This window comes from Siphateles boraxobius, unplaced genomic scaffold (assembly GCF_051911475.1).
Source record: "Siphateles boraxobius isolate OS27281-9 unplaced genomic scaffold, OSU_SipBor_1 49, whole genome shotgun sequence".
NCBI classification, from domain to species: Eukaryota; Metazoa; Chordata; class Actinopteri; order Cypriniformes; family Leuciscidae; genus Siphateles; species Siphateles boraxobius.
The window spans coordinates 1,296,013-1,422,687 of record NW_027509130.1 but is presented as its reverse complement, the minus strand read 5'-3'; the positions used below and the strand labels follow the sequence as shown (position 1 = coordinate 1,422,687).

Below are 126,675 nucleotides of genomic sequence, written 5' to 3'. Positions count from 1 at the left end.
GAGACAGAGCAACCCATCAAAATAAAAGTCCCTTATAGAAAATATTTCCGTTACATCTTGAAAAAGGGTTTCAAATTGCATGTTTTTTTTTTAAACGATAGCCTACCATTGTTGTACACTACAAAAATGCGAATCTGTAAAAAAATGGATCGAAACTAGTGATGTGCGATTAATCGTATTTCGTTTTAGATTTTGGTTTCCAACGACTATGAAAACAAGATAATCGAGGTAAAACGATTATTGTTCCACTGCCGCATTCAGTCCAACGCAGCATCCTTCAGTCCTAATCAGCTGAATAACTGCTAATAACTGCGGGACGTGCTTAATATTAACATGGTGTCCGCGGGGTCTTAAAAAGTATTAAAAGTTGATAAATCCATTTTGGGAAAATTAAAGCCCTTAAAAGGTATTAAAAAGTCTTAATCCCGATTTTATGAAGTATTACATTTTGTTCAAGCTTTGTGTTCGACTCCAAAAAGTATGCATGAATATATTTATTTTCCTCACCATTAGCTACGATTTAAAAAACAACGGCGTGGTCGGTCAGTGAAATCGGCTCAGGGCGCGCGCACCATGTACGGGTGACGTCACTTTTTTTTTTTTTTTGCGAAATTTGCGGTTAGGTGTTGTGTCGTCGTCCTCCACATGTCACGAAACTGACTCAGAAATGGGAAAATGTAAATTTGCGGACTCCTGGTTGGAGAAGGATGAGATTAAACAATGGCTGAAGCCTGTCGTTGAAAACAACCGCGAGGGTTACTGTACATATTGTAAAAAGAAGATTAGCATGGCCTCGTTGGGCATCAACGCTGTCAAGTCCCACATGCACGGTGATAGCCACAAGGCCGGCGTTGGCCGCAGAGAGCAGCAGCAGCTGTCCATCGACAGTTTTTGTGCTCCACCAGCGACATTACTACCCAACACGACAGCAGCTGAACTTGTCAGAACAGCTACGACAGCAACCTCTGCCCCATCGTCTGTCGACATCAGGGTGGCAATGGGCGGCAAATCAACGATGTGCGCGGAGGTTATCTGGTGTCTCAATACAGCGGTGAATCACCTCTCACTGAACTCAAACGAAGGTATTTCTGATATTTTCAAGTCAATGTTTCCGGATTCGGACATAGCTAAGACATTCACCTGTGGCAAGGACAAAACTGGTTACATCATGAGATTCGGGCTTGCAACCTTCTTTAAGCAGCAGCTCGTTGACACCATCAACAAAGCGGGCAAGTTTGTGTTAATGTTTGACGAGTCTCTCAATCAGTCAACAAAGAAGAAGCAGCTCGACATACATATTCGTTTTTGGGATGAGGACTGTGTCCAATCCAGGTATCTGGGCTCTCAATTCTTGGGACACGGAACAGCTCAGGACCTGTTGCATCACATCAAAGTAAGTGTATCTACTAGTCTATTAGCCTTTCATTATTTCTCTCTCTCTCTCTCTCTCTCTCTCTCTCTCTCTCTCTCTCTCTCTCTCTCTCTCTCTCTCTCTCTCTTTCTCTCTCTATCTCTCTATCTCTCTATCTCTCTCTGTGTATGTGTGTGTGTATATATGTTTGTTTGTTCAGTATTCAGCACTTGTTTGTTTCAGTTATAAAAAAATATTGGTATGTTCTTATTGTAGTTTTGCTTTCGTAAATCTGAACAACAAATAGCTGAATTTATAATAATTATTTACATAACATAATACAATTTAATAATGTAAAGCACTTTGTGCTACATTATGTATGAAAAGTGCTATAATAAATACATTTTGATTTGATTGCCTGTGTATTTAGAGAATAAACTGGACTGTTTTTGAAGCTGCTACCACCGATCTGGATGAGCTCACAGATACTGTAACATCATATATAAGTTTCTGTGAGGATACATGCATTCCTACCAGGACATTCTTATCATTTACTAATGATAAACTATGGTTTACTGGGAAACTCAAACACCTTCGTCATGCCAAAGAGGATGCTTACAGAAGTGGGGATAAAATCTTGTATAACCAGGCCAGAAACAGACTGACAAAGGAGATCAGAGTTGCTAAAAGGAACTACTCTGAAAAACTGAAAAAACAGTTTTCATCCAACGACCCATCATCAGCCTGGAATGGCCTGAGGAACATCACCAACTACAAGTCACCATCCCCCCGATATGTGGACAATCAACACCTGGCTGACGATTTAAATTCATTTTACTGCAGGTTTGAAAAGCCCTCATTCACACCACACACCCGGTCTGATCTGCACTTCACACATTCACCATCACCTCCTGTACTCCCGCTCCCCCCTCCTGCCATCTAACCTGAGCTTAAGGTCTGTGTGGAGGACGTGAGCAGAGTCTTCAAAAAACAGAAGACTAGGAAAGCCTCAGGCCCAGACGGCATCTCATCTGCTTGTTTAAAAGCCTGTGCTGACCAACTGGCCCCGGTCTTCACACAGATCTTCAATAGATCATTGGAGCACTGTGAAGTTGCCTGCTGCTACAAACGCTCCACTATCATTCCTGTCCCCAAAAAACCCAAAATCACTGGACTTAATGACTACAGACCTGTCGCTCTCACATGAAGTCGTTTGAAAGACTGGTGCTGGCCCACCTGAAGGACATCACTGGACCCCTGCTGGATCCCTTTCAGTTTGCTTACAGAGCAAACAGGTCTGTGGATGATGCAGTCAACATGGGACTGCATTATATCCTGCAACATCTCGACAGACCTGGGACTTATGCAAGGATCCTCTTTGTGGACTTCAGTTCGGCCTTCAATATCATCATGCCTGATCTTCTCACAGCCAAACTGACCCAGCTCTCCATACCATCCTCGATCTGTCAGTGGATCACCAGCTTCCTGACGGACCGGCAGCAGCGAGTGAGACTGGGGAAACTCACATCCAGGACTCTCACCACCAGCACTGGCGCCCCCCAAGGGTGCGTTCTCTCCCCACTGCTCTTGTCCCTGTACACTAATGACTGCACTTCTAAAGACCCCTCTGTCAAGCTCCTGAAATTTGCCGACGACACCACTGTCATCAGTCTCATCCGAAACGGTGACGAGTCTGCTTACAGACTGGAGGTTGAACAGCTGGCTGTCTGGTGCAGTTACAACAACCTTGAACTGAACACGCTCAAAACAGTGGAGATGATCGTGGACTTCAGGAGGAACAGCACAGCACTCCCCCACTCACCATCATGAACAGCACTGTGGAAGCAGTGGAGTCATTCAGGTTCCTGGGCACTATCATCTCTCAGGACCTGAAGTGGGACAATCACATTGACTCCATTGTAAAAAAAGCCCAGCAGAGACTGTACTTCCTTCGCCAGCTGAGGAAGTTCAACTTGCCACAGGAGCTGCTGATTCAGTTCTACTCAGCCGTCATTGAGTCTGTCTTATGCACATCCATCACTGTCTGGTTTGGTTCAGCTACCAAATCAGACATCAGGAGACTACAACGGACAGTCCGGACTGCGGAGAGGATTATTGGTGCCCCCCTACCATCTCTCCAGGACCTGTACTCTTCCAGAGTGAGGAAGAGAGCAGGTAAAATCATCACAGACTCCACTCACCCTGGACACCACCTGTTTGAACTGTTACCGTCAAGACGGCGACTCAGATCACTGGCCACAAGAACATCTCGGCACAGGAACAGTTTCTTCCCACAGGCCATTTCCCTTCTGAACAGTTAACACACCTCCCAAGGCATACGCCTTTAAGTGCAATACTCCCACTGTTTAGTGCAATATCCTACAACTCAGGTGATACTTATATGCAGATTTATTTATTTATAATATTCAAAACACTGTAAATATTTTCATAATCTGTAAATCTGGAATGTCTATTCTGACTAAACCCAACTGTGATACTTTTATTCTCATATATTTATATTTTTATTCTTTATTCTTATAATTTGTAGTATTATGTTTCATGTTTCTTGTTGTATTTGTATATGTCCACTGGAAGCCTCAGCACCAAAACAAATTCCTTGTGTGTGCAAGCACACTTGGCAATAAAGCTCTATTGATTCTGATTCTGATAACGGTGTCTTAAAATATTCTCCTTTAATGATTCTGCTTGTTAACATCAGGTGTCTTCAATATTGGTCAATCATCACTCAATTAATAACTTAATTATCTCATTAACTTTAACGCTCTTGAGTGTTAATTTAACACTGAGTCTGGAGCCATATAAACTCCCAGGAGAGTTAGGGGGCTTTCACACTGGCAGTTTAGTTCGGAACGGGGCACGGTTCGCATGAAAAATCGCTAATGTGAACCCTGTCATGGGACCCGGGTGCGCACTGGGGTACCGAACCCGAGACTACCTGGAGGAGGTGGTCTGAGTTCGGTTGCTCCCGAACCGTGCTGCGATTCGCGTGTATGTGAAAACTACACGGACTCGGGTGCGCACTTGTTCAGGAAGTAAAGTATCCTGCGCATGCGTTTTAGTCGATTATGATGTATTTAGTTAAATAAAACACACGTAAGGGATGAAGATTTACCCTGGATACGAGCAAGAGTGAGTCTGCAGTGTATTCGCGCATAGTGCGTGCAATCAGGGCAACAAATTAATGGAAATCCACTGTCTCCTCAAAAGAGTCCATTTGCAAGCAGCGGAAAAACAGCTTATGCGAAACACACACACACACACAGTTAACCTGGGTTGTTTACTCAGCTATGAATAATGGCACCAAATTAATAAAAAACACAATATATTGACCCGCGTCGTGTTTTCTATCATGCGCCGTGCACGTTTGCAATGACGTAAGATGCACGCAAACGCACCAGAGTTCGATAGAATCAAGTTGAGTGTGAAACCAGACCAACGCTGCGGGGGGCGCCGGGAACAAACGCGCTCGGGCTCGGACCGCAGCAAACGAGCCCAGTGGAAAAGCCCCCTTAATTTAACACTGGAGTTTTTGCTGTGCAGGCCGTTTAATTATTAGAAAATAATGCACATCTGAGGTGGTAATGAAGCCGAATGGTCGTTACACCTCAGGTGTACATTATTTTCTAATAATTTAACGAACCAGAGTCAATTATTATGCTTATAATCGCTCCAACTGCTACCATTCTCCTATCAGACCTTGAGGATATACATGGCATTACTGCTCGGCCAGAGTTGTATAGTCCAGGGGTCAGAAAATAGAAGTCCTGCCATGTGTTTATTCCACTCATGAACTCAGTCAGCTGATTTCACTAATTAGTTCTCTCTCCTGTCTGAATTAGCAAGTCCAGGTAAATGGAACAAAATACTGAGGAGGAATTTTACTTTCTGAACGTGGACTTTACACCTCTGACCACATGTCAGCCAAGAGTAAAGAAATAAACCAGAACTGGACCTTATCGTAGCCAAAAAATCTGTGTGTATTAAATATGGAGTCATCTCAGCCTTAACTAATTAGTGAAATCAGCTGACTGAGTTCATGAGTGGAATAAACTATGGCAGGATTTCTACTCATTGGCCCCTGGACTATACAACTCTGACTAAATCTCAGTTGGAAACATAATGTCACATTTCTCCATACTTTTAAAAGAACATTTAGTAATTACAAAATAATAATTCACCACATTGCTTACACCATTTATAGAGGCAGACAAGATAATCTTTTCAGGAGTAGGCTATTTATTTTCACTATTAAATGACAAATGCTGCCGGATCCACAGGCTTGTAATTCACATAGCCAACTACTGTTCCTTTAAGAAATACGACCAAACATATTAGGGGGGGTTAACAACCGTCCAACATTTTTAATAGTTTATTTTTAGGAACGAATTGTTGGACGAATAGGGAGCTGGCAAAAAGGGAGCTGCATGCATGGAGTCTACTCGAATTCAAGGCGTTGTTGAGAAAATGGCTCACAGTTCAGGTACGTTGTTAAACACACATTTAATACAAATCAAAGTATTATGAAGGCTTATGTTATTTTTTACGGGTTCGCTTTCTTTAAATTTAGACTTTAATTTATATATTTATCCACCGGACCCTTGCTGATTTGTGTATACACACAGGTGTGTAAGCCCTACTGCATATTTGTGCTGGTTATTTTAGCTTATTCTTGGCTTGCGAACTTTGATTACCTGGTTGGAGTGAGTGATTTTAATGACATAAGCTGAATCAATGTAAATCACACGCGATTATTTGAAGCTTTGAAAATGTTGTTTTATATGCACTTTTTAAAGCAAATGTCAATTTTTTCCACCGTTAAATTTCCCCTTTGTAACTTCGAGACAGAAATGGCACAAAGTCTTGTAGTAGCCTGTCAAATTAGATAAAATGGATGTGTTTATTCAAAGATGTGTTAATCGTCAAAGTAAACCCAAAGCATATTCTTCTCTAACCTCAGAGACTGCATGGACTTACAATGTAACGTCAAGAGTGTACGGAAAAGCTGGCCACTGTTACACTTAGGTAAAGTTGGTTTTATATTCGCACATTCGCGTTAAAGAACTTTTTCAATTAAATAGTCAATGAAGCAATTTTTTTTTCCAGATTCGAAGCAGCTACATGATATTGACAACAAAGATTGTGAACTACAACATTTTCTACAATCGATCAAAATGGGCAAGTATATTTTTAATGCATAGCCTACATACTTAGGAGAAATGTAGTGTGGTAACCAAGATAGGTACCGTCTAAAAAGTGAATATTGTTTTTCATCGTGTGCAAACAGGTAAAAACTGCTTTTTATATTCGCTTCGCATATTTGCGGAGTTCCGCGTTCAATATCTCGTGAGCTGAATATTGTTACTACACAAATAACATTGTTTTAATATTTTAATCTCTTCAAAACGGCTTTTCCTTCGGGTTTGCACTTTGCAGATGGTCCCTTCTTAGCAGCCTGCGCATAGAGGTCAATGTATTTTGTCCAGTGCGAAGGAAAGATCGTTTTGAGGAAATGTATGTTGTAGCTTCTGGTGTTTTATCTGTAGTTATATGTGATACGTGTTGTGTGTTGCAACAACGTTTAGTTCACGAGTTATTGAACGCGAAAGTCCGCGAATATGCGAATATAAAACCAACTTTACCTAAGTGCGAAAAATTCTCAGCTGTTAACCTGAATTCCGATTCTGGCCCTAATCGTCCCGAACATGATCCTAAAGCAAAATCGTGAGTAGTTATTGTCTGATAAAACATTAAAAACTGTCCGTGGAGGTTAAGTCGTCCTGCAGCCAGCCCCCAGCCGCTGCAGCATCTTATTAAAAAAATAATAATAATAAGTTTTACAAAAAAATTATATACATTTATGCGAATTAAATGCATTCTTCTTTTTTTTTCTTTTTTTTTTTTTTGCAAACAGTGCCGCGACCAATCAATCACTCTTTATGACTGGCTGCACATTCACTGTCCTCGCAGACATCAACATTGGTGTCAAAATATCAGAGTTGTATAGTCCAGGGGTCAGAAAGTAGAAGTCCTGCCATAAGTTTATTCCACCCATGAACTCTCTCAGTCAGCTGATTTTACTAATTAGTTCTCTCTATTTTTATCTTCATAATGCGTTTTGTGTGTTTCAGTGTGTGCTCTTAGGATTGTTTTTCTGGGGAAGAATGTATCAGAAAATATTCGAGTCAGAAACTTAATCCTGGGAATAGATATGTGTGAAAATGAAGTGCTTACAGCTTTAATGCAACATAATGTGATCCCAATCAGTGGGATGGTGAAGGACAGACACATCACTCTCATTACCACTCTTCATCTGCTGAATCCAAACATCTCAGATCATCAGATCACACAGACAGTGAGAGTGTGTGTCTCTGTCTGCTCCAGGACCTCATGTGTTCATAACCATACTGGAGTATTCTTTATACTTCACTGAAGAGGACATGAGAAGAGTCAATTTAGTGATAAACAAAATTTTGATAATGTGATATGATGCATTATGCACTACTGTAGTTTACACTATAGACAGTGTTTAAACCCCTTTCATCAGTTTAAACCCTTTTCATCTTGTTATGACTTTAAATTGATACAATCTATGAGAATTTATAACTAAATGAAAGAATTCAGAAAATATCAATATTAGAGCTATCTCTAAAGCATCTCTAAATTGAGCTGTAATTGGTCTGTGTCTATCAGTCAATCAATCAATAAAGCACAAAGGCACCTTGAGCTGAGTTTGTCAGTGACCAGACATCAAAGCTGCTAAATCTGTCTAGATCTGTCTGAATGTCATGTTTGTTGACAGTGTCATCAGAAAGAAAATTATTTCAGCTCTTCCATTAAAATTGCAAGTTAAGCATTTATGCGAGTTTAAGCATTTAACAACTTCATGGATGTTTAAATTTTTTTTTTTTTTACAGTAGATATAAGAGATCACAGTCCAGAGGGATATCGCCCCAACTGTAAGTAGACAATTCAGATGATTTTATTGAAATGTACATTTTAATATTAGAGCTACACAGTTTTTTTTCAAACACAATGACAATTCTCCCAAGATTCTGAAAAGACAAAAAAAAATATTTACATATATATATATAACGGTTAGTTTCAATCCTTGATTCTGATTGGTCATTTATTCACGATAAAACACGGCTATGACCGCTTCACTTAATGGTTCTATGTATCACTACAACGCCCCTAGCAACCACTCTTAGCAACTTAAACACATGTGCGATCTCATTGATATTGTCCATTGAAGCTATGGACTATTGTGAGAGATCAAGAAAGCGAGTGTAAAGTTACCTGCATTCACAGTAGACATTGCATTTTCCTTCAGGTCAGTCCTATATTCATAATAAAATATTCCGTTTGAATGTCCGCTGCGATATCTTGTCCTTTTAATGTTAAGGGTTTTTCCCATGTCATTTGTTTGCGTCTTCCTTCTCAGTGAAAACAAGTTTGAGTCTTTTCAATATAAAAGTCTTCTCTACCGATTGACTCATTCATAAGACAGTCTTTGCCGCCATCTATTGGCGAAATAATGTATGTAACTTCTGTTGCTGTTTATGGTCAGGGACTATTTTTTCCAGCGGAAGGAATGCTTTTAGCGATTTTACTTCATTAAAGTTGCATAGATAAATATTTTTCGGCTTTAATATTTGTATTGTGTGGCAACCGTTTTATAAAAGCAATAAGGTACGAGAGGCTGTGCTGTATCGTGAATAAGTAACGGCTGAAGGGCGTTGTTAGGCACGACGCGAAGTCGTGCCTAGTAACACGAAAATGGAAAATGTTTAAAAACGCATTGTAACACAGAAATAATGAAAGTGTTACATTTATAGTCAGTTATGTTCTGTTTTGGCTGTTTCATTGTGTTTTAACTGTCGCAGCTAACAGATTTATATAACAAAACAAAAATGTAACAAAAATCTGTTAGCTGGGGTCTTCCTTCATTGCCTGTTTGACCTAGTTGTTTGATTAGCGCCATTCCATTTACCCGTTTTCTTGTTAATTATCACATATGGCATTAATTTAATGTCAATTGTCTAGAGCATATTATTGTAATGCGAGAGCACTTCCATGTAATGCGCAAAGGTGAATCTCTCTGCTCGCACACGGATTTCCTTTGCTCTTTCTCAAAACTGGACGCACGTTCTCCAATATACAGTGTTCTCTTACGAACTGCCTCTCGCTCAGTTATTGCATGTGCGTGCACAAACACTCACAAATCTCCCCGTGTTTTTGCACTATAAATAAATTCTCTTCCCTTCTGGATTAAACCTTGTCAAAAGTTATCAACCAATCAGAATAGAATTCCGACAAACCAATGAAATGCTACATGGTATCTTTTTGGCTGAGCGTGAACTGCACCTGGAATTCTTTCTACAATCAAATTAATTTATCTATAATTTAAAATTATTAATTTAAATCAGTGGTTCTCAACCTCTCCTGCAGGGACCCCATGACAGGTCATGTTTCTGTTTTAACCCTGAAATAGCACACCTGATTCAATTAGGGCTGGGCAATATGGCGATATATATCGATACCGCGGTAGAAAATGTCAACCGTAACAGATTTTTTTATTCCGTAATACCGCGACATGTAAATAAGTGGGCGTGGTTAACTCGCGTGCAGCGTGCCTGAGACTGAGACACTGACATTTGTCAAAGAAACATGGAGAAAGCAGATCAAGAGGATCCACAAAGGAATTACGTTTTGTAAAGCGATGTTGTTAGCGTGATATGTTCAGGAAAAAAGGGGCAGCAGTGACTAGAGCAGTGCAGCACCCGTAGGCTACAGTTTAGAGGAGTACACGTTCGCAACGGGGAAACATGAAGGTTACTTGACAACAACAGTTCATATATCAATATTGTAACGAAAAGAAATAACTTTAAATAATGTATATTATCTGCATCTTCCGTTTCTAGTTACTTTTTAAACACAAAAATCGCATTCAGCATGACACGCAAGCAGTTGCCGGGGTAATGAACAAACTTGTTAAGGCGAATGTATAACGTTAATCCTGTACCTGAGGCAAAATTACTAAATATGCAGCGCAAGTTATATATTTTCCAACTCCAAACAATTGGCCACTGAACCAGCTGATAAAATCTTCCTTTTTTTCGTTATGATTACAACTTGACACTCAAATTAACCGATCGCATTTTACTGATGCAAAAGACGCACGCGCATGCACACACACACACACACTGAAACGGAGCACGGTGTGTCAGTGTTCACCAGGCTATGGTAAAATAATGACGCATTTACAAGGTGTGTATACTTTAAACTACTTAGTCAATGCTAACAGTAGCTGTTCATACTGCTGCTCTCCTTCTAGGCACTTCTGAACTTTATGAACTTCTGTTGATTAAAGCTCCAGGTAAAAGGTTGCCATATATCACAGAAGGAGCTAACTTAAACAAGCCCCTTAAAAATAGTATATAAATAAGTATGTATGTACGCAATAAGGTACGAGAGGCTGTGCTGTATCGTGAATAAGTAACGGCTGAAGGGCGTTGTTAGGCACGACGCGAAGCGGAGTTAATGTTAATGGATTAATGATCTCATTAACTTTAACACTCATATTTTAACACTGAGTCTGGAGCCATATAAACTCCCAGGAGAGTTAATTTAACACTGGAGTTTTTGCTGTGGACAATACCAAAGCTTGAGTTTCTTGATATGTTCCTGAATCTGGTGCTGTGTGGAATAGATACAAAACTTAAAGTCTCTTTGTCAAAACTTTTACGTGGGAAACCAATAAAACCTTCACAACAGAGAGCGAGCAGTGAAGTGTGTGTGAAGAAAGAGAAGAAACATGGTCGTGTGAACAGTCTGGTGGAGCTTCCAGCTCTCAGAGGAGGAAGTGATGTGTCAGACTCTCCGCTGTGTGTCTCTCTGTGATCCTGGAGTTCATGTTTTCCTCATCATTGTTCCTGTTGGTCCACTGACTGATGAAAACAAAGCAGAAATAGAGAAGATCCAGAATATATTTTACTCCAGAGAGCACTTCATTGTACTTTTCACATCAGAGCTCAGTGTTGACAGACCAGTGACAGACTTTGTAAAATCCAGCCCAGAATCTCAGCGGTTAATCAATCTCTGTGGAGGTCAGTACAGAGTGATTGGGTTAAAGGAACCTGTAAACTCAAGACAGATCCCAGATCTACTGGATTATATAGAGAACATGATCACTGAACCATATTCACTTCAGATGTATGTGAAAGCTCAAGAGAACAGAGTCAGACGTGAAACAGAAGAGAAATATAAAGAAGAACTGAAGAGACTGGAGAATGAAAATAAAGAGTTACAGCAGAAGATTCAGTTAGAAGGTTAGTGCATGTTTTCTTTGTTTTAATATTAGCTAATTCATCTTTATAAGAATGTACAAACTTTCCCTTTACAATATTACAGCAATCATATTGTGTGCCCTGTAATACTGTTGTTAATGTAGAATCAGAATTAGATTCACATGTTTCATAGATTCACATGAATTAATCATTCTTTTGAGTCAGATCCATGAATTGGTCAAATGAGTTACCCCGGATTTCCACCAACTGCGGAACGGCTGCGTGTCGGCTCCATTGCGTGTCGGCTCCATGCTCCACCGTCCTTCAATACTCACCAGGTCCGGATTTGTTACGGAACGGCTGCGCCCATGACTGACAGCTCAAGTCACGAGGACCCACGAGATCTCGCGAATTCACGTATGATTGCTCGATATAAGTGCTGGATTGCTGCGGAGCTCTCCGGCATCCGGCAAAAATAGAAGCTCCGCGTATCTGCTCCGGAAGGCTGTGGATCGCCGAAGTCGGAACGCAGCTGTTCCGTATTCAGTGAAAATACACACATTGACTTTAATGGAAACCTATTGACTACGCCGCCGTTCCGGAGCGGATCCGCAGCCGTTCCACAGTTGGTGGAAATTAGGGGTTAGCAGAACACCAGAGGTGGGTAATTCAGGGGCCAATGAGTAGAAGTCCTGCCATATGTTTATTCCACCCATGAACTCAGTCAGCTGATTTCACTAAATAGTTCTCTCTCCTGTCTGAATTAGCAAATCCAGGTGATTGGAACAAAATACTGAGGAGGACTTTTACTTCTACTCATTGCCCCTGGATTTCCCACCTCTGCAAAACACATGTAATTACTCACCCTCATGTTGTTCCAACCCCGAAAGACTTTCGTTCATTTTCAGAACACAAATTAAGATATTTTTTATGAAATCTGAGAGCTGTCTCACTCCTTCATAGGCTGCTAGATGATTTCAGTAACACTTTATTTCGATAGTCCTTTGCACTTTGCAACTACAAGTTAACTAACTCTCATTGGAGTATTAGTAGAGTTGTCTGCTAAAACTTTATTTGTTGGTTCCCAAACAGATATTCTACTGACCATAAGTACACTGTAAACCCTAACGCTCAAAATAATTAATTGGTTTGAGTAGGACAAACTTAAATTAAACTAATTAGTTCAATAATAATAATAATAATAATAATAAGTTTTATTTATATAGCGCCTTTCCAGAGCTCAAGGAAGCTTTACGATAGACAAGCAACAGTAAAGTCAGTGGACAAAGACAGCAGACAAAACAACAGGGTAGGTAGATGACAGTGGAAAAAAAAAAAAAAAAAAAAGTTCAGTCAAATTAACTTTTATGAGTATTTAGCACTTTCTTTTTCTTTCAAGTTCACATAACTGATATATTTTAAGTAAACTGAACTGTTTCATTGTTGTAAGTTATTTAAGTGTTGTAAGTTGTTTATGAAATTATTTAAATTTAGACAAACTTAAGTTTAACTGAAACGGCTGGGATGTCTATTTCCCAGCATGATTTGCCGATGGCACTCGAAAGGGAGAGTAAATGATAAAATCAAGTGTAATGACATTAATCTTACACACAAAAAAATATATAAGTGTGCGATTTAGTAGTGATTAATGTTTTGTTATGCTAATTTAGAAGAATTTCTGTTAATGTTTGCTTTAGTTACCATCATGGTGACAAGTGGTGCATGCAGCTTGATTTGAGAGCAAATAGTCACTTTACATTTCACAGCAAATGCTTCTGTATAATATACTATTGCTATTATGTTAGCAAATTAATATGTTAGTAGATTAGTTTTTGACTTTAACCAGTAAGGTTTTCCATTTGGGCCTCTGACTAAGAACTCTTCTTAGTTCTTGACCATCCATCGTGGTTAGTGATGGGAAGTCTGGTTCTTTTCCACGAACCGGTTCTTTCGGACAGTTCATTTCAATGAACCGGTTCACCAGTTCTTTTACGTCATTACGTAATGGCGTCAATTCTATCATCCCGACGGATAAATATACATTCAAATAAAGGCATTTGTAATCATAACTTCAGTTAAATAATAGTACATCGTCATAATCCTCTTAGATAAGTTTCTTACATTTACGTTTTGAAAATGAACCCTGTAGCCCTAAGGCGATGGACAAACGCGGATGTTTTACATGTCTTAAAGATCTAAAGTGAATAAACTGGTCTTCATCATTTTTATTCTATTTGTAATTAAATAAACTTACATTTCGCCGAATTCGGCCCCTCGTACAAGTCCTTGGTTCACCCGTGCTCATGTATCAGCACAGCAACAGTTGGCCAAAAGAAATTTCAGTTCTGAGACGGTTATCACGCATGCGCAGTCTCTCCAGCTCATCGGTTCTCCGTATCGAACGTGTCCGCAAGAAACCGTTCTCGGTTCTGTACTGGTGATACGAGAACTCCTGCAACAACCAGTTCTTGACTCGAGAACCGTAGCATAGGCCTGTATGTGCTGAGCTGAGAACTGCTGAAACCTTACTATAGCCTACAGTCGACAAAACTAAGTTGTCGATGCATGTCCCCACTATGTTTAATATGTTATGTTTTGATTAACACATTATAAACACTTTGCACCCTTAAAACCTTGGCAAGATTTGGCAAAATGTATATCAACTTAAGAAATAAAATGAGCTGTTCCTGAAAATAATGTTTAGTATAATAATAAATGTTTAGTTTTATAATTCATTCATTGTATTTCCAATCTTTAAAATAATACAGTGAAAAGACAGTATGTGATAAACCTGTTTCCAACATGTTTTATTGTGTTACACTTATTGATAATCAACAAAATACTTAAATGTTTTGTTCACCCAAAAATGAAAATTATGTCAGTAATGACTCACCGTCATGTTGTTCCAACCCCGTAAGACCTTCGTTCATCTTCGGAACACAAATTCAATTCAATTCAATTCAAATTTATTTGTATAGCGCTTTTCACAATACACATTGTCTCAAAGCAGCTTTACAGAAAGTGCATTTCGGAAATGTAAATAGAAAAATAGTTAGTTAATCATGTATTAATTTATGGCATAACATATCGCCGGCTTTGAGTCGTCTCTTCACAGGCGTCGAGTCGTCTCTTCACAGGCGTTGGGGCATCTGAAGTCTCCGTGAGAGGCTGGATACAAACTGGAGCTGACGAACGCTATTTACCTTGGGACTAGCGTCCCGAGATAACAGCAGAAAGGCAGATGGGAAATAATTAGCACAGCTGATGTTCATAATGTTAATGCCTTCGAACTGATTCAGCAGTAGTATTAAAGGTTAAGCATTAAGTGAATGCTTGGTTAAAGAGATGCGTTTTTAATCTAGTTTTAAACTGGGACAGCGAGTCTGAGTCTCGAACAATATCAGGAAGGCTATTCCAGAGTTTAGGAGCTAAATGCGAGAACGCCCTCCCTCCTTTAGTGGACTTAGATATCCTAGGAATGACCAGAAGCCTCGAATTTAGTGATCTTAAAGAGTGCGATGGATTGTATGGCGATAGAAGGTCTGTTAAATACACAGGAGCTAAACCATTTAGGGCTTTATAGGTCAGTAGGAATACTTTGTAATTGATACGTAACCTAATAGGTAACCAGTGTAGAGATAAAATAGGTGTTATATGATCATATTTTCTAGATCTAGTAAGAACTCTAGCGGCTGCATTTTGCACTAACTGTAGCTTGTTTATTGAGGATGCAGGACAACCAGCTAATAAAGCATTACAGTAATCTATTCTCGATGTCATGAATGCATGAACTAGCTTTTCTGCATCAGAAACAGATAGCATGTTACGTAGCTTAGCAATGTTTCTAAGGTGGAAAAAGGCTGTTCTTGTAATATATGAAATATGATTTTCGAAAGTCAAGTTGCGGTCTAGTATAACACCCAGGTCTTTTACTGTAGTGGATAAAGTAACAGGACATCCTTCTAAATTAAAGTTGTATTGTAAGGGATTTTGTGGGTAGTTTTTTGGACCAATAAGTAGTACCTCCGTTTTATCTAAATTTAATAGCAGGAAATTACACGTCATCCAGCATTTTATATCATTTAGACACTCTGTCAATTTAGATAAGTTAGTGTTTTCATCTGGTCGTGATGAGATATATAATTGAGTGTCATCAGCATAACAGTGGAAATTAATTCAATGTTTTCTTATAATATTACCAAGTGGCAGCATGTATATTGAGAATAGCAGAGGGCCTAACACCGATCCTTGCGTCACTCCATAGTCTACTGGCGTTATCTTTGATTTTTCCCCATTTAAACAGACAAAATGGTAACGGTCTGATAAGTACGATCTAAACCAGCAAATTAAGATATTTTTTGATTAAATCTGACAGCTGTCTCACTCCTCCATAGGCTTAAGGAACTGAAACTTGCTGGCCCAGAAAAGTTATTAAAGAGATCGTTAATATAATCCAAGTGACTACAGTGGCTCAATCTTAAGTTTATAAAGCGACGAGAATACTTTTTGTGTGGAAAATAAAACAAAAATAACGACTTTATTCCACTATTCGTTTCCTTCTCTCTGGGCCTCGAGTTAGTTCACGTAGTGTTTTAACGTAGCGCGTCCGCGTTGTACGCCACACGCATCACACACATGATCAGCGTTGGCCAATAGTGAGTCTACGTGGTGACGTGCAAAACAGATGCGCTACGCTAAAACACTGCGTGAACTAACTCGAGGCCTAGAGAGAAGGAAAGGAATAGTGAGATAAAGTCGTTATTTTTGTTTTATTTTGCACACAAAAAGTATTCTCGTCACTTGATAAACTTAAGATTGAGCCACTGTAGTCACTTGGACTATATTAACGATCTCTTTAATAACTTTTCTGGGCCAGCAAGTTTCAGTTCCTTAAGCCTATGGAGGAGTGAGACAGCTGTCAGATTTAATCAAAAAATATCTTAATTTGTGTTCCGAAGATGAACGAAGGTCTTACGGGGTTGGAACAACATGAGGGTGAGTCATTACTGACATAATTTTCATTTTTGGGTGAACTAACCCTTTAAGAAACATGCATTTCATCCCTCTGAAAAAATTGCACGCATGCTCAGCTCATCAGGTTCTCAGTATGAGAACATGTCTCAGTTCAGTGAACTGTTGGATTTACTGGAGTAAAATATAATGCAGGAAATTGGTTTATTTTGAGTCGAAGGGACTGTCAGGACTCAGGCATGTCCGAAAAGTGAGTAACTTTAGTAACTTGTGGATCAGTGCTGACGCAAGAAGAGGCGATCTGTTTCAAAGGATTCAGTCCTATTTAATGTACTGGTTCGACCAGTTCACTAAAAAGAACCGGTTCAAAAGAACGATTCGTTCACGAACCGGACATCACTAATCGTGGCTCTTTGATTGTGATTTAGGTCTCGATGTAGTGTTTACAACGGTTCTAAAGTGTTTGCATTTTCAGAATATCCAAAACGTGTGAAACCAACAAGAAAACATAAAAGTGCCTTACCAATGCCACAAAATGAATGTCTTACATTTCACACTTTCCCATCAAATGATCGTGAGCGACTGAAGCTTTGGCAGTGGGATGTTAATTTACCGCTTCAGTTCGTCAAGCAAATTTTCACCTGACTTCAAACCAGGTCAACAAAAGACAAGACGATTTCTGAAATCTACAGCTGTGCCCAACTTGTTTTTACAAAACAACAAGGTATAAGTGGAAGCGGCATGGGGAGCATGTGGTGGTTGTTAAAGTTGCGATACAGTAATTTAGTTATATGACTTTACTTTTATATGTCTTATACTTTTTTTTTTACTTTAGGCTATGTCAGCAACATCATCAACAACATCTCAGTTCTCGCACATGCGTCATGGTGCTCTCCTTGCCCACGTGGAAGAAAATGAATAGTTGAATAAAGTCATTATTTTTTGGGGGGGGTTTGTGCTCAAAAAGTATTCTCGTCGCTTGAGTCACTTGGGCTATTTTAAACATTGTCTTTACTAACTTTCTGGGCCGGCAAGATGAGATTGCCTAGAGGCCTATGGAGGAGTGAGACAGCTCTCAGATTTAATAAAAAATATCTTCATTTGTGTTCCGAAGATAATCGAAAATCTTACGGGGTTGGAACAACATGACGAGGAATAATTACTGATAGAATTTTAATTTTTGGGTGAACTAACCCTTTAAGTTTAATTCTGCAGGTAAAGACATTTTTCAGTCGTACTCAAAATCTTAAAGTCCCTGTGAACCGGAAGTTGCAAACGACTTTTCTCCAGTGCTGTGACGTATTTCCAAGTGAAACGGAATATTGAACAGAGGGCAGGGTTTTACTCTAGCGCTCCTCCTCTCCATCTCTCGCTCATAGCAGACTAACGGTTTGAGGGGAGTGGTTCAAGCGTTTTCAAACCCAAGCCGTCAAACCTACGTCATCAGAAAAAGACGCCATTCCAGACCGGAAGTAACTTTTCAGATTTTGATTAAAGATTACCATGGTAAATTTTTCAATTTTTTATATTTACTTGCACGGATTAATTGTTCACCACAAGACTAGTAATATGCGCTAACAAAGTAAATAGGGTCAATTTTGATTTACATTTAAATTTTTTCATTTAGCAGACGCTTTTATCCAAAGCGACTTACAATTGCTATATATGTCAGAGGTCGCACGCCTCTGGAGCAACTAGGGGTTAAGTGTCTTGCTCAGGGACACATTGGTGTCTCACAGTGGATTTGAACCCGGGTCTCTCACACCGAAGGCATGTGTCTTATCCACTGCGCCATCACCACCACTAGATTTCACGGGGACTTTAAAGGGGTGGTTGATTATGATTTCAGTTTTCTAACTTTAGTTAGTGTGTAATGTTTGAGCATAAACAACATCTGCATAGTTACAACACTCAAAGTTCAAAGCAAAGGGAGATATTTCCTTTTAAAGAAATCGTTTTTTTAAGGACTACAACAAACGGCTGGTAGGGACTACACGACATTCCTCACGGGTTAGTGACATCACCAACCCTAAAATTTACATAAACCCCGCCCCCCGTAACACGCAGTCCATGTTGAGAAGAGGAAGAGTACTTGTAGTCGAGTACATTCGAGTACATGTAGTCGAGTCAGCTCAAACTTTAGCATCCATCTTTTCACATGCAATAGAAATTCACTCAGTGTGCATCTCACAACAGTTCTTATACGAACGATTTATAGATTATCATGACAGAATATGCTAATTGAAGATAGTTAAAGGGATACTTCACCTCGGGAAAGATGAATGTGTATTTAAAATGGGTAATTTATGTAGAAGAAATGTGAAATTATTTTTGAATTTGGAGCTTTCTAGACTGAGAAAAGCCAGAAAAGGTATTTTTGGCTTATGTGGATGAAAGACAACAACTCCCAGAATGCACTTGCTTCGCTGCCCTAGGAGGCCACTCCCAAGCCACGCCTACCAGTAAGAGAGCGCAGTTGAAAACAAGGCTAGGCTACTAGTGAGTCTCTGTGACGAGTTTGCCCGGTATTTCGAGATTGCCCAAATTGTCCGGGATTCGGCTTTTGCGTTCTACAGTCGCCAGTCATTATGTTTACTGTGGCGAGCAGGACGAGACTAGGGCCGTGGGAGATCGGCGCGAGGCCGGTGGCGTGATTACTGAGACGCAGCGGTCCCGTATCTCTTTTCTTAGCAATGTTAAAACGCACATCAACCGATCACTTGTTTAGTGTTCATGTAAACACTACATTTAGATTAACCAATCGGAATGATTTCAGTTAGATTGAAACAAAAGGTGTGCATGTAAACAATGAATGGCGACTGCAGAAGCAAAAGCTTAATCCCGGACATTTTGGACGATCTCAACGGCCGGAGATGTCCGGGAAATAGAGGATGGTAACCCCTACTACTCAGCTTTCTCCACAGAACAAGAGCCTGCTATTTTTGTCTGACACTGTGTACATTCTGTGAGAAAGATCCCACCCTCTATGTGCGGGTTGAAAACATGCAGGACAGCCCCTACTACTGGCTGTAGTCTTTAGCCTCTGGCAAAAAATGACGATTTTTGCGTCATCGGAGGATTTTTTCCAGACAAAAAATACATAAATCTCTCGTCTCAGGGGGATATGAGGTGGAAAGAATGGTAATTCGAAAATACTACAGGTTTTCTACTAATACAAAGCTTAATGCTAAATCCTGAAGTATCCCTTTTACTCCACATCACAACACAAATTCATTAACTAACCATTCAGAGACGTGCTGTTGCATTCTACATATTGTCACTTCTTCTTGACTCTCCATCTTTGTCTGACTCCGTTTAGAACAGTTTCTGTCATTTCAGTGGGTGTCTGTGTGAGGTAATCGGAGCTGCTAATACACACGAGCTCTTGAAACTCCGCCCTCTGTGTCGGGAGCAGCAGCTCATTTGCATTTAAAGGGACAGACACAAAACGGTGTGTTTTTGCTGACCCTCAAAAAGTGACAACTTTAACATGCTAAATGAAAATATATGTGGGGTATCTTGAGCTAAAACTTCACACACACACTCTGGGGACATCAGAGAGATATTTTGCATCTTGTGAAAAGGGCATTATTCTACCCCTTTAAAATAATGCTCTCTGTTAGTTATAATTGGAAGTTATAATTGTTTTGCTGTACATAAAAAAAATACTTGCATACCACAATAAATTAAATTATAATTACAAAGAAGAGAAAATGTATTTATAATTACAAAGAGTGGACTAGTGATGATCTTCCAGCACTGTGTCAGCTGTGGCTTCTATTCTTTTGTGTGTGGTAAATCAAGACATGTCAGTCTAAACGATCAAACCAATCAAGCACGCTCCAGTGTTACGGATCTGGTCTTTCTCCTTCACTCTGCGATGTGATTTACACAAACATTCCCGAGATCCCATACGTTAGACACCATCGGTATGACAAGCTCAATCTCTGGACGAACAAATGAATGCACAAACACAGATGCTGACTGGTGTGAATCTTTTTACTGTTGAATGAAAAACACAGTTTTTGTGGTATTTCGCTGCAGGCAAAACTGACCCACAGCATGCAGTACACATTGCAACTGCTGTGTTGCGTCATCTCCCGTCTTACCGAACATTTTGCCTGCAGTCGCCAAACAAACCACATGAGGGCACGACTACAATATGAAATTAACAACCGCTGTTGAATTCAGGAGGAATTCACAATAAAAACAAAATAAAATACTAACTCTTACACCAGCTGTAAAACAGTGTCCGACTGGTCTACGACCACACTCGAGATCCAGTTTCCATTGTTTGCTTAAAGGGTAAAAAAAAAACACAAATCTTATTTTACGTTATTCTCTCCCAGTGATGACAAAGACCATCAGTAATATTTTTTGTGTGTGTGTTTTTTTTTATAATACATGGAATGAAAAACACCAGAAATAGACCTGAATGATATTAATAAATACATTATTTCAGGTGCTGAATGTTCAGATGATCCAGAGGGTCTGCTATTTTTGTCTGACACTGTGTACATTCTGTGAGAAAGATCCCACCCTCTATGTGCGGGTTGAAAACATGCAGGACAGCCCCTACTACTGGCTGTAGTCTTTAGCCTCTGGCAAAAAATGACGATTTTTTTCCGGTGGCGCTACTCTGTTGCGACCCGGGCTACCTTGTGCTGCTGTCTGTGTTTGTTTTTTATTTATTTATTATTCCTCAATCTGGGCACAAGATGTACACGATGCTGTTTTTATTAAGAGGACTGATGCTGATTTTAACCGTATGGCTGATTACATGCGATTCCATGTTGGTGAATCAGGACTTGTTGATGTCGGAGGCGGTTCTGTGCTATACCCGTGACCAACTTTTACTGCTCCAGCCTAGTCACACACTCGCCCCCCAGCTACCGAGGGAATTACAGGCGAGAACAGTGGGGGAAAGCCGTCGGAGACGGACGCGGAAGAGGGGAAAACGTGGCGGTGTAAGGCAGAGATTACGGAGAAGGGCAGTAAGACCACCACTACCCTCAATGCTTCTCTGCAACACCCGCTCCCTGAGAAACAAAGTTGAGGAGTTAAGAGTCAATACCAGAGTTCGACATGAGTACCGGGATTCATGCCTGCTTGTGTTCACGGAGACGTGGTTACGAGAAGACGTGCCGGACTCGTTCATTGCCCTGGAAGGCTTTTCTCTGGTACGCTCTGATAGGAATGACAACTCAGGCAAGAGCAAAGGGGGCGGTATTTGTGTTTACGTTAACCAAAAGTGGTGCTCGCAATTCTCCGTGAGGGAGCGGCTCTGTAACTCCGACATGGAACTGGTATGTGTAAGCCTTAGGCCTTTTTATCTTCCACGCGAATTCGGAAACATTTTAATATGTATCGTTTATATTCCACCTAGTGGGAATGCTGCAAATGCAGCTAAACTTACAGCAGACTGTATTCATAGACAATTAAGTCGCACCCCTGAAGCACCTTGTTTCATTTTAGGGGATTTTAATCATTGTAAACTTGATGCTGTGTTGCCTGGATTCCATCAATATGTGGAATGTAATACGAGAGGCAAAAACATCTTGGACAAATGTTATGGGAATGTTAAGAATGCCTATATAGCTAAGGTTAAATCGCCATTAGGCTCCTCTGATCATAATGCTGTCCATTTAATTCCGACATATAAGTCCATGCTTAAGAGCAGTAAACCACAAACTAAAACTGTATATGTGTGGAATGATGATGGAATTGAAACGTTAAAAGGATGCTTCTCTTGCACTGACTGGAACGTCTTTCAAAGTTTGGATCTAGAGGAGGCCGTAGAGACTATGACAGATTATATACTTTTCTGCAAAGATAATGTGTTAGACCAAAAAATAATAACTATATATCCGAATAATAAATCCTATATCTCTAAGGAAATTAAGGAGTGCATAGTACAGAAAAAAATGGCTTTTAGGAGAGGAGACCTTGCAGCTATGAAAGATGTACAGAAGGAACTGAATTATAAACTAAGGAATGCTAGGAGAAAGGAGAGGGAGAAATTTGAGGCCCATTGTTCGACTATGAATACCAAAAAATTATGGGATTCTATGAAACATATGACAAACATGGCTCCAGCCAAAAGATCTATCAATGTGATAGATGAGGGGGCAAAGGCAAATGAGTTGAATGACTTTTATTGTAGATTTGATGTAAGAGACTTCTCACAGGAGCAGGCAAATGCACTGGATGCCTTGTCTATATTGGATAATCCTAAAATAATTATTGACCAGAACATGGTGGAGAGACTGTTTTCACAGGTCTGTCCTAATAAGGCTTCTGGGCCGGACGGCATCTCTGGGCGGTTACTAAAATCTTGTAGTAGAGAGTTGGCCGAAGCCTGGTGCCCTATTTATCAGAAATCTATGGACACGAATACAGTTCCCTCTATGTGGAAGAGCTCCACTATTATCCCTGTCCCAAAAAAGGCTAGCTGTAAGGAGAATAATGATTATCGTCCTGTAGCACTTACTTCAATAATAATGAAGTGTTTGGAGAAAATTATGATTAATTTTGTTAAAACAGACGTGAGTGGTCTATCAGACCAACTTCAGTTTGCTTATAGGAGCAATAGAAGTACAGACGATGCTGTTATAGCTATAACACATTTTATAAATAGGCATTTAGATGATCCAGGCTCGTATGCACGTCTTTTATTTGTAGATTTTAGTTCAGCTTTTAATATGTTGCAACCACATCTTTTAATTGCAAGGCTGAATTATTTTAAAGTCAATCCACTTATTATAAAATGGTATTATTCTTTTTTGACCAATCGTAGGCAGCAGGTTAGTGTTAATGGGACACTATCTGAATTCAGAACGTTAAGCACAGGAGCCCCTCAGGGCTGTGTTAGCTCACCGGTTTTGTTCACTTTGTATACAGATGATTGCAGAAGGCGTTATTCTAATAACCACATCATTAAGTTCTCAGATGATACTGCAATTTTAGGGTTATTGAAAAAGACAGAGGACTTGTCTGAATATCTGTCAGAGATTGAACAGTTTGTGAATTGGTGCAAGGATAACCACCTAGCTCTGAATGTCAATAAGACGAATGAAATGGTGTTCGACCCTAGAGGAGTTGGTGATCACAGGCCTGTGATTATCCACAATGAAACCATCATACAGGTCCCTTCACATAAATATCTTGGGGTCTTGTTTGATAATTTATTGACATGGAATATCCATGTAGATAGTCTTTGCAGTAGATTACAACAACGGTTGCACTTTTTACGGCATCTTAGACTTTATGGTGTGGATCAGAGGTTTATGATAATTTTTTATCAGGCAGTCTTCGAGAGTTTAATTAGATATAGTATTGTAGTCTGGTTTGGTAATCTGTCCGTAGCACGTAGAACTAAACTGGTACGGATGATCCACACTGCTTGGAAAATCATTGGAGTAAAAGAACAGACATCATTGCAGACCCTCTATGAACAGGCTACTTTAACGCAAGCTAAAAAGATTGTGTGTGATCCGTCGCATATCCTGTACACAGAGTACGAGTTGCTGCCTTCTGGGAGGAGGTTTAGAGTTCCTCGCTGCAGATTGAACAGATTCAAAAACTCATTTATCCCAGTGTCTGTAAAGATGTTAAATGAGGGCGGTACGGAGTTGTAATTTATGCCATTTTTATTATTAATATTGTCTGGTTTGTAAATTTGTTGTATGTTAACTGTATACTGACGGCAGCATGGGTGATGGCCCAATACAAATTTCCCTCCGTGGGACAATAAAGTTTTTACTACTACTACTACTGAGGATTGTTCTGATCGGGAGGACAGGAAATGGAAAGAGTGCAACAGGAAACACTATTCTGGGAAGAAACGAGTTTATAAGTCAAGCAAGCATGGATTCAGTGACGACTGTGTGTCTGAAGGGAGTTGGTGAAGTTGATGGTCGATCAGTAGCTGTTGTTGATACTCCAGGACTCTTTGACACGACACTGTCAAATGAACTAGCGGTGGAAGAAATAATGAAATGTGTTTCACTGTCGTCACCTGGACCTCATGTGTTCATCATTGTGTTGAGTCTGGGAAGATTCATCCAGGTGGAAGAAGACACTGTAGATCTGATAAAGAAGATCTTTGGCCCAAAATCTGCTCAGTTCACCATCGTTCTGTTCACTAGAGCAGACGATCTTGAGGGTGAATCTATAGAGGATTATGTGAAGCGAGGAAACAATGCAGAACTAAAGAAACTGACCAGAGATTGTGGAAACAGATTGCTGTATTTCAATAACAGAGAGAAACAAGAAAAAACTCAAGTGATTCAACTGTTACACATGATAGAAGAAGTGAACAATAGTAATCAGTGTCGATACTTCACTAACAGCATGTTTGAGGAGGCAGAGATGTCCATTAAAAAGAGAACGGAGCAAATAATGAAAGAGAAAGAGAGAGAAATTCTGATTCAGAGAGAAGAGTTACAAGCCAAATATGAGATGGACATGAAAAACATGATGAAGAGACTTGAGGAAGAGAAACAAATAGCAGATGAAGAGAGAAAGAAAACGGAGAATCAATTCAGAGAAAAAGAGGAAAAACTCAGAAAAGAGTTTGAAGAAAGAGAGAAAACAGAACAGAAGAAACAAGAGATTGAAAACCAGAAACAATCAGAAGAGGAAAAACAACGAAGAACTGAATATCATCAAAAAATAGAAGAGATGAAGAGAGAGATTGAAAATTAGAGATTACAGTATGAAAAACAGCAAAAAGAAAAAGAAGAAGATGATAGAGAGAGAGAAGAGAAATACAGAAAAGATCTAGAAAAGTAACAAAAGTAAAAAATGAACAAGAACGCATTTTAGCTGAGGTACAAAAGAAAGAAGAAGAAGAAACAAAAAAGAGAGAATGTGAGGAGAAAAAGAGGAATGAAGAAGAAGAGAAAGAATGACAGAGATGGGAAAGAAAAATAAAAGAGGCTGAAAATTACAGTCAAGAGGAAATTAAACGACAGCAGAGAGAATGGGAGGATGAAAAGAAACGACAGATGAGAGAATGAGAGGAAGAAGAAAGAAAGAGAAAAGAGAAACACGAGGAACAACTGAGAGAAAAACAAGAACTCGAGAAATTGAGAAAGAAATTTGAAAGAGAGAGAGAAGAAGAAAGACAGAAGATAGAGGACGAGAGACAGAAACAGAGAAGAGAAAGAGAAGACAAAGAGAGAGAATATGAGGAAAAGAAAAGACATTATGAACGACTGGAACGAGAGAGAAAAGAGGAGTGGGAGAGAAGAAAACAAGCAGATGATGAGAGACGAGAAGAAGAGAGAAAGAGATGGGAGAAAATGATTGAAGATCTGAAACAAGAGCAAAATAACAGATGAAAAGGAAAAGAAGAGGAAGAGAAAGATGAAATTAAAAAGAAACATCTAGAGGAAATTAAAGTCATAAAAAAGAAACATGAAGATGAAGCCAGAAAACAAGCAGAAGAACTGAATGATTTCAGGGAGAGAAATGAGAAACAAGTTCAGGAGCTGGATGATCGTCAGAGACAATATGAACTACTGGAAAAACTTTATCAGCACCTGCAGCTCCAGAAAGGAGAAGAAATAAAAGAGCTACTACAAGAAATTGCAAAACAGAAAAATAAACCAGATTGTGTCATTCAGTGATATTTGTGAAAGAACAATATTGCTTTTATTATTATAGTTTCCCACCCTTGTGAAAAAGAAGAGAGCTTAATTGGATCCTTGGTGAATGAACATTAACAATTGATCAGCAACATCAGATTAGATGCTAAGACAACTGCCAGACACCTCTTACAGGGCAGGAAGGGGGACCTTCTGCACCCACCACCACCGAGGAGAGGACTTCCCATTTGTCTACAGGTTGACTCTAACCACCAAACCCATTCCTATGGGTTAAGCAAGAACTGCCATAAAAAATCCTCCTGGATGCAGCAACAAAGATAGAGGCAGAGACCTATCTTAATCCATTCATACATGTTTGAAGGCCTTGAACTGCAAAACATCCACTTCAACTTAAAGTAACAACTGGTAACTTTTCAACCTTCATAATATATTTCCAAGTCTCTTGTGATGGTACATCGACTTACAATAGGTTGAATGACACGTCTGCCATAGCCTGACGGGGTCTGTAGCGTTTTTAATCGTACTTTTAAACTTCGGGTTTCGGGTAGTAACCGGCGAACAAAGACAACGTCCTGGTTGCGTATGCAACCCACCGTTCCCTGAAGGAGGGAACGGAGGACGTAGTCGACGGTCGACTGAATTGGGATCTCGCCAGAGAGCCTGTCTTCTTCGAGTACTATTGAGCGAGCCAATGTAATTGGCGTGCGTGATTCGCATCACACACTCCGCCCCCGCGGCGCAGGTATAAATACGGAAGTGGATGCACGCAGTAGTTGCTTTTCGCTGAGGAGCCGAGAGTAACCCGGGGTCAGCGGTGGTCCAGCGGTAGTGGCAAGGGGACTACGTCCTCCGTTCCCTCCTTCAGGGAACGGTGGGTTGCATACGCAACCAGCACGTTCCCTTTCAGTCGAGAACGTCAGACGTAGTCGACGGTCGACTGAATTGGGATCACCCATTGAACACACCACTAACGCTGCCACCTTCCAGTGCCTAAACCAAAGCCTCCTGATGCCCCCGCAAACTTAAGGCGGGGAAGGACAGGGCTTAGGCCAGGGAAGTCACTGCTGTTCCTACAGGACCACTGGGAAAGCGTTCCCCGTACGTTGGAAGGAAGGGACGCTGCGGAAGCCACATCCAACCCAGAGGGAGGTAATGTGGAGAATACACATATGAACTGGGCGGAAACCGGGCAGTCTAACATATGGAATGTCACTGGGGTGGCTCCAGCCTAAGACGGGGGGAGAACACCGGACAGTGACGGCAGAGAGACTCTGCCGAGGGAAGACACGGGCTCACCGCAGGGAGCCGTATCGTGGAAGAATACACATATGGGGTCACCGAAGGGACCGCAACATATGGACCCAGCCTAACACAGGTTCCACACTGCTTACGAGTGGTAGGCCTAACACCAGACGTTCCGCACGTCCGACGTCGGAGGGGTGTGGAGGAACTCAACAGGGTTCAATTTTAAGGGAACTCAACTGGAGTAGAAAGGCGCACGTATCCAGTCCATAGGAGGGGAATGGCGCAGCAAGCCGACACTTGAACAGGGCTCACTGTGAAACTGGCTTCATGAGAAGGGAGCCCACGTGAGGCAGCGGTTCAACTAGGTGTCGTCCAGCCCCCAACTCTAGAATCTGTTTTAGCAAAGCATATCGTCAACGCCCAGGCGGAGCACTTTACACTCATCATAGAGGAGCTCAACAGCTAAGTGGACATGTTGCATCTCGGATCTTTGCCGAAATGAAGGCAAGCACTAAGTGCAACTTTGCATGGAAACAGCCTTCCCTCTCTGCTGAATTCCAACAGATATTTGAAGAGCTGGTCTGAGGTCTATGACTTGCATTCTGTACACGTCCAAGCGAACGGACAGAGAAGCCAGGGCTGGATCTGCCTCCTCCAGGGCAGCGCTTGCAGGCTCACCACCTGCTCCTATTACGGGAGAGGTAGGAACCTTGGGCACAATCCGAGCCGGGGTCTCAGCTTGTGAGAGTTAGCCGGCCCAGACTCCAGGCACAATACGTTGACCGAAAGCGAGCAAGTCCCTACCCTCTAGTAGAGACCACGCGAGCAGGAGAACTGATATAACAGAATTTTTAACTCACTGCCTGCAGTGGCTCAGGGGCGGTCTCTGCAGTGCAGTCGCACCAGGGACAAGGCCCAAGAGGATAAAGAGGGACACAAGGAATTACAGGACCTTGCTCCTCAGGAACCTGACGATCAGAACGTGCTTCTGCATACTTCTGCAACACGATGAGCGTCGTTTAAACACCGAGGCAACATCATTTTGAGGGTGAAGGAAAACAGCCTACTGCAACCCATTTTGCAGGAAAGAGAGCACTGAAGTGATCGAAAGCTTTCAGGATCTCCTCTGGAGAGAAGACGCACTCAACGACTAGGTTCCACTTCTAAAGGCGTAAGCACGCTACCCAATTCTAGGGGGTGCTCGCAGAAGTGATGGTAACTATCACATGTTCTTGTGATAGCCACCTGAACCTCCGCGTTCAGATGTAAGACCGCCCGGAATCTCCGGGGGAAGAACGCGTGTGCCATCGTGCCCCGTCCCCGAAAGAGTTTTCAGGGGAAGTCAGGAAGGCTGTTGAAGGGAACCAGGTCTAGTTGGGCCAATAAGGGGCAACTATGAAGACCTGTTCCTCTCCTGACTTGGCACGTAGGTGCAAGCGACGGGCGCAAAAGCAGGAGCATTGCTCAACACAACATGTGAAGATCACTGGGCTTCAGGAGCATTTTCTGCTCAGCACTTGGGTGTGACAAGTTCACTGAGCTTCAGGAGCATTCCTGCTCAACACCTGAGTGTGATAAACTCACCGAGCTTCAGGAGCATTTCTGCTCAACACTTGAGTGCGAAGAACTTCACTGAGCGACAGGAGCATTTCTGCTCAGCACTTGAGTGTGACAAGTTCACTGAGCTTCAGGAGCATTACTGCTCAACACCTGAGTGTGATAAACTCACTGAGCTGCAGGAGCATTTCTGCTCAACACTTGAGTGCGAAGAACGTCACTGAGCACCAGGAGCATTTCTGCTCAGCACTGCGTGTGACGAATTCACTGAGCTACCTGTGATGAACTCACAGAGCTACAGGAGCATTGCTGCTCAACACCTGAGTGCGATGAACTTCACTGAGTTTCAGGAGCAATTCTGCTCAACATGAAGAGTGATGATTTCACTGACTTGAGCAGGCGCAAGGCGACCATGAGTCGCAGTCACTTTTAGAAGGCTCACTGGGGTTAAACGCACTTCTGCGGGCCCCTGGGGCAGCTGAGACCCAGTGTTTGTCCAAGGGTAGTCCGCTCGGTTTACCCAAACACTGGCGGAAAAATAAAACCGGGGGGGCAACTGAGCGGCCCCGGAATGGTCATGACCCAGCCGGACCCAGGGGATGGAGTCTCCACTTGCCCTGGCTATAACTGTCGTGAGGCTCGATGGCGGCACGATTGAGTAAGCGGGAGGAGTGGAACAAGGCGCCCTCAGAAGCGTCTGACTCCAAGGAGGAGGTGACGGGTGAGTTTGTGACATGCAGGGGAAGCTTGCGCAACGGTCGCAATGTCTAACAACTCGAGGCACGAATGCCCGTGTAGTCGGGGGTCGCCCAGGCCCCCGTTAAAACACGCCCTTTGTACATGGCCCCTCTGTTGAAGAGGGTTTGGCAGCAGCCCGGGATGAACTATAGTCACACAGGGTGAGCTGCTCTGCCACGGTCACCTCGGGACTCGATCGTGAAGCTAGCGCTGAAGCGGTCACATATGGAGGAAGCCAAAGGCTGCGACTACCATATACCCCAGGAGCCTCTGAAAGTACTTTCAGTGGGACCCTTTCTCACTTCAACACCAGCTGAACACATTCTCATTGGAGAGACATGTTGGACCGAGTACCTCTCCAAAACTAAAAAAGAGATACTCAGCCCGTGGGCGAGATTACTCTCTTCCAGTTGACCTGAAGACCCAACGGGCTCTGGAGCACTTGAGGGGAAGGACACTGTACTGATACTCCACCCTTAGACGCAACACACAGGATGGCCTGCGGTGCGGGAGGTAGAGATCTGAAGCACATGTCTTTCAGGTCAAAGCTGCAGACCAATCTTGGGCCAAGATGGTCACGACCCACCACCTAGTAGCACGAAGAACGAGTTTACAACTGGCCTTCGTACCGGCTGGAGGAGCGGCTATATCAAATCCTTCGCCAGCAGGATAAGATAAGCACGCACAAGTCAGGAGCACTGCTCAACACTCGGTGTGATGAATATCACTGAATTTTCAGGAGCACGTCTGCTCAACACCTAATGTGATGACTATCACTGACTTGAGCGGGGTAGCCGAGCCTGAGGTGGGGCAGCAAAGTAGAGAGAGTGGTGTTAGTGTGCTGTGCAACACTTACCTGTCTCCACAAGCGGCAGGGGGCGCGTGAGAAGGCGGATGACCGGGTCCTCGAACGCACCAAGCTGCCTGCTGGCGACCAAGGGGGAGCTGAGGGGTGTAAGGCTATACAGGGTCACACCCGCCAGACTGGCCCTCTTGGGACCCAGGAACAGATGAAATTGCTCTCTCTTTGAAGTGTGGGTTCCGCTTTTTTTTTTTTTTTTAGGGAGCCAGCGGCGGAACAGACACACAAACAAACAAAGGCTCCACCCGGCCCTCACCCGGGGGGAGGGAGTGATCGTGCCACTCCAAGAGCATCTCATCCATTCCTGGGCGGCCCGCTCCGGAATGCTTTCGCTGTCGCTTGCCACCTGGCTTGGCAGCGCCTGGAGCGGGCTGGGCGTCTCTACTGCGGCCGGCTCCATGCTGAGGCCTGGGTGGAGGCTGCTGCGGAGGGCCAGCAGGAGCGGCGGCCGGGGAACGCCCACGGCGACGAGCAGGCGGAGGAGCTGCCACCGGCGGCGGGTGGAGGCAGCAGCTGGCCACCGGGGCAGGATGTGCCGGATGACCTCCGTCTGCGCTTGAGCGGCAGAGAACTGTTTGATGCAGTTCTCCACCGCGTCGCCGACCAGCCCAACCTGGGAAATTGGGGAGACCAGGAACCGAACCTTGTCCGCATCCGCCATACCAACCAGGCTGAGCCAACGAAGGCGCTACTGGACCACCAAGGTGGACACAGCCAGGCCGATCACGCACGCTACGACACCCGTACCCCGGAGGGTGAGGTCGGATGCAGTGCGGTGCTCACCTATGAGCGCACGGTCTGGATTACCCTCGTGCATGCCATGGGTGCCCTAGCCTGCAGCAACGCCATGGCACGCAAGAGGAAGGGGCTTGCCCACAGGCTTTGTAAGCTCTGCCCGTCGGAACAGACGAAACTCACAGTTCTTAGGGGGGAGACGAGGATCCCCCCAAAAGGCAGCGGCCGCCGGACACAGGTGCACCTGTGTCGACAGACCGCTCCAATGGAGGGACACCTCGCAACCCTTCACCGTTCCTCCATCAAGGGTAATGAGGGGGAAAAGCTATTCAGGCAGTTTCTGGCAGAGAAAGATGCTGTTCACCACCTGATAAGCTCTCCATGCATTTCGGGAAAGAAAGGCACTGGGGCGGCGAGCTGAGAACCAGCGCGGCCCGCCCCAAGATACCAAACTCCAGATTCCAACCGAGACTGAACGGGACACGGTGGAGGTTCCACTCGAGCCCGGCAGCCTCGGCGGCCCGTTTCAGCATAGCTGATAATTCTGGATCCGGCTCGGGCAACATTGAACTCCCGGAGGGAGACAATGCAGCCGAGTCATCATCTCTAGAAGTCATCTCACCCTCCGATGCTGCAATCGGCGTCCTGTCCTCCAGGGGAGCCCCGAGTGAAACCGCTGGCCCACCCATTACAGATGGACAAGCAGACAACACAGGAGGCTCCAGTGGTTGCAGTGGAAGGGAGGAGTGAGGAGCCCACAGGGAATGGTTACCGGGCGGGACATCCAACACTATCCTCCAGTCACCCATCCCACACAGCACCCGAGGGTGGGGCATGGTAATGGGGACTCGCTCTCCGCGAACGAAGGCGAGTCTCGCCCTCAACACTGCGACAGTCATGTTCCCACAGTGAAAACATGAGCTGTCCACAAAAGCTGTCTCAGCGTGCTGTAAGCCAAACACGTGACACAACAGTTGTGACCATCAGAGAGAGACAGGGAACGACCGCACCCAGAAACGCACGGGCGGAATGACATCTTGAAAAAGACGCAAACGCACCCGTGTTGCTCTTTCAGAAAATGGGACCGTCACCAGTGCCGGAGCACACAGGGGAATGACCGCGGCAACACTGAACAGAGAACTGAAACAGTGAAGCACTCACTTTTCCGCCCTCTAACCAGCCATCAACACACACAAACATTTAGAAATTTGTTGCTGTTAAAAAAGCAGTTGAGAGCTCAAAGCTCGCGATCACCGCTGCACTCGCGCTGTAGAACACCAGCACTGGGAGAGTCTTCCTGAAGAACACAGACACACTCGCTCGTTGTAGACAACAGCACTCTCAGAGACATCAAACGATCGGCTCCGAAGCGAAAGGCAACTAGTGCGTGCATCCACTTCCGTATTTATACCCGCGCCGCGGGGGCGGAGTGTGTGATGCGAATCACGCACGCCAATTACATTGGCTCGTTCAATAGTACTCGAAGAAGACAGGCTCTCTAGCGAGATCCCAATTCAGTCGACCGTCGACTACGTCTGACGTTCTCGACTGAAAGGGAACTACAAAACTCGACTGCTTTACGGCATATACGGCATATACACTTCCTTAAAATCGCAGGGCTGTCAAGTGTCACGCATTGAGCATGACAGTCACTCATTTCGGTCTTTTGTCACGCTCTCCCGCCACACATTGTATTTCTCACGCTGAAAAACTATTTGTAATATATTTAATATGCCGCAGCGCCCAAAACTCTGGCCGCGCCGCTCACACTGTGGAACAGGCATGAATTCAAGCGCGTCTCCTCTGGTGTTGTTAGTCTGGTGTTGTTAGCCAATCAGAAAATAGCACTATTGTATCTGGGTAACATTTAACGCAACAACCAATGACACCCCGTAGTCTGGGGTGTTTTTTTGTCTGCCTGACTATGTTACGGAAGCTATCTTATCCTCCGTTTACCTTCATGAATCTGGTAATGATTATTTGTCTTGCCTCAAGCTATAATGCAAATCGATTTGAAAAATTTGCAGATTTATTTATGGTAGCTTGATATTATAATATTGACGATATATGGTTATTATCTACCACTCAAACATTGCTTTGAAGTATCATATAGATTCAGTTAAACGCTAACCAATAGACTAGGCTACTATAATGACACTGGCTTGTAGGGGGCAGCAGCCCGGGCAATGCCCACCCCCCCCCCCCAGCCCCAAATGTCTTTTATGCACCCCCAAATTGAATTATGATATAATTTACAAAATAATATCAGTTTAATTTAATTCACTTTTCAGTGAGAAATAATAAAAATATATGTCTACAAACTGCTCATTAGCTGAAAATATAATAAAGCCAACATAAAACCACAGTGTGGCGCTGTGAGGAAACCCACCTGACGCACCCCCCCCCCCACCCCCCTCAATCACTTGCACGTAAATACATGAATGAAATGACTTTCAGTTGGCGCGAGATTCCTGGCTGCATTCAAAACAAAGCAAACAGATGAAAACTGATAAACTTTTTTGATAAAGGTAACTACATGATGCTTTTTTAATAGTAGGCTACTGTAAACGCTTATGTTAGAGCAAAGAATAAAGATGTGTGGTTTTTGTCTCTCTTCCGCCAGTGAGATAGCAGTTAAACTACTATCCTGTCAGTGAGAGACTGTGTGCATGTTCGTTAGCTTTGTTTATAATAAAGCTGTGGTCAGAGTCGGTCTTGCAATTTTTTTGTATAGGCCTATTTAAAGCCCATCTTTCAAGTTGAAGATCCCTGTGAATAGACGTGTAGATAAATAGTGTAGGAACTCGATTTGCGTGAAGAAATTAATCATACATGTGCATTAAAAAAGTTTTTTAAAAGAAATTGTGAGTAAAATTACTTCCGCTGTCAAAAACGCTCTGATCGGACGTGACGCAACGGCCGGTAAATCTCATCTCCTAGTAATGGAGTCAGACATTGAAGAGGTTGCAGTAGGGGTTCATGTCAACTCTTCTGATGGGCCATTGCCTTATAATTATGAGCCACCTAGGCGAGAGAGGGGTCAGGCAGAGTTAAGGGGAAGGGTAAATGGACAGAGGAGAGAGATAGAGTTGTGGTGTGAGGAGAATCGGTGGAGGATTGGTCAGGTGTCTTGGTGAGTGACCACAGGCTATAGCTAATTGTGGCTAACGTTGTCTCCATGTTTATCACATTGCAGTATCTTTAATAAATCATATTTAGCAATATTGCTGTCGACTTTGTTGTTTTTCAAGCATCCATGTATATTTTCACCATCTATGCTAGCAACATGCGTCTTAAAATGTTTAATTTAGATCCCAGATTTTCCGAACTTAGCCGGCTGTTATACTAACGTTACTCCCCTAGTATTTCCGACGGACATTATGTAAATGAGCTTGCATGTACTGCGGTGTATGTGTATGAAAGCAGTTAGTGTTCCGGTTAGGACGGGAATATGCTGTTCATGTAAATATAGTCATTGTTACAAGGATCTTTTATCGTCACGTGAACTGGGTTTAAGGCATGCAGATAAATGCGTGAGTTTATCTTGGCACATTTTGTTTAACAGGTGCTTGTGTGGTAGATGTGAGGCTATGCCATCAGCAGAGGAGAGTGTGTGCTGTAGGGAGGTCGACGCCTATTGGTCCCTTGGCCAAAACCTAGATCCCCCAGAAGACATTACCTGCCTCACACTCCATCTAGGGTTTGAAGCATCCTGTATGAATCCTTTTGTGCTGCAGATAGCATACTTGAACTTCAGACAGGAGCATGGCCCTCTCCAAGCCAGCAGGCCAGAGTATGTTTTGAGCAAAAATTATTTCACACTGCAATTTAAAGAACCAAATTTTCTACACCAAAATAGTAAATCCTGTTAAGCAGGTTTTTAAACTCAGTGGTTTCCATATACTTACTATAAAAACAACTTTGGTGTTGTGTAGTACAGTAGAATATCAGCCAACAGGACATTCAATATTTACCATTGGAATTGTTTACTATGAAAACATGGTATGATCAAAATGTAATTAGGTCCCAATCTCCACCACAGGAAGTTCTGATACACAGCATACAGGCAGGTTGTCCGCTGGGCGTACGGAATACAGGGACATTAGGAAAGCCATACCTTCATGTGTTGTGTCAGCAATAAGAAGGCAGTTTGCAGAGGAGGGACAAACGTACAAAGGTTTCCAGTGGCCTCACTTGGAAGACGATTAATAAATTCATAGTGAAACAAACTGTATTGGTCAAAGTTATCTTTTATTACGTGTTAAAACGCGAGTGTCGTGCGTGATGGAGGCTGACTGCCTCATCCTTGGGAACCTTCTGGAGGGAATTGGTGAGGGGGGGCGGGGCAGCAGAGGACAAGACAGCACTGCTTTCTTGTAGGGCCTTTGGTGACTTGGAGTATTCCTCTACCAGAGAGACCATAAGATTTGTTGCGTATCCTTGAGGAGAGATGTTTAGAACACATTTAATAACATGGTTGACTCACATAAAAAAAGATATTTAGAAACTAAGTGAAACTACTAACCGTAAGATGGTTTCTCCTTGATGGGGTGGACTACCCAGCCACCTTTCCGAAACCGCGGGTAGCGAACGGCGTGCCTCACCCTCACTGGTTCGAGCTACATCTCTGTTGCCATTACTATTGAAATGTGGGGCTGCCAAGAGAAGTCTGTAGGATATAAGTAGATATAACATTAGGTCTCCAAAGCTAACCCAATGCAGTGAAATGCAACAGAAATACATGACATTAATGTTTTCAGTTCAAATGGGTCTAAGACAATGACTCAACTTTGCAATTATTTTTTTGCAAACAATATGTAATGCTGTTATCAATCAATAACATTTTGGTCTGCTATACAAGACTGCATTAGTTTTTGCAGTTTCTGCATTTACCTGCTACAAAAGTATTGCAATATCCTGAATTTTTTTTATTTATTTTTTTTTTTATACTGGGCAACGATTAATCACATCCAAATAAAAGTTTGTTTACATAATATGTGTGTGTACTGTGTATAATAATTTTTTATATATAAATATACACCTATGCATGTATATATTTAAGAAACATTTGCATGTATATACTGTATATATATTTATACATAATTAATATTATATATAAATATAATGTTTTATATATAAATAACATATTTTCTTAAATATATACATGCATATGTGTGTATTTATATATATATATATAAAATAATTATACACAGTACACACACATATTATGTAAACAAACTTTTTATTTTGGATGCGATTAATCGTTGCCCAGCACTAAAAAAAATACCTAATTTTATTAGTATCGATACTTAAGTGATAACACTAAAAGGTTGCAGGCAGGCATGTTTCGGTGCACCTTTTCTTGGTTTTGCCAGTAACGCTCATAACCACAAGTTCCGCAGGCCTGAAAGATGAGAGAAGATTCAAGACTCAAGCAGCTTTAAGATGAGGCAGTGAAATGCCTGTATAGTTAAGACACAAATAATTAATATATATACTGTACATTCACAATCTATAATTCAGCTCCTCACAGACAGTTGACAATTAAGACATTCCCTGCTTAACTTTTATGAAGGTTCCTTCCGGGTGCATTATGTGTCCCTGTGTTTCCCCACAGCATGCAGGGCAAACCGTGAACAAGGACAACAACTGCCTCTGGCAAACAATGAACTTGTCAACAGCACTGAAAACAAGAAAAGGAAAAAACACATTAATTCTGACTATGACATTTTTGATACACAATCAGAAACAGTTTCCATTAATAAAAAGGTTTTTACTTTGGGTCACTGAGAGATTCCAGCTCTTCTGGTTCCTCCTCAGAGGACTCACTCAACATCTCCTCCCCTGGACTCCATGACATATCACCAGAATGGTTGATGATATAAGAAAATGACCATTCATCATTACTTTGTTCAGGACTGGCCAGTGGAGTTGATCTGCGATGCTCAAACCTTTCAGTTTGAGTCCCCACAGCCACCATCTGAGGCTTTACCTGAACAGCTTAGATGAAAGAGATTAATCTTAATAATTGTTCAACATTGTACATTCATTGGTAACAACACATGCACTATCTAATGCAACCCAGTACAAAATATCTTTTTCTAACATTATGAAGTTCATAATTTTTAATGTTTACTGTCTGAAAAGTGTAAATTACAAAATAGTAACCATGGAGATCATGAAAAATGTTGACATGTAATCCTTATTTGTGATTGTATATGGCATGTATGGTGAATGCTAGATATAAGCTAACTACCTAATGAACGATGTAAACATCTTATGTTGCACTGTGATCCACGATGGACCACTACTGGCTCAGGGTCCATTGTAGAGATGTTTCCATCTCCATCATCTTCAGGATCTGAAGTGGCAGTAGCACCCGCCCTGTCTTTTCTGGCAACACTCTCTCCCAAAATCTGAAAACAGACCAAAATTACAACTTTGAACTTTAAAATATGTAGTCATTTCATGAAAATCCCCCAATTTGTGTATTATTTAAAAGACTGCTAATCTTTTCAAAATAGTCCCGAGCTGCATCCCCTCGCATGTGCCCTGTTGATACCAGCTTTGATTAGTCAAAGAAAACCAAGGCAACTTCGATATAACTAAGAAAACCAGAAAACTAATATTGTAAAGCATTACTTGGATGCGTTTCCAAAAAGATTATCTTATTAACTCAATAAAATAAGTGTCAGGAGGTAACTTAGAGTCCTTCGCTCCCGTCCGCCGAATTTCTGACCATTACCACCCGTTCCCGCCCGCGCCCGCCAAATTTCTGACCATTACCACCCGTTCCCGCCCGCACCCGCCGAATTTCTGACCATTACCACCCGTTCCCGCCCGCCGAATTTCTGACCATTACCACCCGTTCCCTCAACGTATGTGTTACACTCCCGCCCGCAAATTTATTCCCGCACAAAATAGAGATGCATCGATTTTGTGTCTTATCCCGTCCCGCAGGAAAAAACACGTATTTGTATTGCTATTATTAAAGAGATTCATGGGGTTAACGTAACAAGAGTAAGCTGACGGCGTGGCTTCATGGTGCCAACTTCTCAAGTCAGAACAGTTACAGTCAGCAAAAGTCATGCCAAGACTAATCCATTATAACGTCAAGAAAAATATATTTGCAGAAATTACATGCAGAGCTACATTTCGATGCAACATATAAGGTATTATAAGACTTACTGTGCAAAGCTCCCGTTTTCGACGCGCAGATTCTCTGCTAGTGCTAACGTTAACGTTAGACTCTTCACTCCCGCCAGATTTTGCTGGTGGACTTGCATGCACCGATGGCACGGCTCCATTTGCCAGCCTAACCCACTCTCTTCGTCGAAATCCCATGCGAATCTCCTTGGTTGTAGCAGTCCGGTGTGAAGTGTTTTTCACATACCACCGTGTGTCTTGTCACTGAGGAGGCAGCGAAATTGCTTCTCTTTGCCTGGACGAAACGTATCCAAGCACGGAAATCTTTGTGTTTCTTGTTTGGAAATCGGTGGACCCGATGACCAGACAAGTTGGAGTGGTTGCATCCAAAACAAACACAAGAATTCACCATTGTGACAATTCAAACCAACTCAACTATAACGATAACTACAAGCTCTATTTTCTGTTACCACCTCTCAGACTACGTAAACCCACACTGAGAAGCAGGGCAGCAACGCTTACTTGTTTGCCTGTCGTTACGTCATATGACGCGTTCTCTGGAAAAGGGCGGGTTTTTTTAGCGTAGCTTAGAATAGGTACACTTTTTTTCTTAATTTCTGCCTGTGGGTGTTGTAAAACATATGTATTCTTATGTATGTCTTTTTAAATTGACATTTTCATACAAGATTCTGTATAAATTAAGTTATACAATTAAATTGAAAGATGGCCTTTAACCCTTATTTAATCACATTTCTTAAGAGTTGCACGTCTTGCAACAACGTGTTTATGTGTTTATTGTATGGGTTGCATCACTTCATGTTAATAGCTAACATAAAAGGCAGTAGCAATAATAAATATAGGATATCTGATATCCGAAAAAAAGTCCCCATACCTAGTGCCCACCCATTGAAAATAAATGCCCCCCTGCTGAGCGCAGTCTGAAGCCGGCTCTGTGGTTATTGACTGTTAACTCAATAGTTGACAGGACAGACCTATTAACAGAGAAGTGAATGCATGTATGACGACTCAATTATTTCTCATCATGTTTGGTCTCTCTCTGTTTCATATGATGCCTTGAATAGTTTAAAAGAGGTTTGGTAAGGAAAAAATACAAGGGTAAAACGGTAAAGGCACTGTTTTAACACTGTACTTTATACCATGTAAATGAGTTCCACACTAGGGTGGTCAACACGGTGACTACTTCAGACACCAGTGGCCAATCACACTCCAGGATCGGAAATGTGCCGGATTTCAATCTCCTCCTCATCAGAAAGGGGTAGATATGTCCCCCGAGTAGACACACCCTTGTTCTGCGTTTCCAACTCGACGGGGAAGGAGACATTAACAGACACACCACGTCCTGGTTTCTCTCCACTCTTTAAGGACCTTCTTGGTGCAACCAAAGTTCACCATCCTCCAGTCTAGGGGGATTAATGTAATCTACAAATATTTCAATGTCTTTGTGTAGATCTACATTAAGGCCCCTAGTGTGCAAATTTGTTATTTTTTTTTTTTGTATGCTGTTGTATTTGGAACATTATATTTTGTTAATAATAATAAAAAAGGGAGTTTAGTCAGACAACTAATTATATAGAAATCACTGGATGCTGTAAGGGCAGAATTTCCAAAGACAACTTTTGCCTACAGTGCAAATATAGCAATGAGCAATTTGCAAATAAAATTAATTTATAAATTAAGTATTACTTCAGTAATTCATTTTTGTTCAATTCTCTGTTGAACAGAATGAACAGTATTTGAGTATAAAAATAGTATAGATAAAAGTTTACAGGAAATGTGTTCTGAGTTGCAAAAGTTTATAATCACGACCTTTACCATTTTCAAATTTGAATATCAGGTATTGTTTAATTCAATTCAAATTCTATAGCACTTTTCACAATTTTGCATTGGTTGCAAAGCAGCTGACATACATATAGAATGTTGTTTCAAAAGTTAAGATATGTAATTATGATAAATAATGAAAACAAATTATAGTCAGTTTAAAATGGGGAAAGAAATTAATCTACCTGATCAGAAGTTTTATGTATTGGAGTGTATTATTCCTAATCCACTCCAATGCAATACACTTTTCCTTGTAATGGTACTTTAATGCCCCATTAAACTTTGAAAAGCCATTTGGGCTGTCAAAATATTATGAATTATTAACCTCTTAACAAATTATTAAAATGATCATGACCAGTACTCAAAAATTACACAAAAAGTTGTCAAATAAAGTCAGAAAAGTTAACGGCATAAAAAAATAACAACATAAAAAATGGATTCAAATCATTTCAATTCATGCGTCCCATTTAAATTTGCAGCGTAATCCGAGACCGTTAAACCGCCAAATAATTTCATTGCGTTTTACTTTAGGAGCAGATGTGCAATACATTATCATACACCTGGTGCAATGCAGCTCCAGGCGCGGCGCAAGTATTTTTTTGCTAGTTTTAGCCTGAAGCTGTTTTTATTTTCACGTCCAGCATCACATTGTTTAAATAGCAAATGTGTTTGCGGCTATCTGTGTGGCTCTATGCTGGTCTGAAAACCAGGTGTGTGTTCTGGTGCATTGCTATTTTGAGGAAACTGAAATAGACATTGCCCAACTGAAACCTCGTCTAAAGTCAATGGTGCAATATTTTTTTTGGTTATTTAAAGAACGCGTTAATAATGTGCACCTATAGGTAGGTTCACAACACGCACACTCTTTAGTAATTTGGTCAATTCGTGAAGAGATCCTTGACAGGGCAAGATGCATATGCTGTATGTGGTTTTAAGGGCTGTCATGGTTGAAAACCCCTTTTTTGGTCAGCCAGGGGATCGTGGCTAAAATTAGCTAATGTAATATGATTGTTCTCCTTAAAGCTGCAGTCCGTAACTTCTGGTGATTTGGCGAGCAAATTAATAAACATTCATTTATTATCAGAATAATGCATCTTGCGGAATAACATTGTAGGATCTCCTTCGGAACTACTTCTCTCTGTTTATGTCTATTTATGACCTCGCTAGAGAAGCATTCAGTTATTCCACTTGCAAATTCCATCATGTATTATGCGCTTAGATCGCTAAAATAGTCAAGTCATCTTCATTTATATAGTGCTTTTAACAATGTAGATTGTTTTAAAGCAGCTTTACAGAGATAAACGTATAATTTATGGTAACAGAGATTGTCTTGGCTTCACAGTGGCTCTTCAACAAAGCCATCCTCCAGCCAAAGCTAGATTTGGTTGATTCGCTTCCGTCGCAAAGATCATTGATTTGTTATTAAATTAGGGGCCGCTAAGATGACACCATCCTCTCTACACAGACATTAAACGCGAACCTGTGATAAACGCTGATGGCATTCACATGCGCATTAAGAATTGGTTCTATGCGTTTGAATATGTGCGCAGGTTTGCAGAGTTGTATAGTCCAGGGGTCAGAAAGTAGAAGTCCTGCCATAGTTTATTCCATCGATGAACTCAGTCAGCTGATTTTACTAATTAGTTCTGTCTCCTGTCTGAATTAGCAAATCCAGGTGATTGGAACAAAATACTGAGGAGGACTTTTACTTTCTGAACCTGGACTTTACACCTCTGCATAGCAATGCCACATGTCAGCCAAGAGCAAAGAAATAAACCCGAACTGGACCTTATCGAAGCCACAACATGTGTGTATATTAAATATGGAGTAATTTCAGCCACAGCCTTAGATGAAATCAACTGAAGAGAAAAGAAGACATTAAATCTGTGAAGATCTCAGCAGAGGAGGATTAACCTCCTAAGACCCGAGTTTTGGTCAGAGGTGGAAAGTCCAGGGGTCAGAAAGTAAAAGTCCTGCCAAATTTTTATTCCACCCACAGCAAAAACTCCAGTGTTAAATGAACTTTACTGGGAGTTTATTTTGATCCAGACTCACGAGTGTTAAAGTTAATGAGATAATTAAGTGAATAATTGAGTGATGATTGAGCATTATTGAAGACACCTGATGATAACAAGCAGAATCACTGAAGGAGAACGTCACATTTTTTAAGTCACCATTATAGTGATCAGTGTCTGCTTTAGTTGGACTCTTGACCCTTTAATCATTAACTTTTGATGTTGTTTGGCTGCTGTACATGAGTTATAACAGCCAGATGAACAACAAGGAAAGCTGATGCGCTGGTGTTGGTTATGTTTTGACATAATCATCATTTGTCACAAAACTCATTTGTAGAGTTTAACCTTTTGATTACACAGTATAACATTTTCAGAAATTTAAATATTATCCAAAAGATTTCTTAAAAGCTATTCTATTCTAATTACTTTATGGGCACACACAGACATCAAGAATCAGCCTGTGATTCTCAACAATGGTGACAATTATATAGCATGTTGCAGTGCATTCTGGGTGCCACCAATCAAAACTCATTCATGGCTCCCATCATGCATTGCGGTATGAATAAGTTATGATCTGAATTGTCTTAGTAATTTCCTTTTCCTAATTGAATATTCTGTTTGTCACCATTGTTGAGATTCATACACTGAATCTTGATGTCTGTGTGTGCCTAAAAGAAAGATTATTATTTATTTATCAGAACAATGTTTAAGATATCATTTGGTTTATTTTGAAAAATCTGGATCTAATATTATAGAATCACTGTGATGCTGTTATGATCATTATACATTTAAGTCAGAGAGTAGGCTTTAAATGAGTTCAGTGAATCAGGTCAAATGATGATTATGTCTAAACATGATCTACAACATCTGATCTGATCTGATCTGATCTCTTTGTTCATTCAGCTGTTAAAACAGCCAAACAAAATCTTTAGATAAACATTTAAAGGTCACCAGCCCAACTACAGCAAACACTGATCACCATAACGGTGACTAAAATATAGATTTTCTCCTTCAGTGATTCTGCTAGTTAACATCTGGTGTCTTCAATAATATCTCAATCATCACTCAATTATTCACTTAATTATCTCATTAACTTTAACACTCTTGAGTCTGGATCCAAATAAACTCCCAGTAAAGTTCATTTAACACTGGAGTTTTTGCTGTGGGTGGAATAAAAATATGGCAGGACTTTTACTTTCTGACCCCTGGACTTTCCACCTCTGCACAGAATTAAGTATTATGCTGCACACAACCAATAATGTGATGTCCACGTATGTGGACAACCAGGTCTTAGGAGGTTAAACAACTCCACAAACAGGATTACAGGCTTCACTTATTACTAACCAGACTGACTTTATTTCTGTCAGACGTCTACAGAAGTTTTATTGAGAATTAACAGAGGTTTAACACTAATGTGTTTCAATTGAAGTCACCATAGTGCTTAGCGTTTTCATTAGTTGGGCTCTTAACTCTTAAACTCGGCATGAAACGGAAGTTGAGATTGTCATTTTTTCCTTGTTTTTTCCGTCGAGTGAAACGGCTTCTGAAATTAGAAAAAAATTTAGGGCGGGGCTTTTTCGTCCTTTGGGAATTGATTAAATCGTTGGAGGTTGGGCGTTGCAAACAAAATGGAGGCAGACTTGAATGCCAGTTTACACTCAGTTGGAGGATCTGCCCCGTGGAGGATTTCTCTCCACCGGTCTCCCCATCGTTACCCGTCAAGGAGCCCGGCGACGAGAACGAGGTCGGGCAGCTAAATTTTCAGGCAGGAATCAGCCCATATTTTTATGAGCCTCCCGCGAACCAAGATGAGTCAAGTTATCAGTCAAGTTCACCCTCGAGAGCAGAAACGAGACAGACACCGATAGCCGCACCCTCATCGGCTCTGGCCGCACCCTTTTGCCATGGCACGTGACCGAAAGAGAAGAGAGGTTGTTTCGAGGGGGGAGGGAAGGGTAATGTATTTGATTAAAGATTATAAGGGTACATGAATTTAAAAAAAATAATGAAGTGCACAGATAAATCATTTATAATAAACAATATAATATTACATATAAAAAGAAGATTTGTAAAATTTGATTTCATGCCGACTTTAATATGTGTTCTGTGCTCTTATATCGCTGTGACAGTGTGTTTGTTAAACACATTTGCAGCAGCAAAGAAAGCTGAAGTGAAATGAGATCAGGCGATGCTGGTTACCTGTTGATGGATTTATAATCATCATGAAATAACCTTGATTCACTGAGGTATTTTAATCTAACAATTATGTATTTGATTTAATTAAACAATTACTTTAATCTATCTAATTATGTTATCTTCACAGATTTAATTTCTTCTTTTCTCTTCAGTTGATTTCATCTGAGTTTGTGTCTGAAGTCAGTTGCAGTTCTTATGTTTCTGCTCATCTCTTTTTCTGTTCTCTTCTTTCTCTTAGTGATTCTGCTTGTTAACATATTAAGGCTGAAATGACTCCATATTTAATATACACCGATTTTTTGGCTACGATAAGGTCCAGTTCTGGTTTATTTCTTTACTCTTGGCTGACATTAGGGCTGGGCGATATATCGCACGATATTGTTATGCGCATCTCGTCAGTAAAGCCGGTTCCTTGATTAGTAGTAAATCGCCTTCTCCTGCTTTCAGATGGAGCGGCATTTACTACAAAGAGCCGTAGTTAACTGACAAGCTGAGCCATATCGCATCAATATCGTGGACGTATCGCCAGCGATAATTAATGCGATATGCAGAGGTGGGAAATCCAGGAGCCAATGAGTAGAAGTCCTGCCATATGTTTATTCCACCCATAAACTCAGTCATCTGATTTCACTAATTAGTTCTATCTCCTGTCTGAATTAGCAAATCCAGGTGATTGGAACAAAATACTGAGGAGGACTTTTACTTTCTGAACCTGGACTTTACACCTCTGCATAGCAATGCTACATGTCAGCCAAGAGCAAAGAAATAAACTAGAACTGGACCTTATCGTAGCCCAAAAATTTGTGTACATTAAATATTGAGTAATTTCAGCCACAACCTCAGATGAAATCCAAGAGAAAAGAAGACATTCAATCTGTGAAGATCTCAGCAGAGGAGGATTAAACAACTCCACAAACAACATTACCAGCTTCACTTATTACTATCCAGACTGACTTTATTTCTGTCAGACGTCTACAAAAGTTTTATTGGGAATTAACAGAGGTTTAAAGGTTTAAAGGTTTAGAGGTTTAAAAAAAAAAAAAAAAAAAAAAAAAACAAAGATCCAAGATGGCGCCGCGGATGGCTGCCTCGGTGTGGAGCTCTCCAGCTATTGTGTTGTTTTTGTTCGTTTGTTCTGCGTTTAGTCATTCTTTTCCTATCAGTTTCACCAAAGACGAACTACTGGACATTAGGAAACACACACCAGAAACCTTTTCTACAGTTTTTGATTATTCGGACGTTTTGCTGGACATTCTCGTCGGAGGGGCAGCGTTGTTGTTCAAACGCGCGTTCAGACGCAAACGCGGGAAGCGAGCCGGCGCGCTGGTTAAACTCCGCGGGCGCGGCCTGCGCACTGCACTCCCCAGCATTCATCTCGCGAATCTCCGATCCCTTCCTAACAAAACGGATGAACTTCTTCTCCTCACCCACACAAACAAGGATTTTTTAAACTCTGCTGCTTTGTGCTTCACTGAAACCTGGCTGAGTGAAGCCATACCGGACAACGCAATACATCTGCCGGGCTTCCAGCTGTTCCGAGCGGATCGCATCGCGGAGCTAACGGGGAAAACGAGAGGTGGTGGATTGTGTTTCTACATTAACGAAAGTTGGTGTTCAGATGTAACAACACTGAAGAAGATGTGCTCTCCTAATTTAGAGGCCATTTCATAAACTGTAAACCCTTCTACTCGCCTCAGGAATTTTCCTCTTTCATTCTCGTGAATGTTTACATCCCTCCTGACGCGTGCGCGAGCGCGGCGCTACAACAGCTGGCTGAACAAATATCTGAAACGGAACAAAGGTACCCAGACTCTCTTTTAATCATTCTTGGGGATTTTAACAAAGCAAATCTTTCCCGTGAACTACCAAAATACAGACAGCACGTTACATGTCCCACCAGAGACAGTAATATACTGGACCACTGTTACACCACAATAAGAAATGCATATCACTCCGTCCCACGGGCAGCTTTGGGGCTCTCTGATCACTGTTTGGTTCATCTCATACCGACCTACAGGCAGAAACTGAAATCAGCTAAACCTGGAATAAGGACTGTGAAAAGATGGACTAATGAAGCAGAGCAGAATCTACAGGCCTGCTTTGATTGCACTGATTGGACTGTTTTTGAAGCTGCTACCAATGATCTGGATGAGCTCACAGATACTGTAACATCATATATAAGTTTCTGTGAGGATACATGCATTCCTACCAGGACATTCTTATCATTCACTAATGATAAACCATGGTTTACTGGGAAACTCAAACACCTTCGTCATGCCAAAGAGGATGCTTACAGAAGTGGGGATAAAATCTTGTATAACCAGGCCAGAAACAGATTGACAAAGGAGATCAGAGTTGCTAAAAGGAACTACTCTGATAAACTGAAAAACCAGTTTTCATCCAACGACCCATCATCAGTCTGGAATGGCCTGAGGAACATTACCAACTACAAGTCACCATCCCCTCGATCTGTGGACAATCAACACCTGGCTGACGATTTAAATTCATTTTACTGCCGGTTTGAAAAGCCCTCATTCACACCACACACCCGGTCTGATCTGCACTTCACACATTCAGCATCACCTCCTGTTCTCCAATTATCACTCCCCCCTCCTGCCATCCAACCTGAGCTTAAGGTCTGTGTGGAGGACGTGAGCCGAGTCTTCAAAAAACAGAAGACTAGGAAAGCCTCAGGCCCAGACGGCATCTCATCTGCTTGTTTAAAAGCCTGCGCTGACCAACTGGCCCCGGTCTTCACGCAGATCTTCAACAGATCATTGGAGCAGTGTGAAGTTCCCTGCTGCTTCAAACGCTCCACTATCATTCCTGTCCCCAAAAAACCCAAAATCACTGGACTTAATGACTACAGACCTGTCGCTCTCACGTCTGTGGTCATGAAGTCGTTTGAAAGACTGGTGCTGGCCCACCTGAAGGACATCACTGGACCCCTGCTGGATCCCTTTCAGTTTGCTTACAGAGCAAACAGGTCTGTGGATGATGCAGTCAACATGGGACTGCATTATATCCTGCAACATCTCGACAGACCAGGGACTTATGCAAGGATCCTCTTTGTGGACTTCAGTTCGGCCTTCAATACCATCATGCCTGGTCTTCTCACAGCCAAACTGACCCAGCTCTCCATACCATCCTCGATCTGTCAGTGGATCACCAGCTTCCTGACGGACCGGCAGCAGCGAGTGAGACTGGGGAAACACACATCCAAGACACTCACAATCAGCACTGGTGCTCCCCAAGGGTGCGTTCTCTCCCCACTGCTCTTCTCCCTGTACACTAATGACTGCACTTCTAAAGACCCCACTGTCAAGCTCCTGAAATTTGCAGACGACACCACTGTCATCGGTCTCATCCGAAACGGTGACGAGTCTGCTTACAGACTGGAGGTTGAACAGCTGGCTGCCTGGTGCAGTTATAACAACCTTGAGCTGAACACGCTCAAAACAGTGGAGATGATCGTGGACTTCAGGAGGAACAGCTCAGCACTCCTCCCACTCACCATCATGAACAGCACTGTGGAAGCAGTGGAGTCATTCAGGTTCCTGGGCACTATCATCTCTCAGGACCTGAAGTGGGACAATCACATTGACTCCACTGTGAAAAAGGCCCAGCAGAGACTGTACTTCCTTCGCCAGCTGAGGAAGTTCAACCTGCCACAGGATCTGCTGATTCAGTTCTACTCAGCCGTCATTGAGTCTGTCTTGTGCGCTTCCATCACTGTCTGGTTTGGTTCAGCTACCAAATCAGACATCAGGAGACTACAACGGACAGTCCGGACTGCGGAGAGGATTATTGGTGCCCCCCTGCCAAACCTCCAGGACCTGTACTCTTCCAGAGTGAGGAAGAGAGCAGGTAAAATCATCACAGACTCCACTCACCCTGGACACCACCTGTTTGAACTGTTACCGTCAAGACGGAGACTCAGATCACTGGCCACAAGAACATCTCGGCACAGGAACAGTTTCTTCCCACAGGCCATTTCCCTCCTGAACAGTTAACACTCCTCCCAAGGCATATGCCTGTAAGTGCAATACTCCCACTGTTTAGTGCAATATCCCACAACTCAGGTGATACGTATATGTAGATTTATTTATTTATAATATTCAAAACACTGTAAATAGGTTCATAATCTGTAAATCTGAAAATGTCTATTCTGACTAAACCCAACTGTGATAGTTTTATTCTCATATATTTACATTTTTATTTTTTATTCTTATAATTTGTAGTATTATGTTTCATGTTGTATTTGTATATGTCCACTGGAAGCCTCAGTACCAAAACAAATTCCTTGTGTGTGCAAGCACACTTGGCAATAAAGCTCTTTCTGATTCTGATTCTGATTCTGATTTAACTCTAATGCGTTTCATTTGAAGTCACCATAACAGTGATTAGTGTTTCCATTAGTTGGGCTCTTAACTCTTATTATATCTTTTGTCTATTTTGGCTGCTTTGATGGTGTGTTTGTCAAACACATTTGCAGCAGCAAAGAAAGCTAAAGTGAAATGAGATCAGATGATCATGGTTAGCTGTTGATGGTTTTATAATCATCATGAAACAGATTGATTCACTGAGGTATTTTAATCTAACAATTATGTTGTTCCACTAATATATTCACATCACAAACCCTGTGTTACTGCAGCATGAAATCTAGCAATCGTTTTAAATCTTTTAACAAACATGAAATAAAATTTGGTCTATATAGACGCACACAGATATCACCAATCAGCGTATGAATCTCAACAATGGTGACAATCACAAATATTTAGATAAACAGAATAATTTAGAAAATCACTGAAAAGCTACTAATTCACAACAAAAACAACAGCAAAAAATAAAAGCAAATATTTAGAATGAAACAAAATAATAGGACAATTCAGCTTTTTTATTCATGTTGCAATGCATGCTGGGAGTTTTGTACTATGCTGGTACCCAGCATGCATTGCAGCAAAGTACTTTTGATTGTCACCATTGTTGAGATTCATACGTTGATTGTTGATGTCTGTGTGAGTCATACTAAACTAATTTTTTCGTGCTCATTTTTGTTAAAGTCTTCTAACTTATTGTTCTAATATCGCTGGATCTCATGCTGCAGTAACACAGGGTTTGTGTTGTGAAAAAGTTTTAATGTGACAACATAATTGTTAGATTAAAATACCTTGGTGAATCAGGTTATTTCATGAAAGCCATCAACAGGGAACCATCATCACCTGACCTCGTTTCACTTTAGCTTTCTTTGCTGCAGCAAATGTGTTTGATAAACACACTGTCACAGCGGACAAAACAGACAAAAGATATAATAAGAGTTAAGAGCCCAACTAATGGAAACACTAATCACTGATATGGTGACTTCAAATGAAACGCATTAGAGTTAAACCTCTGTTAATTCCCAAAAAAACGTCTTTAATAAAAATAAAGTCAGTCTGGGTGGAAATAAGTGAAGCTGGTAATGCTGTTTGTGGAGTTGTTTAATCCTTCTCTGCTAAGATCTTCACAAGTTCAATTTCTTCAAAAGAATCGGTTCGTTCGCGAACGTCACAACTCTAATTAACTTTAGATTTTGTTTGGCTGTTGTATCTGAGTTATAACTGCCAGATGAACAAAGAAAAAAAATGATCTGATGGTGTTGGTTATATTATGACAATCATCACTTGAACTTTATGTTTTTGATTTATGTTGTTGGTTACAGCATAACTGATTCTGCATAAATATCCAGAATTTCAGATATAATATAAAGGATTTCTTAAAAGTTGTTTTCTAAAAAAAAATATACATTTTTTCTTTTAGGCACACACACAGTTCAAGATTCAGTCTATGCATCTCAACAATGGTGACAAGCAGAATATTCAATTAGGAAAAGTAAATTACATAGACAATTCAGATCATAATTTATTCATATCGCAATGCATGATGGGAGCCATTAATGAGTTGTGATTGGTGGCAGCCACTGCAATATATTTTATTATTGTCACCATTGTTGAGATTCACAGGCTGATTATTGATGTCTGTGTTTCTAAATAAGTTGATTTGAAAGTGTTTTGATCAGAACAATGTTTATTAAATATTTTGGATCATAAGAAACATATCTATATTCATATATGCTGTAGAATCACAAAGCTATTGCTAATAAGTTAAGCCAAACTAACTCAATAAGTTTCATTTTCAGGGCACAGCATGATTATGCCAAAACATAACCAACACCATCAGATCATACTTTCCTTTGTTCATTTGAATGTTAGAAATAAATGTAAATTGAATGTATAAGGTTAAGAGCCCAACTAAAGCAAACACTGATCGACATAACGGTGGCTTACAATTTGTGATTTTCTCCTTCAGTGATTCTGCTTGTTAACATCAGGTGTCTTCAATAATGCTCAAACATCACTAAATTAATCACTTGATTATCTCATTAACTTTAACACTCTTGAGTGTTAATTTAACACTGGAGTTTGTGCTGTAGAGTAAATGCCGCTCCATCTGAAAGCAGGTGAAGGCGATTTACCACTAATCAGGGAACCGGCTTAACTGACGAGATGCGCATAACAATGTCGTGCGATATATCGCCCAGCCCTAGCTGACATGTAGTCAGATGTGTAAAGTCCACGTTCAGAAAGTAAAAGTTTTCCTCAGTATTTTGTTCCAATCACCTGGATTTGCTAATTCAGACAGGAGAGAACTAATTAGTGTAATCAGCTGGGTGGAATAAACATATGGCAGGACTTTTACTTTCTGACCCCTGCATGGACTATAAAACTCTGCTCCCAGGAGAGTTAATTTAACACTGGAGTTTTTGCTGTCTAGCTTAGTCGGTATAGGGTCTAAAATAAAATTTGTCGATTTAGATGATTTAACGAGTTTAGTAAATTCTTCCTCTCCTATAGCAACGAATGAATCAAAGTTTTCTTCAAGGAGACTACAATGCACGGCCTGATGCGCTACTGTAGTAGACGGTTGCATAGTTATAATTTTGTTCCTGATATTATCAATCTTATAAGTCACTGGTGTAGTGCAGGGTATACGCACACAGCAAAATCCCCAGTGTTAAATTAATACTCGGTGTACATATAGGTCCAACTACAGAGTGTTAAAAATTAACACTGAAGCAGTGTTGAAGTTAATGAGATAATTAAGCGATTAATTAAGTGATGATTGAGCATTAGTGGTGACACCTAATGTTAATAAGCAGAATCATTGAAGGAAAGAGAAACACAAGAACTACAACTGACTTCGAGCCTTTACACATTGACTACATTTACATGCAGCCAATAACCCGCTCAAAACCGGGATATTAGCAATAACCCGGTCACGCACGGCCATGTAAACACCGGCAAAAACCCGAATATGCTCATATCCCGGATTTTAAAAACCGGGATATGATCCCTGGGGTACCCCTTTTCTAACCCGAATTTTTGGTCATGTAAACGCGTATCGGCATATCCCCATAATGATTTGTGTTCTGCGCATGTTCTATTCGCAAGGAATCTTGGTCTTTTGAGTAGAGGAACTTCTCGGCGCATACAAAAACCCGCGTACAGTATACCGGAAGTAAACATGGCGAGACGGAGCACAGCATACTTTTGGAGCGAGGTCAGTACCAGCACCAAAGCGCAAACAAAGGCGATCGCTATCTGCCCCGAACTATTCATTATCCGCGTGCTGCTGCTGTTGTTGTTGTCTTTGGATACAGGAAGAAGAATCGGAAATGACGCATATTGCGTCTTAAGGTTGTCCGTACGTCCAGACGCTAACCGTGCGTCGCCGTTTACATCGGGATATTGCAATTCCATGTATACAGGAGTAACTCTCTCTGCTCAAGCATGTAAACGGGTTATTCCTAATGTTTCAGAAACCCGAATAGTGACCTTAACCCGACCATAACCCGAAAATTGGCTGCATGTAAACGTAGTCACTATTGCACTTATTATTACCAGTTTGACTTTATTCCTGTCATACATCTAAAAAAATTATTGAGATTCAACAGAAGTTTCGACGGTAATGTTTTATGGAATTTTTCGTTTCAATTCACCATTTTGGTGGTCAGTGTTTGCTTTAGTTGGGCTCTTGACCCTTTTCATTTTTTGTTAGTTTTTCTCTGACTGTTCCAATATTGTGTTTATAAAGCGTGTTTGGTACTCCAAGAGAAAACCTGTTCACAATATGGTGTCATTTTAACATTACCATCATCTAGTGACATGGTTCACTGATGTCATTCAGAGTCAAAATCTATGACTATATGCTTATGTTGCATTTCAATATTGGTGATTTGTAACCATGAGGTTTTACAGTTTGAGATCCAACAAGGCAAGGCAAGTTTATTTATATAGCACATTTCATACACAATGGTAATTCAAAGTGCTTTACATAGAAGAAATTAAAATAATCAAAAGAAATCAGAATAATTAAAACAGTTTAGAATAAAAGATAAAATACTGAAATAATCAAATGAAATCGGAATAATTAAAACATAAAATACGGTAACAGTTGGACGAGCAGTGGCACAGTGCTCATTCGGTAAATGCACAGCTAAACAGATGTGTTTTGAGTCTGGATTTGAATGTGACTACTGTAGGAGCACAGTTGATATCTGAAAATTGTTCAACAGCAATATGAACAATTTTGAAAATATTTTTGAGCACAAACACTATTGTGTTTAAACACACAGACATCAAGAATCAGCATATGAATCTCAACAATGGTGACAATAAACAGACTAGTGACAAATAGATAATTTCTGAACATCACGAAACAAGCTACTAAAGTCATAATAAAACAATAGCAAAATAAAAGCAAACAGGAAAAAACAATGAAAATTACAGGACAATTCAGCTGCATAATTTATTCATGCTGCAATGCATGATGTCAGCCAGGGATGCATTTTGATTGGTGGCTCCCATCATGCACTGCAACATTGAATCATTTGTGTGATTGTCACCATTGGTGAGATTCATATATATATTCTTGATGTCTGTGTGTGATTGTAGAATTTCAAATATGTTTAAGCATTGCTGGTTAAACTACTGTTATGTATATGAATAAATCTGTTGTATAATAAGATAAAAATGCTGGTTCAGTGCATCAGGACACTACAGGATTGTAACTTCATCACCTAAGCATAACCATCATGACCTGGGCTTCGATTCCCAAAAGCATTTTAAGCCTTACTTGATCGTAGAACATTTGCATCGGAAGGTCTGTATGATCAAATTAGGCGTGCCAAGCTTTCAGGAAATACATTCCAGGCCTTAGTTTCTCTTACCACAACAAAGGTGCTTTATAAACTCAGAGCTGGAGCAGCCAGAGAATAACTAATATTAAAAAGGAAAGGGTCATGAGCCCAACTAAAGCAAACACTGATCACCATAATGGTAACCTGAAACGAAACATTCCATAAAACATTACCATCTAAACTTCTTTTAAATCTAAATAAGAATGTGTGTAGATGTATGACAGGAATAAAGTCCAACTGGTAATGTTAAGTGCAATAATGTGTAATTGCTTGAAGTCAGTAGTTCTTGTGTTTCTCTTTTTTCTGTTCTTGATGTTTCTCTTTCCTTCAAGGATTCTGCTTATTAACAGTAGGTGTCACCACTAATGGCCAATCATCACTTAATTAATCACTTAATTATCTCATTAACTTCAACACTGCTTGAGTGTTAATTTTTAACACTCTGTAGTTGGACCTATATGTACACGAGGAGTGTCAATTTAACACTGGGGAGATGGCTGTGCAGGTATACGGCATATACCCACTTCTTGTCCAGTCGGCATTGCGTATACCCACTTCTTGTCCAGTCGGCATTGCGTATACCCACTTCTTGTCCAGTCGGCATTGCGTATACCCACTTCTTGTCCAATCGGCATTGCGTATACCCACTTCTAAATCCCCTCTGATGTGCGTGTGAAAACACCCAGGGCTGTAGCCTACCCCTTGGAAGAGGAACACATTATTGTGTAAAATCCATTCTGTGAGAGAAAGTAAAAAATGGTTGGGCGGTGACGTCTCCGACCTATGTACCAAATAATGTTGTAAGGCTAAAAGGCCTTCCTGGTGTTTAATATTGGTATATAGGGAGGCTACATCTAAGGTCACCAAATAACAATTTTTTACATCTGTGATATTCATAAGTTTACATAACACATCAGTAGTGTCTTCAATGAAAGAAGGGAGATCCCACACTAAAGGTTTTATAAAAAAGTCCACAATTTGGGAGCAGGGCTCAGTCAAAGATCCATTGCCTGAGATAATGGGTCTACCCTCAGGTTGTTCTAAATTCTTATGGATCTTAGGCAACATGTAGAAACATGGCATTTGGGGATTCTCATTCATTAGAAAAGCAAATTCATCGTCTGAGATCCATTTTTGGTCTCTACCAAAAGATAAAATGTCCCTCAGTTCGTTTTTCATTTTCATAATTGGATTTCTCTGCAATTGTTCATAATAAATATTATTTCCTAGTTGTCTTTGAGCTTCAATAATATATGAACATTTATCCATTACTACAACTGCACCCCCTTTGTCAGCAGGTTTTATTATTATCTGCTCTGCTATTACCTTTGGTACATAGGTCGGAGACGTCACCGCCCAACCATTTTTTACTTTCTCTCACAGAATGGATTTTACACAATAATGTGTTCCTCTTCCAAGACAATTTCTTTAGACAGCTTAAGGGCACAGCGATGGGTGCATGTTTTGCTCCTAATTATGGCAATTTATTTTTAGGTCACTGGGAAGAGCAATACATATATAATCGATCTAGTAACAGATTCTGTGATAGGATAATGTTTTGGGGACGCTTTATTGATGATATTCTCTTTGTTTGGTCTGGGGATGAGGAAGAACTTTTGCAGTTTCATGAGTACATCAATACAACTAACCCAAATATAAAACTATCCATTGAACATTCAAAATTATCTATAAATTTTTTGGATTTGACTATCTCCATAGATGATAATAATCTCTTGTACACAACAATATATAGGAAAAGCACAGATAGAAATACTTTATTGAGGGCTGACAGCTTCCATCCAAGGAGCCTGAAAGATAACATTCCATTTGGACAATTTCAGCGTCTTAGACGCATCTGTAACAAAGATTCTGATTTCGAAATGCAGGCTCAAGATATGACATTAAGGTTCAGGGCTAGGGGCTACTCACCAATGATAATAGAAAAAGCAATAATAAAAGCACGCTCCGTAACACGCTCTGACCTACTAAAAAAGAAAAAGCGGAGGAAAGACATGGCTAAAAACAACTCCAGACCTGTCTTTGTTACCCAATATAGAAGTAGTGCTTTTGAGATGAAACAAATAATTAAGTCCAATTGGGGGTTAATTCAAAGTGATCCTATTCTGAGAAACGTTTTTCCAGAGCCGCCTACGACTGTGTTCAAGAAGGCACCATCCATAAGGGACAAACTTGTAAAAAGCTACCTTCCAGGTCCTAAACAAAAAACATGGTTAGAAAAAGGATTGTGGGGGACCTATAGGTGTGGGTCTTGCAGTCATTGTGAGGGTGTCTTTCAGAGTAAGATTTTTTGTGATTTGAGAACGCAGAGAGAATTTAAGATGAATGGCTTTATTAACTGCAACTCTGAATATGTGGTCTACCGCCTACAATGACCATGTGGGTGTTTCTATGTGGGCAGAACTAAAAGAAAACTAAAAGAGCGGTTTTATGAACACAAATACGCAATCCGAGTCAACAACAAAGATTACCCTATGGCCAAACATTATAAAGCAATACATCATAGTGACCCATCATCCTTGAGAATTCAGGGCATTGAAATTATTAAAAAATCAATACGTGGAGGTGACATTTTAAAACGGTTATTGCAACGTGAAACCTTTTGGATATGGAGTTTTAAAGCAATGGACTATCCAGGATTAAATGAGGAGATAGATTATAGACCTTTTTTGTGACTCTGTAATATTGTTTTTTCTTGTGATTACCTATTTCTCATGTGTATTGTATATATATATGTGTATGCATGAATGTATATGCATGTGTATGCATGAATATATGCGTTCTACCTGTTGCTTGTGCTTTTACTTACAATGTGACTAACAGCTTGCTGTGAATCATGTGAGAGGCGTGTTCTATCAATATATGCATGAGTGTATATGCATGCTATTTTGTTGCTTGTATGTTTTTCTTTTAACATTGTGATCAACAGATTCTTTGCTGAGAACCATGCGAGACGTGCCCTGGCAATGTATGCATGAGTATATATGCATGCTATTTGTTGCCTGTGTTTCTGTTTATTATTGTGATTTATATTTTTAGTGCTGGAAACCGTGTGAGAGGCGTGTCTTAGCAATTACCTGTAGACCCTTAACACTGATGGCCAGCACCTGTGTGTTTGTTTCTACTTGTGTGTCTTTGTCATTATAAGATCAGTTTTCTATCTGCTTCACTATGCCCTGAAGAAGGCTCCATGCCGCTACGCGTGGGCGTTTTAAATTTGTCCGTTTAGGACATGTCATTTTTGCAATAAAGACATTTTAATTAAGGAGTGCCTCGGTTATCAGAGAATTCTTTCTCTATACTGTCTCTTGTATGTTCTACCTTGGACCGAAGAGCACCCAAATCAAACTCAAAAAGGAATTGAGCACGCCATTCATCTTGAATCTAAACGGCATAAATTAAGAGTTTACCTCTTCTCCAAGCACCACTACATAACTGTTATAAGTGAATAAGTTCATAAAGTCATTACTTCTGCACTGCAAAAACTCCAGTGTTAAATTAACTCTCCTGGGAGTTTATATGGCTCCAGACTCAAGAGTGTAAAGTGTTAAAATATGAGGTAATGAGATAATTACGTGATTAATTGAGGGATGTTTGAGCATTATTGAAGACACCTGATGTTAATAAGCAGAATCACTGAAGGAGAAAATCACAAATTGTACGTCACCATTATGGAGATCAGTGTGTGCTTTAGTTGGGCTTTTGACCCTTAAATTTTTAACATTAGATTTTGTTTGTCTGTTGTTACTTAGTTATAACAACCAGATGAATAAAGGAAAAAAGTGATTTGACGTTGTTGATTATGTTATGATGTAATCATCATATGAACTTGATCACTGAACTCATTAAGAATCTTGTGACATACATACATATTGTTAATTACAACATCATTGATTATACGTCAAAGATCTAGAATTTTCTATATAATACAAAGGATTTCTTAAAAGTTGTTTTCAAAAATAAAAAAGTCTTTATTTTAGGCACACACAGACTTCAAGATTCAATCTATGCATCTCAACAATGGTGACGAGCAGAATATTCAATTAGGAAAAGTAAATTATATAGACAATTCAGATCATAATTTATTCATATCGCAATGCATGATGGGAGCCATTAATGAGATGTGATTGGTGGCTGCCAGAATGCACTGCAACATGCTTTATTACCATTGTTGAGATTCACAGTCTGATTATTGATGTCTGTGTTTCTAAATAAAAATATAATTTTTTTAAAGTATTTTTAGATATTTTTGATTATATTAAAAGCATTGAAAGTCCTATGCTGTAGAATCACAGAGCAGTTGTAATTAACAAGTTAAACTATCACAGTAAGTTTAGATTTTCAAATCACGACATGATTATGTCAAAACATAACCGACACCATCCAATCACTTTTTGTCTTTGTTCATCTGGCTGCTATAACTCAATAACAGCAGACAAACAAAATCTAAAGAAAAAAAAATAAAAGGGTCAAGAACCCAACTAAAGCACACACTGATCTTCCTAATGGTGACGTACAATTTGTGATTTTCTCCTTCAGTGATTCTGCTTGTTAACATCAGGTGTCTTCAATAATGCTCAATTATCACTCAAGTAATCACTTAATTATCTCATTAACTTTAACACTCTTGAGTGTTAATTTAACACTCATATTTTAACACTTTACACTCTTGAGTCTGGAGCCATATAAACTCCCAGGAGAGTTAATTTAACACTGGAGTTTTTGCTGTGTGTGTTACTTGGAAACTTCTGGGCTCGAAGCTTTCTTTTTCCTAGGATTATGTTTATTTTCTTCTATAGGGTTGAAAAATAAGCAGATCTACAGCAAAAACTCCAGTGTTAAATTAACTCTCCTGGGAGTTTATATGGCTCCAGACTCAGTGTTAAAATATGAGTGTTAAATTAACACTCAAGAGTGTTAAAGTTAATGAGCTTAACTTTAAAATTATGATTATGTCAAAAAATAACCAACACCACCTGATAAACGTTCTATTTGTTCATCTGACAGTTAAAACTCTGATCATAAGCTCATTATTTATTCATGCAGCAATGCATGATGTGACCCATGAATGAGTTTTGTCATCATTGTTGAGATTCACAGGCTGATTATTGATGTCTGTGTGTCTACAAAAAAAATATATATATATATATTTTTTTTGTTTTTTTTTTGTTTTTTGTATTTTTTTTTTTTTTGTATATGAGACATGTTTAAGAATTCTTTGGATTACATTTTAACAGTTCAAAATAATATGCTGTGCAAGAACAGTGCTGCTAGAATTAATAAAGTAAACCTAAACTGGTAAATTAGGTTCCCAAGTAAATTGGGATCTATATGAGTTCAGTGATTCAGGTCAAATGATTCTGAAATAATGATTATGTTACAACACAACCAACACCATCAGATCACCTTTTCTATCTGTTCATATGGCTGTTATAACTCATGAGCAGGTACAGCAGCCAAAACAAAATCTAAAGTCACTGATTTAAGTTCAAGAGCCAAACTAAAACAAAAACCTTAAATTATGGTTTTCTCCTTGTTGTAAACTTGTTGTAAATTTTACTCATTTTAAATGGTTAATTATTTTTTTATTACTCAATTTTTATTGTATTAGAGGGTAACAATATAAAAGAGGTATTGTAACAATTCAGATACAACAGCAACACTTACTTAAATGGTTAACTTTTAAGGAATTAATTTGAGTAATTATTAATCAATTCTAATTTGTTACATTTAATTAATAATATTGCTTGCAATCTGTTGCCACAATTTTATTGATTAGATATAGTGTATTCATTTTTAAAGTGTATGATCCAGCGGCCAATGGGGAATCTATATATTTATTATGTCAATGGCGAACCCGACCTGAACGAGCCTCAGGCAGTGAAAAGTGTTTTGTCACAAACCCCACCCACACACAGGTTTCTTCCTGCTTTGATGAAGGGGATTACAAACATCGACATGCAGGTAAAACACTCTTTTCAGAGTGTAGAATATAACGTAAATATGATATACGACACAAAAGGAAGATTTTTAGTGTAATTATGAGTGTAATTAATAACCATGAGCTGCTTCTGCTGCAGAAATCGTTGGTTTCACTTTCAGAAAAACGAAACACACCTGTGTAACTCAGATGTTGCCTTGAGAATCATAAAATAAATTTAAGTATATTTTCTGTTCAAATGGAACAATTGTTATCGGTTGTTATGAAGTGTAAAGGTAGGTATTAAAATTACGATTTAAAAGATAATGTTATTGTTGTTTTACAAATTTCTCAAGTGGTTTGTTGTCATCAAGACAGTTGTTAAATTAGATAAGATATATTTGAGAATATCAGTGTATGCTTAGATAAATAGAAAAACAATAATGAGTTTTTTTTTTCTTGTGTGTAAAACCAGCTCCCACACAACATATTTTCGATATCACTTTAAAATAAGGTTTCATTAACATTACAATGAACAATACTTCTACAGCATTTTTTAATCTTAATTAATATTAAGTTCAACATTTACTTATACATTATTAAAATTGAATGTTGTATTTGTTAACATTAGTTAACTCACTGTGAACTAACATGAAAAAACAATGAACAGCTGTATTTTTATTATCTAACATTAACAAAGATGAATAAATAATGTAACAAATGTATTGCTCATTTTTAGTTCATGTTAGTTAATACATTAATGTTAACAACTTAGACCTTATTGTAAAGTGTTATCATATTTTTAAACTAATTAAGTAAAATCAGTATTATCTCTCGCCGGATGATGAAGAAACAGACATCAGGAGTTGAGGAAGATGATCCACTAAAGACAGAAGTTGAACATAATATCAACATGTCCAGCAGAGGTCAGTAAATATCAGTAATACCAGTCAGTCATTTCTGGTTGAGATATTAACAGCTGGAGAAAACTATGAGAGACAGCTGGGTTCAGTTCAAACAGCTCATCATAAACACAACCACTGGTCACATCAGGGGTGCCCAACCCTTATCGTGCCGATCGACTGTCCTGCACAGTTCATCTCCAACCCTAATCAAACACACATTCCTTTAATTTTCAAGTGATCCTGAAGACCTTAATTGGTTACTTCAGGTGCTTGATTAGGGTTGGAGATGAACTGTGCAGGACAGTTGATCGGCACGATAAGGGTTGGGTTACATTAAACAGAACAGCAGAATGTGTTGAGGTAAATTCCTACATGACGTATGATAAAACCTTCCGAAAAACCAACATCAAATAATTAATTTATAACAAAATACATACTCGTTTGCTAATTTAGTTGTACTTAACGAGCATCACAGATGAATACATGATCGGATTACATCCAACAACAAAACACCTCAGTCGCTTAGGAGACATTCTTGTCTATAGCTGCTCCGGCATTGAAACAATGCGGACCTGTGTCCCGCTCACTCAGGGCGGGTCTATGCTCAAACTGCAGTGTCAATCAAAAGTCGTGGGAGGGGCCTGTGCAAAGTGACGTCACATTGCCCCGATTCTGAGAACAGCTCGTTCTGAGACAGTGCTTATGATTTATGGGGGATATAAAAAAGCACTGGATGGATTTCTATCATTATAGGGTGGTTGTATACACACACTGCCAACACACATTTATGTTCAAACACCATGTAAAAGTGAATTTTGCATAATAGGACCTCTGTTACTTTGAACCTCTGTTAATTCTCAATAAAACTTTTGTAGACATCTGAAAGAAATAAAGTAAATCTGGTTAGTAATAAGTGAAGCTGGTAATGCTGTTTGTGGAGTTGTTTAATCCTCCTCAGCTGAGCTCTTCACAGATTTAATGTTCTGCCATGCATGTCACATTTGTTTTGCGGTGCTTATTCCAACCAAAATTCAACATCTGTCTGACGTTGGAGCTTGACGCCAAACAAATGTTGGGTTTAGACGTCAACCTGACTTTCATTTTCAACCAAAATATGACGTCTGACTGAGTTCAACGTCTTCCTGCCATCACATTTGCATACTGTGTTTGCTGGGAAGTTATTGTCCAGCAAAGTTAGTTTGATTGATTCACTTCCGTCGCAACAATCATTAGTTAATTACTTAGGGGCCGCTAACACGACACCGTTCAGTCTTCAAAAACGTGAACCAGTGAGAACGCTGATGGCGTGCATATGCACATTACGAGTTCAGTCTATAGGTATGTGCGTTTTAATATATGTGCGCAGGTGTGTAGTCCTTCCCTACAAATCAACCCTCAACAAACTACTTGTCTGGCCTTAAAATTTATTATACAGAATTTTATCGCTTCCACGTAGCCACTCGAACCGGAATTATCCCAACATCACTTTATCTGTAGAGAGGTAAAGGGAGGGGAGGGAGGCCTTAACAGGGGAGAGACTAGTTGACATTTCAGGACTGCATTGTCGTCGTGTCCTGGCGCTGGTCCTTCATCAGATCTGGATACGGGCGAACTGCGGTAAACCTGGGATAAACAGAGATACTAATATTAGCGTAGACGCCATTCTTCTTATGAGGTAACGAGTACATCAGGTGTTATGGGAACTGTTGACCTGATCTGTGCAGCCTAACATTGAATTATAGAAGTCTATAATGTGTTATGTGTATGCTAGATCAAAGAGATGTGTTTTTAGTCTAGCTTTGAACTGACAGACTGTGTCTGCTTCCCGGACAATGTTAGGAAGACTGTTCCAAAGTTTTGGTGCTAAATAGGAAAAGGATCTACCGCCAGCAGTCGATTTTGATAGTTTCAGTTATGGAAAAGTAAAGAGGCACAGCACTTTATAATTTTGATTGATATAACTGTAACTATAAACTTGTTTGACATTAAAATAGTGAAACAGGAGAAAAGTGGAATAATTTGTGAAAAAAGTGAAATTTCATATCTTCATCTTACCCCAATTCCCCTGTTGATCTTGTCTCTTGAATACATGAAGATGTTTTCTTACATTTCTGTATGATTTGTTTTGTTTTTAATGATTTTTAATCTTTTACATTTTCAGGCTCACTTGAAAACACAGATGTGAGGATTGTGCTGCTGGGAAAAACTGGAGTTGGGAAAAGTGCAGCTGGAAACACAATCTTAGGAAGAAAAGCGTTTACAGCAGAAACATCTCAAGAGTCAGTGACTAAAGAGAGTCAGAGAGAAACATCTGACATCAACGGCCGACACGTTACTGTGATCGACACTCCTGGACTGTTTGATACTGAACTCACTAATGATGAGATCCAGAGAGAAATCAGACACTGCATCTCCATGATCCTGCCTGGACCGCATGTGTTCATCATTGTGCTCAATTTAGGACAACGATTCACTCGAGAGGAGGAAAAATCTGTGAAGATCATCAGAGAACCGTTTGGTGAGAAATCTTTAATGTTCACCATGGTGCTCTTCACCAGAGGAGACGATCTGAAGGACAAACCCATTGAACAGTGTTTAGGAAAACCTGGATCTCCTCTGATGAATCTGATTGAAGCGTGTGGAAACAGATATCATGTGTTCAATAATAATCAGCCTGGAGACCGAACACAGGTGTCTGATCTACTGGAGAAGATAGACAACATGGTGAAAGCAAACGGAGAGAGTTTCTACTCATGTAAGATGTTCAGACAGATGGAGAGAGAAAAACAAGAACAACAGATGAAGATCCTGATGGACAGAGTCAGAGAAACAGAAGAACTGATGGACAAACTAGAAGAAGAGATGAGACAAGAACGAGAGACACTTACAAATGAAATTGATCACATTAGGCAAGAAAAAGAGAAAATAAAAAGAGAAAAAGATCAACTGCAGATGAAATACGACACAGAAACAGAACGACTGATGAATGGAATAGAGAACGAGAGGAAGAAAAGAGGAGAATATATAAAAAGAGAAGAACAATATAAAACACAAATACAAGTGAAAGTAAGAGAGATGCTAAACAAGATGAGACAAGAACGAGAGACATTTATACATGAAATAGAGCAAACAAGGCAAGAAAAAGAGAAAATAAAAACAGAAAAAGGAGAACTTCAGACCAAATACAACACAGAAATAGACAGAGTGATGAACATAATATGGAATGAAAGACAGAATCATGACAAAGAGACAAAGAGAAGAGAAAACGTATTTAATGAGAGAGAAGAACGATATAAAACACAAATGAAAGAGAAAGATAGAGAGATCCATGAGATGAGGAGAGAACAAAAGGAATGGGAGAAACAAAAACAAAAGGAAATGATGAGAAGAGAAAAAGAGAATGAGAAAAGAAGAGAGAGAGAACAGAGAGTTAGTGATGAATTTAATCAGAGACTGAAACAAGAAAGAGAGAGAATGGAAAGAGAGAAAGAAGATCTTCAATCTAAACATGAAGCTAAAGAAAACAAGATGAAGATCCTGATGGAGGAGAGAGTGGAGAAAATGAACAGAGAAAGAGAAGAACTGATTAAGAAAAATGAAGAAGAGAAAGAGAGAAAGATGAGGATGATGGAGAAACTGGCGAAACTGGACAGAGAAAGAGAAGAACTGATAGAGAAACTAGAAGAAGAGAAAATGAAGATGATGTTGATGGAGGAAGAACAACAGAATCATGATGAAGAGAGAAGGAGAAGAGAAGCATTTAATGAGAGAGAAAAACAATTTAAAAGGGTAATGAATGAGAAAGATGAACTGATGAAGAAACATGAAGAAGAGAAAAAGAGAATGAAGATGATGGAGGAAGAACGACAGAATAATGACAAAGAGAGACAGAGAAAGATAAAAGAAGTGTTTATTGAGAGAGATAAACAATATAAAAAAGAAATGAAAGAGAAAGAAGAGAGTGTGGAGAAGATGCGTGATGAGATGAAGAGAGAACGAGAGGAATGGAAGAAACAAAAACTAGAGGAAAAGAGTAAAAGAGAAGAAGAGGAGAAGAAAATAAGAGAGAAAGAACAGAGAGTCTGTTATTATTATAATCAGAAACTGAAACAAGAAAGAGAGATAATGGAGAGAGAGAAAGAAGATATTCAATCTAAACATGAAGCAGAAGAAAACAAGATGAAGATCCTGATGGAGAAACTGAACAGAGAAAGAGATGAACTGATGAAGAAACATGAAGAAGAGAAAGAGAGAATGAAGATGATGGAGGAAGAACTACATAATCAAGACAAAGAGAGAGAGAGAAAGATAAAAGAGGTGTTTATTGAGAGAGAAAAACAATATAAAAGAGAAATGAAAGAGAAAGAAGAGAGTGTGGAGAAGATGCGTGAGGAGATGAAGAGGGAACGAGAGGAATGGAAGAAACAAAAACTACAGGAAAAGACGAAAAGAGAAGAAGAGGAGAATAAAAGAAGAGAGAAAGAACAGAGAGTCTGTTATTATTATAATCAGAAACTGAAACAAGAAAGAGAGAGAATTGAAAGAGAGAAAGAAGATATTCAATCTAAACATGAAGCAGAAGCAAACAAGATGAAGATCCTGATGGAGGAGAGAGTGGAGAAAATGAGCAGAGAAAGAGAACAACTGATGAAGAAACATGAAGAAGAGAAAGAGAGAATAAAGATGATGATGATGGAGAAAGTGGAAAAACTGGACAGAGAAAGAGAAGAACTGATAGAGAAACATGAAGAAGAGAAAGAGAGAAAGATGAGGATGATGGAGAAACTGGCGAAACTGGACAGAGAAAGAGAAGAACTGATAGAGAAACATGAAGAAGAGAAAGAGAGAATAAAGATGAGGATGGAGGAAGAACTACATAATCAAGACAAAGAGAGAAAAATAAGAGAAGAAGAGTTTAATGAGAGAGAAAAACAATATAAAAGAGAAATTAAAGAGAAAGAAGAGAGTGAGGAGAAGATGTGTGAGGAGATGAAGAGAGGACGAGAGGAATGGGAGAAACATAAACTTGAAGAAAAGATGAAAAGAGAAGAAGAGGATGAGAAAAGAAGAGAGAAAGAACAGAGAGTTTGGGATGAATTCAATGAGAGACTGAAAGAAGAGATAGAGAGAATGGAACGAGAGAAAGAAGATCTTAAATCTAAACATGAAGCAAAAGAAAATAAGATGAAGATCCTGATGGAGGAGAAAGTTGAGAAAATTAACAGAGAAAGAGAACAACTGATTAAGAAAAATGAAGAAGAGAAAGAGAGAAAGATGAGGATGATGGAGAAACTGGCGAAACTGGACAGAGAAAGAGAAGAACTGATAGAGAAACATGAAGAAGAGAAAGAGAGAAAGATGAGGATGATGGAGAAAGTGGAGAAACTGGACAGAGAAAGAGAAGAACTGATAGAGAAACTAGAAGAAGAGAAAATGAAGATGATGTTGATGGAGGAAGAACAACAGAATCATGACAAAAAGAGAAAGAGAAAGATAAAAGAGGTGTTTATTGAGAGAGAAAAACAATATAAAAGAGAAATGAAAGAGAAAGAAGAGAGTGTGGAGAAGATCCGTGATGAGATGAAGAGAGAACGAGAGGAATGGAAGAAACAAAAACTAGAGGAAAAGACGAAAAGAGAAGAAGAGGATAAGAAAAGAAGATGAGAAAGAACAGGGAGTCTGTGATGAATTTAATCATAAACTGAAACAAGAAAGAGAGGGAATGGAGGGAGAGAAAGAAGATCTTCAATCTAAACATGAAGCAAAAGAAAACAAGATGAAGATCCTGATGGAAGATAGAGTGGAGAAAATGAGCAGAGAAAGAGATGAACTGATGAAGAAACATGAAGAAGAGAAAGAGAGAATAAAGATGATGTTGATGGAGAAAGAACAACAGAATCATGACAAAAAGAGAAAGAGAAGAGAAGTGTTTAATGAGACAGAAAAACGATTTAAAACGGCAATGAATGAGAAAGAAGAACTGATGAAGAAACAAAATGAAGAGAAAGAGAGAATGAAGATGATGATGGAGGAAGAACAACAGAATCAAGATAAAGAGAGACAGAGAAGAGATGAAGAGTTTAATGATAGAGGAAAACAATATAATACACTAATGAAAGATAAGGAGAAGACAGAGAGAGAGATGTGTGAGGAGATGAAGAGTGAACAAGAGGAATGGGAGAAACAGAAACAGCAAAGTCCAACAAACCGTGAGTAGAAATATTAACTTAATTTAATATTTAAGAGACCATATTCACAATCATCTTCTACTGCATTCATGTTAAAATAAGTCTTGAAGAGCTTCATTCACTTACTGAAGTTTTGCAGGATATTCCTGAAGTACAGGCTGAAAACAGATTAGTCATACAGTTGTAAACTGTAGGGCTGTGCTCTAACAAACATGTTTCTAGTCGACTAGTAGATGTTGTAGCAACTCATATTGTAATAACTCCAAATCATATAAAACTTCTCATGATGTAATCAGATTATTCTTTTAATAAAATGTCCACAATGTAATAATTTTTCTCAAAACGTAAAAAAAAAAAAAAAATCGAGCTCATAATGTTTTAACAATTTTTACCTTATGATAAATGTATTGCATTATAAACTCCGCAAAAACATGCCATATTGTCATAATTGTAATATCTTTTAAAACATTAGTATTCCCTTACAGTACATTTTTAAAAATCTAAATCCAGTCTTAGGCACAATCCCAATTCTATTTTATACCCCTTCGCCTAGGGCTGGGCGATATGGCTGAAAACTGTATCGCAATATAAGCATTTCATATCGGTCAATATCGATAATTATTGATATTTTGTATGACCTATTTAAAATAAGGACCAGGAGAGAAATATATTACACTTAAACATTTTTATTTTAAGCTTAACCTTCCTCTGATTATAATCCCCTCAGTTATAAAGGCAGAAATGTCAACACAACCATGGCAAATACTCAAATAATTAAAATGTAAATATAAGTCTAAAATCAAAATGAACACTTAACAATTATCTTGCCAACCAAACTTGATACTGTTAAGGGGGTCGCACACCGGACGAGTCTAGGACAACTCGAGGTATCGCACACCGGACGCGTACTTTCTCAGTTTATGGCCAGCAATATTGTTATGTTTAAGGACATTGTGGAATTAAGATAATGTCTGTACTATGTTATGATTGTACTGTACAAAGTACTGTTAACTGAATGAATTGAGAATATCAACTGAAAATCCGATAACATCAGCAATTTTCATACAAGCAGCTGATTTCTGTAAAGGAATGTAAAACTAAATGTATACTGCAGCGCAGGGTTAAGTCAGTATATACATTAACTATAATTTGAGACAAATAAATGTAAATTTAATATAAAACTATGTAAATGGTGCTCTGTGTTGCTGCAGGATTTTGAACAAGGTCCCAGGTTGCTGGGCACCGCGGACAGATGCCGAATGGCACCGCCGGTGTGTGTACACTGATAGAGAATAATGTGTTCGAATTTTAAAGACGTGGCGCTATGCGACGTGATGCGGCGCTGCGCGTCCGGTGTGCGACCCCCTTTAGCATGTCACTCCCTAAATTGCTAGGTTACCAGAGAGTGAGTGCCTTTGATCATGCAACCAAACTTGCTTCGCAACCTCTGGTTTCTTCCGATGAAGAAAATTAAATTATCAAACGTTTTATCGAACACATTTTTTTATTGATATTGATTATGTGTCTATCGCGATACATATCGTTATCGTTTTATCGCCCAGCTCTACCTTCGCCTACCCCTAACCCTTCGCCTACCCCTTGCCTTACCCTTACCCCTTGAAACAGAGTGGCAAGGCATAGGGGTGAAAATATTCCCCTAAGAAATTGGACACCACTACTACACTGTTACACGTCATTATATGTCGTTGTTAGCACCTACGTCACAGGAGATGCGCCAATGTTTATCACAAACTTCCAAGATGCCGTCGTCAGCTGTAGTCATTTCAATTGCATGGGTTTAAGCTATTTTTTTGCATTTTTTTCTGAAGTTTGCAGAAAACAACGGAGATGACAATATCTTCGACACCAAGTATTTTTGGACTTCAGGAAACGTTGCTCGTTGTCAGCGTAAAAACGAATGAGCCTCCGGGTTTCCTCAGGTGTCCCTGTTTGATAAATAACATCCAAGACTGGTTGGTAGTGTTGCAAAAAGCACAAAACTGTGTAAGCACTGTTCCTTTATATCGTGTTCACATATAACCACAAGAAAACAATGCGTTCATAGCAGATGTATGGTAAAAGATAAGCCAATTCCCTGCCGCAATTACATTCACCAGTTCCCTTTCGTTCGGGAACTCCTACGTCTCGTCGGAGTTGTTTCCAACGAATTGGGATCATGCTAGGGAGACCAATTGCCTTCCAGTGAATTAAAACCAGCCAATGAACATTGGCATGCAAGATTTGCATTCCGCGGGTGTGGCAGCGTTGTCTGAGCCGGACCCGGAAATGGCCGCTATGCTTGCCCGGGCAGCCGCGAGTGTTGGGGCTCATGCGGAATCCTCCAGCGTGTCCCGAACCCTCACGGCTCGACGATTGGTATCTCGGGGCGGGCCGTACTGGTTCTCAGCGCGCCACCCCAGTGCCATTCTTTCCGGAGGTGCATGACGAGGTGACGAGATCATGGACGGCCCTTCTGGCGGCCCGACACAGGTCGACTCCCTCCTCCTCCCTTACCACTCTCGATGGCGGGGCAGTTAAGGGATACGAAGGCATCCCCCCAGTGGAACGGTCTGTGGTGATGCATCTGTGTCCCAAGGCCGCGTCCACCTGGCGGGATAACCCCTCGCTCCCCTCCCGCACCTGTAGGTTCTCTTCTGGTCTGACTGGAAAGGCCTATTCATACTTTGCACGTGACGTCACAAGTACTGGCTGGCGGGCAAGAACGTCGTTCTCCAGCAACGAAACCCAGTAAACTAATCAAGGATCTTGCCAGAACGTCGCCAGTCTTACTATACAAAAGTTGGCGTTTTGAGGTGTAAACGACATGCCAGATAGTTGTTGTGCGATTGGATGCACTAACCGCAGATGAGATAAGTAACCTTCACAGTATACACGTCTGTGCAGTGATCATTCCATCACTCCATCAAAGGTAATTTCAACATTTGTTTGAATACAATGGTTGTATTATGATAGTGACGCTGGCCCTGTCGCCCCGTGTCTTCACGTGTCTTCGCATTTTCAACTATCTCGACGACTGGCTCATAATAGCTCACTCGCGGGATCTGTTGTGCGAACACAGGGACATGGTGCTTCAGCATCTCAGTCTGTTGGGGCTTCAGGTCAACTGGGACAAGAGCAAACTCTGCCCCATGCAGAAGATCTCTTATCTCGGTATGGAGCTGGACTTGGTCGACCAGACTGCGTGCCTCACATCCAGTCAGTGCTCAACTGCCTCCAGTCCTTTCAAGGCAGGTCAGCGGTCCCACTGAAACAGTTTCAGAGGCTCCTGGGGCATATGGCAGCCGCAGCCGCGGTAATGCCGCTCGGCTTGCTGCAAATGAGACCACTTCAGCGCTGGCTTCATGATCGAGTCCATAGAGAGGTTTGCAGGTCGGGGAGGAAGTGCCTCGACTAAACATTTTTCAATTTTTTGCCTTATGGGCCCAGCAGACTGCGGCGGCTAAGGCTTCAGCAAACTCGTCCATCAGAGATGGTGAGTCGTTTCTGGGGACTCGTCTGGCGAAGTTCTCCGGAACTCGGGGAGGTTGCAGGGGAGGAAGTGGTCAACAAATTCCACGACACCCTCCTCTGCCTTGCCATTCTTCTGATCCGGAGCCGCCGGACTGGTCCAGTACAAGATCCTCATCGCTGGTTCCACCCCGCGCACAGTCATCATCGCGGGGCTCATCTAGCACAAGGTCCTCACCACTGGTCCCGTCCAACACAAGATACTCGCCGCTGGTTCCGCCCAGCACAAGATCTTTGCCGCTGGTCCCGTCCATCATAAAGCCCTCGCCGCTGGTTTCGTCCAGCCCAAGGTCCTCACCGCTGGTCCTGTCCAGTCCAAAGTCCTCGCCGCTGGTCCCATCTAGTACTGAGGCTGCACCTCGCCATCAAGGACGGAGGAGGAAGAGAAGGGCCTCCTATCTCCCCAACACCCTGGTGGTCGTCCCTGTGCAGCATGCGGTCATTTCAGAGGCCGTCCCTGTGCAGCATGCGGTCATTTCATAGGCCGTCCCTGTACAGCATGTGGTCGTTTCGGAGGTCATCCCTGTGCAGTGCGCGGTCGTTTCGGAGGCTGTCCCTGAGCAGCATGCGGTCATTTCGGAGGCCGTCCCTGTACAGCATGCGGTTGATTCAGAAGCCGTCCTAGTGCAGTCCGCTGTTATCCCAGAGACCATCCCAGAACTATCCGTCATCTGTCCTGCCACAGTCAAAGAGGTAGTCTTCCTTTTCTACTTATTGATGGTATTACACGCTTGGAGAAGGTTTAGGAGGTCTGCCGATCCAGAGACTGTTCACGTCCCGTCTGCCCAGCCAGAGACCGTTCAGGTCCCATCTGCCGAGCCAGAGACCGTTCAGGTCCCGTCTGCCGAGCCAGAGACCGTTCAGGTCCCGTCTGCCCAGCCAGAGACTGTTCAGGTCCCGTCTGCCGAGCCAGAGACTGTTCAGGGCACGTCTGCCGAGCCAGAGACTGTTCAGGTCACGTCTGCCGAGCCAGTAGGTGTTTCTCAATGTCAAGGAAGGATCCTCGGAAGCCGTTATTTCGAGGATGCTACGTCATCGACATCCGTCGAAGGACTGTTCCAATGTCGAGGATCCTCAGAATTTCAACCAAGGACTGAGTCCTTCGTTCGTAAAATATCCCATACACAGGAAAGGATGCATATGTGTAGCCTTCGCGCTCTCAAATCACCCACAATCCTATGCGCCAGCTTTGCTATCTTGTTCAAAAAATAAAAAATGTCGGACGTTAGCAGAGTCGGAGGAATAACGGGGCAATATGCTTTTAAATGTAAGTATTTATGTTACCATACATTTGTTATAACCGTAGTGCATATAAGTAAAGTTTAACGTTTAAATGCCAGTACAAATTACTACCGTATTGATATTACAAATTATACAAATAAATTACGTTATTGATGGCTAACTGAACCGGACCTGTCATTTAACAATTGTTAGCTTGGTTGCCGTCACCGGCATTTCTTTTATAAATAACTAGTTAAGTTGTACAAAGTAATTTAACATGGTTAGCAGAAGAGCATTCTTTTAAAAGCATTTAAAATCGTACTGACCCCAAACTTTTGAACGGTAGTGTACATCACAACTTTTTGAATTTTTGCAGCGCCAAAAGCGGACCTTTTCACTGACGTAATGACGCAATGACGTGCACTTGCTAGCCTGTTCCATTTACGTGTTCTCCGAATGCTAAAGAGGAGCCTCGCGTAGCCTCTGAAGGAAATGACTTGGAAGGATCAATCCTGCCAAGGAAGTATCCTTGACATTGAGAAACGAGCAGTGTCTCCTGACAAGATGGCCGCCACTGAGCCGGGGCCAGTGTCTGTTCCTGAGCCTGTTCCAGTTTCCCCAGAAAGATAAGGCTAAGTCATCACCTTGTGTTTCTGTTTCCCTGCATGGTCCTGGCCCTCCCATACCTCCCTCGGATCGTCCACGTTCCACCTTCCTCTTGGACTGTTGTGTTGTCTTGTTTTCTGTCATGTAGCGTGGTAGCCGCTCTGTAGAGGGGAGGTTCTGTCACAGTGTCTGGTTGTGTTTCCCTGGGTTCACTAGAGGTCCTTGTTCTCACGGTGTCATTTACATTAGACTACATTTCCCAGCATTCTGTTCTGCCACTCATCTGATCATTGCACACAGCTGTTTCCTGTTACCTTGTTAGTTCTGTGTGTGTATATACCCTGTCTGTTTTAGTGTTGACGGAGTCCTTGTTAATGTCTCGCACTTCTTGGTTTGTTCCTGCTTGTTCCTTGTGTTCTTTGTTCTTGTTTGGATTGATTGTATGGTATTTGACCCTTCCCTGGACTGGATTACGTTTCACTGATTACCCAATAAATATCTCACTGCACTTGGATCTACGGTCTCTCTCGTGTGTGTCGTGACAGAAATGGTAAGGAGCAAATGAGCAAATGTTATGTGGAACATAGTCCATGTTGTTTTTTTGTATTTCATGGTTAATCTGTTTATTGGTAATTGACTGCTGAAATAGTGTTCCATTTTATTTTAGTGTCAAAGAAGTTATAGAAAAGTTGATAAAGGACTGAATATTAAAAATGCAGGTTTAGTGCTTATATTTAAATTACAGTTATGGTAACTGTTGTGATACATTGTGATACATTGAAGATACATTGATGCATTGCTGATCTCGTCTGCATATTAACCCCCTGGGGTCTGAGGGATTTTCTGAGTCCTGGAGGTGTTCTGACATGCTCTGACATTTGTGCTTTTTTAGGTTATTTATAAACATGTTAATGGCAAAGGTGTAAATTCACTCTATATAGCACAAACAGGGCTACTGTAATATGTGAGCAACATGTATGTACATGTTTGTATTTTTGAGAGAATATTGTTTATGCATGGTTATTGAAAAACTAAAACTTAAAGTGTCTGAAATAAGGCCACTGAAAAAAAATTGGAGTAGGATTTACTTGAAAAAAGCTAGGCAACTTTTTCCACTCAGAAAATGCTAGTAAATTTACAAAGATTTGCCAAGTAAAAACCTAAACATATTTGTCAGAAGCTTTAATTAGAAATCTTTAAGTTAAAATGTACTTGGAATATGGAATTAAGTAAACTTTACTTAACCTAGTTAAGTGAAAGTAACAAAGAAAATAAGTAATTTTAACTTGGCTAGTAAAAGGTTGATTAATATCGATTTAGTAGAAATTTCCTTTGCATTACATCTCACTCAAACAATTTTATTGAATTATACCAGTCATTTATAGTATGTGTTTTACTTAAAGTATCTAAGTAATTTATACTTCATCATGTCAGATGTTAAGCATGATGTGAATGCAAAGACCTCAATACTTGGTAGACAATACACAATGACGGTAACATTTGATGGATCGTTTTTGTGTTTGAATGTGTCATTTTGAGCAGAAAATTTAATCAAAATGTCACAAAATGGCAAGTTACTAATCCTGACAACAAAAGCAATGATAAAACAGTGTAAATACAGCTGGAAACCAGTGAAAAATGAACCTAATTAATTATGCAAGGTCCAGTGCATGATGGGAACCCCAGTATCAGAAAAGTTTAGTAATTTTTACTTAATTTTATTGAGTTGATATTTACGCTTTCATTTCTACTCGCTTGAATTAAGTACTGATATGGAATTTACTTGCCTGAACTAACCTTTTCTTGTAAATTACATTGGTTTTTTTTCAGTAGTATTTACCTTACCAAAAAATGCACAAAACACATACTGAATATGTGTCCACAAGACTTTTGACTAATGGGCATTGTTGCCTAGAGTATTTGCTTCAAAATGATCTGAAAATCATCCTGCCTAATCATTTACACAAAACAATACATTGATTTAAATTTTATAAGACACCTTTTGTTTGGAAAGGCAATATGCGTGGAGGTGTGTTCACACCTGAGAGGACAAAGGCCGGATAATGTACCACATACATAATGAGCTGCATATTAATTAGCCTCACACAGATGTGTCACAGGGTCCCAAAGAATGTTAGCACAAAATAAATTATCTATATATACATATTTTACAACTAGAAATTGTAACCAATTACAATTAGGTTACAATTACAACAACAATTACAATTTTAACAATATTTCAAGTGTATTCTTTCTTTGTAAAAAGTATACATTTTATCATACGTATTAAAAAAGGTAAGGATTCATTAGTTTGAATATTGAAACAAACACTATAATAACATCTTAGTTGATATTTTTGACAAAACATCATAGGCCTACTATAGTATATTTAACATGAGTAGAAATTGGTGAACAAAAGCTTACCTATTTAATGTGACAGTAGTCTTTTTTTACAGTCAAAACTTTATAATCTATCCAAAACTAATCTCAAAATCTTGTCTACATCTCTTGAACTCTTGTCTACAAAAAAGTATACATTTTATCATACGTATTAAAAAAGTAGAGATTACATCTCTACAACTCTTGTCTACAAAAAAGTATACATTTTATCATACGTATTAAAAAGGTAAGGATTCATTAGTTTGAATATTGGAACAAACACTATAAAAACATCTTAGTTGATAATTCAATATACCTACTTTATTTAATGTGACAGTAGTCTTTTTTACAGTCAAAACTTTATAATCTATCCAAAACTAATCACAAAATATTGTCTAAACATTCATATTTAGTCTGTAACATATTGTGTATGATATATTAGCATATACATGTTAATTTGCAGTTTGTTGCTTATACAGACATTTTATTTCAACATATTTCTGTCTATTTTTACTCATCTTAGTAGGCTATAGCAATATAGTTTGGATGTGTTCATGTAAATTTAATAACATGTTTACTAATATTTGCGAGAGTGAATGAACGGCACAGACACGCGCTGTATAACTGTAGGTAACAAAGCGTGCGCCTGTGCCGTTCATTCATCATTTAGCCTACACACAGACACGCAATTCATATTTAAACAGTCTTTTTGCGGTTTATAGACACTATTCAATATCGCGATTAGAACAAAGCATTTAAGAATAAATGACTTACTACATCAGCTGGATCCGTTGCTCCTCGAAATGAAACTACCAGCACTTCTGGTACATTTTCCAGGGTTATTAGATAATATTATTCCTCACAGCGTAGGGATTCGCTGTGTTCATAGCGGTAGTAAGAAACTTACTAAACATGATTTTATAATCCAGCTGGTGGGCGTTGGCATGTTTGCATGGTTTGCCTTAGATCATTTGCGTTTGAATACCGCGTGCTCTCCGTGTGCGTAGCACATTAACGCGTAATGAGGTATAATGAGCTGGAAAGAAAAATACTGACATCTCTCTCTTTTCATACAGATTACATAAACTGAGAATTTTTTTTTTATATATAAATAAATTCATTTAAAAGAAGAGAGTTCAAGCTTCATTATGGAAAAACACTCGTGCCTGTATGACAAGTATTCGCGGAAATAGTTAATCTTCGGACGCATAAGGACTTAACTGACAGGGAAAAGGCAAAACTAGCAAAACCTTTTTTGACTAAAAGCACAATACTTTGTTTATATTGTGAGTATACACAAAAAAATGGACACTTAACAGGATCGAATGATGTATAACACAAATATGTAAAATCAAAATCAATTTTGAGTCTCTTTTGCACTGATAAGAAAAAAAGCGAGACTATTGCGCCGGCGCGATAGCCGACCTCAGAGGGTTAATAAATGCATATGGGTCTATTCCCCATAATTTGATCCAAGTTGCTTTGGACTACTACCACATCCCACATAACATCCAGGGTATGATCACCAGTTACCTGAGAGACATCAAGCTACGATTCCAGTCTGCCAAGTTTACAACAAAGTGGCTGCCAGTGGAGAAGGGGATAGTGACAGGATGCACAATCTCTCCCATCTTGTTCATCATGGGAATTAACCTGATCATCTCTGCAGCGAGTACAAAGTCAATAGGGCAGAAGACCGCAGCAGGATGTCAACAGCCAGCAATCAGGGCATTCATTGATGACCTTACCGTGATAACACCAACTCATGTGGAGGAAAGATGGGTCCTGGCAGAATTGAATCGTATGGCCACTTGGGCAAAGATGGTCTTCAAGCCAAAAAAATCAAGGAGCCTGGTGATCCAAAAGGGCAAAACAACTGGAAAGTTCGAGCTACTTGTTCAAGGGGAAGTGATCCCGAACATCCAGGGGAACCCAATTAGATGCCTTGGAAAGTGGTATGATGATTCCCTATCAGACAGGAACAGCATCTCTAGCACTGGAAAACAAGTTGAAGAATGGTTGAAAAAGATTGACAAGTCTGGCCTGCCTAGGAAATACAAGTGCTGGATCTACCAACATGGCCTGCTCCTGAGACTCATGTGGCTTCTCATGGTATATGAGGTGCCTCTATCAACTGTTGAAGAAATGGAGAGGAAGTTCAACAAGCACCTTAGAAAATGGTTGGGAAACCCCCCGAGCTTTACATCATTGGTGCTCTACATAAAGTCGGGCCAGCTCCAGCTTCCCCTGTCTTCAGTGGTGGAGGAGTTTAAAGTCGCCAAATGCAGACAGTCTCTGACATATAGGGACTCTCAAGACCAACTCACCAGGGGTAAGTAAGCAGGAGTAAGAACAAAGTCTGGCCGTAAGTGGGCCGCCAGCACGGCAATTACCCAGGCACAATGTTCTCTCATGACCAAAGATATCATCTGAAACCCTTGCACTGGTAGACAGGGTCTAGGAACAGCACATTTCCAGCAGTGGTCTAAGTCCACCCCTAGGGAGAAGAGAACCATGATCCAGAATGAAGTCTGAAACCTTGAGGAAGAAGGGAGAAGAGCAAAATCCATCAAGCTTGCAACCCAAAGCGCCTGGACAAGGTGGAACCTCCCCAAGAGGACAATCACATGGAGTGAACTGTGGCGGCTGGAGCACTTCCGTATATCCTTTCTACTCTGAGCAGTGTACGACACCTTACCAACCTCAGTCAATTTGCACAGGTGGGGGATGAGGGAGGACCCACTGTGCATGTTGTGTGGGGGGAAAGGAACAATGGCGCACATTCTGTCAGGGTGTAAGACCGCATTGACACAGGGGAGATACAGGTGGCGCCATGACAAGGTGTTGGCAGTGCTTGCAGACATCCTGGAGCAAGAAAGGAGGAAGAAACAACCAGCCAAAGCAAGACCACTGCTGAGCACCATCACCTTTGTGAAAGAGGGCCAAAGACCTGTCATCCACAGCCAAGCCAGGCAGAATCTCCTGCAGTCAGCCCAGGGATGGGAAATGGAGGTTGATCTTGGGAGGAAACTCCACTTCCCCGAGGCGGTATTGTCCACAACGCTAAGGCCTGTCATCATCATGTGGTCTCCAGAGGGAGGGAAGATCATTCTAGTGGAGTTGACGGTGCCTTGGGAGGAGGGCTGTGAGGAAGCTGCAGAGAGGAAAAAAGCCAAATACCAGCAACTTGTTCAAGACTGCCGGGACAAAGAGTGGACGGCGTGGCTGATGACGGTGGAAGTCGGATGTCGGGGATTCCCGGCTCAATCTGCGTTGAATCTATTAACAAAAGTTGGATTTAGGGGCCACTTAAGGAAAGCAGCCATCCGTAGGCTGGGGGAAGCATCAGAGAGAGCCTCCTGTTGGCTCTGGCACAAGAGAGAGGACACAAGGTGGAAGCTTGGAGGAGAGGGGCAGTGACCTGGTCAGTCACTGCTGACCCGCCAACTGGAGGGTGTTGTGGTTAAGGGTCGAAACACCCAGTGAAGGTTGAGGACCACCTGATGACCTCTCTCCCAGGCCAAGGCTTCACCCATTAGAAATGGGTGTATGGTAGCATCGCAGATGTATTATGCAACTGAACTAATGAATTGATGTATATATTCAATTCTCTATTATATATTGTTTTAATAAAAAAGTAAAAAATTTGTTCACAAGCCAATACAGCTTGACACACAGACAACAACGAGTCTGTGTCTTCTCCTTTATTAATGTCTATTTTTCCCTTTTCCAGGGGTGCAACATTTTGGAGGCCCCAGCAAGGAGGATGGTCGCAGGTCCTGCATATTGATGTAGTGCCAGATGACAACATTCCACCTTGCAACCACAACCATCACGATAGAAGGTCGGCGGTGTTAAGTAGTCTCACTAATAGACGGGAAGAAGTGCGAGTAATCTGAGATTCCTTACCCTAACCAGGAGAAGCTGCAAGTTCTTGCTGCCCAAGTAGACATTCTGCTTTACACTGACACTGACCATTTATTCATAACCAACATGGACATGCTAGAGGAGCACTTGTATAAATCTCAGTGATAAGTTGATTGCAGTGTGTAACTTTCTACATATTGTTGGTACTGAACATGAGAATGTTTTGGAGAAAAGTCATTCATTTCTAATTGCACACATTGTGAAGTATATAAAAAGAGATGAGGTAGAGGAACTTGAGGACCAAGGTATGTCTCTCCTCCTTAACCTGAAAGACAAAATTGTTGAAATTCAATACCAGTTCAGCCCGCAATTCAGAATTATGTAGAGCCGCCACAGAATTCAGCTAACTGCAGAACACAGCTAACTGCAGTGCTTCAATCTGTTTTTGCAGCCTTTTCTGTTCTGAACTGCTGCAAAAACAGATTGAAGCACTGCAGTCAGCTTTACAATTATCACTACACTCTCAGAAAATAAAGTACATAATTGTACCTTTAGGGGTACAATGGCTTGTCACTGGGGCCTGTCACTGGGCCCATATTTGTACCCTTGTGATTTGTACCTTAAGAGACCAGTCTTGTACCTGCACAGCAAAATCCTCAGTGTTAAATGAACACTCCTGGTGTACATATAGGTCCAACTACAGGGTGTTAAAAATGAACACTGAAGCAGTGTTGAAGTTAATGAGATAATTAAGTGATTAATTAAGTGATGATTGGCCATTAGTGGTGACACCTAATGTTAATAAGCAGAATCATTGAAGGAAAGAGAAACAACAAGAACGGAAAAAAAGAGAAACCCAATTAGTACTGACTTCGAGCCTTTACACATTATTGCACTTATTATTACCAGTGTGACTTTATTTCTGTCATACATCTACAAAAGTTATTGAGATTCAACAGAAGTTTAGACGGCAATGTTTTATGGAATTTTTCATTTCAAGCCACCGTGGTCAGTGTTTGATTTAGTTGGGCTCTTGAACCTTTTCATTTTTTACTGTAAGTTTTTCTCTGGCTGCTCCAACATTGTGTATATAAAGCACGATTGTTATTGCATGAGAAAACCTGCTAACAATATGTTGTGATGATGACATTATCATCGCGTAGTGACCTGATTAACTGATGTCATTCAGAGTCTAAATATTTGACTAAATGATTGATATTGCGTTTTAGCTTTGGTGATTGAAGCCCTGAGATTCAACAGTTTGAGATCCAACAGCAATATGAACAATTTTGAAAAATCTTTGTGCACTGGAACTCTTGTGTTTAGACACACAAACATCAAGAATCAGCATATGAATCACAACAATGGTGACAATAAACAAACTAGTGACACACAGATCAACTCTGAACATCACAAAACAAACTATTAAAGTCATAACAAAACAATAGCAAAAAAACAAACAAACATGCAAACAGGAAAAACAATGAAAATTACAGGACAATTCAGCTGTATAATTTATTCATACTGCAATGCATGATGGGAGCCATGGATGCATTTTGATTGGTGGCTCCCATCATGCACTGCAACATTAATCTTTTGTGTGATTGTCACCATTGTTGAGATTCATATGTAGATTCTCGATATCTGTGTGGGATTTTAAAACCTTCAGATTATTAAATCACTGCTGGAATTAGCTACTGTAATGAATATGATTAGAACCTTTATATAATTGGTTTATAATGCTGGTTGAGTGAATCAGGACACTACAGGATTGTTATTTCATAATTTAAACATAACCATCATGACCTGGGCTGTGTTTCCCAAAAGCATTTTAAGCCTAACTTGATCGTAGAACGATTGCAACATAAGGTCTGTACGATCAAATTAGGCTTACAATACTTTCGGGAAACACAGCCCATGTAAAGGTTTCTCTTGCAGTAACACATGAGCTTTATTAACACACAGTTGGAGCAGCCAGAGGAAAACTCATGTTAAAAAGCAAAGAGTATAGAGCCAAACTAAAGCAAACACGGATCACCATAATGGTGACATGAAACAAAACATTCCATAAAGCATTACCATCTAAACTTCTGTTCAATATAAATAAGAATGTGTGTAGATGCATGACATAAATACACTGGTAATAATAAGTACAATAATGTGTAATGGCTCGAAGTCAGTATTTCTTGTGTTTCTCTTTTTTCTGTTCTTGTTGTTTCTCTTTCCTTCAATGATTCTGCTTATTAACATTAGGTGTCACCACTAATGGCCAATCATCACTTAATTAATCACTTAATTATCTCATTAACTTCAACACTGCTTCAGTGTTCATTTTTAACACCCTGTAGTTGGACCTATATGTACACCGAGAGTGTACATATGTACACTGGGGATTTTGCTGTGTGTGGTGACAATTTTGTACCTTTATTTAACAGTACAAAAATGGACCCTTCAAAAATGACAGGGTACAATTGTTGACTATAATGAGATTTATATATATATATATATATATATATATTACACACACGCTGAATTCAAATCAGACATTATTAAATCCTTTTAATTTTCACATTTTCCAACATTTCATTTTAAACTCAATGTCTAACTGTGATATATAAACGATTATCATCTGAGTAAAAGTCATTTGCCTGAAAGTCCATTTCATCTCCTTTCATCTCGACGTCGGTTACTTCTATGCCTGCTTCTCATATTTTCTGAAGGACCTCCTCGTTTGAAAGCCCTGTAAGAACCATGAGGAGAAATCCAGGGACCAATGAGTAGAAGTCCTGCCATATGTTTATTCCACCCATAAACTCAGTCAGCTGATTTCACTAATTAGTTCTCTCTCCTGTCTGAATTAGCAAATCCAGATGGTGACCTCAAACTAAACATTTTCAATACGACATCAACATCTAAACCTCTGGTAATTCTCAATAAGATCTTCTGTAGACGTGACAGAAATGGAGTCATGTTCCATCATGTTCCACAAAATTACAATTACAATAAATCAAACTTAATTATTTGTTCTGTGACTAGAGCTTTTAACATCCATTGCTGATGGAAAACATTTCCTGTTAATGTAATCTGTGAAAGTAGATCAAACTAATATAATTTATAGAATATTGAATGCAATAATATCTGACATATACTGTAAAACTTAATTGTTAAACACTTCACTTAAAATATGTATATTAATTTCTTTGAATTTTTTCCTGAATTACAATTGTGCTTCCTTTAATTCATATTCGAATTGTAATTCTATATCCTGTTTTTGACATCAATTCAATTCTGAATTGTGCACAAGCCTGACACACACACACACATCATGTTATCAAATAGCAGTTGTACAATTATTATTGTATAATACTGAATCAAATAATCATTATTTTCTTTTACTTACTGTTGGGGCGATCACCCGTTGGACTTTGGGCTCTCGTATGTTCTACAAGAAAAAAAAATCATTACTTTTTTTTTTCTCAAATTTGAGTGCAATATAAAATAAGAGAATAAGTTTTAATACAGAAATGAAAAATATGACATATTTTACAGTTTGGCATTTGTGGATAATTTAAAACCTAATAGTTTTACACATTTTATATCAAAATTTAATTGGAGATCTGATTCTCTCTTTATGTATTACTTGATCTACCAAATGGATCAATTACAATCAAAGACAATGAGTTAATGTATAACATTTTTTATCATCAAATGTTGGTTGCCAAAAGTGTATTGTTTGGAGACAGTAACACAAACACATTCAACATTTCCCAACACAAAAACACTTTTTTATCAACATAATGCAAGTCTTGTGTTATGCTCTATAATCCAGTATAAGTGCATTAGAATCTGTAAAATTCATTGTTTAATAATGATAAGAGGTACGTTTAGCTTTCACTTTGATCTATCGTAAAAAATAAACAGTATTTCATAAAAATAAACAGTATTTCATATTAGGGCTAGGCGATATATCGCATCACATTGTTATGCGCATCTCGTCAGTAAAGCCGGTTCCTTGATTAGTAGTAAATTGCAACCCAAAGCCATCACCTGCTTTCAGATGGAGCGGCATTTACTACAAAGAGCTGTAGTTAACTGACAAGCTGAGCCATATCACATTAATATCGCGGACGTATCGCCAGCGATAATTAATGCGATATGGCTCAGCTTGTCAGTTAACTACGGCTCTTTGTACAGAGCAAACAATCCAGTGTTAAATTAACACTCCCGTGAGTGTATATGAGTCCACACCCAAGCAGAGGTGGGAAATCCAGGAGCCAATGAGTAGAAGTCCTGCCATATGTTTATTCCACCCATAAACTCAGTCAGCTGATTTCACTAATTAGTTCTGTCTCCTGTCTGAATTAGCAAATCCAGGTGATTGGAACAAAATACTGAGGAGGACTTTTACTTTCTGAACCTGGACTTTACACCTCTGCATAGCAATGCTACATGTCAGCCAAGAGCAAAGAAATAAACCAGAACTGGACCTTATCGTAGCCAAAAAATTTGTGTATATTAAATATTGAGTAATTTCAGCCACAACCTCAGATGAAATCTAAGAGAAAAGAAGACATTAAATCTGTGAAGATCTCAGCAGAGGAGGATTAAACAACTCCACAAACAACATTACCAGCTTCACTTATTACTAACCAGACTGACTTTATTTCTGTCAGACGTCTACAAAAGTTTTATTGGGAATTAACAGAGGTTTAACTCTAATGCGTTTCATTTGAAGTCACCATAACAGTGATTAGTGTTTCCATTAGTTGGGCTCTTAACTCTTATATATCTTTTGCCTCTTTTGACGGTGTGTTTGTCAAACACATTTGCAGCAGCAAAGAAAGCTAAAGTGAAATGAGATCAGGTGATCTTGGTTAGCTGTTGATGGTTTTTATTATCATCATGAAACAGATTGATTCACTGAGGTATTTTAATCTAACAATTATGTTTTTCCACTAATATATTCACATCACAAACCCTGCGTTACTGCAGCATGAAATCTAGCAATCGTTTAAAATTAAAAAAAACAACAGCAAAAAATAAAAGCAAATATTTAGAATAAAACAAAATAGGAAATTCAGCTTTTTTTATTCATGTTGCAATGCATGCTGGGAGTTTTGTACTATGCTGGTACCCAGCATGCATTGCAGCAATGTACTTTTGATTGTCACTATTGTTGAGATTCATACGTTGATTGTTGATGTCTGTCATACTAAACTAATTTTTCCGTGCTCATTTTTGTTAAAGTGTTCTAACTTATTGTTCTAATATCGCTGGATCACATACTGCAGTAACACAGGGTTTGTGTTGTGAAAAAGTATTAATGTGACAACATAGTTGTTAGATTAAAATAACTTGGTGAATCAGGTTATTTCATGACGATTATAAAGCCATCAACAGGGAACCATCATCATCTGACCTCGTTTAAATTTAGCTTTCTTTGTAGAGTTGTGACGTTCGTGAACGAACCGATTCTTTTGAACGGCTCATAAACATGAACGATGGGAGCCGAGTCGCGGCTGGAGGGGAGCCGTTCTTTCTGTCGTTCTTTTTTTCCTATGCGTGTTTCACACAGATGCACACAAATTAGCTCCTCAGTTATAGGGGAAGGGGCGCAGCCAGCGCAGGGGTACTACTGCCTAACAGCATGATGATAGTAGTTGTGCATGCGCGCCCATCCTTTACGTGAGTACTCCAATGGAAAAAAAAACCTACGTGCCTTTGTCATTGGGTAGGAGCGGAGTTGTGCGCGCTGCCGTCAAGCTGGCTTCTTAAAACTGACTAAATATTTAAAAAGAGCCAAAAGAGCCGTTTTTTTTTAATCAAAATGTTCTTGTGTGATAACAATGTTCTTGTGTGGAAGTGTTACTGTTTGTAGTAAAAGCTGATTTGCACAGAAATTCATTGCAGCCGGCTTTGTTTTTTATGTTTATTTGTGAGTAGGTATTGTATGAATAACATAAGTCAACATAGCTTTACACATACACACACTTTGTACTAAAGGTGAATCCAAAATAGTGATGTCACTTTCTAAACAGAGGGATGTTGTGCAACCCTATGGTATATAGTCCACACATGACAAATGAGGTAATAATCTATATTTCAGAAAAATTCAAACTCAGATATTGGTGTGTGATATCTGAGTTTAAATTATTTGACTACAAATCTCACCTCATCATTCCTCCCAGTGATTATTTCCAGGATAAACTGAGATGCCCTTAAGCTGGCTTCTTAAAACTGATTAAATATTTAAAAAGAGCCAAAAGAGCCGTTCTTTTGAACGGCTCTTTGTAAGGAACGGATCGCCAAGATCCGGATCCCCTCAAAGAGCCATAAATCCCATCACTATTTCTTTGCTGCAGCAAATGTGTTTGACAAACACACTGGCACAGCAGACAAAAAAGACAAAATATATAATAAGAGTTAAGAGCCCAACTAATGGAAATACTAATCACTGATATGGTGACTTCAAATGAAACGCATTAGAGTTAAACCTCTGTTAATTCCAAATAAAACTTCTTTAATAAAAATAAAGTCAGTCTGGGTAGTAATAAGTGAAGCTGGTAATGCTGTTTGTGGAGTTGTTTAATCCTTCTCTGCTAAGATCTTCACAGATTTAATGTCTTCTTTTCTCTTAGATTTCATCTGAGGCTGTGGCTGAAATTACTCCATATTTAATATACACAGATTTTTTGGCTACGATAAGGTCCAGTTCGGGTTTATTTCTTTGCTCTTGGCTGTCATGTGGCATTGCTATGCAGAGGTGTAAAGTCCAGGTTCAGAAAGTCAAAGTCCTCCTCAGTATTTTGTTCCAATCACCTGGACTTGCTAATTCAGACAGGAGATAGAACTAATTAGTGAAATCAGCTGACTGAGTTTATGGGTGGAATAAACATATGGCAGGACTTTTACTCTTTGGCCCCTGGATTTCCCACCTCTGCACTCAAGAGCAGTGGTTCCCAAACCTGTCCTGGAGGACCACCAACACGGCACGTTTTCTATGTCTCCCTAATCAAACACACCTGATTCAAATCATCAGCTCATTAACCCATGTGATAATGAGCTGATGAGTTGAATCAGGTGTGTTTGCACAGCAAAATCCCCAGTGTACATATGTACACTCTCTGTGTACATATAGGTCCAACTACAGGGTGTTAAAAATGAACACTGAAGCAGTGTTGAAGTTAATGAGATAATTAAGTGATTAATTAAGTGATGATTGGCCATTAGTGGTGACACCTAATGTTAATAAGCAGAATCATTGAAGGAAAGAGAAACAACAAGAACAGAAAAAAGAGAAACACAAGAACTACTGACTTCGAGCCTTTACACATTATTGTACTTATTATTACCAGTGTATTTCTTTCATACATCTACACACATACTTTTATATTGAACAGCAGTTTAGATGGTAATGTTTTATGGAATGTTTCGTTTCATGTCACCATTATGGCGATCAGTGTTTGCTTTAGTTGGGCTCTTGACCCTTTGCTTTTTAACATTAGTTTTTCTCTGGCTGCTCCAACTGTGTGTTTATAAAGCACATGTGTTACTGCAAGAGAAACCATTACATGGCCTAGGGCTGGGCGATATATCGCATGATATTGTTATGCGCATCTCGTCAGTAAAGCCGGTTCCTTGATTAGTAGTAAATCGTCTTCACCTGCTTTCAGATGGAGCGGCATTTACTACAAAGAGCCGTAGTTAACTGACAAGCTGAGCCATATCGCATCAATATCGCGGACGTATCCCCAGCGATAATTAATGCGATATGGCTCAGCTTTTCAGTTAACTACGGCTCTTTGTACACAGCAAAAACTCCAGTGTTAAATTAACACTCCCGCGAGTGTATATGAGTTCACACTCAAGAGTGTTGAAGTTAACGAGATAATTAAATGATTAATTTAGTGATGATTGAGCATTATTGAAGACACCTGAAGAATCACTGAAGGAGAAAATCTCAAATTGTAAGCCACCGTTATGGCGATCATTGGTTGCTTTAGTTGGGCTCTTGACCCTTATATTATTAACTTTAGACTTTGGCTGATGTATCTGAGTTATAACTGCCAGGTGAACAAAGAAAAAAAAGTGATCTGATGGTGTTGGTTATATTAAGACAATCATCATTTGAACTTTTTTTTTGATTTATGTTGTTTGTTACAGCATAATTGTGATTCTGCGTAAATATCCAGAATTTTAGCTATAAAGGATTTCTTAAGTTGTTTTCTAAAAAAATAAAAAAAAATTTTAGGCACACACAGACCTCAAGATTCAGTCTATGCATCTCAACAATGGTGACGAGCAGAATATTCAATTAGGAAAAGAAAATTACATAGAAAATTCAGATCATAATTTATTCATATCGCAATGCATGATGGGAGCCATTAATGAGTTGTGATTGGTGGCAGCCACTGCAACATGCTTTATTACTGTCACCACTGTTGAGATTCACAGGCTGATTATTGATGTCTGTGTTTCCAAATATACTTATTTGAAAGTGTTTTGATCAGATTATTAAACTATATTTTGGATGATAAGAAACATACCTATACTCATATATGCTCAAAAATCACAAAGCTGTTGCCAAGAAATTAAACCAAACTATCTCAATAAGATTCAAATTTCAGATCACAGTATGATTATGCCAGAACATAACCAACACTATCAGATCACACTTTTCTTTGTTTATTTGACTGTTATAATTAAATAACAGCAGACACACAAATTTAAAGTGAATGTATAAAGGTTAAGAGCCCAACTAAAGCAAACACTTATCGCCATAACGGTTGCCTACAATTTGTGATTTTCGCCTTCAATGATTCTGCTTGTTAACATCAGGTGTCTTCAATAATGCTCAAACATCACTAAATTAATCACTTAATTATCTCATTAACTTTAACACTCTTGAGTGTTAATTTAACACTGGAGTTTGTGCTGTAGAGTAAATGCCGCTCCATCTGAGAGCAGGTGAAGGCGATTTACTACTAATCAAGGAACCGGCTTTACTGAGGAGATGCGCATAACAATATCGTGCGATATATCGCCCAGCCCTACTCTGAGAGCTTTCCCTCCATTGACAGCAATGTAATTATAACGTAAAGGCCCAGAAAGGTATTAAAAACATTGTTAAAATAGTCCATGTGACTACAGTAGTTCAACCTTAATGTTATGAAGCTATGAGAATACTTTTTGTGTGCAAAAAAACCCCCTAAAATAACAACTTTATTCAACAATCTCATCTCTTCCATGTCATTCTCCTATGCTGTTGACGTAGTGTAATAGCGCAGCGCTTCTGGGTTCTGCGTCAGAACGTCGGCTCATTATTGGCCAGCATCACACACATGACCAGCGTAAGCCAATAATGAGCCGACGTTCTGTCGTAGAACAGAGGAACGGAGGAACAGAAAGCTCTCAGATTTCATCAAAAATATCTTAATTCGTGTTCTGAAGATGAACGAAGGTCTTACGGGGTTGGAACAACATGAGGGAGAGTAATTACTGACAGAATTTTCATTTTTGGGCGAACTAACCCTTTAAAGAGATAATTAAGTGATTAATTGAGTGATTGAGCACTATCGAAGATACCTGATGTTAAAAAGATCATAACAACTTTAATAAATAATTAGCAAAAACATATTATGCTGTACAAGAACAGTGCTGCTATAATCAATAAAGTAAACCTAACTCAGAAATTAGGCTCTCAATCAGTTCAGTGATTCAGGTTAAATAATAATTATGTTAAAACACAACCAACTGTCACGGTTCATAAATCCTATGTCTCCTTCTTGTCTCATGTTTCTGTGGTTGTGTATGTGTGTGTGTGTGTGTACTGATTAGGTGGGCGTGCCCACTCATTAACTTCATCAGCAATCACTCATCACTCCCGTCTACAGCTGCAGCCCATCTCATCTTGTGTATATATACTCATCACCTTCTCATCTACTTTGTCAGATCGTTGTTTGTGGTTTCCCGGTGTTGTGTTCCAGTCTACGTCTCGAGTCCTGTACCTTCCTTGTTCCTGTTTATGTTCCTGTGGATTTCGTTGGATGTATTCTCGTCACTGGATTCTCTCACCGCACCGCTGCACTGTCTTCACCGATTCCATCTGACCATCGGGGTCCCTGCGCCACTAACCTGTCATCTCTGGACTTACCATCATCTACTTCATTTATAATAAATTGTTATCACTTGCATCTTGCTTCCTGTGCTATTTACCCTGACAGAACGATCTGACCAACATGGAAGCAGCGAGCGATTCATCAAGTTCACTGGACGCGTTTGTGAACAGCAGCATACAGAGAATGGACACGCAAGAGAAAAACCTCAACGACACAGCTCGCGCCGTTCAGGCTTTAGTGGCGCAGGTGTCCGGGCTCACCCAACAGATCCAACAACTTCGGATTCCCACTGCGCCACCCGCACCGCTGATTCCTCCACCACCACCAGCGGAACCCTCCCAGTCAGAGCCTCGTCTGCCGGTTCCAGAGTCCTATTCAGGTGAATCTAACTACTGTCGAGCTTTTCTAACACGATGTGAAATGCATTTCGCCCTTCAACCCAGGACATTCCAGGAAGAACGAACCAAAGTTGCGTTTGTCCTGACTTTGCTGTCTGGGAGGGCGGCGCTATGGGGAACGGCGGTGTGGGAAAATCAGGACGAATGCTGCTCCTCGTTCCAGCGGCTCTCGGACGAGATGCGGCGAGTTTTCGATCGCTCTGCTGCGGGAAGAGAGGCTGCCAGGGTGCTGGCGGATCTAAGGCAAGGTGAAAGATCCGTATCTGACTTTTCGATTGAGTTTCGAACCCTGGCAGCAAAGAGCCAATGGAACGAGGAGGCGCAGTGGGACATGTTCCTGCATGGGCTGGCTGACCGCGTCCAGAAGGAAATCTACGCCATGGACCTTCCCACCAAGCTTAATGACCTTATTGCTCTGGCCCTGAGAGTAGACGCACGTCTTTCACGTATGGATCGACGAATTCAACCTAACCGTCCACCTGGAGGGATCGAGGGACAGCGTTCTGGAGGCGGGGGCGCGGTCAGCCCCGTTTTCGATCCTGAGCCCATGCAGGTGGGACGAGCCCGGCTTTCCCGGGAGGAGAAGGAGAGGCGGAGATCCCTGGGCCTTTGCATGTACTGTGGAGGAGCTGGACATTTCGCTTACAGTTGTCCGTTAAAAAGGCCCAGCCCGACAGTAAGTATGAGGCTACTGTCGGGTGGGATCTCTGCCGAGAAGACCTCATCCACATCTACTCTCCTTCCGGTAAGGCTCCGATGGTCTACTCACCTCCACGTCTGTCGGGCACTTCTGGACTCAGGGGCAGAGGGTAATTTCATGGACCACAACTTTGCACGCACATTTCAAGTTCCCCTCAAACACCTTCCGCACCCGATTGCAGTTCACGCCCTCAACGGTCAAAGACTCCCCACCATCTCACTGGCCACCGAAGACATTACACTCATCACATCAGGCAACCATACCGAGACCATCTCCTTTTACATTCTGGACACTCCTCTTGCACCCATCGTCCTTGGTCACCCCTGGCTCACCCGTCACAACCCCAAAGTGGACTGGCAACTCAAGTCTGTGTCAGCATGGAGCAGTTATTGTCATAAGTCTTGTCTTGTCTCTGCTTGTCCGTCTGTTTCTGTCCCTGTGTTTCAGGAGAGGGCAGTGGATTTATCTAACGTGCCCACGGAGTACCTGGACCTGAAGGAGGTGTTCAGTAAGTCTCGGGCCGCTTCTCTTCCCCCGCATCGCCCCTATGACTGTGCTATAGAGTTACTGCCAGGTACGTCTCCGCCTAAGGGCAAGTTATATTCACTCTCTGCTCCAGAGAGAGAGGTCATGGAGAAATATATTTCTGATTCTCTAGCAACGGGATTTATCCGGCCTTCCTCTTCTCCAGCGGGGGCGTGGTTCTTTTTTGTGGGGAAGAAGGATGGATCGTTGCGACCTTGTATTGATTACCGGGGGTTGAACAACATCACGGTAAAGAATACTTATCCTTTGCCGTTGATGTCTTCAGCCTTCGAGAGGTTGCAAGGAGCATCTATCTTCACGAAATTGGATTTAAGGAATGCTTATCATTTGGTCCGCATCAGGGAGGGGGATGAGTGGAAGACCGCGTTTAACACTCCCAGGGGACACTTTGAATACTTGGTTATGCCGTTCGGCCTTTCCAACTCCCCAGCGGTCTTCCAGGCACTTGTCAATGACGTATTGCGAGACATGGTCGATCAGTTCATATATGTCTACCTGGATGACATATTGATTTTTTCATCGTCTCTCCAGGAACACGTGCAACACGTCCGACAAGTGCTTCAGAGGTTGCTAGAGAATGGGCTTTTTGTCAAGGCGGAGAAATGCGCTTTTCATGCACAGTCGGTTCCTTTTCTAGGTTACATCATCTCGGTTGAGGGAATGCGCATGGATCCTGAAAAGGTTAAGGCTGTGGTGGATTGGCCAAGTCCAGATTCCCGTAAGGCCCTACTGAGGTTCCTGGGGTTCGCCAATTTTTACCGGCGTTTCATTCGCAATTTCAGCCAACTAGCCGCACCTCTGACCGCCTTGACCTCCCCCAGAACGACATTCAGGTGGTCAGACGCAGCCGAGGCGGCGTTTGCTAAACTGAAGGGTTGCTTCGTTTCAGCCCCCATCCTGATAACCCCTGATCCATCACGTCAGTTCATGGTGGAGGTCGACGCGTCAGAGGTGGGGGTAGGTGCAGTGCTATCCCAGCGTTCTCCTTCAGACGATAAGATGCATCCTTGCGCGTTTTTGTCTCATCGTTTATCCCCTGCCGAACGCAATTATGACATTGGCAACAGAGAGTTGTTGGCAGTCAAGTTAGCATTGGAGGAGTGGCGCCACTGGTTAGAAGGGTCGGGGGTACCTTTTATTGTCTGGACCGACCACAAGAACTTGGAATACATTCGGACTGCTAAAAGACTAAACTCCAGACAGGCTCGGTGGGCTCTTTTTTTCGGTCGTTTTGATTTTACTCTCTCGTACCGCCCGGGTTCCAAAAACATCAAACCCGATTCTTTATCGCGTATTTTTGACCGTTCCGAACGCCCGTCTACTCCCGAGTGCATTTTACCAGAGAACCTATTCATCTCTACACTCACATGGGAGATCGAGTCGAAGGTCAAGAAGGCCTTAGAAGGGGTAACGCCCCCGATCCGTTGTCCACCGAATCGTTTATTTGTGCCTGAGGGTTTACGGTCCAGCGTCATTCAGTGGGGTCATTGTTTCAATGTGGCTTGCCATCCTGGGGTCAATCGCACTAAGTTTTTAGTCAAGCAACGATTCTGGTGGCCTCTCATGGCTCGCGATGTTCACAGTTTTGTCTTGGCTTGCTCAGTTTGTGCCACGGGTAAGACTTCCAATCGGGCCCCAGATGGGTTACTTCAACCGCTGCCGGTGCCTTCAAGACCTTGGTCCCATATCGCTCTAGATTTCATCACCGCCCTCCCACCCTCCCAGGGTTACACGGTAGTTTTGACCGTGGTGGACCGATTCTCGAAGGCGGCCCATTTCATTCCCTTGCCCAAATTACCCTCAGCCAAGGAGACAGCGTTGATTGTCGTTAACCACGTCTTTCGGCTACATGGCCTCCCGACAGACGTGGTTTCTGACAGAGGACCCCAATTTGTGTCCAAATTTTGGCGAGAGTTTTGTAAATTCCTGGGTGCGACTGTCAGTCTGTCCTCTGGGTTCCATCCCCAGAGCAATGGTCAAACTGAGCGAGCCAACCAGGATTTGGAGAGAACGTTGCGATGTTCAGTGTCCAAGAATCCTTCCTCCTGGAGTCAGCAACTGTCTATGGTGGAGTACGCCCACAACACGTTGCCAGTGTCATCCACGGGCCTATCACCGTTTGAGTGTAGTGTAGGATACCAGCCACCTATTTTTCCTAGTCTGGAGTCCGAAGTCGCGGTCCCCTCCGCACATGCCTTCGTCCAGAGGTGTCGCCGCACTTGGACTAGAGCCCGTGAGACTCTACTCCAAGTGGGGGCGCGCACCAAGGCTCAAGCCGATCGCCACCGGCGTAGGCCTCCCGTATACGTCGTCGGTTCCAAAGTGTGGCTTTCTACCAAGGACATTCCTCTCCGCTCCGATTCAAATAAGCTTGCGCCTAAATTCATTGGCCCGTTCTCTGTCACTAAAATCATTAGTCCGGTGACAGTCCGCCTCAATCTTCCTCCAGTGTACAGGAGAATTCACCCCGTCTTTCATGTATCCAAAATTAAGCCCGTTTTCTTTGCTCGCATTAATCCGCCAGTTCTCATCTACTTTGTCAGATCGTTGTTTGTGATTTCCCGGTGTTGTGTTCCAGTCTACGTCTCGAGTCCTGTACCTTCCTTGTTCCTGTTTATGTTCCTGTGGATTTCGTTGGATGTATTCTCGTCACTGGATTCTCTCACCGCACCGCTGCACTGTCTTCACCGATTCCATCTGACCATCGGGGTCCCTGCGCCACTAACCTGTCATCTCTGGACTTACCATCATCTACTTCATTTATAATAAATTGTTATCACTTGCATCTTGCTTCCTGTGCTATTTACCCTGACACCAACACCATCAGATCACCTTTTCTCCTTGTTCATCTGACAGTTATAACTCAGTTACAGCAGCTAAACTAAACCTAAAGTTAAAAATGTAAGGGTCAAGAGTCCAACTAAAGCAAACACTGAGCATACACTGTGTGATGTCTGTGATTTCAGCAAGGTTACCCACTCACACTGAATGAGTAGATTGCATGCGACGTAAAGCCAAAGTTCATGATTTATGAGCTCACACTATATGGTCCGAACGTCGAGCTGCGACTGCTCACACTATACGTGTGAAATATGCGTGATAAAGCCCTGTGCCGGGTTGTGCCTATAGACGATATCATTTAGCCTATCCAGATATATTGTCAAAACAAGCATCAGCTATCAATATCAAGATGACTTAGCATTTCCAATTTATGTATTAAATTATTATCAGTATTGTTGTATTATTATTATTAGGGAAGGCCTAGGCTACAGTACTTTTATTATTAAATTGATAGGCTAGGCTATTATAATTAATTTACCACGCAATAATTTCATAGCACATCACCACATTAACCAGCGCGGTGTGAGGATAATACAAGATTACATAGAAGCGTACTCCTCCTCATTGAAAATTGTCTTAAACATTTAGGTCGATTACAATGAATTATAGGCATGTCATTAAAAATATTAACAGTCTATAATAAGTCTGAACACTGCAATAATTAGTCATCAATGAAAATTAAAAACAGCTTTATTTCAAAAATATTGTTTAACAAATTAATAAACATCGCAGGTGGCTTGGAAGACGTGGGTAATATATGGTTAATCCATTTGGCAACACGAACTGGAGGTAAGCAACAGTAGCTAGTTTGAGCTACAGAACTAAAAGATCTCCCTCTTTTCATTTTCTTTCTTGCTGCATTAAAGATTAAATGGTTAAACTTCTGTTTTCGTGCAGGCGCAGTGAGGGAAAAAACACAGAGTTTAGGGCAATCGGTTCATAGCTCTGCTTCAACTGTGCGATAGTCACGAGAAGCGACCAAAATGTCTGACATGCCAGAAATTCATCCGATCATCCGACTGCCTGTCGGGAGAGGTTTATTACCTCTTGTTTCCCCCTGTACACTGCACGAACACTGCACGACATCGACACACGACAAAGCTGAAAATCGCCCATCCGAAAAAGAGTCGCACGAGTCAGAATTCGGCTCAAAATCGGACGAAAATCGCAGTGTATGCCAGCCTTCAAATAGTGATTTTCTCCTTGATTCTGTTTGTTAACATCAGGTGTCTTCAATAATGCTCAATCATCACTCAATTATTCACTTAATTATCTCATTAACTTTAACACAGTGTTACTTATAACACTGTGGACTCATATAAACACTGAACAGTGTTACTTTAACACTGGGGATTTTGCTGTGTACAATTCCATTACATTTAAAATGATCCTCTTCATTATGTTAGATATGAGGTGTGATCATTATCTCTTTGATATGAGTTTGATGAAATGTTATGTGACATGTTGTCATATATGACACAAAAAGATTGTATTGATGTGTTTAACAATAGTTCTATGTTTTTCTTTTAGATAACATATTTCCAGATCTGTCTCTTGTGTTATTTGGAAACTCTTCATCAGTCCAGTTTGGACCTGAAAACATTCTCCTAGGAGAAAAACAGACACATATGGAAAATTCAGAAATATTGAGAATCAGTTCTTTACAGAGGGAGATATCAGAATATCACGTCTCTGTGATCAACATGATTGACTTACATGGAAGCGATCATCTCATTGGTCAGCTAGTGAATGAAAATAAAATCCATGCCTTCATTTTTGTTGTGCGACTGGGTCAGTTAACCAATGATGATCAGATGGGTCTTGAATGGCTTCAAAGAGTGTTTGGTGACAAAGTTCTTCAGTTTGTGATCATTCTCTTCACCGATGAGACAGAAGAAGAGTCTGACACTATAATGATCTATAATAGCACTATAGATGATCTGAAGAAAAACCCTGATCTGGAGCAGCTGCTGGAGAAAAGTGGAGTTAGATTTCACACCTGCAACAAGATGATGAACAACCAATCAGAGATGAGAGAATTGATGAACAAGATTGAGCTTCTGTTTAATGAGAATAAACAGCAATGTTACACTGCAGAGATGTTCAACACTGCATCAATTAGAAGCAAAGAGCTGGGAAACAGTGAATGTGAAAGTGGTAAGAATGTTGTTTTTACTTATGTTTATTTCAAAGGTTGTTATTTGTATATATTACAAATTTATACACAGCTTTATTATTTGATTTTAGGTCAAAAATCAGACATGGATCCAAATGCACAATTAAACTTAATTTTACTAGGGAAAACAAAAGTTGGGAAGAGTGCATCAGGAAACACAATACTGGGACGACCAGCTTTCGTGTCAAAGAAAAGCTCCACTTTAGTCACTCGAGATGTTGCTGTTGAATCTGGGACTGTTAATGGGTTTCCAGTCACTGTTTATGACACACCAGGATTGTTCAACACACACATGAGTGACGAAGAGATTCAGCAGATGATAAATGAAAAGGTTCTTCAGAGATGTGAATCAGGTCCCTGTGTGTTTCTGCTGGTCATCAAAGCTGACAGTTTCACTGAAGAAGAGAGAAAAACTGTGGAGAAGATCGAGAAGCTGTTAGGAGAAAAACGCTTAGAGAAAATCAGGATTCTCTTCACCAGAGGAGACGAACTGGAGGATGAAAACATGACAATACAAGACTTCCTTGATGAAACTGAACCACTGAAGAAACTCATTCAGAAATATGATCAGAGATACTGTGTGTTCAACAACAAGAATTCAGGATCAACTGACCAGGCTAGATTACTACTTGCAACAATTCTCCAGAGATCTTTGGGAGAAAAGTGTGAGTATTCTTAAAATCAGTATTTAAAATGTTTTAAAGTTTTTGGTTAAAATGTGTGCATCTTAATGTTGGCAAACTGTTGTGTGTCTTACAAAGTGTATTATATGATTGTGATTAGGGGTGCACCGATACCACTTTTTTCAGAACGAGTGTGTTGTGGCAAAAATTCTGTTAAACATCATCACTGCGTAAGAGAACTCGGAATCAAATTTATAAAAGAGAAGTATTTATTCTTGCAAGAATAGCCCCAGTCGCCAACACAGCAGTTACCCTGTGGAGTGAGTGAGACACAGACAGGAAGAAATGGGCAGCCTTTATACCATTTTCAAGGTCTCCCTTCAGCAGGCTTCTGTCTGCCTTCACCGATAAGAGACCCACTGTCACATAGGCTCCTGTTTATCTCAAGACCATCAAAGGCCTATGGTCAAAGGTACTGCCCCATATGACCCTGAAGTGTCACACCCAGCCACCTCCCCAGATACCCAAACATGACTCAGCAGTTCACAAACATAAATACATTTCAGAGAAGTTCCTCCTTTTCACATCAGATTGTGAATGATAAAACCATATGAAATTCCTTTGCGATGAAAATCAAATATTTCCACAATACCAATACTTTCATTTTTGGTACTCGCCGATACCGATACTGTCAGGAAATAAACAAGAGATCCAATAGCAAGTAAAGTAATATTTATTGAGTGAGTTTTGGTAGCTGATAGTAGTACTTTGTTTACTAGGATACGCACCAAGACAGGCGTTTATTTTTTACATAACTTTGTGTGAATTTGTCCATACAAGCGCAAGACTTGAAAGACAATTCAGTTCAGTATTCGCGCACTGAGACGCTGGTTTTCGGGGCGCGCGCTTTGTATGTTCGTTTCGTGGAACTTCTTGACCTGCACACATCCTGTAATAATGTACACTGTTAGACCTTACCAGGTTTTTTTTACAGTAAAATACGGGCAACACTGTTGCCAGTAAGTTACTGTTAATTGTACAGTTCTTTACTGTAATCTACAGTATGTTACTGTAAAAATGCACTAAATAAAAACTCAAGTTAACTAATTTCACTTGCAGAAACCCGACTGCCTTAAATTTAAATGTATCAACTAAAATTTATAATACACTAATAATGTGAAAAAAAGTATGACTTATTTCATTTGACATTGTACATAAAAAGATTTCCACTGGATCAGCAACTACACAGTCACCGCTTGTTAAATAAAGCAACACGCAGCGTATCAGCAATGTTTCTAGATCTTCTCCTTGACTGAAGCACAGGCTCTACTCTTCAACACAATGGTGACCCAAAAAAAATATTTTACAGTAAACTCCTGGCAACAGTGTTGCCAGTATAAACCTGTTTTATAACTTACAGTTTATTACTGTTAAAATACATTTCGTGGTTGTGTCTTTTTATCTTACACTGTTAACCCTTTCAACCACACAGGAAAATCCACACTACAAAGAGTAAAAAGTAACACTGACACAGTGTTGCAGTGAGATAATTAAGGGAATATATAAGTGATTGTTGAGCATTAGTGATGAACACCTGCTGTTAACAAGCAGAATCACTGAAGGAAAGAGGAACTCAAGAACAGAAAATAGAGAAACACAAGACCTACAACTGACTTCCAGCCATTACACATTACACTTATTATTAACCAGTATGGCTTTATTTCTGTCATACATCTATAGAAGACGTTGTTGAGATGTTTAATTAAAAATGTTTGGTTTGAAGTTACCATTAATAGAGATCAGTGTTTGCTTTAGTTGAGATGCTGACCCTTGACTTTATAACATTAGATTTCCTCTTGCTGCCTTGAACTGTGATTCTTCAGGGCACACTTGTGCACAGGCATGGTTTGTGAATGATTGTGGTTATATTGATTATGATGACAAATATAGCTTATTCATTCACTAATCTCAGTCAGAGTTTAATCCTCTGTCAAAAGTGTTACATTACCTTCACTGTGAAACTACAGTAATGAGATACAATAACTTATTTTTTGAGCACATATGCACAACCGAAAAAACAGAGCTACACTGTCTTGTAGAAACACAGAGATATCAAACATGCGCACATGAATCGCAACAATTGTGGCAATAATTTTTGTATTTATTTATTCATTCATGTAGCAGTGCGACATGAAACTTTTGATTGTCACCATTGTTGAGATTCATGTGATTGTGGATGTCTGTGTCTGAGTCAAGCAGGAGTTCAGAATGTTTTAATGCACTGTATGATTACTATATTCTACAGAAGACCTGTTTGCAGAAATATTGCTGGATTTCTTGTTGTAGATTCACAGATATATATGAAATATCCATACGTTCAAAGCTTATTCACAGGATGAGATCAGAGAATTGTACATGTCCAGAATGATTATGACATCATCACAACAGCCTAAAACATCTAATCAACTTTCTTTTGACTTTTTCTTGCCCTAACAAATGTGTTTTATAAACTCACTGTTACAGCAGCCATAGAGAAACTAATGTTATAAAGTCAAGGGTCAAGAGACCAACTAAAGCAAATACTGATCTCCATTATGGTGACAACAAACTTTATTATTAACTAAATCTCTGTTAATTCTCAGCAAGATATTTTGTACATGTATGAAAGAAATAATCGTAAACTGGTTTGTAAACTGTTTTCACACTCAGTGTTGCTGGAAGTCAGTTGTAGTTTTTGTGTTTTTCTTTTTCTGTTCTTGTTTTTCTGTCCTTCAGTGATTCTGCTTATCAGGTGTTCATCAGTGTCTCAATTCACTCACTTCTTCTCATTCAAGTGGACCATATTAGAGAATGAACATAGGGAATAGTTAATGAGGGTATAGGGTTCGATTGTGAAAACAGCCTCTGAGTGTCGACTATGAGAGCTGTTAATTCACAGTATATTCCTGTAGGCTACTTTCTCGAGAATGCAAATATAACCCAGAATGCATTGTTTTCTACGGTATATTACTGTTATAATGGAAAAATGGTATGATACTGTCACTTTTTTTACAGCAAGGGTTAACAGTGTATATAACCACTCGCTATACATAAATCAGGTAACAGTTCATGTTTTACTTACAAATGATTTAGTTTTACATTTACATTTAGTCATTTAGCAGACGCTTTTATCCAAAACGACTTACATCTGAGGACTAAAGCAAGCGAGTCATCGTGAAGAGGCAAGAACAACGCAAGAAGTGCTCAAAATACAAAGTTCAGGCATTGCTCAGAGTAGCAAAAGCCAGACAAGGGAAGATTTAAAAGGGAAGGAAAGATTTAAAAGAGAATAATTTTTTTTTATTTTTTTTATTTTTTTTATTTTAAGTACTCACGGAAGAGATGAGTTTTCAGTTGTCTTTTGAATGATGTCAGGGATTCTGCATTACGGACGAGGGTGGGGAGATCATTCCACCAGCATGGAACCGTGAATGAGAATGTTCTGGAGAGAGATTTAGTGCCTCGCTGTGATGGCACCACGAGCCGTCGCTCCTTGGCCGATCGTAGGCTTCTGGTAGGGACGTAGACTTGTAGTAGTGAGAGAAAGTAGGACGGAGCTGAGTCTGTGGTAGATCTGTAAGCTAGCGTCAAAGCTTTGAATTTGATGCGAGCAGCGAGTGGTAGCCAATGCAGTGAGATGAACAGAGGAGTGACGTGAGCCCTTTTGGGCTCGTTGAAGACAAGACGGGCTGCAGCATTCTGGATCATTTGTAGAGTTTTAGTAACACGTGATGGAAGTCCAGCCAGAAGAGCATTGCAGTAATCAAGCCTAGAAATAACCAGGGCCTGGACAAGAAGTTGTGTTGCATGCTTAGTTAGGAAATGCCTGATCTTCCTGATGTTATACATTGCAAACCTGCATGATCGAGCTGTCTTTGTAATGTGGTCTGTGAAGGTCAGCTGGTCATCAAATATTACTCCAAGATTTCTGACCGACCTTGATGGGGTGATTGAGGATGACTCTAGCTGGATAGTGAAGTCGTGCTGTAGAGACGGATTGGCAGGGAGAATGAGAAGCTCAGTCTTTGCCAGGTTGAGCTGCAGGTGATGTTCCTTCATCCATGCCGTGATGTCCGCCAAACAGCTTGAGATACGTGCAGCTACTGTGGGATAATCTGGTTGAAATGAGAGGTGGAGCTGTGTGTCATCAGCATAGCAATGGTAAGAGAAACCATGTGCCTGTATGATGGGTCCCAATGATGGAGAAGAGGAGCGGTCCAAGAACTGAACCCTGAGGAACCCCTGTGTTCAGTTGATGTGCTTTGGATACCTCGCCTCTCCATGTAACCCTGAAGGACCTACATGTGCGATTAGGGCTGGGCGATATATCGCACGATATTGTTATGCGCATCTCGTCAGTAAAGCCGGTTCCTTGATTAGTAGTAAATCACCTTCACCTGCTTTCAGATGGAGCGGCATTTACTACAAAGAGCCATAGTTCACTGACAAGCTGAGCCATATAGCATTAATATCGCGGACGTATCGCCAGCGATAATTAATGCGATATGGCTCAGCTTGTCAGTTAACTACGGCTCTTTGTACACAGCAAAGACTCCAGTGTTAAATTAACACTCCTGGGAGTGTATGAGTCCACACTCAAGAGTGTTGAAGTTAATGAGATAATAAAGTGATTAATTGAGTGATGATTGAGCATTATTGAAGACACCTGATTTTAACAAGCATAATCACTGAAGGAGAAAATCTCAAATTGTAAGCCACCGTTATGGCGATCATTGTTTGCTTTAGTTGGGCTCTTGACCCTTATATTATTAACTTTAGAATTTGTTTGGCTGATGTATCTGAGTTATAACTGCCAGATGGACAAAGAAAAAAAGTGATCTGATGGTGTTGGTTATATTATGACAATCATCATTTGAATGGTAAATGGACTGCATTTATATAGCGCTTTCACAGACCGAATGGCCACCAAAGCGCTTTACATAGTTGCCTCACATTCACCCATTCATACACACATTCATACACCGACGGCGGTGTCAGCCATGCAAGGCGCCACCCAGCTCGTCGGGAGCAGTTGGGGTTAGGTGTCTTGCTCATGGACACCTCGACACTTGGTCAGGTGGAACCGGGGATTGAACCACCAACCTTTCGGTTTGTAGACCACCTACATGAACCACTGAGCCAACTTAATGAACTTAATGTTATTGATTTATGTTGTTGGTTACAGCATAACTGTGATTCTGCATAAATATCCAGAATTTCAGATATAATATAAAGGATTTCTTAAAAGTTGTTTTCTAAAAAAAAACTTTCTTTTAGGCACACACAGACTTCAAGATTCAGTCTATGCATCTCAACAATGGTGACAAGCAGAATATTCAATTAGGAAAAGTAAATTACATAGACAATTCAGATCATAATTTATTCATATCACAATGCATGATGGGAGCCATTAATGAGTTGTGATTGGTGGCAGCCACTGCAACATGCTTTATTATTGTCACCATTGTTGAGATTAACAGGCTGATTATTGATCTCTGTGTTTCTAAATAAGTTCATTTGAAAGTGTTTTGATCAGAACAATGTTTATTAAATAAATTGAATTATAGGAAACATATCGATATTTATATTTACTGTAGAATCTCAAAGCTATTACTAATAATTAAACCAAACTATCTCAATAAGTTTCATTTTCAGATCACAGCATGATTATGCCAAAACATAACCAACAATATCAAATCACACTTTTCTTTATTCATTTGACTGTTATAAATAAATAACAGCAGAAAAATAAATTTAAATTGAAAGTATAAGGGTCAAGAGCCCAACTAAAGCAAACACTGATCGACATAACGGTGGCTTACAATTTGTGATTTTCTCCTTCAATGATTCTGCTTGTTAACATCAGGTGTCTTCAATAATGCTCAAACATCACTAAATTAATCACTTAATTATCTCATTAACTTTAACACTCTTGAGTGTTAATTTAACACTGGAGTTTTTGCTGTGTAGTAAATAGGGCTGGGCGATATATCGCACGATATTGTTATTCGCATCTAGTCAGTAAAGCCGGTTCCTTGATTAGTAGTAAATCACCTTCACCTGCTTTCAGATGGAGCGGGATTTACTACACAGCACAAACACCAGTGTTAAATTAACACTCAAGAGTGTTAAAGTTAATGAGATTATTAAGTGATAAATTTAGTGATGTTTGAGCATTATTGAAGACACCTGATGTTAACAAGCAGAATCACCGAAGGAGAAAATCACAAATTGTAAGCCACCGTTATGGCGATAAGTGTTTGCTTTAGTTGGGGTCTTAACCTTTATACGATCCCTTAAATTTGTTTTTCTGCTGGTTTTTATTCATAACAGTCAAATGAACAAAAAAAAGTGTGATCTTATAGTATTGGTTGTGTTCTGGCATAATCATGCTGTGATCTGAAAAATGATTCTTATTGAGATAGTTTGGTTTAACTTATTGGCGACAACTTTTTGATTCTACAGCATATGTGATATTAGTATGCTTCTTATAATACAAAATATTTAATAAACATTGCTCTGATCAAAACACATTGAAATACATCTATTTAGAAACACAGACATCAATAATCAGCCTGTGAATCTCAACAATGGTGACAATCATACAGCATATTGCAGTGGCTGTCACCAATCAAAACTCATTAATTGGTCCCCAATATGCATTGCGATATGAATAAATTATGATCTGAATTTTCTATGTAATTTACTTTTCCTAATTGAATATTCTGCTCGTCACCATTGTTGAGATGCATAGCCTGAATCTTGAAGTCTGTGAGTGCCTATAAGAAAGATTTTTTTTCTTTAGAAACAACTTTTAAGAAATCCTTTTTATTCTAGCTAGAATTCCAGATATTTATTCAGAATCTCAGTTATGCTGTAACAAACAACATGAATCAAAATGTTAAAGTTCAAATGATGATTGTCATAATATAACCAACACCATCAGATCACTCTTTTCTTTGTTCATCTGGCAGTTATAACTCAGATAAAGCAGCCAAACAAAATCTCAAGTTTATAATATAAGGGTCAAGAGACCAACTAAAGCAACCAATGATCGCCATAACGGTGGCTTACGATTTGAGTTTTTCTCCTTCAGTGATTCTGCTTGTTAACATCAGGTGTCTTCAATAATGCTCAATCATCACTCAATTAATCACTTTATTATCTCATTAACTTCAACACTCTTGAGTGTGGACTCATACACTCCCAGGAGTGTTAATTTAACACTGGAGTCTTTGCTGTGTACAATGAGCCGTAGTTAACTGACAAGCTGAGCCATATCGCATTAATTATCGCTGGCAATACGTCCGCGATATTGATGCGATATGGCTCAGCTTGTCAGTTAACTACGGCTCTTTGTAGTAAATGCCGCTCCATCTCAAAGCAGGTGAAGGCGATTTACTACTAATCAAGGAACCGGCTTTACTGACGAGATGCGCATAACAATATCGGGCGATATATCGCCCAGCCCTATGTGAGATAGGACTCAAACCAGTGGAGGGAAGTACCTTTGATGCCCAGTGATGAGAGGGTGGACAGAAGGATCTGATGATTCACAGTGTCGAAGGCAGCAGAAAGATCCAGCAGAATGAGAACTGATGATTTGGAAGCAGCTTTTGCGATCCGCAGGGCTTCTGTGACCGACAGTAGTGCAGTCTCGGTTGAATGGCCTTTCTTAAAGCCAGATTGGTTGACATCTAGCTGGTTGGTCAGAGACAGGAAAGATGACACTTGGTTGAAAGAAACTCGTTCAAGTGTTTTCGCAATGAATGGTAGGAGAGAGACAGGTCTGTAATTCTCTAAAAGTGATGTGTCTAATGTTGTTTTTTTAAGCAGTGGAGTTACCCGAGCCTGCTTGAATGCTGTAGAGAAAATGCCAGTGTGGAGGGATGAATTGATGATGTGTGTGAGTGCTGGTAGGAGTGTGGGAGAGATGGCTTGTAGAAGGTGTGAGGGGATGGGGTCTAGAGGGCAGGTGGTAGGATGACTGGAGAGGAGAAGTTTAGATACTTCTTCCTCGGTTAGCGGAGAGAAGGTAAAGAGAAGGTTTCTGGTAGTGGGAGAGGATAGTTTGGGTTCCTGTGTGTGTGGAGCTGAGAACTGACTGCTGATAGTAGTTGTTTTGTTGGTGAAGAAGCTAGCAAAATCATCAGCAGTTAACGAGGAGGTGGGTGATGGTGGAGTTGGACAGAGGAGAGAGTTGAATGTCTTGAAAAGTGTTCGTGTGTTAGAGGCGCTGTTGATCTTGTTGTGGAAATATGAAGTTTTGCAGCGTGAACATCAGCAGAAAAGGAAGAGAGCAGAGATTGATACATACTCAGGTCAGATGTGTCTTTTGATTTGTGCCATTTCCTCTCCATTGCCCTGAGTTTGGTCCGGTGCTTATGAAGAACCTCAGATAACCAGGGGTTAGAGGGGGTAGTGCATGCTGGCCTGGAGGAGAGAGGGCAGATATTGTCTAAAGAAGAAGTTAAAGTGTAGCATAAAGTATCCGTTGCGGTATTCACATCTAGAGATGAGAATTGTGAGGGTGAGGAAAGTGAAGATGACACAGCAGAGGAAAGATGGGAAGGAGAAAGTGAGCGCAGGTTACGTCTGAAAGTAACTTGTAGGGGAGTTGGTGGAGCATGGGTAGTGAGTTGTAGATTGAAAGTAATGAGGAAATGATCTGAAACATGGAGAGGTTTCACCAAAATGTTGTCTGGGATGCAGTTGCGTGTGTAAACCAGGTCCAGTTGGTTGCCTGATTTGTGAGTACCTGTGGTGATGAGCCGTTTGAGATCGAATGAGGCTAGAAGAGAGATGAAGTCTGTTGCATACGCCTTTTCTAGATGAATGTTGAAATCACCAAAGACTACGAGTGGGGTGCCATCCTCAGGGAAAGAGGACAGCAGCACATCCAGCTCCTCAACAAAGCTTCCCAGTTGACCTGGGGGGCGATTAAATAACTACAATATGGATCCTAATGGGAGTTGTAAGTGTAATTGCATGATATTCAAACGAGTTGTTATTGCATAGAGAAGAGAGAGTTGAGTATTTCCAGTTGTTAGAAATGAGAAGACCAGTAGCTACCCCCACCCCTCCCAGACTGGTTATTTTTAATCCAAATAACTGAGTGAACGATCAGCAATCAAGAGCATTCAACAGAAGTTTCTCTCTCTCTCTCTCTCTCTCTCTCTCTCTCTCGTCAGTTCATAAGCTACATGCCTCGTTTTACTTTATTTGACATTGACATCCGACTGAACTACAAACTTTCACTGAAGTCTGTGATAAAGGGATGCGGTTTTCTCTGATCCGCTCGCGCACCACAGCTATAGGCATTACTATATTTCATTTAATATTCCACTGATAAGATACATTTACTTCATAGACAGCCTTCTTTTTATCCCCATTATTATCTCTGTTGTCAGTGTTTGTTTGTCTGGACACAAATACTGTACACACGCTGCCTGGTATCGGTTGTTGGTATCGGAGCATTTTTTTAAGTGGTACCGGTATCTGTGCATACATACCCAGTCAACACATTGATCTCATTCTCTCCATATGATCACAATGTAAGGGTCAAAGTGAGCTAAAACTAAAAGTGTAAAAGTTTGTAATAAGTGAAGCTGGTAATTCTGTGTGTTGCTTAATAAAGTTGGAGCCTGACATCAAACAAATGTTTACACGTCAACCCAATTTCGTTTTCAACCAAATTTTGACGTCTGAGTGATGTTGGAGTCCACGTCCAATAACATTTCTAGCTGGGGTGACTCACATTGTGACCATAATAAAATAATAATAAATAAAAATAATCTGTCTTTAAATTTAAGTAAAACAAAATTCATGTTGTTTACAAATCATAAATGTCCTGAAAATGTTCGTTTGACTTTAAATGGAATAACTATTGAGAGTGTCTGAATTTAGGTTTTTAGGAGTACTCATTGATGAAAAATTTAAATGGAAGTCACACATAGCTAAAATTTGCAGGTCCAAACATACAAAAAATTTGTAAAAACATTGCCGTTTTGAGTGAAGTAAAGTTTATGTTAAATTATAAGGCAATGAGAATCCTATATTGTTCCTTTATTTTGCCATATTTGATGTATTGTTTGGAGATATGGGGTAATTCTTATTTCACAAATGTAATGCCCTTATTTATTTAGCAAACAAGGGCCGTAAGAATAATGAATGGAGTTGCTCCAAGAGAACATACTACAGGACTGTTTCTGGAGTCAGGACTACTCAAATTGAAGGATTTGGTTGCTTTACAAACTTTATTAGTTGTTCATAAGGCAAAACACTGCCTGTTACCGTATGGACTGCAAACCCTTTTTACTGTAAACAGTGAGACAAGCAGAAGAAATAATGACTTTAAACAACCTTTTGCTGGAAATACCCTCAAACAAATGTGTTTCAGTTTCTGGTGTGAAAAGATGGAATTTTCTAGAAAATGATTTAAAATGTTGTTCAAATATTCTACAATTTAAATACAAGTATAAACAGAAGATACTTAATTTATATAAAGATGAATGTGAAAATTGTTAAAATTATAACAAAACAATAATGATGGTCTCGTCGTTGTTTTCGTTGCCAGAGTTGTCATCATTGCATCATTGTTGTTTTTGTTTGTTTAGTGTTGTGTAAGCAGAATTGTAAAAATATGTACGTATATATATATATGTATGTATATATATATATATATATATATATATATATATATATAATTTAAAAAAAGAAAATTGTTAAAATTGAAAGTAGATTATATTTGGTCTGAGCTATTTTGTTATTTTTTGTTGTTGTTATCTTTTGTCATGTCGGTGAGGCCATCTAATTTGTAATATTTTTATTATAAGAATGATAGTATAGGAGTTTATAAGATTTTTTTTTCTTCATCCTATTGTTCTTCTTGTCATGGAATGTATTTTTGTTGTGTTAGTTGGATTTGTTCAATTGTTGTTGTGGCATTTCGGGTGCATTACCATGAAAAAAGAATACATAAATAAATGAAAAATTAAATTAAATGAAAAAGTATGGAGAGATCACTGTCAGATCAACGTGTTAACTGGGTTGCTATCAGGGTTGTGGTTAAAACTTAGGACTGTTAAATGGAAAGTTGTTAGGTTCATCAATGTATTTCACCTTGGCACTTATTGCCATGTTCTTCCTAAAGGACTGTAAATGACTTGCATGTGTTTTTTCTTGTATATGTCATCAGATGAAGGGAGGTGGATTCCTGACAGCAGAGAAAAGGCTCACATTGAACCAGACACTCCAGTCTCCAGTTCCTCATCCAGACGGATTGTTCTTCTGGGTAAAACTGGTTTTGGGAAAAGTACATCTGGAAACACAATACTGGGACAGAAAGTGTTTAACTCTGAGCAGAGAATGAGTTCAGTAACCCGTGAATGTTCAGAGAAACACGCCACTGTTTCAGGCAGATCTGTGTCTGTAGTTGATACTCCTGGATTCTTTGACACAAAGATGAAACAGAATAAGTTAATGACAGAGATAGCGAGAAGTGTTTATATATCCAGTCCTGGACCGCACGCTTTTATCATTCTTCTCAGAGTAATTGACAGATTCACTGAGCAGGAGCTGCAGATTCCTCAGATGATTCAGATGATGTTTGGAGAGGGAGTGTTAAAATACTCCATCATTCTCTTCACTCATGGAGATCAGCTGAAAATAAAATCTATAGAGGAACTCATTAAGGAGAACTGTATATTAAGAGATCTAGTTCAGCGGTGTGGAGGCAGATTTCACGTCTTCAACAATGAAGATGAGAATAACAGAGATCAGGTGAATCATCTCCTGCAGAAGATTGACACAATGATAGAGCAGAATGGAGGAGGATATTACACTAATCAGATGTATGAAGATGCTCACAGATTCAGACGAGAGGAAGAAGAGAGGAGACAGAGAGAAGAAGAAGAGTGGAGACAGAGAGAAGAAGAAGAGTGGAGACAGAGAGAAGAAGAAGAGTGGAGACATCAGGTGAAAGGGAAAGAGCTAGTAGCTTATATAGCAAGACAAAGGGAAAACCCTGAATTTAAAGAGTTTTACAAGAAGTATCAGTCCCGATGGAATATAGCAGCTTTTGCAGTTGGTCATATGGCTACTGCTACTGCTATGGTTACTGGTGCATGTATTGGTGGAGCTCTTGGACTTATTGGTGGCCCTGTTGGTGCAGCTGTTGGTGCAGCTGTTGGTGCAGCTGTTGGTGCAGCTGTTGGTGCAACTGGGTTTGGGAGTTGTTAGACTTAGTTAGACGTAGACGTGAGAATAGTTCTCGTGGCCCACAGATCTAGGAGACCCAAACCTCTGAGACTATCCACTCTCCAACCCTGGTCCATGTTTCAATCAGGCCAGAGATTCTGGGCCCCTGGTGAATTTATTTCTGTCCTCCATAATGAAAATGATCAATATTATTTCACTATCTAGTTTGTTTTAACTGCCACATACTTTGATTTATAAGGGGTGATACATAAATCATTTATTTTTATTGTTACTATTAGTTTTATGTATTAAATCTTTAGTTTTACCTTCATTAATTTGTGCTGGTACCAAAGAGAGGTCTTTAGGTTAATAAGATTGGAAAGATACATTTAAATTTACATTCCTTTTTTGGTTTATATAATAACATTAGTGGTCGATTTTCTGTTTGTAAACACATTTCTTTCTTTTTTTTGTTTATTTTTATTTTTATTTATTTTTTTGAAATGCAATAATTCAGGATGGGAATAATGTAGTACGATAATAATTTTTTGGTGGAGTTTATCTGGATTTTTTTAAATTCTCTGAATTTTTAAAAATGGTTGTTTTTAAGTTGTTTTTAGTGACATACACAAAAGTAATGACTGATAACTCCAAAACTGTAGCACGGAGAGTCAAAATGTGCGTATCATTTCATAAAAATAAAATAAAAAATACATTTTAAAAAATTACATTTGAACATTCTCATGCTGAGAAACAAAGAAAATGCTGATATAAAAAAAAAACCTGTGTGGTCAAGGGAAATATTATATATTTTTCTAATTTGATATGCAATATCAATGAAAGGAAATAAGGAAGGAGGAAAATTTCCTCTAAATGTGTTCTGCATCTGGATCATATTGTGTGGTGATAGTATAAAGTAATAAAAAAGTTACAGCATTTGGAACCATGGTAGCCTTTTACATTGTACAAAAAAAAGGAAATTCATAAATTATGAAAACATTTTTTTTTTATCAATTAAAGTGAATGCACACTTTTGATGGACAAAATAAATATGAAAAGTGCTAAAAATGTACATAATAAACATTTTTAGTGTGTTGTAACAAACACTGGAGTATATCAAAAAAGAAAATTAAGAATAGAAAATATTTATAGAGGATTTACCCATTTTCATTTGTTTTTAATTATTCTGTTTGGCTGAAAGTATGGTGTATTACAAAAAAGTTAAGTAAACTAGCAAGAAAATATGATATATCAACTTTCATTTAGTTTATTGTGCAATACACAAACATAGCCTATAGCAATACTCAAATCAAACCCAATCGAGTGTGCAGTTTTATTTTTATCCGCAGAGTTTTTGGGTAATGTAAGTATGATGCGATAAGATTACAGCGATAATAATTTGTCAGTCCACACCAAATGCGACGCGACTACGAGATGCGTCAAAATCAATCAAAACCCCCAGCCTATCAGAACAACGTGTGGGCGGAGTCTCCCGGCAAGAAGTAATCTTGACGGCACTCGCAAGACTGCAAGAAAAATAATTTTTTCGTAAAAATGATTTCCATTAAAGGAGAGTAGATGTTAAAGGGGTGGTAAAACGCATTTTTTCGAAGGCTTGATTGTGTTTGTGGGGTGCACTGTAACATGTTCATGCTTTGTTTTTTAAAAATTGCATTATTTTTCATATATTTTACCTTTATTCTACACTGCTCTGTCCCTCCTTGTAAAAATGGTCTGATGGTTTCCGGGTTCTATGAGGCCAGTCCCTCAAAACTACGCAATGGGCTCAGATTGGTCAGCTGGCCCAGTGTGTTGTGATTCGCTAACCGCCTAGTGCACATTTTTCGGAAACGTCACGCCTCTTGCCTTTACCGGTACTTTGTGCTTTGGTGTATTATAAACAATGGCGTCAATAAAACCAATCGGACCCGGAAAACGTTAGTGAAGATGATCGAGCAGAACCTGTTCAAGAACGGCTGTCAAACGACGTTTCAGAAAGGTTTGTTTTTTGTTGTTCTCTCATTACTTTTTAGATACGCTGTTAATTGTACTAATTATTATAGAATTACAAAAAAATAAGCTTCATAAACAAGAATTTCATATAATCGTTATAACAAATTATACTACAGTCCTCAAAGGGATTTTTTTTGAGTAAAGACTGCGGATCTATAGTGATCGTTACTGACAGTATGCCATCGTTACTTTTGTATTTTTAGACTTTTGTATATTAACCCAAAACGAACACTAAACATTGGCTGCCAAATCAAACACAGAACCATCTTTAGCATGCCTGTAGATAAACAAGCATGTAGATAAACATAAAAGCTCTAATCAAAGAATGATTTACACTAATTCCAAGTTCGCTGTTGAGATTAAAAAACAGTTTGTAACGTTAAGTATGAATGAGCATTTAATAAACCAGCAGAGCCAAACAGCGTTGGCATTTGTTTACTTCCTTGCTACAACATACAATTAACAATAGGAACTATTACAGGAAAACAGATCGACGAAAAATAAATCATACTTACAGGTTGTGGCCCGTAAACAACAGCTTCTGTTCTTAAAGTTGAAACTGCTCCATCTTTCAGGACAAGCTGATGTGCGAATCCTGGATTGAGCTCGCAAAGATTGTGGAAGCTTTCCTTCGTGTGCAGCACAGAGAGCGAGATTTGGGTCATAATTATGAGGGACCGAGTTAAAAATAATTTTAACCATTGATCCCTAACTCCCTCTGTAACGTTTCGTGTTCCGGACAGAAAACAAACCAACGGAGAAGTTCTCAAAAACGTCTTTACTTTTCAACATCCTAATACAGACTACCAAACTACCGAAGCCGATTTGCTCCGGAAAAGTCAAACTCGTTTCTATAATAAACCATTAAAGTAATTACTGCATTTGCAATACTGAACCACAAGATGGCAATCTCTACCTGTTAATTACCCCCAATATATTACACTCCTCCCCTTTTTTTATTTTTTTTTTATTTTTTATTTTTTTACATAGTCCCTTTAATTTAGCAATAATAACCAACTACTAATCTTTCATGTTACTCAACCAAAAAACAAAAACTATTTCCCTGAACAGTTTCTAGATTTTGCAAAAAACATTCTATTTGCACAACAAAATAAAAAAAAAATCACTTTGCAGCTTAACATTTACTGGATCAACATAGCTTTTCCATACGACATACTGCCAGTTATAAGTCCAGTTTTTTAGGTGGAACCCGGACCCTCTCTGGGTACCTCCGTTTCTCAGGTGAGCTCTTGATTTCTGTGTGCGATGGTGACATATCGACAACCTGTTCAGCTGGAGTAATGAGAACCGTAGGCGGCGCTGGCTTCACTGGTGTACTGGGGACAACAGCTGGAAAAACACAGTCCTTGGTGACTGGTTGTACATGCTCAACCACTGATGAAGGCAAAACAGTGTTTATTTGTTCACCCTTTTCTCGCCATGGCAACATGTGGTCGACATGCACTGTGCGTTGCCTCTGTCCCTCCTGTACCATGTATGTGACAGCTCCCAGTCTTTTCAGCACTTTTGCCTGCATCCATTTCTCTACTCCTCCCCTGAAATTTCGGACACGGACAGCTACCCCATCCTGGAAAAAACGAAGACATGAACCACCACTGTCATGATGACGTTTCTGTGCAGCTTGTTTCTCTTCAACACGACTGGCAAGCCTGGGCTTCAGCAAACTGAAACGGGTCCGAATCTGGCGCTTCAGAAATAACTCAGCCGGAGTCCGACCAGTCACTGTGTGAGGTGTACTGCGGTACATGAGCAAAAAATTTGCAAGTCTATGACTAAGTGGTAAGGAACCCTTTTTCTCCGCTTCCAACACATCCTTCGTCAATGTACGTTTCAAAATCTGCACTGACCTCTCTGCAGCTCCATTTGATGCAGGATGGTATGCAGGTACAGCAATGTGTTTGATACTGTTTCCCTCCAGAAACTGTGTAAACTCCCTCGACACCAGCTGTGGACCATTATCTGATACCAGCTCTTCTGGCAGTCCATACGCAGAGAACAGGCTTCGCAGCACTACAATGGTGTTTTGAGATGTGGTGGAAGCCATGGGAAAAACTTCTAACCACTTTGAATGGCTATCAACCACCACCAAAAAATACTGTTTATCCTTCTCTGCAAAATCAATGTGAATTCTTTGCCACACTCTTTCCGGCCACCTCCAGTGGTCCAGCGGTGCGACTGCTGGCATTTTCTGAACAGCTTGGCAGATAGAGCAACCTTTCACCAGCTCTTCAATTTCTCCATCACAACCAGGCCACCACATGTAACTGCGAGCCAGAGCTTTCATGCGGCAGATACCTGGGTGCACATGATGAAGGTCTTCCAGTAAGCGCTGTCGATAACCTGGGGGTATGATGACTCGCTGGCCCCAAAGAATGCAACCTTGTTCCGCTGACAACTCCTGCCTGCGTATGAAATAAGGCCGCAATGCTTCCTCCTGAACATGACTGGGCCATCCATTCATTGTGTAGCTCCACACTTTGTTCAGTGTAGGATCTTTTAAAGTAGCTCTCTCAATGTCTTTCGCATCCACTGGTAGTTCCTCCATGTGTGAGAAGTAAAAAATACCTCCCTCTTCTCCTGTGTTGTCGAATGAGGCAGTGGGTAAGCGAGACAGAGCATCAGCGTTTGCATGATCAGCTGATCTCCTGTACTCAATATCATAGCTGTATGCCATGAGGATGAGAGCCCAGCGTTGCATCCTTAATGCTGCCAATGTTGGAACTGCTGACTTTGGTCCAAGGATAGTTAACAACGGTTTGTGATCTGTGATCAGTGTGAACTTCCTCCCATAGAGGTATTTATGGAATTTCTTAACTCCAAAGATGATGGCCAATGCCTCTTTTTCGATTTGGGCATATTTCTTTTCAGCCTCAGTTAACGTCCTTGATGAAAAAGCTACCGGCCGTTCCTCTCCGTTCTCCATCACATGGGAAATTACCGCCCCTACTCCATAAGGTGATGCATCACAGGCAATCCGGAGTGGCAACCGTGTGTTGTAATGCACCAACACCTTACTTTGCTGTAATAGCTGCTTTGCATCTTCAAATGCCTTAGCACACTCCGAAGTCCAACACCACTTTTCCTCTTTTCTCAACAGGTTGTGTAGAGGGTGGAGTAAGGTGGAAGAATTTTGCAGGAAACGGCTGTAGTAGTTAAGAAGCCCTAAGAAAGACTTCAGTTCCGTGACATTTTTTGGCTCAGGCGCTTTGTTTATGGCTGCCACCTTTTCATCCGTGGGGTGCAGGCCATCCTGGTCAATGCGATGTCCCAGATACTCCACACTGCTCTGAAAAAACTGACATTTTGACAATTTTACCTGAACACCATGATTTTCCAGACGGGTGAGCACTTCATCCAGTTTTTTCAAATGATTCTCCTCAGATGAAGCAGTCATGAGAATATCATCCAGGAAACATGTCACATGGTCCAGCCCTTGTAAAATCTGGTCCATTACAGACTGAAAAATCGCAGGTGCACTAGAAACACCATAGCTGAGGCGATGAAATTTGTACAGGCCCTTATGAGTGTTAATCGTCAGATACTTCTCTGATTCCTCATCTAACAGCAGCTGCTGGTAAGCATGAGACAGGTCAAGCTTACTGAACGATGTTCCTCCTGCTAAAGTAGCAAACAGATCTTCGGTATTAGGCAGTGGATATGTTTGCTCTTCAATACACCGATTAATACTGACCTTGTAATCACCACAAATCCTAATTGTTTTGTCTGCTTTTGGCACAGTTACAATCGGAGAGGCCCACTCACTCATTTCAGTCTTTGAAATCACTTCCATTTCCTCCAACCTGTCCAACTCCTTTTCTACTCCTTCCTAACTGGTAGTAATCCTCTGAGATCACTGACACCGCTGACCCTGTATCCAGCAGCATTGTTGTGCTCTTATCACCCAATGCGACATCCACTGTGTACCCCTTCTCACAGCTTGAGGTGGAATATAATGCATACACTCCAAAAAGTTCAGCCTCTTCATCTTCTCTAGATGTATTCCCTTCAGCTTCCACATACTGCGTTTGAGAAATGGCTTTTCCTTTTCTACATGCACGTGCTATGTGTCCAATTTTGGCGCAGGAATGACACTTTTCATTCTTGAATCTGCAGTCACATGCTGAGTGTCTTCCACCACATCGGTAGCATGTCTGTGATGTTCCAAAATTACTTTTTTCTCCTTTTTGGCCTTTGCTTTGAGCTTTATTATCCTTCTGTCGTCTAAACTGTCCTTTCCTCCCCTTATCAGAAAACCCTGCCCCTGACAAGGCATTTACCTGATGAGCCTGGCTGTGTCCAGAAAACTCCATGGATTTCTTTGACGCCAGCTCCATTGCTACTGCAATCTCACAAGCTTTCGGGAAGGTCAAATCCTTTTCAGATAGCAATCTGCGCTGCACGGCATCCGAGCGTAATCCATTCACGAAACGATCTCTCAGCGCGTCATCCAAATACTGTCCAAACATACAAGTGGCTGATAACTGCTTCAAAGCTACCACATAATCAGAGACAGATTCCCCGTCCCTCTGATTACACTTTTGGAACCGAAAACGTTCCGCGATTACAATCGGTGCTGGCTTATAATGTGTGCTCAGTGCTCTCACCAGATCAGAATACTCCATAGTACTCGGTACGGTCGGCGACACCAGATTTTTCAACAATTTATAAGCATCCGCCCCAATCACCGAGAGAAACACACACACCCTCTTTTCATCCTTGATTTCGTTTGCCAACATCCACTGTTCCAGACGTTCCAGATATGACTCAAAATCCTCCTTCGCATCAATGTATTCATCCACGCGACCGACTGGCACAGCCATTTTAGATTTTTTTGTCGAGGCTAACTGCTAACTCTCAAAGCACACGTGCCTGGTTCCTCCAAAAACCTTTTTTCACGACCAGTGTACGGTTACTTTTACAGTGCAGTGCGGCAGTGGCATTCGTTTAATATCCTCGACGCCATTTGTAACGTTTCGTGTTCTGGACAGAAAACAAACCAACGGAGAAGTTCTCAAAAACGTCTTTACTTTTCAACATCCTAATACAGACTACCAAACTACCGAAGCCGATTTGCTCCGGAAAAGTCAAACTCGTTTCTATAATAAACCATTAAAGTAATTACTGCATTTGCAATACTGAACCACAAGATGGCAATCTCTACCTGTTAATTACCCCAATATATTACACCCTCGTCCCTAGGAAGGATGAACAAAGTGGACCTGCAACCGGATGAAAATAACAGTAGCGTTTCGACGGCATTGCGACAACTCATCTCCAAAACAGCAATATAAAATGGCCTCGCCACGCTTAAGTATTCTCGGAGGAGGGGTTTATGTAAATAATGGGATATGCTGATGTCAGCAAACCCGGAGGAATGTCGTGTAGTCCTAAACCGGCTGTTTGCTGTAGTCCTTAGAACTTGATTTTTTTAAAAGCAAATATCTCTCTTTGCTTTGAACTTTGAGCGCTGTAACTTTGCAGATGTTGTTTATGCTCAAACAGCAACATTACACACTAGCTAAAGTTAGAAAAGTGAAATCGTGTTTTACCACCCCTTTAAAACTTCATGCTGATTTGCACTCGGCTTTCGCCAAGATAAGCACCAACTAACCCTAACTTTACAGTAACGTGCGTGTCCATCCATATGGTGATGTGAATATCCTTCTGTCTGGTGTTAATGGCTGAAGTATATTTACTGGCGCGTCAGCACACACAACGGCTGTTAAATACTTTCCTTTTGTTATTTATTTATTTTATGTAATTAAAGTCTATAAATGTTCGCTGGTTCCTGCCTTCTTCTTCCCAGGTTTCGGCAACAGTGCAACACAGTTCATTGTTATGGGAAGGAGGAGGCAGGAACCAGCAAACATTTAAAGATTTTAATGACACAAAATAAATGAAAAACAAAACAAAAGTATACGATTGTGAATATTATGATATTTTTATGTGATGAGTCTGAACTTACTTTTACTTAGCTTTTTTTCTGCCACAATAATTGTGTTATACAATTATGTCTGTGATTAAGGACAGCACAAGTGTCTGAGCCAGAAAGTCTTTCCTTCAGATCTGGTTTCTCTCATGATCCAAAGATGTGTGATTTGCAGATGTGCACAGTAAATTCCCCGGTATAAAATTAACACTGCTCGGTGTTCATATGGGAACCACCAGCAGAGTGTTAAAAGTAACAATGAGGCAGTGTTAGAGTTAATGAGATAATTAAGTGATTAATTGAGTGATGATTGAGCATTGAAGACACCTGATCATAACAAGCAGAATCACTGAAGAAAAGAGAAACACAAGAACTACAACTGACTTCCAGACACAGCCTTAGATTAAATCAACTGAAAAGACATGAAATCTCTCTAAAACCAGTTGGACCTTATTTCTGACGTTCATCTACAGATGTTCTTTTTGAGAATCAACACATTTTTAGATGTTGAAGTTTTAATGAAAATAGTTGGTCACCCTTATGGTAATCAATGTTTCCTCAAGTTGGGTGGTTTGACAATTTATGTATTTATGTATATTAATTGTTGACTTAGTAACAGTCTTTACCAAAACACATAATTTGTTGTAAAGGAAACCATAATCAAAGATGATCAGGTGATATATTTTTCATCATCATATTTAAAACCTTTGACAAATGTCATCACTGACCAAGAGAAGTTACTTTGTTATCAACAGATTTATACCATTTTGCCAAAGATTTAACATTCTGGATATAAATTTCTAAATACATTGCGAGAAAAGAAACTGTAGACACACACACACTAACATCAAGAATCAGCTTCTGAATCACAACAATGGTGACATGCTTCATGCTGCAATGCATGCTGGGAGCCATTAGTTTTATAATATAGTGGTTCCCAGCATGCATTTCTGCATGAAGCATGTCACCATTGTTGAGATTCATATGCTAATTCTTGATGTCTGTGTGTGTCTTAAATAATTTGCCCCACAATGTAAAAAAAAAAAAAAATCATAATTCAGAATGTCTGTTTTGTTGCAAGAAATCATCATTGGTGAAAAATAATCTATTAATAACAAATTACCATTTTTGCTTTTAATGAATCATTCTACTTTATGATGGTTGAATCTACATCACCTGATCATCTTTGTTTCTGGCATCCTTTGTGACAAAAAAAAAATCCTTTGTGTTTTAGTAAATACTGTTACAAAGACCACAAACTTGCATAACAAATCAAAGAGTCAAACTGCCCAACTAAAGCAACCACTGACCACCACAATGGTGAATTTACAAAAACCTATTATTTCCAATAAAACATAAACATCTACCCCTCTATTGATTCTCAATAACTAGTTAGTAATAAGTGACGCTGCTAATGCTGTTTGTGGAGTTGTTTATTGTTATTGGGGCAGTCATGGCCTAATGGTAACAGAGTTGGACTGGTGACCCAAAGGTTGCTGGTTCGATTCCAGTACCGGCAGGAATATGACTGAGGTGTCCTTTAGGAAGGCACCCAATCACTCCCCGGGCGCCACTCAAGGCTGCCCGCTGCTCCAGGTGTGTATCCACGTTTGCAGTGTGTGTGTGTGTTCACTCACTACTCTGCTCCCAATGTGTGTGCACTTACTTGGATGGGTTAAATGCAGAGGTCAAATTCCAAGTATGGGTTACCATCACGTGTCACTTTCACTTAATCCTCCTCTGCTGAGATCTTCACAGATTTAATGTCTTCTTTTATCTTCAGTTGATTTCGTCTCCGGAAGTCAGTTGTAGTTCTTTTGTTTCTCTTTTCTTCAGTGATTCTGCTAGTTATAATCAGGTGTCTTAAATGCTCCATCATCACTCAATTAAGCACTTAATTATCTCATTACCTCTAACACTCCTTCAGTGTTACTTTTAACTAGGGCTGGGCGATATATCGCATCACATTGTTATGCGCATCTCGTCAGTAAAGCCGGTTCCTTGATTAGTGAGATACCTCTCGCTGTAGACTGTAGCGCGATGACGTCACGTATTCACATCACGTATGTACGTGACGTATGTGTTACCACGCATGCGCAAAGTATGACCATCGTCATATGATACGCATGTGCGCACGCGCAGTTCGTTTCAATCACTTCCGGCGATAGATTCGATGGCACTGGCAGTAAGTCAATAAGCTTTATTTATGCTGTTTTAACAATTGTGCTTTTGTGTAAGAGCTTAATTGTAAGAGATGCCATAGAGCATCAATGCTTTAGATTAAAAAAAAAGTTATGACATGTTTTATGATATAAGTTCGCATTAAAAATGACAGGGTTTCAGCGAGTCTTAAAATGATATGTAAAAGTCTTAATTCGCCTTTAAACAGATTAAGGCTTGAAAGCTGTCTTCAAATAGAGCAGAAAGACTTACATTAATGAGGTCATCTAGTTGATTTTTGCATGCATTGCAAAATAAGTGTTGTTCCCCATTATCAGATCATACTATAAAAGTTACATTCCGTAATGTAGTGTATGTACTGTAAGTTATGTTAAATTTGTGGTAAAATAAATAAAAAAGTAGGCTAATGGAGTTTAACATTTGTATTTTGCTAAAATAAAACTAATTGTGATTCTCCATATTTTTTTTATATTTTTTTTTATCATTTTAGAGAGCATAATGTATTGAGTTCCATGCAATTTATTCAAGAAATTTACTTTACTCTTATAAAGGTGTTTGAGACCTGGGTCTACAAATCAAGGGAGTTTTACAGTGTTGTCACTGTGCAATCTATCTGTCTGTTCTTCCTATCTATCTGTCTGTCTATCCATCTATCTCAAAACGTTCGGCTTGAAAACTACTTCAAGCTTTTAAAACTATTTCAAACTTTCAGGTTAGGCTTTCTCAAGCCTTTCTTTTTTTTTTTTTTAAAGGAAGGAAGGAATTTTGGGTTTTCATGAGCTGTATGCCAAAATCATCAGTATTAAAACAATAAAAGACCTGAAATATTTCAGTTGGTGTGCAATGAATCTAAAATATATGAAAGTTTAATTTTTATCATTACATTATGGAAAATAATGAACTTTATCACAATATGCTATTTTTTTGAGAAGGACCTGTATAATATACCTATAGCCTATCCTATAAACTAAAAATATATCAGTTTACCAATATATCAAGTTCCATTGAAAATTTTCACTGTTGAAGTTAAATCACAAACTTACATATCTACTCACTATTTTAATACTTTCTTATTCAATGATCAATTGTTGTCATTAATTTGAGGCACCACAGCTTGACTTTATAAGACGCAAGGTTTGAAAAGCATGTTTCTTTGACTCCGCGCTCGAGACTGCGCCCTCTGCTGGCTAAAGATGTGAATGCAATGACAACACAGAAAATAATATAATCAATAGAATGTTTATGGGGTTAGAATTGTTGCATTATTCCAAAATAATAGATTAAATATATGTAAAGAGTTTCACAAAAAAATATTTAAAATTCACAAATAAATAAAATGAGATTGTAAAATAATAAATATTTTTTATTTGCAAAACACAACTCTGCCTGGCATTTATTTGTGAACCGCTTTCTGTGCATTTGTAAATCTCTGCACACATTTGTAAATCCCCTCACTCATCTGTGGATTTTGAAACACTTCTAGCGTCGACGTGCAGATAAATATATAGATATTTATATATAGCGATATATAGCGATATTGTTATGCGCATCTCGTCAGTAAAGCCGGTTCCTTGATTAGTAGTAAATCACCTTCACCTGCTTTCAGATGGAGCGGCATTTACTCTACAGCACAAACTCCAGTGTTAAATTAACACTCAAGAGTGTTAAAGTTAATGAGATAATTAAGTGATTAATTTAGTGATGTTTGAGCATTATTGAAGACACCTGATGTTAACAAGCAGAATCACTGAAGGCGAAAATCACAAATTGTAAGCAACCGTTATGGCGATAAGTGTTTGCTTTAGTTGGGCTCTTAACCTTTATACATTCACTTTAAATTTGTTTGTCTGCTGTTATTTAATTATAACAGTCAAATGAACAAAGAAAAGTGTGATCTGATAGTGTTGGTTATGATCTGGCATAATCATGCTGTGATCTGAAAAATGAATCTTATTGAGATAGTTTAGTTTAACTTATTGGCAACAACTTCTTGATTCTACAGCATATGATTGATGTGAATATAGGTATGTTTCTTATAATCCAAAATATTTAATAAACATTGCTCTGATCAAAACACTTTATTAATTACTTTATTTAGAAACACAGACCTCAATAATCAGCCTGTGCATCTCAACATTGGTGACAATAATAAAGCATGTTGCAGTGGCTGCCACCAATCACAACTCATTAATGGCTCCCATCATGTATTGCGATATGAATAAATTATGATCTGAATTTTCTATGTAATTTACTTTTCCTAATTGAATATTCTGCTCGTCACCATTGTTGAGATGCATAGACTGAATCTTGAAGTCTGTTACCCCTTTTCCACCAAAAAAAACTGGTTCGGAACTGGTGCTGGTTCAAAGTTAGTTCGGAGTTGGTTCAACTTGCGAACCCTCTCAGAACCGGTTTGTTTTCCCACTGACTAGAGCGCCCAGCGAACGACGTCGTTACGTCACTGTGTACGTCGCCATACAGAAACGCTTGCAAGTACATTATTTTGGGATTATCTCTAACTTGTGTACCATGAAGGCTTTAAAAACAATTGAAATAAGTAAGTCTTTTAATCTTTTCATTTGATATGTAATCATTTCTGATTAGTTATGTACCTCTGTCTTGTGTCTTTTTTTCTTTCCGTTTATTTGTTCAATATTTTGACTGTTTTCTAATTTGCTTACATAATGTTTTCAATAAAAAAATAAAATTTAAAAAAAAGCTAGAAACGCTGGCGCCAACTTCAAGCATAATAATTACAATGGTGGACTACATCGTGTTTCTGCAAATGTTTCTCCTGGCTTTGCGGTCAGAAAATATGTTTAGGACACATCTAAACCCGCCTCCAGCCCCGCCGTAAGCATGACACGGTGGTAAAAGAACGGTTCTGGTTCTAGTCCAGCAAAGAGTTGGTGCCGCTTTGGAACCAGTTTTCCTGGCCGAGAACCGGTTCTTTGGCTGTCGAAACACAAAGAACCGGTTCGCGAGTAGGCACCGGCTCCGAACCGGCTCTCAAAATGCTTTGGTGGAAAAGGGGTATGTGAGTGCCTATAAGAAAGATTTTTTTTTTTTTAGAAACAACTTTAAAACAATCCTTTTTATTACATCTAAATTTCTGGATATTTATTCAGAATCACCGTTATGCTGTAACCAACAACATAAATCAAAATCATAAATTTCAAATGATGACTGTCATAATATTACCAACACCATCAGATCACTTTTTTCTTTGTTCATCTGGCAGTTATAACTCAGATACAACAGCCAAACAAAATCTAAAGTTAATAATATAAGGGTCAAGATCCCAACTAAAGCAAACAATGATCGCCATAACGGTGGCTTACAATTTGAGATTTTCTCCTTCAGTGATTCTTTAGGTGTCTTCAATAATGCTCAATCATCACTCAATTAATCACTTAATTATCTCATTAACTTTAACACTCTTGAGTGTGGACTCATATACACTCGCGGGAGTGTTAATTTAACACTGGAGTTTTTGCTGTGTACAAAGAGCCGTAGTTAACTGACAAGCTGAGCCATATCGCATTAATTATCGCTGGCGATACGTCCGCGATATTGATGCGATATGGCTCAGCTTGTCAGTTAACTACGGCTCTTTGTAGTAAATGCCGCTCCATCTGAAAGCAGGTGAAGGTGATTTACTACTAATCAAGGAACCGGCTTTACTGACGAGATGCGCATAACAATGTCGTGCGATATATCGCCCAGCCCTAGCTCAATGAATATAGATTTAATACAAATACTATATTTATAAAAAAGAACAGTGAACATAAGGTTACAAGTTGGTAATTAATAAAAAGAAATTAAGAGCCACAAACCTGTATATTGAACTCTTTATTTTAAATAAAGACACAGACACACACACACACACACACATGCAACTCAAAGTCCAAATGAAAGTAGGTCCATCAGGTCAGGCTGACACCAAATCTGTTATTTCCAGAAATGTTAAGAACATTGGCAGATATCTGAACACAGAGATGGGCAGTATTTTAATTACAAAATACTCAAAAGTAATTAAATACGTATTTCAAATACATGTAATTTGTATTTTTTATGTGAGTGTGTAGCTGAAATCTGAGTACACAGCAAAAAGTGTTAAATCAGCACTGCTCAGAACACATATGGTCCCACTCTACAGAGTGTTAAAGTAACACTGGAGCAGTGTTAAAGCTAATGAGATAATTAAGTGATTAATTGAGTGATGATTGAGCATTATTGAAGACACCTAAAGCAGAATTACTGAAGGAAGAAAATATAAAATTGTAAGCCACTGTTATGGCGATCAGTGTTTGCTTTAGTTGGGCTCTTGACCTTTATATTATTACCTTTAGACTTTGTTTGACTGATGTATCTGAGTTATAACTGCCAGGTGAACAAAGAAAAAAATGATCTGATGGTGTTGGTTATGTACTATCATCATTTGTACTTTATGTTTGTGATTTATGCTGTTGGTTACAGCATAACTGTGATTCTGCATAAATATCCAGAATTTTAGCTATAATATAAAGGATTTCTTAAAAGTTGTTTTTAAAAATAATCTTTCTTTTAGGCACACACAGACTTCAAGATTCAGTCTATGCATCTCAACAATGGTGACGAGCAGAATAATCAATTAGGAAAAGTAAATTACATAGAAAATTCTGATCATAATTTATTCATATCGCAATGCATGATGGGAGCCATTAATGAGTTGTGATTGGTGGCAGCCACTGCAACATGCTTTATTATTGTCACCATTGTTGAGATTCACAGGCTGATTATTGATGTCTGTGTTTCTAAAATAATTTATTTGAAAGTGATTTTATCAGAATAATGTTTATTAAATATTTTAGATTGTAAACAACATACCTATTCTCATATATGCTCTAATATCACAAAGCTGTTGCAAATGAATTAAACCAAATTATCTCAATAAGTTTCATTTTTCAGATCACAGCATGATTATGCCAAAACATAACCAACACTATCAGATCACACTTTTCTTTGTTCATTTGACTGCTATAAATCAATAACAGCAGACAAACTAAATTTTAAGTGAAAGTATAAGAGTTAAAGGGGTCATATACGTAATGGTACATGCACTTTTTCAAGTTGATTGTACTGAAATGTGTGTTGGCAATGCCTGTACACAACCATCATATAATGATAAAAATCTATACTGTGTTTTTGTTTTAATCTCCTTATATGTTTTCCCCTGCCTCAAATTGAGCCGTTCGATTTTGTGACGTCACTATATCGGACGCTCCTCCCACGATTGTTGATTGACAGTAGGGTTTCAACAGATCCCTGCCCTGAGCGAGCTGTCAGTCATCATAGTCCGTCATTGTTGATACGCTGGAGCAGAATGGCGTCTAAGCGATTGTGGTGTTCTGTTCTTGGGTGTAATAACAAACACAGCAGTAATTTTGATGTTCCTAAATCTGAACCGCTGAAGACACAGTGGCTGAGTTTTGTTTTCGAAGGGAATATTCCCCACGAGCAACGTCAATGCTTTTATGTTTGCGCGATTCGCAAATCTTTTCTCACCAGACTGCTTTATTAACAAAGTATGTAACTTATAAAGCTGATTTTGATAAGAAGCTGCTCCTGAAAAAAGAATTGTTACCAACTATTCATGTCTCCCTGCTGAACCTCCAGATAAGTAAGTGTAAAATTGTATTAATCTTTGCAAATCGCTTCACGATGAATGCGGCTAAGGTTTACACTCAGGGTACATACGGCATGTTTTCTATGTACGACGTTCTCAATATAATTCATAATCCCACGTTTATAATGAACAGCGCGTTATGGTTATTGTGTTATTACAAACTGAGTGTATAACTTACATCAGTAACTTAAACACATAGCGTTCGTACATCTCACTAAGTTACTCTACCCTGCCAGTACACAAAGATAGATCAAAGTGACAATATAATAACCAACCATTCAGAAACGTCATGTTCGAGCCTTAATTGTCGAACTTCTTCGGGCCGTCATCTTGTTCCGACTCCGGTTTAAACTGATACGGTTGCACAGATGTGTCCTCCTCAGAGACTCCCGCTGACATTTGTTTCCTATACCCTCAACTGTTGTCAAGGAAACACTCCACGTGCTGTGTGGTCATAACTGTTATGAACGCCCGCAGAACAGAGGGGCGGAGTGAGCGAAGCTCATTATCATTTAAAGACACATACACTGAAATGGCGTGCTGAAAACAGAGCTGTTTTTGACCAGGTAAAATTAGTGTTTTCTTACAATACTAACGAAAATTTTTAATTAAAGTACATTACAAACTTTTCATTTAGACCCTAAAGAATCAAACTAACTTGTATGAAAATGGCATTATATGGCATTATAATGGCCTTTAAGAGTCGAACTAAAGCAAACACTGATCGCCATAACGGTGGCTTACAATTTGTGATTTTCTCCTTCAGTGATTCTGCTTGTCAACATCAGGTGTCTTCAATAATGCTCAAACATCACTAAATTAATCACTTAATTATCTCATTAACTTTAACACTCTTGAGTGTCATATCTGCATCATATCTTCCATCTGAAAGCAGGTGAAGGTGATTTACTACTAATCAAGGAACCGGCTTTACTGACGAGATGCGCATAACAATGTGATGCGATATATCGCCCAGGCTGTACACATCATGTGTGCATAAAGTATATACATACTGATATATATATAATTTGTAAAATACATTAAAAAAAATAATACTTAACATTAATATTGACAAGCATTGACGTAAATAAATAATGTATAATAATTAATGTAAAATACCAATATTAATGTACAAAGATATTAATTTATTTAAAAAAATATAAAAATAAAAAATAAAATGACATTTAAAAAAAAACATGATATTGTAGCAATTATTTTAGTCCTGATGGAAAATATCAATATATACAATTACTTATGTCTCTTTATGGTCTTGCCCTTTTTAGTGTTAAATTAAATGACACATGCAGTAGTTTGGGTCACCGTGAATAGCAATCCATTTCTAATCACGATTATAGACGCGCAATAAAAAAAAAGTGCGGCTGGCTTGTCCGTGTATTTTAATAGCCTACTAATAATTAAACACAGTGATGTCAAATTTGATATTGTGGCTTTATATGTGATATAGGCTAGATATTATGTTGCTCATATAATATTAATTCTCTATTTTTCATACAATCTTCTCACTTTTAAAGTCTTACCAGATTTACTGACCTTATAGAGTCAAGGCCTACTGAAAACATTAAAATCGATTATTAGAAACGAGTTCCAGTGGGAGACAAGTTCAGCAGCCGTTGTTCATGTTTGTATCCTGTAAACCATTTCCTGGTTATAAATGTCTAACATGTTTGTTAGCATGATTCTTCACCTTCTCTTCTCCAACGCTCTTTCAGTTTACGTGCATTGGATAAAAGTTGTCTTTTTTAGACTCATGTATAAAACTAAGACTTTGTTTCCACTTTTCTCATTAAAACCTTCAAATAAACTCGTAATTTGTTTACGTGCCGAGATGTTCGTCTTTCACAAGCTTGATTCAAACTTTCACTCTCGGTTCATTGAAACTCCTCCCAGTTAAATTTACAGACATAAACAAGAATTTTAGATAATCTTAGTAGATTGGATAGACTACTTTTTGTTGTGAAAGCGAACAATAAACATGAATCAATTAAATAAATGTTGTTGAGTAATAGGCCTATGTTTATTATAGGCTACAAAACAAAACTTTCAATAAATCTGAAACACATGCCGCACGCGCCGAGTCCTCCTGCTGGTTAAAGATGGAAAATTCACAGCAATAAATAAATAAATAAATAAATAAATAAATAAATAAATAAAATAAAAACTTCAATGACGTGATACAAACCAACTGCAAGCGTTATCTTTAAACTGTAAATTGTAATATCAGTATAAAATATACCACTAAAGTATAATAATAAATCTTTTAATAATATGCATCCTAGCAAAATAAGTTTGCAGCAGTATTTTACAGATATGCCTAATTAACACTGAGCACTGACCAAATTCCACTGTGTCAACATTTTTAATCATACAATTTAAATTAATACTAGCTTATTGTTTAACTCATTGTTGTCAAACCACTTTCATGTAACGTTAAGCCTATGGTTTTTAATTCGAGATCCGAAAGCTTCGTGAAGCAACCCGCATTAGTTATACTTAATGTACATGTAAATGCCTTAATATTCTTAAAAACGCGCTATTTAAATGGAATCAAATGAATAAAGCTGTTTTTAAACTGTTCAACTTGTTTTTCGCTCTAAAATGCGATATGCTCGTGTGTTTGGGGAAGGTCAGTGATTTTGCGCTTGTGTTTCTGCACGGACTGTGAAAACTGCAGCACAGCACCGCCGGAAGTTCATTCCACGCTTCGACTCGTCCTGCAGTCAGTCGCGAGACGCAACAACACACTGAAATTATCGGATAAAT

At 39.8% G+C, this 126,675-nt stretch overlaps 4 protein-coding genes and 1 pseudogene across 9 annotated transcripts in view; all 5 read left to right on the top strand.

Moving 5' to 3' along the window:
• The first annotated feature begins 5,772 nt into the window (after window positions 1-5,772).
• Window positions 5,773-66,657, top strand: LOC143711072 (uncharacterized). Of its 4 annotated transcripts, none has more exons than XM_077202357.1 (3): window positions 5,773-5,852; window positions 8,287-8,328; window positions 62,816-66,657. In XM_077202357.1, exons 1-3 carry the CDS (start codon window positions 5,801-5,803, stop codon window positions 66,316-66,318), a joined length of 3,597 nt encoding a protein of 1,198 aa, XP_077058472.1. In that variant the 5' UTR covers window positions 5,773-5,800; the 3' UTR covers window positions 66,319-66,657. The 4 variants fall into 4 exon arrangements, with proteins under 4 accessions (XP_077058472.1, XP_077058474.1, XP_077058475.1 ...); XM_077202359.1 differs by lacking the exon at window positions 5,773-5,852 and adding an exon at window positions 6,860-6,883; XM_077202356.1 differs by lacking the exons at window positions 5,773-5,852; window positions 8,287-8,328 and adding exons at window positions 59,748-59,793; window positions 60,600-60,675.
• LOC143711014 (GTPase IMAP family member 4-like) lies at window positions 11,051-21,156 on the top strand (annotated as a pseudogene). The gene is made up of 2 exons (XR_013194726.1): window positions 11,051-11,700; window positions 21,092-21,156. The product of XR_013194726.1 is annotated as a GTPase IMAP family member 4-like (transcript).
• LOC143711141 (GTPase IMAP family member 7-like) lies at window positions 21,122-25,581 on the top strand. The gene has a single exon (XM_077202479.1). The coding sequence runs from the start codon at window positions 24,340-24,342 to the stop codon at window positions 25,333-25,335; it is 996 nt and encodes a 331-aa protein (XP_077058594.1). The 5' UTR covers window positions 21,122-24,339; the 3' UTR covers window positions 25,336-25,581.
• Window positions 64,710-109,023, top strand: LOC143711086 (GTPase IMAP family member 8-like). Its single transcript, XM_077202389.1, has 5 exons — window positions 64,710-66,863; window positions 78,310-78,420; window positions 94,577-95,203; window positions 95,294-95,887; window positions 107,082-109,023. The coding sequence occupies exons 2-5, from the start codon at window positions 78,378-78,380 to the stop codon at window positions 108,122-108,124; spliced, it is 2,307 nt and encodes a 768-aa protein (XP_077058504.1). The 5' UTR covers window positions 64,710-66,863; window positions 78,310-78,377; the 3' UTR covers window positions 108,125-109,023.
• A 17,516-nt stretch (window positions 109,024-126,539) lies between these two features.
• Window positions 126,540-126,675, top strand: part of polr2f (RNA polymerase II, I and III subunit F) — a 66,569-nt gene continuing 66,433 nt past the window's right edge. Inside the window, exon 1 of one of the 2 annotated variants that reach the window (XM_077202525.1) lies at window positions 126,540-126,675. This exon is cut by the window's right edge and continues 60 nt beyond it. The gene's annotated coding sequence lies outside the window, so the exon portion shown is untranslated. The other variant, XM_077202524.1, reaches the window with a different exon arrangement.

What these genes read in the sequence shown, in the direction of transcription:
- LOC143711072 (XM_077202356.1), top strand. Translation starts at nt 59,764, where the DNA reads ATGAAGGGGATTACAAACATCGACATGCAG. An exon ending in TTACAAACATCGACATGCAG is followed by an intron (nt 59,794 to 60,599) that starts GTAAAACACTCT and finishes CGGATGATGAAG; the next exon opens with AAACAGACATCAGGAGTTGA. An exon ending in TATCAACATGTCCAGCAGAG is followed by an intron (nt 60,676 to 62,815) that starts GTCAGTAAATAT and finishes TTACATTTTCAG; the next exon opens with GCTCACTTGAAAACACAGAT.
- LOC143711141 (XM_077202479.1), top strand. Translation starts at nt 24,340, where the DNA reads ATGGGTGATGGCCCAATACAAATTTCCCTCCGTGGGACAATAAAGTTT.
- LOC143711086 (XM_077202389.1), top strand. Translation starts at nt 78,378, where the DNA reads ATGACAACATTCCACCTTGCAACCACAACCATCACGATAGAAG. An exon ending in CACAACCATCACGATAGAAG is followed by an intron (nt 78,421 to 94,576) that starts GTCGGCGGTGTT and finishes TTTTTCTTTTAG; the next exon opens with ATAACATATTTCCAGATCTG. An exon ending in AAACAGTGAATGTGAAAGTG is followed by an intron (nt 95,204 to 95,293) that starts GTAAGAATGTTG and finishes ATTTGATTTTAG; the next exon opens with GTCAAAAATCAGACATGGAT.